The 121,896-nt window shown below is 40.6% G+C and overlaps 1 protein-coding gene across 13 annotated transcripts; it reads left to right on the forward strand.

Moving 5' to 3' along the window:
* The first annotated feature begins 29,771 nt into the window (after positions 1-29,771).
* On the forward strand, positions 29,772-120,174 carry KYNU (kynureninase). Of its 13 annotated transcripts, none has more exons than XR_012154227.1 (15): positions 29,772-29,854; positions 37,323-37,512; positions 43,065-43,185; positions 52,410-52,492; positions 62,871-62,932; positions 65,164-65,235; positions 66,459-66,533; positions 67,944-68,090; positions 79,786-79,884; positions 80,260-80,333; positions 110,059-110,111; positions 111,755-111,840; positions 115,575-115,805; positions 116,185-116,311; positions 119,300-119,375. XR_012154227.1 is itself a non-coding variant. In XM_073305389.1 (15 exons), the coding sequence occupies exons 3-15, from the start codon at positions 37,344-37,346 to the stop codon at positions 119,441-119,443; spliced, it is 1,416 nt and encodes a 471-aa protein (XP_073161490.1). In that variant the 5' UTR covers positions 30,807-31,063; positions 31,435-31,818; positions 37,323-37,343; the 3' UTR covers positions 119,444-120,173. The 13 variants fall into 13 exon arrangements, 8 of the variants coding, with proteins under 8 accessions (XP_073161489.1, XP_073161494.1, XP_073161495.1 ...); XM_073305389.1 differs by lacking the exons at positions 29,772-29,854; positions 116,185-116,311 and adding exons at positions 30,807-31,063; positions 31,435-31,818 and having other exon boundaries at positions 119,300-120,173; XM_073305391.1 differs by lacking the exons at positions 29,772-29,854; positions 116,185-116,311 and adding exons at positions 30,807-31,063; positions 31,435-31,544 and having other exon boundaries at positions 119,300-120,173.
* The last annotated feature ends 1,722 nt before the right edge of the window (positions 120,175-121,896 follow it).

Genomic DNA, 121,896 nt, shown 5'->3' on the forward strand with positions numbered 1-121,896 from the left:
TGTATAGTTAAGACACCCCTCAAAGGCAATAGGGCAACATGCCTTCTATGTCAAATTAGGGTAGCCACGCTGTTTTATTCTTTCAGGCTGCTGTTAAAACTTCTCCAAATGAAATATATCTAACGGTGAACTTACATAAAGGTGTGTTTCATTAAAATGTTACTGGAAGATGAATCAGACTTAACCCTTAGAGTGCTTCTGTACATAGAGTATGCCGCTAGAGAATTAGTACTGGCACTGACAGAGCTTCATACTTTTACTGCTTAATTGAAGATAATTGGCCTGGCTGTACAAATGTAGACCTAGACATTCCAAAATCTTGACACATAAAGGTTAAGTACCACTTCCAGTAAAATCCTCTCAGGGAATTTAAAAGTTGAAGAAAAAGTTATGCAGACAATTTTCTTGCTATCGTGTTGCTAATTTTCAGTTAAAGATTATTTTGACAACTAATTTTAGTTATATGCATAAAACTTATCTTATTTTGTTTGTCCCCACAAAAATACTATTACATTGCTTTTGTTTTTTTTAAATACTGCTTTTATAATGGTGTGAATGTGGGTATTTCTTTTTCTAGTTTCAGAGTAGCAGCCGTGTTAGTCTGTAGTCACAAAAAGAAAAGGAGTACTTTTGGCATCTTAGAGACTAACAAATTTGTGTAAGCATAAGCTTTCATGAGCTACAGCTCACTTCATCAGATGCATGCAGTGGAAAATACAGTGGGGAGATTTATATACACAGAGAACATGAAAAATGGGTGTTACCATACACACTGTAACAAGAGTGATCAGGTAGGGTGTGAGCTATTACCAGCAGGAGAGAAAAACCCTTTTGTAGTGATAATGAAGGTGGGCCATTTCCAGCAGTTGACAAGAAAGTGTGAGGAACAGTGTGTGTGTGTGTGTGTGGGGGGGAATAAACACGGGGAAATAATTTTACTTTGTGTAATGACACATCCACTCCCAGTCCTTATTCAAGCCTAATGCATGGTGTCCAGTTTGCAAATTAATTCTAATTCAGCAGTCTCTCACTGGAGTCTGTTTTAGAAGTTTTTTCTAGTGACTTCACAATTAAGTAGTTGTCATGGAAAAGGATAGCTATTGGTGTGAAAGTGAATGATACATTAGGGCTGCTATTTCACTAATAAAAGAAATGATGGAAGCAAAGGTTAGCATTCCCAATGACAGAATGGTCTGCTTATACAAAGAAAATTTTGTGAAACAACCATTAAATATGTAGTAGCATTACCTAAGAACAATATAACAATTTAATGGCAATATTTGTAGGTTATAACTATGTTTCTGAGTTGCAATAAATACTGTCTGACTGAATTAACTCTGTCAGAGGTGTATTGATCTCAGGTCCAACAGCTCAGCTGTAACCGAAAACTAGCATTTCATCTTCCCATCATGTTTGACATAGGGAGACATTGAATTTCCTAGTACTATGTATGCTACCCAGAGATGTCATATTTAAAGCTGTATCATATTTCCATTGAAAACCAAGATTTTTAGGAATTTAGAAGTACCAATAAGTTGTAAAAACTTATTTGGGAGAAATGCTGAATGTATGATCTTAGCTGAAAAGTTTGTTGTGCACTCTTCCAAAGAATCAGTTTATCTGATTACAAGTTATATAGAATCTTATGGTGGTGTATGTAGTAATGGAATCTAAAGAGAAGAGAAAAGAATGCAAGGACCTTTATGTAATATGGACCATATGTACTTCCACAAAACGGTGTGTGCAGGATAGTGATTCAATCTCACCACTTTGACCGCAAGGTCCAGAAGAGTTGCAAAAGAGATGCAGGGGGACAGGTGAAGGTATTTTAATACTTCACTGTACCAGTGGCCCCTCTTGTTCCCGTAGTGAGCAAGTTTCAAATAAGCCTTATCTTCAGTCCTCAGTGAGGTAGTGGTTGGCAGGAGAAGTCATTTTGGATCTCATGCAGGGTGTTTGGATGCTCTCACTGTGCAATCTAAAGAGATCACTGTTAAGCACATGCATCCTCTGGCAGTGGGAGGGAAGAGTGTGTAGCCTCTATTTAAAATTGAAAGGATAGTCCTGTGTTTAAAGTATCCTGGCCCTAGGAAGTGAGCTCAGCTCCTGTACGGCTACAGTTTTCAGGTAAACAGGGTGAAAATTACACTTCACAATTTTCTTAGCCTCCTAAAAGTCTCCCAAACTACGAAGAATGAATACACTGACCACAAAAACAGTAGGAACTAATAACTTACAAGATAAGTATTTATAAGTTACACTCACATACATGGATATACAACCTGAGAGAGCCCAAGCAATAGCCAGTGCCATATTCATACTCAAACACCCCAAGATGATCGAGAGTCTGATGAATCTCTCTCTCAACAGGTGGTCATTGATAGGAGTCTTCCCTCTTGGATTCTTTCCATGTTATCCATAACAGGGAACACTTTTTATCCTGTTATGCATATGCATGAGGGCCCCAACTCCTTTTCTTTATATGTACTTTCTGACCCCATACATTTTGAGTTGCCCTGCTTTTCATAGATTGTCCTCTTAGTTCTGCTTATTTTCATTAGCATCCTATTCATATGTACATAAACCCATTTCCATGCAACCTGCAGTAAGAGCAGAAATTTACATGATACAATGAGGTGTCTTGTGGTCTAGACCAGTGTATTGCAATGTATTTTTTCCTGGAATATCACCTATTGCCACATTCTTCACAGTAATCTTGTAACTGTACTGGTACAGGGTTATTCTTGGGTCACCTACTTATGTCAAGCATCCTTAATCCTGAGGCCTATTGTGACTAAGCTACAATCTGACCGGCCTATTAGCCTGTAGACCTTCTATTACAACCTAGCTCACGAAAGCTTATGCTCAAATAAATAGCTGTAGCTCACGAAAGCTTATGCTCAAATAAATTACACTTTCCACAGTATGCATCCGATGAAGTGAGCTGTAGCTCACGAAAGCTTATGCTCAAATAAATTGGTTAGTCTCTAAGGTGCCACAAGTACTCCCTTTCTTTTGGCGAATACAGACTAACACGGCTGTTACTCTGAAACCTAATATACACTCGTACTTCTAAATACTTGTCAATCTTATACTCCTATGATTCTATTCTACTTATAGCTATATCTATACCTGCAACTTAACTCTGTTCTTCACATACTGATTACACATGCAATTAACCATAACAATAGACAAAACAATTGAATGATAAAATGAGCTAATGGGCTGCAAGTTTATTTTTTTTAAATGCCTTTTTACTAATTTAACATGTGAATATGCATAATTTTATTACATTTTGTATTTTTTTAGTATTAAACTACTTGTCTTGAGAACCACAATTTCCATGCTTTGTGCATGTATGTGGGTTTTTATCCTCCTGTGCTGGACACTCTGGGGAAGGACCTAGAGCTATTTTTTAAATGATTATTTAAAATTTACCTAGGAGTCATTTGCTTAGGGGTTCAGTGTTGTAAGAGCTCCATGCATAGAACAACCAATGACTGTAATGGGCATGCAAAATGCATGGCCAGTCCTCTGTGTTCAATGCATGGCTGGAGGAGGAGAGATAAAAGTGGCTTTAAGTCACTTTGTGTTCCCCTGATCTTAGGAATGTCCAGAGAACAGTTTAGGCCCATGTGCAACTAAAAGTGGCCTCAGAGTTGCTCTAAGGTAGCATTTGATTGTTTATCCCCCTAAGGGATTCATGTGATGTTGAGTTCTAGTCCATTTTTTTTTCTCCCCCCTCCCTCCCCTTCTGCAAACATACCTTTATATTGGAGGCTGGGTACAGAGGGCCAGAAAGGGGTAGAGCCATTGTCATAGCCCTACAGCACCAAACCATTTCCTGAACAAAAGAGAAATCCTTAGCAGGTTGGTTAAGGTAGGCTTATGGATCCTTTGCACTCTGGGAACAACACAAAGGGACTAATGGAGTAGAGTCTCTAGCCCGCAGCCTGTTTGCAAGATTGATCCCAACTCGGTAGGTGTTACATCTTAACACTGCTCAAAGAGAATTTAAAATGCTTGTTTGTCATATGATATAGAAATAATTAGATATTAAAAAACAATTCTGTGATAGCTCCTGATACAGGTGATTTCTACCCTGTCCAGAGACAAATTATAATCTTCTCTTTTATTAAGACTAGGGTCAAGAAATTCCATAAACCTTATTTTTGGGAGTTTAGAACAGAGTCTAGATAGCCAGAAATATTATTCTTTGGCTTAAGCTTGGCAATACTTGGTAAGAGCCCCACTATGTCAAAGTTTGAAACCAATTTTTAAGTGGAGACAGTGGGGTACTCCTAAATGATAGCAATTGTTTTAAAAATAGGAATGAAGTTATGTAAAATGCTTCATGAACTAATATAACGAGGTTTGATTTCAAAAAGTGGAATAAAGTTGTCGAACATTTTGTGGCTGTGACACTGGCAGGCCAGATGCCAGATTTTGCCAAGGCTGCAGGCATTAGCTGAGATCAAACTCATAGCTGGAGACCAGACCAATTCACTTAGGGTTAGTATTGCTCAAAATAGGTATTAGTTTTATAAGAATGTATTTAGTGTTTAGACTCTATAGAATGTTTATAAGTTGCTGCCTGCATTAATCTTAGTTGTAAAGTCTGTATTCCATGCTATAACAAAGTGTGTGTGTGTTATATAATTTTCTTTTGCTTTAAAACTTGGAAAATGTTTGTGAGCCAGAAAGGATTAAGCAACTTGCAGGCTAAATGACCCAAGTCCAACCTTTAAAGAAGTGGTTCTCCACCTACTGATCTGTGTGTGTGTGTGTGTTACGTAGGCCGCAGGTTGAGAACCTCAGTGCCCCATGCAGAGACCCCCGCCACAGAATGGGGCCAGGAGGGGAGCCCTCATATGGGGCGAGGAAGCTTGCAACCAGGACCCCTGTCCCATCGTATGGGGCCAGGCAGCTCAAAACCTGGGGGTATTGTAGCACCCTCACAAACCCTTAGTTCCCAGCACCCCACACCCCCTCACTGCCCAGAGTGCACGCAAACAAAACTGCCCAGTGACCCATGCTCCCGCACCCTGCCCCCCGCCACACTCACCAGCCCCCTGCTAGCAGGAGTGCTTCAGCAGGCTTCAAAATGCTGTCTCCCCTTCAGCCAGCCCCGCACCTTTTTCAGAGCAGCAAATTTTGAATTTTTAGTACACAGCTGGACCACAGATTGAAAACCACTGCTTTAAAGAAATATTAGAAAAGCATGGTAATTAGGGTCATTCCTTATAAATAGCTACCAAACCATGTTAGATAGACTAGAGTTTTGAAATGTAGACTTGTATCTTCTTTTAATTCTCTAACAATACTGATTGTATTTGTTTACCTATCTCTTGTTAGATGCTAACAATGTAACCAGATAGTTCCTGTCTGTTACTATATTCTATTGATTCAGAGATCACAAGGGAGTATTAACATTTAGATGAAACTTTAAGCGTAATAAAACTATTATCTGTATTTCTCTTGGAAGTTCGTAGCAAACTGTCTATGAACTGCTAAATGGATAATTACCTTAAGCTGATGAATGCAACTAATTATGTGGGGGTGTGTGTGTGTATACATGGGAAATAGATGGTTTTACTTCAAAGCCACAATGCTTGTTGTGCTCTAATGCTGTCAGGAGGCAATAGTAGCCTGCCAGAGATCTATGAAAGTACTCTAGAACATGATCCTGTTATCTCCGATACGGTGTTCTGTTGCCACATCCGCCTCTGGTGGACAAAAGGTGGAACGGCAGCACTTCTGGGGCAGAATGTATTTTCTGGGGCGGGAGGGAGATTCTGTGTGTGCCGTGACAGAGAATTCCCCCAGGAGTAGAAGTTCATCACAGCACCTGACCCATGGAGCCAGGTTAGGACAGAGTGGGGCACACATGAGGGTTACAGACTGGGATTCAGAATGACTAGTGGGTGGGACAAACTGGGGCATGGGATCAGGAGCTAGTGGGGTGACAGCACTGAGCCAGGGGGGTGCATGGGGACAGGGAAGGAGGGCTGTAGGGACACATAGGGGGATGGGAGAGAAGGCTGCAGGGACCCATCAGCATGGGGCGTGCAGGGATGGGGCAGATGTGCCTGATGGAATGGGAGAAGCTTGGAATCAGCCAGGGCCTGCATGGGGAGGCTCCCTAACAAGCCTGCCCCCTCCCCCCAAAAAACTGTTCTGTACTTCCACCCACCCACCCACAACCAACAACCTTCCAGGCTCCTTCCCTCTCCCTCAGCTCCTGTGTTGCCCTAGACACTCCCAAGCCTTTACACTGCTTCTCACAGGTGCAGGAAAGACAGTTCTGTATTGTAATTTAAATGAATTACTCAAAGTTCTGTATTAATATGCATAGCAAGGAATCTGTATTTTTTTTAAAAAAATTACCAGAATAATTGAAACTGGCATGATGATGATATTGTTGTTTTGACAAATAAAATATGCAGAATTTTAAAATATTGTACATAGAATTTTTAATTTTTTGTCACAGAATTTCCCCAGGAGTAATACACAGATGATTATATAGGTTTAAAGCTGCCAAGTGCTGTCACCCACTCAAAGTCATGTTGAGCTTATTCTTTGTCAGAAATTAACTCTGCTACCACTAAGACAATATAATTTTTACTGGCTAAGTTACTTAGTTTACAGAAACTGAAGTTTTAAAAAGCTAATTCAACCAGTAGTTTATAGGAAATGTGTCCACATTAATCATATTGAGATTATGCAATACTCCTGCATTAGATAAAAATGAGTCATGGGGGGGGTGAGGCGAGACAAAAGAGGGTCCTCCATACACAGCTCTCCACCTCCCACCCCCTCCTTTGGATCTCTCAGAAAGCCTTTTGCCAGTTTGTGCATCAGAGCAGCAGGGAGTAACTGAAAAAGTTAACAAACATTATTTCTTCCAGAGAGTGTACTCCATGGATCCTCTTTTAAGGGGATCTCCAGTGCCAGGGGGAATCCCTGGTAATCCAGATCCTTTGGATCCATGCTGCCAGGGAGTGGAAGGGCTGTCAGGGACCTTACCTGGTATTGAGTCATGAGGCCTCCACACACAGGGTTCTGGCCTTCTGCAGCTCTCTGAGGTCTAGCAGCAGGTTTCTTTCTTTTCCATGCTTCACTTCCTAATGAATAACTGGAGAGAAATGACAGTACAGTATCTTGGGATATACCAAAGGTGGCGATGATGCAACTGTGCATGCTTGTTAATACAAGCCCAGATCCAGCAAAGCAGTTAAGCTCGTGCTTAACTTTAAGCATATGAGTAGTCCCATTGACATGCTTAAATGCTTTGTTGGGTCAGGACCATAATGCTCAATGTGTTGCAGAATTGAGTACTTGAGTGGTGCCAGACCAAGAAGATCCTATAAGACAAAGGTAGTTATGGTACATGAGTAACAGGTGTTTGCTGAACACATCTCTATTGTGTGGTTCTGTGGGAAGCAAAGGATGGGGGTGACAGAGTTAACACAGTTTGGTCCAAACTGCAGCAGCACATTGTTAATGATTCATTAATATTTCCAGGATTGTTTTTGCATTCTACATTCTAACAGCTTGACATGATAAGTTACATTGCTGAAAGTAATTCCTCGTCTGCATCAAGACAATGGAGTGTAATACAGATTACATTGATTTGCTACAAATTAAAAATGAACTAGAAAGACCATGAATTGATCTGTATATTTGATGTTTTTATCTTTATAATTAAATACAAAATGTAACATAAAAGAGTTTTCATATTTAATTCTTTCCAAAACTTTTAAAAATAAATTTTACTTTTTCTGGGTTGTAAAAATTCATTTCCTCCATTTAATGATGCCTCAGAAAAGCCCTCAGTGCTAGAGGAAAATCTGGTTTTAGCACAGCATTCTTATGTAAAATACTACGAGCATTTTTTGAGAGTCAGTAAGCAATTTCCATGCCAATCAATGATAGAATTGGTGATAGATTTTTCTTGAAATTCACAGCTAAATTGTATGCCTGTTTAACAGGCATACAACTCAAAACATGGCACTTAGATATTATGGTAAAAGTCTTCCAATTGAATCTCTAAGGGTCTGATCCAACTCAGACTGAAGTCAATGGAAACCACATCATTGTTCATAAGCCATTGTTCATAATACTAGTTACCACCTCTCCAAAACATAACCAGATTAAGGGGCCAGTTCTCATGGCAACGTTTCTGTATAATATCAGCTGAAGCATTTAAATAATTCTAAGCAGCACTTTACTTCCCCATGGGGAGAGAATTGAAAGGTTTAACCAAACTATGGAATATATGAAAAGGGCTTTTTCCCTCAAGCATAAGAAAAATGGACTGAGATGATTCAAGAGTTGACCTTAACTACAATAATCTCCTCACAGCGTGACAAGCTATCCATCATTTTGCTTCATGGTTGGCAGAGTGCCACATGTGAAAGCTGAAATGTTCAGAAATGCCATACTAAAAGAATGAAGAAACAGTTACAACACTGATGGGATTCATGGGCCCAACCTGCATCTTGGCATGCTGGAGGTTAAAAACCCTTCTGTGTGCTGCTGATCTAGCCAAGAAAGGCTGACCTACTACAAAATGCTCAAAAGGTTAAAAAAAACTAGATAAATTCATGGAGGATAGATCCATCAATGGCTATTAGCCAGGATGGGCAGGGATGGTGTCCCTAGCCTCTGTTTGCCAGAAGCTAGGAATGGACAACAGGGGATGGATCGCTTGATTACCTGTTCTGTTCATTCCCTCTGAAGCACCTGCCATTGGCCACTTTCAGAAGAGAGGATACTGGGCTAGATGGACCACTGGGGGCTGACGCAGTATGGCCCTTCTTATGTTTTAACTTCTTGACTATCAAACAGCTCCAAGCTTTCAAGACTATCAAACAGCTCCTTCCTACATTTTAGGCTTGATCTCCTTTTTGTATTCACCCCACCTTCCTTGCTCTGCCAATGACATCAATTCTGGTACCCTTTAAATATCCTTCTTTCACAAATGTCTCTGGGGAAATTCATCCCTGCATTGGCACCAGGGCTTACACAGGGACCAATGGGAAATGGCTTGTGCCTCCCATGAGGGTTGCCTTAATTCATGTGTCCTGCTGCCGTAACCCCTATGGAGATTATAGCCTCAAGGAATCATCGGGAACTAGGGATTCCATGGCTTCATTTCCTCATATACCCCCTGCCCACTGTAGAATTTCCTGATGCACCCCTCTGCTTGGAGGAAAGGATCTCTGCCAGTGCTTTCCACCAGCAAGAGCTCTTTATATCTGCCCTATAAGTATAACAAGTACAAAGGGAATGCTGGGCAACAACAAATTGTTCCCTATGCTTCCATGCTCCACCATATACTTGGGAAAACAACCCCCCAAACCTGTGTAGTGAATCTGCAGAAACTTTGTCTCACCCAAAAATGATTTCTCTCCCTGTGAACACAGTGGCTGGAGCAGCATGGGCTAGAAAGGTGACGACATGGTGAGCTGATAGCAGAGCATGAAAGCTGGATGCTGAGCTGGGAGCATCATGGGCATTGGCCATACGGTAAGCTGGGAGGGAGCAGAACGGGAAAGCAGGCTTCAGAAGCTGAGGAGCTATGTGCACAGCAGGAAGCCAATGAAGAGAACAGAAGCTGAAGAGCTGCAAGAAGAGCAGGCTGTAACTGGAGGACATTACAGCTGGGTACAAGTCTGCAGAACTTATGGCAAGAAGCAGAACAGGGCCTGAGTCTGAGAGGAAACTTTCAGGGATCAAGAGCCAGGGGCTAGCACAGGCTTTTAAAGGGATAGGAACCAGTAGAAGGCTATTGCAGACAAAGTGTCCTATCTACTGGGGACTAACCTGGGACTAACATGTGCTCTGACCAGAGATTATTGGACTTGAGAGAGAGGGCTACTGGTCTTGTAGAGGACCGCTATACAGAGTCACTGACTGGGTGGGGCATGGTATCTAGACAACACAGAGGACACATACACAAACACACACACCACAGACTAATCCTTGCCAGGAAACCTGCAAGTTACTTACTTGCCTTTAATCAAGGAATGGACTGGTGAAGGCACCCCCAAAAGTAGGCCTGAGGAAACCTACCCTGAGACCACTAGTAAAATATCCCTTCACTATAGCCATGTATCTGGGTGACTATTGGGCTCAGCTGGTCTTGTGCCTATGAAGCCTAGTAGCTAAAGCACCTTGAGTCCCTCAGGTGGGCTACTGAGGACCTGAAGAAGTTTGGTACACCACTGTACTCCGCCTGTTTGCTGCACCCTATTCCTCCCCTCAGTAAAAACTCTTCTGCCATGAAGTCTTGGACAACTGAAGGCGAGAGAAAGCTGCCCAAAGAGAACAAAACGAAAAGCAGAGTTTTAATAGAACTGTCAAACTACTGAGTGACTGTGGGAACTTACTATTATCCATGTCCTTCCTCTCTCTCTCCTCCTCCTCCTCCCCCTCTCATTGAATGACACTAATAAGAGTAGGAAAGTTAAGCACATGCACAAGTGTTTTTGAAGGGTTTGTTGTTTGTGATTTTGAGTAATCATATTTTCTGTATTTGAAACAAAACAATACTATACTTCTAACAGTTACAAATCGACTGGCCAGTACTAAATGGCTGATGGGGAATTAACCAGGCTAATAAAGAGCAATCGCCTGATTCTGAGACATAATATAATCAGTAACAGGAAAGCTACTTTAGACAGGTTTCAGAGTAGCAGCTGTGTTAGTCTGTATCTGCAAAAAGAAAAGGAGTACTTGTGGCACCTTAGAGACTAAGAAATTTATTTGAGCATAAGTTTTCCTGAGCTACAGCTCACTTTTTGTTAGTCTCTAAGGTGCCAAAAGTACTCCCTTTTCTTTCTACTTTAGACAATGTCTGTCACTGTATGGACTCTCGGCTTAAGGAAGCTTTAGGCATAAACCTTATCTGTGTTTAGCCGGGGGATCTAGCTGCAAGAAAGCCTCTTTCTTTTCATTGCCAATCTTTGCACTAGTGAACTTTTTTCAATTTTAGTTTGGATAAGGTGACTATTTTTCAAAAGCAAAGGCAATTACCCTTGTGGGAACATTTTTAAGGGTGTGAAATACTTAAACAAAAGAGAAAGTATGCTTTATAAAATATGCACTGGTGTCACTATTGCCAGCTTTTGACTTAACAGTGACATGCATTAGTTTCTGGTACTGGAGGATTCTCTCTTTGCTCCTCTTCCCTCCCTCCTGCCCCCCTGTAAATTAGGAGTGTAGCTTTGATACTGGCTAAAATCATCTGATTTTTCTTTTTACTCAACACATTGTTCATCTCTGTTTCTCTCAACTGTCCCTGGTAAACAGAAAGCAAATTCTGCTCACCATAGCAATGCCTAATGGACAAATACCGAGCCTCATTCAAAGACTGTTGAGGTCAATGAGATACTTTCCATGGATTTGAATGGGTTTTGGATGAGGCTTGTTGTGTAGTTACTTAAAAATATATTTTTGGACTGCAATGAACAGAAGGGATAGTAGGTGTTTAGGTCACTAGGACGGGGCAACGGAAGCTCTCAAAGTCAGGGGGCCACCAGCACCCAAACCATAGCCCTGCCACCCCAACTCTGCCCCTGCCCCCGCATGCAGCCCACCTCTCTGAACTTAGCATCCTCACACTGCCCCTTCTCCCTCCCTCACACTTCCCCTTTCCCAAAGCTCTCTGCCCTCATGCCACCTCTTCCCCTCCCCCCAAGACCCCACCCCCAGATTGCTTCTCTCTCCCCCCCCCCACATCACTTGCCCTTACGGCTGGTAAAAAGTGATGAGGCCATGGCCCCCTGTCCCACCTGTGCTAGGACATCAGATGAAACTGATTGAAAAAGCCTTTTTAGCTTTGGGACTGCTCAAATAGTTCACTAGTGTTTTTGCCGTGAAATCCAGCTGGCTTTACATGTTTCTGGACTGGGATTTGTCTTTTGGTTTTAGACTGCAACTAAACATTCTCTAACTACAGCTTTAAAATTATATTTCAACTGAAATGATCAATGGGAGTTAGACATTTTTTCATGAACCTATTCACTTTTTTTTTTGAGACAGAATATACAAAACCACTGTCTCTGCAAATAATTAAACATTTTAATTTGGGACCATTTTTGATTAATAAAGAAGCAGTTTCAGAATGCTGTTCTATGACTAATAATTGATCTCTAATTGTTCCATCTAAAGGTTATATTGCCTTTCCTCATGATTGTCTCTTCCTAATGCCTCCTTGGATCCAGCTATTAGCAACATTCATTAATTTCCCTTGAAAATGGTCTGAACTTTGCAGATAGAAGCAAAGATCATTTTTAGTTTTAATAAAATACAAGTGTTTGATTTCTTTTTGAGATATGATAAGATGTGACATAACTCTCTCTCTCTCTCTGTGTATATTACCTACTGGCTACAGTAGAATTGTTTTATCTGAGTTTCAGGCAGATTAAAAGTAGGGGACAAGTTAATTAAGTAGGCATATATGTTCAAAATATGTAATTTTTTTCTGTTAGAGGTTGCGAACAGGTGGACTGAACCTGCAATTATAGTGGCATAAATGTATTTAAGTAGAAACTGGATGACCTATATGGAATTTAGGACCTGATAAGTCTATTGAAGCTAATGTAAAGACTCCTAATTACCTCAGTAGGCCCCTAAATACATTAAAGGATGGCTATTGGTTATTTTTGTGGATGGGAGTAGCTAAACACACATTAGTCAATGGAATTATTCATTTATTATGCTTTCCCCAGTCACTCACTATATTAATTGTGGGCTTGGTTTGTTTTTGTCTGGAATATTTTGTCGTCATCAGGCATACGTTTTTTTTTCTTTTTTTTTTTCTCAAAATAAAGTTAAATAGTACTTTTTTTAAATTATATGCATTTTATAAATAAAAGACTTCATTGTTGACTGACAATAGCCTCATAAGTTGCCACTAGGTTCCATCATAAGCTCTATTTTAACCCCAATGTACAGTGGGGTTAAAATAGAGCTTAAAACAAAGACTCGGCAGGCCCTCATCCAACACCTCCTCTTCACTGATGGCACAGCAGTGACAACCTACACAGATCCCACCTCCAAAACCTCATGGACAGTTTTGCCAAAGCCTGCTAAGACTTTGAGCTTACCATAAGCCTAAAAAAAGACAAACCTAATGTGCCAAGGAGATGAGGAAGCACCCTCCAAGATCAACACATACATGGTGTAAGGAGACTGTTGCCCTCCACTGAATGTTAGTAATGGGTGTTTTCGTTGCTAGTTCCCAATACTAAGGCTGGGCCAGATCCAGAGGGACCGGAAGAGCAGCCCAGAGAGAGCAGACCCTGTCCTGGGAGCAGAGCTGCAGCCCCAAAGCCAGAGGCACAGCTCAGAGAGAGAGCAGACTTGCCCTGAGAGCAGAGCTGCAGCAACCAGAGCGAGAGGGTCCACAAAAGCATCCCAGGAAGCAGGTTAGTGCTGGGAGCAGAGTCACAGAAGCAGCCTGCAGAGCAGACCTCTCCTGGGAGGAGAGCTGTAGCAACCAGGGCCAGAGAAGCAGCCAAGGGAGCTGGAGGCAGAGCAACAGCCATGCTCAGGCAGAGTGGAGCTAGAGCTAAGACAGAGTGGAGCTGGAGCAGTCGGGAGCCGGGTGTCGTGAGCAGCTGGGGAGAGCGAGGAAGGACCCTGGGCAGCGGGCCCAGCACAGGGAGACGCCTCAGCCAGGAGGCTCTGCTGGCCAGACTCAAAGGGGGATTGATAACCCCGACAGGGCAGGAGCAATGGCAACGCTGGGAAGAAGGGTCCTGCTACCTAGAGACTGAGAGCGTGTGGCCACAACCAGAGTGAGTGTCCAACCCGCAGCATCCCTGCAGCAAAGCCAGAGCCTGAGAAGGAGGCCTGGGACTTACAAGGAACAGACTGTGAACTGCCCTGACATTCCAGAGACACTGTTTGTGATGTTCCCTGCCACAGAGCGGGTTGATTCCTTTAACCTTTCCCATTTTCCCTTATTCTTTTTAAAATTAATTGTTGATTAAATAACTTGCATTTGCTTCAAATTGTATGTAATAATCAGTGGGTCAGAGAGGTGCCCAGTGCAGAGAGAGTACCCCAGAGTGGGGACACCGTAGTCCCTGTCCTAGGTGACCCCAGCGGGGTTGGGGGTCGAGCCCCCCAGGAATCCTGGACCCAGCCTTTTTGGGGTCATGAGGACTCTGCCAGACAGGAGAGTGGAAGGGGAGTCCTCAAGGGCAGGAAGGCCAGTGGGAAAAGGAAGTGGGAGCGAGGACTCAGATCCTTTCGTTAGCCCACTACACTGGGGTAGTGCAGAAGCCAGGAAAGTTCCCCACAATAGCAGGACTATTCCCCCCCCTTACACTGGGGTCCACTATTGCAATCAACCTTTCACTTGAAACGGAGCTCAACATCAGCATCGAAAAAGCTGCCACAACAATATCTAGACTGAGCAGGAGCACTGTGAGGGGATCCCTGGAGTGCAGTCTGGGACTGTGGGACTGCTGTGCCCCCTCATCACTCCAGCCTGGGCTGTCCTTCACAATGCTTTGCTAGTGACAAGCAGCAAACCCCTCCAGGTGCTGTTATCACTCAGCACAACTGCATGTGGAGCCCCATACCCAGCGAGATTGCATGAATGCTCCCTTAGCCACTCATGAATCTCACAGAGAAAGGCACCAGCTAAATCCTCCCAGCTTTGTACCTCAGGAATATACCGTCTTGCACTGCTCAAGACAAGCACTGCAAATTTATTAATTTGGTTCACCACTTCATCAATGTGAAAGTGGACATATACTAGTCTTTGTAAACCTGAGCAGATTTTGTAAAGATAAACAATAATACAAGTTTATTGACTACAAAAGATAGGCAAAAAGTCAAAATGGTTACTAAAATAAAATATAAACATGCAATCTAAACTCTCAACCCTATTAGACTGTGCAACATCTACATTAAGCAGTTTTTCTCATCCCACTGGACATTGCCATTCATAGTACACAGATTTCACCCTTGAAATGTGGGCCGATCTCCTCTGTTGGAGTCTTCAGTCTTCTGAGTATCCTTGTAGCTTGCAGCATAGATGGGGGAGGGGGGAAGGAAAAAAGGTGAAGCATTGGGCCACTGTGTTCTATTTTATACACTTAGTCCATGTACTTGGAGAATAAAAGTCCAGATATATCGGTTGGGCATTGCTGAGTCACCAGGCAAGGCTGAGCAATTCACCTGGTATGGCATTGTGCAAGTGAGTCATTGCAATATAGCTCCCAGATGCAGTTGTGTGTGTTGCTGGACAATGGCTATTGATGGTTGTTGGACACCCATGTGGGCGTTGGTTACTTTCCTTGCTGTTGTTACTGGGGAGCTACTATCTGGCCGATTCCCCAACTTACAGCATGTTTTAGCGACAACCATACAACACAATCTCATAACTTCATATGCTCTAATGACATATATATTTAGACAGAACAACGTATTTCAGCAGATCATAACTTTTTGCCTGATACTTCACGTGGCATGCTTTTATATGCAATATCACAATTTATATATAATGAGGAATATGGAGGTTACAGGATGCTCCCCCCGAGATATAAAATGTCACAGATATGGCAAAACAACAAACTGACAGAACACACAAAGATCTTTGTGTATTGGTCATGTGTTATCAGCTCACTTTTCATGGACCTTGTACTCTCATCATCAAAAGAGGCTCAACAGCTTTCATATACGTTGCCTTTGTTGAATTTTTGGAATCTACTAGAGCAGTGGTTCTGAAACTTTAGCAACCCAAAGACCCCCCTTTTGATTTAATTTTTTTCGTGGACACGCAAGGCCCTCACTCAGCCCCAGGCCCTGCACCCACTCACCCCATGCCCCACCCGGCCCACCTCTTTCCACCTCCTCCCACAAGCATGCCCCATTCCTGCTCCTCCCCCTCCCTCCCAGCACCTCCTGTATGCCACTGAACATCTGCTTCTCGGTGTGCAGGAGGCACTGGGAGGGAGGAGGAGGAGTTGATCGGTGGGGCCCATGGACCCCCATTTGAGAAACACTGTCCTCAAGGCACGGAGTCACCAAGTGCTCAAGCAGGCCAGTATATCCAGCATGCAAATGCTCCTCAAACAGAGACACCGCCGCTGGCTTGGGCATGTATGCCAAACGAATGATGAGTGCATCCCAAAGGACATCCTCTCCGGTGAATTGGCACCTGGAAAAAGATCCAAAGGATGCCCAAAATTGTTTGAGGTCTCACTTTCACACATCCTTGAAAGAAATGGACATGGAAGTGGACAACTGGGAGGATCACACTGAGAACTGTAGCCTTTGGAAACAAGAGCTTAACAAAAGTCTCCAGTGTTACAAAAGGAAGAAGTCCAGTTTAGCGGAGGAGAAAAGAGCTTGTGGAAGGCAGAGACCAAAGGGTGAAAACACCGCCTTTAAATGTGACAGATACGGCAGAGATTGTCTCTCTTGAGTGGATCTCTTCAGCTGTGGCTGCCATAAAACCAACTGAGTAAATTCTTCACTTCTCAGGGGCCCATATCCATGGTCTCTTGAAACTGAAGGATGCCTACTACTTTGGCTAGAAAAGTCATTTTAATCCTGATATTTGTCAGGCTAAAGGGAAATTTTCTGCAAAATTTGAAGACAATTTAGCAAACTGTTTTAGTTACAAAGTATTAAATAAATTAGCTTGCTTTAGCATTTTGACTTCTGTCAGTATTTTATTGGACTCTGAAGCTCAAACATGTTTTTTAACTGTCCCATCAAACTTTCATGCATTCTTTAAGAGTTTAGCTATATAGAAACTGGACAAAATACAGATATATAATATATATTTAACTAACACATCTAAATATATATTTGGATTTGCATTTAGTTTCTTTCTTCCTGGATTTTTCTGTCCCATTTCACTAAAGTGGATGACTTTTTTTTTTCCCCTCCCCTGTGGCATTTTGCCCATCTTTGGTTTAATTGTTTGTTTCTACTTTTTTCAGAAGCCTGGCTGCCTGGATATATTTATTCTGAATAAATATATTCTGAAAGGAGGAAAACAGGCTAAATTACTGGAAGGAGGCAGAAGGTTAGTTTAGCTTTGTTTTGTTTGTTTTTCATTTGGCTGAGGAGAGATAATAAAATAACCCAGAGAAATTAACAGAAGTAGATAACGTTAATTGAACCGTGGGGGGAGAGGGGGAATTGTGTCAAATGGTGGTAATTTATTCTGTGGAATTGAGGAGAGCCTTAAATGATACACAGATAGTTTCTCTTTTCTCTAGAAAATATCATTTTATTCCAATATACTTAATATACCTTGTATTTAGGGAAATTTTAATATACTTAATATATATGGTAACATAAAATAAGATGAACACTTTGATATTGTGCTTTCAGTAATATATCTTGAGTGATCTTTAGCAACTCTTCTGAGTTTTTATGACTTGCTCAAGGAAAATGCACTTTTCAAAGATCATATGCAATCCCTATGGAGACCTGTAACCTTCCTTAGAGCAACTCACCAGAAACTGATAGGTTGCCCAAAGTACAAGTGAGGTAGCTGGTTTATAATGGTGTAATAATGCCTTAGGAAATATTAATAAGGCTCCTCAGAAAGATGAGTCACTGCCTGAAATCTTTGGTTCAAGTAAGGGGAATATCTGAGGATTATAAACATCTGTAGGAAGTCAGATACTGGCAAGAGTTCATTTAGTCTCGGGCCAGTTTGTTTTCTAGTTCACTGCATAATGAGTTTATTGGAAACTCAAAGGCTAAATCTAGATAAGGGACATATTTCCCAGAATTCAGAGGGGAAAGTATAGAGGTCAGTATATGTGTTTACAAATAAATACTATGACAAATTGAAGTGTGGCTTTGATTCTAAAGGGGCTCCCTATTCCTTTGGTCATTCCTGATCGTACTTGTGCAGGTGACAAATAATAAGCAAAATTGTCTTATCACCTGCATGACCAGGCAAGGAAGTAGGCAGTAAAGATGTACCCTAACTTACATTCATGGTCTACCAGTGTCTCAGGACATTGCATGGGGAGAGAACACACAAAGTGGCCTCTACTCACTGTCTCAGGGCTCCTTTTCACTGACCAAAGAAGGGTGCGCGGGTAGGGAGGAGGGGGAAGGATAACTAAAGCAGTTTAAACTGTCCTGTGGAAAAACACAGCAAGACAAGGCAGGGTCAGGGCTGTCCTTACCCATACACAAAGTATGCAGCTGCGTGCTGCTCCAGCCCCAGCCCCGCCTCTTCCCACTCGTGCTCCGCCCCAGCCCCATTCCCACTTCACCCCTTCCCCAAAGCCCCCGCCCCTGCTCCACCCCCACTCCACCCCTTCCCCTGACAACTGCAGCAGGGGTCAGGCCTGCACTCACTGTGTGGTGGTATGTGCAGTGACCTGGCCCCAGCCCGCTCCATGCTGCTGGCTTATGCTGGGGGGACGGTTTCCCTCATGCCCCCCCCAAGCCTTCTCCTGCCCACCCTACGGATTCCTGGGCCCCCCCTCCCCACTGGGGGGGGGCTGCATAGGGCACCAAAATGGCTAGGGAGGGCCCTGGGCAGGGTCAACCCTAGCAAATTGTATAGTGATGACCTTGCCTACCTACCTCCTGGTAAACACTGCAAGTGTCTTGGCTCCACTTAAGATCTTACAGTGAGATAATAATCATGTTTATTATCTCACTGTAAAAACAACTTTTGAAGCCATTAAAACACAGCCTCATACAGGTGAATGTGTAACCCACACACTGCTGGGTGTGGTGTTCTGTCCCATCTAGTGGCATTGAGACCACTTAAAGAGAGAGAGAGAAAATGAGTCTGCTCTACAGCCTTCACTAACAGCCAGCTGGCTTTTAGCTCGTGCAGTAGAGGCTCATACATAAGATCCAGAGGTCCCAGGTTCAATCCTGCCCGCTGATGACTAGCGTCTGTCGGCGTTACAAATGCAGGGGTGCTGGAACAATTTGTATAGTGGAGGTGCTGAGACCATCGGACCAAACTGTTAAACCCTGTATATGATGGAAGCCACTTCAAGTTAGGGGTGCTTCCACACCTCTAGTACCAGCACCTATGGGGAATGGGCAAATAAGGGGGAGTGAATGGGTGGATCCAAGACTCTGCTGTCCCAATCCCTTTTCCTTACTTTGTCCAGTCCAAAATGATATTTCCATGCTAGGATGTGGAAGTCAAACTGTGGCTACATTTACACTTGGCACTAGGGCTGTGATTCCTGGCTTGCTTAGACATACTTACGCCAGCTCTCAGCCCACCAGCATGCTAAAATTAGTACTGTAGCTGGGATAGCACAAGGAGCAGCGGCATGAGCTAGCTTGTGAGTACAAACCTGCACCAGGGATGTAGTTGGGGCAGGTAGCCCACGCCTCTGCTTGCAACTGCCCATGCTACCATGGCTATGCCACTATTTTCAGCGCACCAGCTTGATGAGCGCAAACGTGAGTATGTCGGCACGGGCTGGGAATCACAACCCAGCTGCAAGCATAGACGTAGCCTAAGTATGCTAAGCGGCAGTTAAAATCTCTGTGACTGTAAAAGGATATCATCAAGGGTTTCTTTGTTCACAGTGTCTCTAGTGGCCTAGAAATAAAGTTTACCCTTCATTAGCACCTCAACTGCTGCTATGTATTTGGTGGGTCAGGCTTACTAGCGAAAATGGGTGAGTAAAAGAAAGCTCACTGGATTTCCAAATGCCTGGGTTGTCCCCTTGCTATACAGTACTACAAATATCCACTAAACTGTAAAAATATGTGAAAAGTCCCCTATTCCTCTGCAATAAATCAAGATAATGAGCAGCAATAAGTTGTCCTTTGCAGCAGGGAACTTTCCAGTGGCCAACTCCTCATTGCTCCAGATGGAATATTTGTATAATTCTGTTGAATATTGTTGCTTTAAGCAGATCAAAAGGGTATCAGAAGGCAGCCCTTTGCTAGTTCACTGGGATACCCATAGGCTGCATCTATCCTAGCGTTGCTCTACCACTGTTGCAGCTCCATTGAGATTATCCAGACTGGGAGCACTAGTATAGACAGGGCTCAGGCATTGTAACCATTCTTGTTTAAATACCCTTGTCTGGAGTAGTTCTAGGTGAGACAGAGGTAAAACACCTGAACACTTTTTTTTTTTTATTATCATCCCACTGTCGGTACCACCAATGCTAATGCATGGTCAGAGATTCTCCCAGCTACTACTGTATACAAACCTATAGGTTCTGAGTTTCTTATTTCTACTTATTTTTCTAACATACTGTACTTGAAAAATGGACCTTGAACCACTAATACTAGCTTAAAGGCTGATAAGGGAATGAAAATGACAACTGTACAGAAGCATGAAGAGAGAAGAGGACAGCTGTAGGTTACATGATGGGTGGAGGAACCCACATTTGAAAACTCAAATGAAGAGAAAAGAAGGGAAAAGTGTGTCAAACAAGCAAGAAGATTCTGGAAGCTCAGTTTGGCCATCAAAAGGGTAGTGAGTTTCACAGGAGCTACTTCAATGCTGTTGTATAAATTTAGAAGGAAGGATCATAACTATGGAGAGAAGTCAGGAGAAAGCATGAGGGAGAGGGGAACATGGTGTGGTGTTTAGATGCTGCTTGTAATTATTAGAACTGGGAGCACTGGCTGTTGGGGGTCTGAAAGGACAGGAAAGAGGAAGGAGGGAGGAGGAGTTGAGGAGGCTGAGTGACAGCTCCCGTGAGTGCAGCAGCAGCTTGGTAAAGAGGTTTCCACTTTAAAAATAAAATCCTATTGAAGTTTGTTAGTACCTTGCCTAGTTGCTACAACATTTTTGCGACGAGGATGGATCTTCTGCCTCTGAACCCACCTGCACCCTTTTTACAAAGCCCAGGTGAGCCTCCAATTGCTTTTACTGCCTGGATCCATATGTTTGAGAATTATCTGCTTGCAATCAGTACTACAGAGATTTCTGAAGTAAGAAAGTGTGTTCTGCTAATCCACTGCCTTGGAGCAGACGGGCAGCATATGTTTTACACTTTTCCCCTTGCAGACAATAAATATGAGACTGCACTCACTGCATTAAAGAACTTTTTTGTGCCAAAAGTGAATGTAGTAGCTAATCGCTACAGATTTCGCCAGTGTGAGCAGAAACCAGGGGAGACTGTAATGCTGGCAACTGACAAGAATGACCCTCATTTGTGTGACTTCATTGAAACTGGGAATTGAAATTGCTTCCCTGAGGAGTCTGATTGTAACTTGTGACTTTGGGAATATGGCAGATGAGATGATTAGAGACCAGCTCATTGAGAAAACAGTCATGCTTCATGTAAGAGAATGCTTACGTCTAGAACCACAACTTACACTAGAAAAAGCAATAACCATTGCTACTCAGATTGAGTCAGCTACAGCTGAAGCCAAAATAATGAGCATGGATACAGAAGGCTCAGTCCAGGCTGTGACTCCTTTGCAGAAAAGTTCACTATCACTGCAGATAAACAATTACAAGAGGAAAACTAATGGAAAACCACTGAATCAGCAAATTCAAAATACAGAAAAAATCATGCTTTCGCTGTGGATCCCCACAACACCTTGCAAGCTACACAGGATGTCCAGCAAAAGTAGCTCAGTGCAATCATTGCAAAAAGATTGGGCATTTTGCTGAAGTATGTCACAGAAGCCAATTCAATCAACAGATGCATGGAGTTACAATACCAGATGTTACTGTGCTGTGCATGGACAAAATCACTACTGCACATATTCCAGAACAAATAAAGTGCACTGTAAATGTTTCCACCATACCCTCAGGCAAATCACACTCTATTCAGCTAATGTTGGCCACTGTCTCAGCAGTATCTATACTACCTGATTCCATCTCTTTGAATTACTTTAAAGATGTGCCTCTTACTGAACCCAAACTTCACTTGGTGTGCTATTTGAAAAAACATATTTCAGTACATGTCTGCCTGCCAGCAATACTTACTTTTGGTGATTGCTGTGTAACTGCAGAGTTCTACATTGTCCACAAAGGCACTCCTGACCTTGGCAGAGATTTATTGGCTGCTTTAAATCTCAGAGTAGTTAATGGATGAATTGATCCTCCTCAGCAAAGTACTCTTGCAGTACACACACCGGTTTCAGCTGGGACCCAACACCAGGTTGAGGAGAAACTCAGCTGTGCTTATGGGTTTCTGCATAAAGTTAAAATGCGGAATCATGTGATGCCTGTATGACAGAAGTTACGGTGCTTACCATTTTCAGTCAGGGAAGCTGTTTCAGAGGAACTTAGAAAACTTGTTCAAAAGGACATTATTGAAGGGATTGACTCCTCGGAATGGGTTTCACCTATAGTACTGACGCAGAAGAAGGGTGGAGGCATTAATCTTTGTGTGGACTTAAGGGAGCCAAATAGAGCTATTGTGATTGACAGCCATCCTCTTCCTCACATAGAAGAAGTATTTGCAGAACTCCGTGGAGCAAAGATGTTTTCTACTCTTGATTTGCAGAGTGCATACCACCAGGTTATGTTGTATGAAGATAGCAGAGACCTCACAGCTTTATTACACATGAGAGACCATTTCGTTTTAAATGTGTTCCATACATCTCACATCTGCCCCAAGTGCCTTCCAAAAAATGGTATAATTGATTCTGAAGAATCAACATGGAGTTCAGTGCTATCTGGATGATATTATTGTATTTGGAAATACTTCTGAGGAGCATGACAATAACCTGCAGTCTGTACTAAACTGCATCAGCAAAGCAGGCCTCAAGCTCAATCGGTCCAAATGCAAATTTAGACAAACTGAACTCTCCTTTCTGGGGCATACAATTTCACAGGCTGGACTAAAACCTGATCCAGATCGTATCCTGGCAATTACAAATGTTCCTCCTCCAACAGATTTGCAAACCTTACGTTCCTTCTTGGGTCTTACCTCCTGGTATGCAAAATTCATTCCCAATTATGCTTCTGTCATTGAACTGTTATGAGAATTACTACGGAGAAGTTCAGCCTTAGTGTGGACAATGGATGCACAAGCTAGTTTCAAAATGGTGAAAGACTTGATTGTACATAGTCCAGTACTTCCACTATTCAGTCCTGCATTGCCCACACTTGTGACTACTGATGCTTCTGATTATGGACTTGGGGCTGTCCTCACACAACTTCATGAGGAGAACGCAGAGAGGACTGTGTCATTTGCTTCAAGGACACTAAGTAATGCTGAGAGAAAATATTCTACAGTTGAAAAAGAAGCACTTGCTTTTGTCTGGGCTACTGAAAAATTGAGAACTTACCTATGGGGCCGCACATTCAAGTTGTGCACAGACCACAGCCCTTTGACAATGTTGCTCACCACAAAAGGACTGGGAAGAGCAGGATATCGTATTGCTAGATGGTCTGCAAGACTACTCTCTTTCAATTTTGAACTGGAATATAAGCCTGAAAACCAAAATGTGGTAGCTGATTGCCTTTCTCGCCTGCCTTTGCCTTCACCAGATGGTCCACCGGAGGATGAGGATGTAGTAGTTGCACTTATTACAAGCACTCTTACTGCAGTTACAAGAGAACAATTTCAAGCTGCTTGTTTAGCTTGTCCAATTAAAAAAAAACTATGGGAATTTCTGACAAAGAGATGGCTCAGTCACCCTAAACCTTGACCCAGTTTTGCTCTCTGATTTTAGAGTTCGGGATAAACTTTCTTTGCTTGATGGCTGTGTGCTACGAGGTACACACCGGCTACTTGTGCCAGAAGAATTACAGTCAAAACTCCTACACCTGGCACACGATACTCATCAAGGAATTGTCAAAACCAAACACCGACTACGGGATCCGTATTGGTGGCCAGGGATGGACTCTCAATCAGAAGCACTCATAAAATCCTGTGTCACTTGCCAAATGCATGATATGACAGCAGTGACATGTACCCCTCCATCACAGCCTGTTCCTCTTCCTGAATCTGCATGGGAAAAAGTAGCAATTGACATTGTAGGACCCTTTGATACTGCTCCAATTGACTGCCGTTATGCCATCACTTTAACAGAGTATTTCAGTAAATGGCCTGAGGTAGCGTTTACATTGCAAATCTCTTCTGCTACAGTAATTAAGTTCCTTTCTTCAATTTTTAGCAGGGAAGGTAACCCCAAAGAACTGGTTTCAGATAATGGTAGTCAATTTACTTCCCTGGAGTTTGAAACTTTTCTAGCAGAGAGGAGCATTTTACACAGAAGGGCATCCCTATATTATCTTCAAGCCAATGAGGAAATAGAACGGTTTAACAGAAGTTTGAAAGAAAGTTTGCAAACAGCTAAACTGGAAGGGTGATTATGGATAACATTCACTACTGATTTCTTAAAAAGAAAAGGAGTACTAGTGGCATAGTACTCCTTTTCTTTTTGCGAATACAGACTAACACGGCTGCTACTCTGAATACTGATTTCTTGCAAGTATACTGGGCTACATGACATGCCACAACGCAAAGATCACCCGCAGAGTTACTGCATGGGAAACAAATGAATACTAAACTAAACATTGCTGGATTGTTAAAGGCATGACCTGAGCCCCCAACCGAGGACGATGTGAGAAATCAGTTGAACAGAACCAAGCAAAATATAAGACTTTCACAGACAAGCGGTGGGGTGCTAAGGAACCAAAGTCTGACTGTGGTTCCTTCGTTAGAATATGAAAACCTGGAATTTTACGCAAAGGGGACCATAAATTCACAGCTCCTCTTAAAATCATAGAGAAGAAGGGATCTTACACCTATCGACTTTCTGATGGGTGGGTATAGAATGTTTCTTATCTTGCACCTGCCTATGCACCAAGAGGAGATTATGCCAACACCCACTCTGCATTGGAAGACTTCACCGTAGTATCAACACAACAAGACATTGCACTGGAACCGGGGTTTGAGAGACAGCCTGTCAGACCCAGACAACCACCTATCTGGATGAGGGACTATGTTATGTAACATCTACAGTGTTTTCAGTGTAATATTTCTGCCAACAGTATAGTGTCTTGTTTCATATTTGTTCCTGTGGTGAGAACAACAATGTTTATTTGAATTGGGAGAGTTTCTTAAGAGAGGAGGGAATGTGGTGTTTAGATGCTGCTTGTAATTATTAGAACTGGGAGCACTGGCTGTTGGGAGTCTGAAAGGACAGGAAACAGGAAGGAGGGGGGAGGAGTTGAGGAGGCTGAGTGAGAGCTATCGAGGGTGCAGCAGCAGCTTGATAAAGAGGTTTCCACTTTACAAACAAAGTCCTGTTGAAGTTTGTTAGTACCTTGCCTGATTTCTACAACACATGGTCAAGTAAAATGGAATGAAGATCTGACAATTTCACAGATTTACTCAGTGCCAAAATTAGAACCTGACAGAAGCAGGATGAGCTATTGCCTGTAAATTGACATGAATGTGTAGACTTGGTCCAGCCTATTCCTGCAAGAGGTTAAAACATAACCCTGTACTTGAGGATACTCAAGGGCCAGACTTCTGGATTAAGCGGGAGCAGGTGAAACCCCTCCAGTAGCCAGGAGTTACTAGGGATTTTAATGTGCCTGGAACTCTGGAGGAAGGGAGGGTCTCAAAGGACTTTTGGAAGGAACAAAACAGGAATAACAAACTCAGTGGAGAAAGAGCAAAGATTTTACACTAGAATTTACTAGGCAGTTGCTGCCATTTAGCTTGAGGTGTTGAAGTTCGCTGTGCCTTGGGATGACATCTGTGGATGATTTGGTCAATTAATCTTGATGTGAGACTCTGAGCTGAATGTTCTGAAAATGTTTAGTCTTCCCAAGCAGAGACAACAGAATCAAGTTGTATAAAGGTAGAGCACTGTCTGCACAGCTTCCCCATTCCCCTTTGAGCAGATGAACCAGACCAGTTCTGCTGCTGAAAGGCCTTCATCAGCCTTCTAGAGAGATACAAGACTTGGTCTTTATTACAGCTAAATGTGTTTGCTTAATTTAACCATCATTTGCACACACATGCTGTCAAGGTTCCTTCCCCACTCTGAACTCTAGGGTACAGATGTGGGGACCTGCATGAAAGACCCCCTAAGCTTATTCTTACCAGCTTAGGTTAAAAACTTCCCCAAGGTACAAACTTTGCCTTGTCCTTGAACAGTATGCTGCCATCACCAAGCGATTTAAACAAAGAACAGGGAAAGAGACCACTTGGAGTCTTCTTCCCCCCCCTCAATATCCCCCCTACAGCCTCTTCCCTGGGGAAGGCTTAATAATATTATCCTCACCAATTGGTACAGGTGAACACAGACCCAAACCCTTGGATCTTAAGAACACTGAAAAATCAATCAGGTTCTTAAAAGAAGAATTTTAATGAAAGAAAAGGTAAAAGAATCACCTCTGTAAAATCAGGATGGTAAATACTTTACAGGGTAATCAGATTCAAAACATAGAGAATCCCTCTCGGCAAAACCTTAAGTTACAAAAAGACACAAAAACAGGAATACACATTTCCTCCAGCACAGCAAATTTTACAAGCCAAAACACAAAGAAAACCTAATGCATTTTCTAGCTAGATTACTTTCTAACTTTACAGGAGTTGGAAGGCTTGCATCCTTGACCTGTTCCCAGCAAAGGTATCACACAGACAGACAAAAACTTTTTTCCCTGCTCCAGATTTGAAAGTATCTTGTTCCCTCATTGGTCATTTTGGGTCAGGTACGTTAGCTTCTTAACCCTTTATAGGTGAAAGGATTTTGCCTGTGACCAGGAGGGATTTTATAGCATTGTATACAGAAAGGTGGTTACCCTTCCCTTTATATTTATGACACATGCACTGTAGAGTCTTCCAGCAATAAGCGTGATTGGTGGTAGTTGTAACAGGGCAAAATATGCTACTTCCATGAACTACATGCCCTGGAACACAGTATCAAAATAGCCACGTTATTGGATAATCTCATTTCTTTTTCTTATGTATTTGAACAGGGGTTTTAAAAAATATTTATTCTCTAGGTAGGATTGGGAGAAAAATGTTGTATACATTTTTTATATCAGTATTATGGTGGGGGCACTGTGGTTGATTGGCTGTATTGCAGTATGACCTGGAGGCCCCAATAAGGAAACAAGGTTCCCATTGATCTAGGTGCAGTGCACACATAATGAAAAGACTTCATCTGCCCTAAACAGCTTAGAGTCTTAATATAAGAGGAGATGACAGATGGGTAAAACAAACAGAAGGGTAGAGGAAGGCAACAATGAGACAATTCTGAATGGTATTAACAAGCAGCAGTCATGGCACACCACTGGCCTTGGGTCACAGTGCCTGGTATAGCAGTGCTGAGCACCCTATGGTCCTAAAAATGAGCCTGGAAATCTGCTATTCAGAGATGTTCTCGTTCTGCAGCATCCTTAGTCCTAGCCTACCTATATGGTCATACATAGCCCTGCACCCAACCACTTAATCATCTAAATACGTACCTAAACATAACCATGTTTCTCCCCAAACACCTCCACTCCAACATCTCATTTCTTAACAGTGAGCTTTAGTTGACCTAGTTTCCTCCTCTGGTTGCTCTTACTGGGGTTGATCTTCATAACATATCCAGCCCAGTTGCCTCCAGTGTTGCTTGCATTTGCTTCCTAACACTGGGCTTTCAATGGCCTGAGCCCAACCTCATCCTGTTCATATTAATGGATGGATGGACTCTTCAACACCAGCAGAGGCGCTCTCCTCTCTTCCCATATAACAAGACCTCTCTCCCACCGTTTGGAGCATGAGCCTGCTTTCACGTTAACAAGAACTAGACAAGCTCTAAACAAGGGTTTTCCTGGATATGTGGAGTGTGGTACTGTAACTTTAAGAAGCTAAAGTTATGTTACTCAGAGGCTGTTGGAACTGAGACACTGAATGAAGCAGATTTGTCAAGCACTTTGTCTGTGATTACTGAATGCCCCAAGGTACCATGATGAAAAAGAAATTAAGAAAATAGCCTGAGTGGAAGAACAGAGAACTTAAAATCTCCACTGGAGCTGACGCTCTCTGGAAATGTGAAAGGCAACCAGTGGAAGTTCAAACAGTGATTCATTCTCTATCTGCCAGCAATGAATGCCAGTAAAAAGGAAGACAGACAGAAGGTAATGTTATTTTTTATTTTAGTGGGAGAATAAGAAGCACTGAGCCTTCACTTTTGCCTGAATAGTTCTGAGAAAGGGACCAACCAAAACAGGTTAAGACAGATAAGTCCTAGGACATGAAACCATCAGAACAAATTGACTTACTTCCTCCTGACAACAGTTGTATTGATATCTCAAGGGAGATATCAAGAGAGAGTACAAGGTACCTCAGAGACTAATAGAATATCGTTAGTAAATGTAATTAGTAGGGTGGTTATAAATATTTGAAGGTCTGTATTTATATAAATGTTGATTGTTCATGGTTGTTAAATTTGGCTGGGAAAGGAAGTTGTGGGGACTGTACTTTTTAAGATATTTAACACAGAGGCAATTGAAGCTGAGATACTGAATGAAGCATATCTCTGTACAGCAGCTTGTCTCTGAGTGACTGCTAAACACCACACAAAGACCCAAGTCTGCTGCAGTTTCCACGGTCTGCATCCGATGAAGTGAGCTGTAGCTCATGAAAGCTCATGCTCAAATAAATTGGTTAGTCTCTAAGGTGCCACAAATACTCCTTTTCTTTTTGCGAAGACACAGATGGTGAGTGAGATGGATGGAGGTACATATGTCTTAATTCACATAGGGCCAATCCAGGGCCCCTTTTAGCTGACACATCAGAGGCTTAATAGACAAACAATTGCTAATGCTTTTCATTTTCATCTACCACAAAGTGACTGAATTTTGACAAACATAAAAATTAAAATATATGCGCTACTAGATATCCATATTATGTAAATTGCACTTCATACTGCTCATCCGTCTGCCACCATCCGTACTAAGGCTGCTGACTCTTGGTTGTAGGCTACCTATATTTATTCATCTGTTTTACTCACCCATCTCCCAGGTTGTTTGTTTTTTAATTTGACTAGTCCTGCTGCACTTTCTAACTTCTATCCCCTTTCTAACAGCCAGTTAAAATATTTATTTCAGTTGTACCACTCAAGTGAATAAGTGCTGCTCAGTGTGAGCAAGGGTTGCATAATTGAGTGTTATGTCTAGTCAAATGTCTATCTCCTTCTCCTCAGGTCTGGCAAGAGAATTTGGTTTATGATGTTCACTAAAGGTATGTCTACATTCGGAGCTGGGGATGTAAATCCTAGCTGAAGGAGACATACCCACACTAGCTATGACCCAGCTAGTATGCTAAAAACAGAGTGTGGCTAGAGTGACAGCAGGGGCCCAGCTAATAGGCATGTACCTCAGGGTCGCTAGGCAATGTTCCCTCTAATTTTTGACAGGCCGTGTGCGCAAAAAATTTCTTCTGTGCAAATTGTTTGCTTCTGTGCAAATTTTTGTGCGCGTGGTGTTTTGCAGTGTGCGCAGGGTTTAGGATCTGTGTGCGTGCACACGCGCACAGCTTAGAGGGAACAGTGTGACTAGCTACTTGCACCACTGAAGCTACATTCTATTTTTAGCTATGGCTGTGGCTACATTCTATTCCCAGCACCAAATGTAAACACACCCTAATCTGATAGCAAAGATCCATTAATGTATCTCTACTTGAGAGAAAGTTAAATTGCTTATAGTTTTTTTGTTTGTTTTTTTGGTTTTCTTTTTAGTGTTGCATTCAATTTTGCTGTGGTCAGAGGAATAAGTTTCATGTATCTGACTTCTAGTTAACTGCAGATGGTCACGTGTTCAGAGACAGTGTTGTTTAGTCTTTACATAGAAAACGCAGGTCTGTGGAAAAAGCTGTTCTTACCACAGTGTTGTTTGCATGTTTAAGAACTTCCTCATTCTTTGTCTGAAATGGCTGCTAACTGCAGGGTAATGTAGTTTTACTATGGAGTAGAAAGATGAGCTTTGTGAAATTACTTTTAACACTGTGTCAGTGTTTGATGTTAAGGTCAATATGTGCCTAAGTTACTTTAAGTAACTGAGTTTGTTGTAATTCCAGTCTGTCACATTCTCTTGCTGCAGATGTGACACTGTACTGTGTAACTTATTTAATTATATAATTATATGTTTACTGACTGTTTGTCTTTATATTAGCAAAAAGAAAAGGAGGACTTGTGGCACCTTAGAGACTAACAAATTTATTTGAGCATAAGCTTTTGTGAGCTACAGCTCACTTCATCGGATGCCTGCAGTGGAAAATACAGTGGGGAGATTTATAGGCACAGAGAACATGAAAAAATGGGTGTTGCCATACACACTGTAACAAGAGTGATCAGGTAAAGTGAGTTATTACCAGCAGGAGAGAGGGGGAAGGAGGGAACCTTTTGTAGTGATAATCAAGGTGGGCCATTTCCAGCAGTTGACCAGAAGGTCTGAGGAACAGTGGGGGGGAATAAACATGGGGAAATAGTTCTACTTTGTGTAACGACCCATCCACTCCCAGTCTTTATTCAAGCCTAAGTTAATTATATCCAGTTTGCAAATTAATTCCAATTAATTAATTCCAGTCTTTATATTGTTGCAGTCATGCTGTGAATATTATATTTAGAATTTTTTCCATTGCTAATAGTTCTGTAACTTACTTGAATTTAATGCAGTATTTTGAAAACCCTGTTAGGATGATGTAAATTTAGAAAGCAAATTGCTTTGGCTTGCATTTTTAGGGACGGATCTTGAAAACTGTACTCATATGAATAAGAATTACTAACATGACCAAGAGTTGCTAGGTCAGACTCTTGTACTTAACTTTGTTTTTTTAAACGCTGCAGGTCTGTAGTTCTTTAGTCCTTTACCACGTGTAGTAATGCTATTGGTGCTTTCAGCTAGTGTCTTTAACCCTTGAGACTACGGATTTATATTGCGTGCATATGACCCTCTTAAACATTTATTTGGTCAGCAGCCTGGAAAAGATCAAAGTTCTATGGGTTAAACTACCTTCGGCAGCCTGGTGAACTGCTATTAGAGGGCAGAAAGCAGAACAAATTTTCTTCATGTGATAACCTCTTTTAAGACGTTACTGATTCAACTTTAAGTAAAGACTCATGCCTTGTGGCAGCAGCGTGTTAGGCGGAAAGTACCGTGAGTAATCAGCTCTGAACATTTTAGGAAAATATTGGGGGACAGTTGAATAATGAAGATATGATGATACAATTATATAGGCAGAGAATAGAACTATAAAATAGTATAAAATTGATCTAAAAATAATCTAATTATAATTCTTAACCTAAAGTTCCTTTCCCTGTAAGTTTGATAGGATAGTTTGTTAATATTTCCTCATTGAGATTTTTTTTTCAGTTAGTAAACTATGTATAAATGGCAAAAGAGAAATATCCACACTGCTATTAGTGGCATTTATGTTTGTTTTGTAGCTTTAAAATGGAAAATGCAAGGATAAAACTGATATTTGTGCTGAAAGACTATATAATGACTGTAGAATATTTTTTTCTCAGCGTTACTTAGTGTCCTTGAAGCAAATGCCACAGTCCTCTCTGTGTTCTCCTCATGAAGTTGTGTGAAGACAGCCCCAAGTCCATAATCAGAAGCATCAGTAGTCACAAGTGTGAGCAATGCAGGACTGAATAGTGCAAGTACTGGTCTATGTACAATCAAGTCTTTCACCGTTTTGAAACTAGCTTGCACTCCAACCCTAACCCCCAACCACAAAGCAGCTATGCAACAGCCCAGTTACAGTATCCAGAGAGAGAACATGTATAGATAAGACTGATAACATCAATGATAACAAACGGGCTTTTGTTTCATCAGCAAATTTTGCCAGCCGGTCTTTGCAGACTGTTTCGTTTTAGCCTGTTGTCATTGAATGGGCAGTTTCTGATGTGAGTTTTTTTTTTTTCCCAGGGGTGTAGTAGGATCACTCGCACTGTCGCTCTATTCTTCCATGATTTAATATGCCTTCGATGTCTCCTCACTCTGGCGTGACTCAAATCCTCTATCACACATGCGTGGTGCACTTGTGTGTTGGTGGGCAGACAGCTGCTGTATTTTCAACAGTTTTGATCTATTAGTGCTTAAACTGTGGAAGTCTGAACACTGCAGCATTTTAGCTGAACTCAGAAACTTTTAATATTAGATATCCTTGTGTATTGTGATAATATTGCAAATCTTTAGACAAACTTGAACCCCCCCCCAACCCCCCCCGGGGCAGATTAAATTATTTTTTTTGTCTACTGGCAAATCCATAAAAAAGCTGACCAGGCCAGTCAAATACCAGCTAGGCAGTAACCCCAGTTCCACGAGAAACATCACTTCTTTTCTGTTATAAAAAATAAATGCTGTCTCTAGAAAGCCAAATAGGCATCAGAAAGCTGAAGGAGCAAAAGTAGAGGAGGAAATCACATCACCGCAACTAAATTTAAAAAAATTAGCCTTGTTCTGATCATTTTTGTTTCAGTTAGTGAAAACTTGCCCCATTTTGACAGAATTCTGAAGTGAATTCATCAAGGAAGGATGAGGCTTTTGCATTAATGGGTCTCTCAATTTCAACTGGAGAGGAATACAGCACATATTTTTTTCAGTTAGCTGTCAATAATTGGGTAAAACAGTGTTTACAAAATTCTCAATAAATATCAGATAGGATATAACAAATCCAATGTTGAGAATTGTATGGAATAATTGCATGGCTCTGTTCAGCAGCAATTAGGATGCTCAATTATGCCATAAAGGCTGCACAGGCTTTCATGGTTTAGCATCCAGCAAGCCTAACTCCTATTCCAAAGACACAAACGTTTACTCATTCTGGTCTCAGGAACTCTGGGTTTCTGGGATTTCATTCCTCAATGGGATTTTGATTGATTTTATTTTGGTAGTTTTATCCTATTTTATAATGTTTATGACACATCACATACTTGCAAACAGTTATTATTCATTTATAGCATCTAGATATTTGTGGGTTTTTTTATTTGCTGTCAAAACTTGATATAAATAAGAATCTTAATAAATGGAAGTCATTGATCAGATATAGCAAAATGCAGCATTGACAGGGGACAAAGGACCTTATCCAAACTCTACTGGACTTAATAGAAAGACTCACTTTTATTTCTATGGGCTTTGGATCATGCCTCAAGTAGGGGGTGGGAGTAATATCATTTGCCTGACAAGCAAATATCAGTCATCTGAAGTACAGTGGTCATTAATTCAGGGTGATAACTATTGGGCATATATAGGCCTTATTTAAAAATAGCAAATAGTAAGGCTAAGGGTGAGATTTTATACTGTGCCTCTGAGAGGGGAAGAACAGACCTCGCAGCCTAGGAGAAAAGAGGTAGGTGGGGGTGTAAGGTGGTTTTAAATCACATTAGGCCTGGAGAGGAGGCCCCTGGTGTAATTTAGACCTGCCCCAGACACCTAAATTACAGCTGCCTCCTAGGGCTTCCCTATGGGACTCAGTGGTGTCTGAAGAAAAGAAATACTGGTGGCACCTTAGAGACTAACAAATTTATTTGAGCATAAGCTTTTGTGAGCTACAGCTCACTTCATTGGATGCATGCAGTGGAAAATACAGTGGGGAGATTTTGTATACACAGAGAACATGAAGCAATGGGTGTTACCATACACTCTGTAACAAGAGTGATCAGGTAAGGTGAGCTATTACCAGCAGGAGAGAAAAAAAAACCTTTTGTAGTGATAATCAAGGTGGGCCATTTCCAGCAGTTGACAAGAACGTGTGAGGAACAGTAGGGGGGGAATAAACATGGGGAAATAGTTTTACTTTGTGTAATGACACATCCACTCCCAACTGCCTTTTAGCTAAGACTGTAGACCAGACTCATTGTATCTCTCTCTCTAAGTGGTCTCAGTGCCACTGTGATCCACAAAGACTGAGACACCTTAGAATGTGATCCACACAAGGCAGAATTCTAGGTGGGGAGCAGCCTAAGCTAGTCAATGGCAGATGCTGACGAGAGGTGTGTTTGCTAAGCCCCACTGCTGTCTCAGATAGGTGCCTTCCTGCAGCCTGGATGAAAGCACCTATCTCCGCTTAGCGATCCATGAATGGGAACCCTGCTCCTGGAGTCAGAGGGCTTAGGAGCCTAAGCTGTTTCTTGCAGAATGAGTTACATGCCTGCCTCAGTTTACACAAGTCAACCACAGCAGGCAGTGCCTGCTTACAGCCCAGTGGCTAGAACACTTGCCAAAGAGGTAGGAGATCCTGGGTCAATTCCCTCCTCTGACAAAAGGGCTTAAACTGGGGTTTCCTATTTTTTCAGTCAAGTGCTCTAATCACTGAGCTATAAGATATTCTGACCTGTGGTTCCCTCAGCGTCTCCTGTTGAAGTTGTTCCAGTGTGGGTAAATAATGAAAGTGGGACTGGACTTGGGATCTCCTATCTCCCAGGTGGGTGCCCTAACCACTGTGCCACCAAATAATTCTTGTTCTTTCTAACCCATTTAAGTATGTATCCACAAAAGGACAATCATTGGACCAGAGAGTGTGAGAATGATTCTGTTGCCCAGTACTTAGGGCATCCACTTGGGAGGTGGGAGATCCTGGGTCCAGTCCCCCTGCTCCAAACATTTTCATTATTTATCCACAGTGGAACAGCATCAACAGGAGAAATTGAGGAACCACTTCTTCTGAGAGGAGGGTGTCAAGGTTCCTTCCCCACTCCGAACTCTAGGGTACAGATGTGGGGACCTGCATGCAAGAACCCTTAAGCTTATTCTTACCAGTTTAGGTTAAAACTTTCCCAAGGTCCTTTGCCTTGTCCTTGAACAGTATGCTGCCACCACCAAGCGTTTTAAACAAAGACCAGGGAAAGAGCCCACTTGGAGACATCTTCCCCCAAAATCCCCCCCAAGCCCTACACCCCCTTTCCTGGGGAAGGCTTGATAAGAATCTTCACCAGTTTGTACAGGTGAACACAGACTCAAACCCTTGGATCTTAAGAACACTGAAAAATCAATCAGGTTCTTAAAAGAAGAATTTTAATGAAAGAAAAGGTAAAAGAATCACCTCTGTAAAATCAGGATGGTAAATATCTTACAGGGTAATCAGATTCAAAACATAGAGAATCCCTCTCGGCAAAACCTTAAGTTACAAAGAGACACAAAAACAGGAATATACATTCCATCCAGCACAGCTTATTTTATCAGCCATTAAACAAAAGGAAATCTAATGCATTTCTAGCTAGATTACTTACTAACTTAACAGAAGTTCTGAGGCTGCCTTCCTTATCTGTTCCCCGCAAAAGCATCACACAGACAGACAAACCCTTTGTTCTCCCCCCCACCCCCTCCAGATTTGAAAGTATCTTGTCCTCTCGTTGATCATTTGGGTCAGGTGCCAGCTAGGTTACCTTAGCTTCTTTACCCTTTACAGGTGAAAGGGGTTTGCCTCTGGCCAGGAGGAATTTTATAGCACTGTATACAGAAAGGTAGTTACCCTTCCCTTTATATTTATGACAGAGGGGGACCCCTGTTCAAATCCTGTCCCCTCCCCTCCACCTCGGGCAGAGAATCGGGAATTGAGCTTCTGTCTCCCACATCCTAGGCAAGTGTTCTAACTACTAGACTAACAGTTATATTACCACCTCATCCTCTGGCCAGATTTTGAATGGGACCCGAGCTATAGGCAGCCTTAGCACAGCTACCTGATTGGGCCCTGCAGACAGCCTAGGTGGCCGAATGTCTGTCTTCCCCAGCTTGTGAAATGTTCTGGTTCTTAGGCACTGTGACACCTAAAGTAAGGCAACAGGGTGTATGCCCAGAGTAGAAACACAAGTGCCTGGGGAATTTTTACCCTAAAACCTTAGGACCAAGTGAGTTTAGGTGCCTACAGCATTTGGCAGCAGTTTTATGGATCACAGTGAAGCCAAAACTGGGCCTTAAGCTCCTAAACCCCAGACTTAGGCACTTGAGTGCCTTTGTGGATCCCCTCTAGCATCCACATGGTGCACTGTGACTATAAGATTTCATTTGTATTGATTTTGTGTCTGGCTGAGTTTCTATCTATCTATCTATCTATCTATCTATCTATCTATCTATCTATCTATCTAATATGACCCCTTTCACTATAGTAGCCGTAGGTTTATGGAACAATAAAGCCAGATCAATAAAGCAAGGAATTTGCAGGAGGTTATTTGGCTATATGGTAGAATAATTTTTACTGGAGGTATATGTAGGTAAGAAGAGTGGAAGAATATAGGCCCAGTTCTCAATTGCACCAGAGTTCTGCTTGGTACAGCTGGAGGGGTTGGGGAAAGGTGGCTTTAAACCAGTTTTCTTTCCCTAATTCTCAGAGCTGATCTGGTCTAGTGTGTAATTGATAGAAGCCTTTCCTTTGGGCTGTTAAAGGGGGTGACGTAGAGTGCATTCTAGCTGCCTGGAGATTTCTTTAAACTGGGCCAATGCCCAACTAGCTGATTAAGTCAGTTTTTCCAAGTGCTCCTTGTGCTGCAGAACATAGCAGGGGTTCAGTAAGAACTGGCCCATAAAGTACATAATAGTTAATTCACAAAAAAGTACTTCAAAGGCAAATATTCTTTGACAAAAAATCTGTTAGGCCAAATTTTCAAATAAGCCTGTGAAAATGTATCAAAAATGTATTAAGGGTAGTTTTTTATGCTCCAAACACTTCACCTCTAGGTCTCTCTGTTTTTCATGTGAAGACTAGTGGGTTTGCAGATGTTGCATTTGTGGTTTGCATACTCTGGAAAATATGGCCTATCACATTGACTGCTTGGCCTGTGTTTTCCCCCCTCTTTCTCAGTGCAGAGCAAGTATAATGTTAAACACAAACTGTTATGTGGTCTAGTAAAAGTGAAATATCATTTCAAATCCAGTTCTAGAAAACAACACTTCCAATCATGCCTTTGTCTGCCATCAGTGTTTCCTTTTTCTTTCTCTCACTTTCATTATATTTTATTTATTTATTTCAGTAAGTGAAAAAGCTGAAAGTGTTTGAAGATTGCATAGACTGGAAAACAACTTCAAATGTAGCTACACACCTGCTCTCTTTCAGAACACAGATTGAAGAAACAATAAAATAATAATGCTGTCCCTGGCTTTGAGTTCTGCAAATGTGAATGACACTCTAGAACTTGTTACCGCTGTCAGTTCAGTGGTAGAATTTAGAAGCTGCTGATATAATTTAAAGAGGAAACAGCACTGTATCTGTATTTGGGGCTACAGCAATATGTTGTCTTGTAAATGCTTGAATTGATCAATTGTAGTTTGCCATCCCATTGAAATATTTCACTTTATAAAAGCTTGGAATAAAATAAATCTTCAATGTCAACTAAAGCAGCATTAGTGGTGTCTTATCAGCCCTTAGTGAATATGTATCCTGTAGAATTTAAACTATGATGTTTTTCATTTTAAGGTGAAATTGAATGACTGGAAAATGGATTCATCTTCTCATGGGTTCCCAGTGACTGTTTTAGAACAAACTGCCTCGCAGCTAGGATGCAATCCAGCGGATCAGAAACTTGCTTTGCACTTAGATGAAGAAGATGAACTGAAACACCTCCGTGAATGTTTCCATATTCCAAAAGTCAAGGATCTACCTCCAAGTGAGAATCATACTTCTATTGGGGAGTTTTACATCTTCTGCATATGTTTTTTCATAACTTTTCCATAATCTTTGGAAATTGTCACCTATAAGAAAATGGAGCAATTGCAGACATATCTGAGCACAGTACATCCTCAGTGTTGCTAAATCAATCCATTAGCTTATTCTGACACAGAATACTTTATGCTCTCATTCCCATCCTGAATTAAATGTGAAAATATAGTACTTACATAATGCTTATGCTGTCAGTCAGCTTCTTTGAACAATATAGTGACTGATTGAAAATTATAGGCAAAAGAATTTTTATCTAGTGGTAATGGAAGAGACCGTATATATGTTATGTTAGAGTATATAATACTTTATTGTTAGGACTTAAGAGGAAATTAATACAGGATCTTAAGGGAAATATACAGGGCTATCTCTTAAGAAAAAAGATTGATGTGGGCAAGTAAATCAGTACGAACCATTTATTTGAACAATTGCTCCTCTTTTTCTGTTCATGAATTGTCTGCAAATAGAGCAAGACTTTCCCAAATATAGTAATTCGAAATTAATCACTAAATATCTGAATAATTTTTTGGTCTGAAGTTTGCTTGTAAACAACTCGTTGTGAGCACTAGAAATTTAAACTGTTTTGATTGGATAGTCACAATGTGTTTCTGTTCCACTGATTGTGTCAACGTAAGTATTAGAATCAGGTTTCTTATGTGAAAACTCATAATTATACACTGAAAAGTCTCTTTTTATCAACATTTTTACAATATTCAATTAATATTCCCTGTTTTGTCAAACAATCCTGCCAGCATACACATTGATAGATACACATAGGAAGCAAAGGTGTGATGCTAAAAAAGAAAGAATGCTAATACTTAAATTCAAGTGAGTAATTGAAGAATAAAATAACTATTTAATTTTTTTGTATTATTTTCTCACTTCTATGAAAGGACTCTGAATTATAGACAGAGATGTGTAGCATTTGAATGTCAAGCTTGGGACCAGCTAAAGCAGAAATGAGTGACAAACTTATAGCTAAAGATCGAGCAAAAAAATTGGTACAATTTTAATAATGCATGCATCATCTTGACCAATGTATGTAGGGCAATGTTAATACCTTTTCTCATGATAGTAATAACAACAAAAAATCCCATGTAAGTCATTGAACTGCTGTAATAGTAAATTACTATTCAGGATGAATAATGTTATTGAAATATGACTCTTATTTTAAAACATGGTTCAAAAACATGGAAAACAAACTAACTTCCCCAAAGTGGTTACAGTAGAACCATCGTTACAGAAATGAATCCCTCTTACAGGAGACTTCCTATTCAAATTACAAAGGTTAGGAATGATAATCTGGACATATCCAACTGCTTCATATTGACAGGTGAGTAATTGGAGGCTATTACCGGTACTTGTTTTTTGTTAAGTGCCAGTAATAGGCTGAGTGGTGCACAAGACAAAACATAGACAGTGCCTGCCTTGAAAGTTTGCAATCTAAACAAGAGTGGACAGAAAGTACTGCGAAGCTCAGAGAAAGGCATGGGAAGGATATATGAGTTTTGTGATTATTTATTGTTATTTACTCTGTTCATATGTGCACCATGGATCTGGTAGCTGAATACAGGCACAAGAGTAAGTGAATATTATTTGTGGATGCAGTAATGGTAGTTTTGTAACAAAGCCTTTCAAATGAGGAATATTGTAAATGCTGCTATCCATAGGGGACATGTTGGAATTTTTTTTTAATTTAAATTGTGAATGTTTTAAATGGTAAATTTTACAATATGGTTTCTTATGAGAGGATTAGTATAAAATATCATTTGCAAAGGCTGGTGAACAGGTTTCTTGTTTTGCTGAGGATGCCTGATGATAATAGCTTCATTAATAATTCAGTTAATTTACCTCTTTTCCCAACTGCAACCACTCTTGTCCACAAAGGATCCTTCAGTTAGTAGTGACTGTCCACACAGACCCTTCACCCCCATGCAGCCAATACCAATGCCATGCTTGGTAGCAGGGTACTGTCTGAAAGGATATGTTGGTACTGAAATTCTATAAAGAGAAATCAAAATAATCACCTTTGCAGCACACCTACTATCATCTAAGTTTTGGTTTAGAAAACCAAATCTGTTTCAGATCTCCCAAGAGCAAGTCTAAGCACAAAGTGCACACCAGTTCAAATCAATATAATTCTGGAAGCTTCAAGGACATCATGCTGTTTCCTTACATGGTAAATCTGTGTAGCAAACTTGTTCCTTCCTGCTGTTGCAAGCTACCAGGAGACATTTAATAATTCAAGAAAAATTCAAAGCTGATACCTAGTAGATCTATAACTAGCTTCTTTCTGCAAAATGTGTCCATTATGAAATAAATAAAGCACTCTGTTTACCTTCAGTGTAACAACACATAGAAATAAATATTTGCCCACAAAACTGCTACCAAATAATCCACTGCATGCATGTTCCTCTGCAAGTGTGGGTAGAGGCGGCACATCAGAAAACACAGGGGAATATGGAGTAAAGGTGAGTCCCTGAACTGTGTGTTAGGTAGAGATCATGGTAGAAGACAGAGGGGATTCCATGAATCTCTGGACAAATTTATGAAAGTATTGCTGCTTTCCTACTCCTTCCTGCTCATCCTAAATACTGGCAACATGATTTGCTTCTGTTTCCATACTGTCATTAGATTCCCTAGCAAAGCTGCACTCTGTGACCCCTCTGATGAGTTACAGAGCATGGAGGGATATCCAATCTAGTTCTCTATATGTGCAGGTGGGGACTGATCTTTCCTCTCTTTGAAGTCAATAGGAGCTTTGTCACTGACTTCAATGGAAGTAGGATTGAGCCCAAATCATGGATATTTTAGTCTAACAGCAGGCTACATATTTGTTTGTGGTCCATCTGCTCTGAAATGGAGTTTGCACAGAGGATTTCTGGCAGATGCACATTTGGGGGATACTTCTGAACACCTGCTTTCTTCTCTGCTCCCATTTTGGGCTGATTACCCTACTTTTGTTCTTTATTTCCCCCACGATGCATAGCAGACAGGCGAATGGTTATGGAGCCCTCTCTCTCTTTGTCTCTGTCCCAAATATCTCTAGGGCACCTATCAGCTTAATATCTCAGCAACTTGGAGTCCAAGAAAGTATCTCTTTCTATACACACAACTATAAGGAGATTTCTATATTCTGTTTTCTCTGTTTTAACACACTTGTAATGTAATTGTTTCTCCCTCCCCACCCCAACCCCCAACTCCATTCACCATGGTATCTAGGCCCCAAGACTGCACTGTTACATATTTCGTTGATGGCACAACAACATACAAGGCAGTAAAAGTTTTAACAGTGTTCAGAACCCATTGTTCTCACACATCCTGAGTCCTCTATCTTTTTTTTTTTTTAAACTGTCATGAAATACAGCTCCTGTCCTGAAGAACAGCAGGGTAAAAAATATTTACATTGTATAGATATACTATAATGACTGATCTTTCTTGACATTTAGCTTCACGCATGAGCGGATCCTAGATAACTCGCTCCTGAAGATAAATGTCATTACAGATATTAGCCATCAAGTATTCTTTATATATTTACATAAAACATTACAATGAGGCTTTAACATAGTCTTGAAAGAGGGAGATGAGAACATCCATGGGAGACAGGTGTAATATTATGTACTCTAAAAAGTGTCAAATATCATAATGATAGTTTAACTTTATCATAATGTAAATTGTAATAACTGTTTACACTATATAAATCAAGTGAAAACCTGCCAACAGACTAATTCCTTGGCACGTTGCTCTGGGAGTCTGGCAAGCATATGGATGAGTGGAACAAGTGGAGTGAGATGACAGCAGAAAAGTTAGATAAATATTCAGACTTCTAAGCACTTCTTTCCATAGTCTCCATTATACTTGCTTTGTTGGGATGCCCTCAGCTTGAAACTGCTGGACTATACTTTCTTAAAGAAAATATCGAAAGGTTACAGTAAACCTCCTAATCTCTTCTTTGACCATCTACCCATCATTCTACAACAAGGCATATAACTATATCATATACCAGCATAGCCAGTAGCTCCTCCTTGGCTAATGAAAAAATTATATACTTCCCCTTCATTTAGACTGAACATCACTGAAAGACCACTTGCTCTTGGTCTTGGATTAAAGGTGACCTTAAATCATTAGAAACACATCTTTAAATTATATGTAGAGCAATGTTATACTTCCGTGTGCAAAAGGATATATGTTATTAAATCTGACCTGTTGGAATCATTCAAGTAGATGTGGAAACCACTTACTATATCTTATCTAATGAATTTGAATATAAATTTTATCTATTTCTTTTTTATATTGTATATATTGTTTTATATTCAGCCTTATGTAAGGGCACATGTTTTAATTGCAGTTGTCTCTTTGTTACTACTATGCTCCAGTGCTTAGCTACAGTCCTTCAGTATTTTGGAACACTGCATTACAGACCCACGCCTATCCCTCTGAGCCCCACCAGAAATAATTTGAGGGCCAATGGTGTGAAGAAAAGGAGGTGCAGAACAGCTACATAGAGAGCTAAGTAGTAGCGTAAGCTAATCAAATGAAGAGCTCTGTGAATGAAAGGGGAATAGTAGTGACTGGTGCAATGTCATGGCTTTACAATATGCTAGTCAGAGAAGTTGTGGAATAATTAATATGGGGCTGAAAAGCAAGCATAGTTGGACAGCCCCTACAGTGCAATGTGGCATTAAAGATGGCAGGGAAAGGGAAATTATCAGCATTTTTTGAGAGGAAAAAAGCCCAGGCCCAAGCCCTATATGCAGTTGATAACCAAAAAAAGAGAATCCACAGGATAACAGATGTAAAGGTAGAACAATGTGGGAAGGAAATAGGCCCAGCTTTCTGCATCAGTAGCCAATGGGCATTTGTCTGAAGAGAGGACTGTAGTACAGAGGAGCAGTTTAGCTTTTAATTCACTACCTTCTTTAATGTTTGATTGGAATTTAAGGCGTACTAGTGAGATTTACAGCTCTAAATTCTGAATAAGATTCTTTTCTCTAGTCTCAGTTAGACTATTATTGTCTTCCTGGATAACAAAGGAACAGTTAATAGAACCAATTTAGAAGTCTGAATAATATTTACACCACTCTATCGTTCATGTTAAAAAGAATGTGCATGAAAAACAGGCACAGAGCATCTGTAAAACAGATTAGATTAAAATTGCTGTCTGATTTATGCTTTTTAAAAGACTTTTAAGGTTTAATTAAGAAGTTACCCAAGTTGTCTTTACCTCTGACAAATGTGCTAATGGTTCAGTTCAATGAAGTATTGCAAAACCAAGCAAGAGATATTTTCTAGTCATTTAATCTATTTTTCTATAGCCCTAAAATCAAATCACTGCACAAAGGAATGTAACCTTAACGTGTGTTTCTAGCATGTATTTTAATACATTTATTTGATCTTTTCATTGATTAGGAAATTGGTTCTCTTTGGAGTGGATGGGGATGATACTACTGTCTGAATAATGGTACAGTTATAATTGAGCTGTTTTATTTTTTCCCCTCTCAGCCGACTCAACTTTAGTGAATGAAAATGAAAGCTGCATATACTTTGCTGGGAATTCTCTTGGACTTCAGCCAAAAAAAGTTAAAGCTTACCTGGATGAAGAGTTGGATACGTGGGCTAGAAGGTAAGTAATTAAAGGGTATGTAAAACATTAACCATCATTGCTTCAGGGGGCAACCTTTTATCTTATCTGGAGAACTAGCCTGAAAACATTTTATCAGGAGAATATTATGTTCAAACCATTCCCAAGACAAAGATAAAGCACATTCAGTCTCTTCCTAGCAAAATTTAAATCTTCTTTAGAAGGTGTGAGCTGGAAAATAGGCAAAGAGAAACTTCCAGGAGACCATTTTAGCCTGGTTTTCATTGGTTAAGCCAGAGGGAGGCTCCCATTTGGCTCACCTGGAAGATCTTCAGATTACAGACTTCAACTTGCTCCATTCAAGCTCTAGCTGTGCTTACACAGAGAGCACACATGCTCATATAATTATGGGCACTTGCCAATATACATGGTACAATGTCAGTTCCCATGATGTTCTTATTAGTGTTCCTCATTGCTCATAATTCATCCCAACAATCCTTAAAATAGGCAAACTCCCATTGAGATGGCCCTCAACGCAGGTAGTATGGCTGCCAGTGTTGGCTGTTCCCCCAGCTGTTCCTATACCATGCCTGAAAATTCATTCTGTACGGGAAGAACAAACTTTCTGTCCATGGCAGAGTCTGAGCAAGCAGCCGAACATGGATTAGAACTAGCCCCACAGTGTGGACCTGGCATAAGAAAAGATGGATAAATTACAGCACTGGGGACTTCACAAACATCTCCATGTGCTGCTTAAAAGGGGAATTTATTAGAAACTAATTAAACTTGCAATTGAATAATAAATAATAGTAAGGCAGCGGCAGCTGGGCTCATGATTTGTGCAGCTGTATTGAGAACAATGATGTTCAGAGACAACAGCTATATCAGGTGACTAAAAGGGGACCTCCTTCTGATGCAGCTAGTAGTCCCACTGCTATGAGTAGAGAGTCTCTCTGCACATTACAGCTCTGCTAACCACACTGCATATGCTACAGTAAAAGTGTAAAGAGCCGTACAAAGTAGTGCAAGTGCTTCCAATGTGCTTTTGATGTTGGAACACCTGGAGAGTTCCCACCATCAGTGGCCTCACTAAGGGGACCAGGTTCACTTTAAAATTGAAGAGGAAGAGAAGAGACAGAATGGGGAAGAAGTTAGAGGAGTTAGAGGGAGGGAATAGGAGAGAGACAAAAGACAGAGGAGAAGATTCCCAAAGACATCTCTGAAGTCTGTCCCTTCCTTTCTGTCTTAGCAGCCAAATCCCTTCTCCACACCTTTATTATCTGCTGCTTCAACTACTGCAATCTTCTAGTGTTTCTTCATACAAACTTTTGTATTAAGGCTAGTCAAAATTTTTCTATCCTTTTTTCTTTTACCAGGACTTGCAGCTAAACAAGTATTTTCAAGGAAAGTCTATCATTTCTGTGAAAATTTTAATTTTATTTCCACTAGAAAATTCAGCATTTTTTCCCTGTGAAAAATCAAAATTTTCCATGGGGAAGTGGGGGCCCTATTTTTCAACCTGCTCTAATTTCTGTATCTTCTTTTATGGCACATTCAATCCTGCCTAAAAACTTACTTGTGAGACATGTGGGGAGAAAATATATGAAACTAGAGAGAGAGAGAAGGAATTGAACTATTGAATTCTCATGTTACCTTATTGCCACTCTTTTCCTCCCTCTCCTCTTCCCTAAGGGATTGTCAGGTAAATTTAGATAGTATGCTCTATGGAGCATAGAATCTTAGCCTGCTTTCTGAAGTGTCCAACAGATACCTGGGCAACTGCCACAGGGGAGAGAGGGAAGGGATACATAATAATGAGGGAGTGGAGATTAGAAGGGAAGAGAATAATCAGATGACTGAGTTATTTGGGAAAAGAAGAAAAAAGGACAGTTTTACTGGGTAGAGTATATTGACCTTAAGAACCCCTCAGTGCCAATGGCTAAAAGGTTCATTGTTCCATAACAGAAACTCCTAACAGGCCTGGCAGACTCACTATGCTGGACACATTGCTTTCATGATATTTATCCAAAGAGGGTCAAGGGGGAGGTATCTAATACATATTTGTCATACTGATTCTCATAACCATTGTGAGGTGTATGTACAGATGATATTTAAGCAGTTGTGTATACGTACTGAAATTATGTTTTAAAATCTGCATCCAAGGCAGAGATGACAAACATGTTTTGGAGCAAACAAAGGACTTTGATTCACCTGTCTCTCTGTCAGCCATGTAGATTAAGCATTATAGGCAAAGTTCTCTCTATTTTTTCCATCCATGTGCAGAATGAATTTTGTTATGTGCAAACAAAAAACCCTAGATGATATACAAACAAAAAACCCTAGATGATATAACTTTAAAAAATCTATATATATAACCATGACAAAGCTGAGGCAGCCCAAGAGAGAAAAGCTGAGGCAGCCCACAGACCGCTGTGGTGGAATAATGACACTAGTGGGAGCTGTGGTCACACAGAGGGATGATTCTGTCACCTGCACCAATCTCTATGGGGACCTCACAAACCCTGCAGTAAGGAGTTAGGGAGAGATAGGTTTGGGGATTTGAAGAGGCACGCTCAGCCCTGGGGCTGTGGCAGGGAGAGAGGACTCCCCCAGCCCTGTCTCCAGCAGCAGCCCTGGCTGGCGTAAACAGGTGTCTCTCCCCGCAACCACCCCGGAGCTGGGAGAGACAGGCATCTCTCTCTGCAGCCACCCCAACAGGAGACTACAAGATACTACAAAATAAACCCCAGGGGAGGAGGGGCACATCCTGACTCTGGGGACAAAATAAAAAACTTTGGGGGTATAAGACAAAGGGAAAAAGACACCATTTTTTTCCATTCACTGAGGCATGAATGCTTGGATCCTAGTTTGACTGAAACCCAGCTAGCTCTGCAAAAGACTGAATCCTAGGGGAAAATCTCCTTTATTAAATAGGAAAGGTAACCATAGAGAAGCGTAGACCCAAGTTTGCTTTTTATGTTGTTCCTTTTTACGTAATCCTTTGTTTCTATTGTCCTCATTGGCTATCTCTTGTATCTTATCCTGTGATAATTAACTTCTGGGTGTTTTCACTATAAATGTATCAGTGCAGTAATGTTCTATTGGAGCTGAACTTCCATTGACTCTAACAAGCTGGTGTGTTAGTTTCTTCGGGGACCTCTTACCTGGTAATTTCTGTGAGTGTTCAGTGCTTAAAGGCTGGACACTGCAAGGAGCACTCCGAGCACGCAGGGATTGGTGTGTACCTATCACTAGCCTGCACAGAAAAAGTGAAGTCTGCAGAGACCTGGATGGCAGTGCTCGTGTGACCAGAGGCTTTTGATTTCAGGGAGCTGAGCTACTGCAGGCATAGAAAAGAATGCTTCATACTGAAGGCAGGTAGTGGTAAGGTGCCTCAGAACTCTGGGTACCCCTGGGGCACCTCACAAGGATATGACTGGAACAGATATGAGTTCCTGGTGAGTGGTCATAGGAAAGGTGGGGAGGTTGACTGGGGAAAGTAGGTTCTACTAATTGGATAAATTTTCTACAATAGGCAATTGGCTGCTACAGAAGCATAATAATATACATTACACTGTAAATGTGGAAACGTTGCACTTCCTTGTTTTACTCCTTAGAAGATGAAGTATAATAAACCTGGCTTAGAACTTATAATAGCTAGTTGCATTCTTATGGGGAGGAGGGAGTTGTTCTGAATGAATTTGAACTTTGTGAAGCACTCTTTCCTCTTGGCTATTCATTCAGCACAGCTCTGCAGTTTCTGTATTCATTTAAAAAAATTGCAACCCTGTCCATTTCTGTATGATTATTGTACTTTATCACGGAAACGGCTGACTTCTTTCAAAAGGTTAAAGTCAGATAGCACTCTTCTCTGTAAAATGATGCAGACAGAGCATATTTCAGCTCCCTCACTGTCCCTTTTTGTTGGTTTGCTTTCCATTGTTCTGTTTGTCTTTGTGACAATGAAGGATTTTTCCCCGTTTAATGAATAGAAAAATCCAAAAGGAAAGGTGATGCAGTATGAGGTTCCATAATATCAAAAATGCCTTCACAACAAAACCTAGAATCTTAGAAAAAAAATCTGGGTAAATATGATTTCAAACCTCTGAATAGAGGGAACAAATCTACAGGCTTCTTGTGAAAAAATACAATTTGGCCCAAAACACCTTACTCAGTAAATAGCAGAAAGTTAAAAAAACTATATCACCGTGTTAGCTATAGAGACACCTAAGGCAACTGAGAATGTCAAAATAAGGTCAATACAAAATAGAACAGAGTAGAGAAGCTTATACTTGGAGAAGCCAGCATGCAAAAGAAAAAAAAAAGCAATAAAAATAGAGCGTAGATAGTTGAAGCCATTCAAAATGGTTTATGGTACCTTTTACCTTTAGGTTACCAAGCACAACTAGGTAAACTCCAGGCCAAGTAAGTAGTGTCAGAGGGTTGTTACAACTGTTGGCTGTTTAATGGCCTATATGTTGGCAATGTAAGATTTTGCAGTGGGGGATGAGTGTGGTAATACAACTAAATAAAAGGAATCAAATAAGTAGCATCATGCAAATTAGATGTATCCTTATGAAAGCAAGTAAATCTATATTTTACACAAGCAGTACTCTCAGGGATCTTGGCTGTCTTGTAAAGCAGTACTTCACCTTTTCTATCAGGTTGTTAGTGTCTTTGGTCTTCTTTCAATAAACTTCAAAGCTAGTCCATTCAAACTGTGCTCACTCATTGTAGTGCCTTGGTTGTTTCTCAGGTAAGCAAGAGCGGCAAAGGAACACTGCCCAGTAGCAGCAAGAATAGCGGCAGAATAGCAAATATCTTAAGCTGTACGTGATTAAAGCATCTAAACAGATTAGGGTCTGGGGAGAGACTAGAAACTTCTCCTCTCTTGCCTTGGTTCTCTTTACCCTTTTATGTTGGCCCTTTCCAACTTGCTCCATGTCTTCTTCTGTTTCTTTCTCCTTTTCACTGGCCCCGTCTCCTTTTCTTCTCCTAGGTCCTTTGCCCCCATTCACTTGCACCCCCTTAACTTTACTGTCCCTTTCCTGAATCCCTTATTATTTATTTTCATTTATACAAACAACTAAAAGGTGCCCATCTCACCCTCTAGGCATCCTAATCGGACACTGAAAAATAATTAAGCAAATATGAAAACAGGGAACTAACAGCAATCCTCCCAAATATCGTGGTAACTTAATTACACCACACAGCACAGCACAGTGATGAAAAATACTCCATCCTCCCTAAATATTACTCTTCTTGCAGCATCCACTTTCTAAAAATGGGAAAATGAACCTTGTAGTGCTCTCTGAAGATCAACAAATTCAGACTATTTCTGATGAAGTGAGTGGAAGCAAGTTTCTAAACTCTTGATCATTGTTGGAGAACACCCTGCCACCAGCAATTATCAGTAGCAACTTAAAGATCTGCTGCCCATCAGCATAGACACTTGGTGGCAAGAACTGAACTCAACAAAATGATGAAGATTTACACTTACTGAGGAGGTCTGGCCATTGATGTTTATCCATTGCTAGGAGGAGATTCTGAACCAACCATGTGTCACACACCACCTCCATATTGGGGCACATAACAAAATTTATTCTGCAGATGGGTGGGAAAAATTAGAGGTAACACTGGTCACAATCCCAGTTTAATGGGGTCACCAGGGCCGGCATTAGACTTGCTGGGGCCCTGGGTTGAAGCCTAAGCCCCATACCCCCAGGGACAAAGCTGAAGCCTGAGGGTTTCAGCCTCAGGTTACAGCCCCCCCCCCCCCCCCACACACACACACCTGGGGCTGAAACTATAATCAAAATTTAAATATATGTGTTGGCTCATAAAATAACTGGCATAAAACACTGGCAAAGGAAGATCCTTCCTTTTGTTTGTAGATGATTGGGACAGGACAAGATTCTCTCTCTCTCTCTCTCTCTCTCTCTCTCCCTCTTGTAAAAGGTTGGATGAGACCAGAAGACCCTTGAAGTTGGAAGTTTAAAGTTCCATAGGGAAATAATCAATCAGCTGGGGGACAGCCCCCCAAAAGTCTTAAAGGGAAAATGGCATTAAGATGTCATGCCAAATTGCAAACAGACAAGCAACTGCATAAATACTAATTTGCTCAGTGAGAAACTCACTGTAGTCTACACAATGGTTCTCTATCAGCTTTTCTCCTGAGCTTTGATAAACCAGGCATGCATTCATTTATTCGGGTACCTCCACTTAAACCTCTGTCACTACCTAAGGGTAGAGTAGAAACAAATTGAGACAGTAGGCTATCTATGTCCAATGAGCGGAATGCCATGAGAACTTCAGTTGTTACTATATCCTTAAAGATTATTATCCCCAGTGTCTACCAGACTTGGGAATGGGGTGGCATAATATGCAGAAAGATAAATTCTCTGAGGCAAAGCATAGAATTTTACAACCTAAGTGTAATAGAACGTATTGTGCCATCAGCAAAGGCTACGGAGTTCCATGTGATTAAAATAAAAAAGGAGCCAAGAATATGCCTTTAAGTACCATTTTAGCTGTAATAATTTTTGTCTCTTAGCATTTATGTTGGCCATCAGGAAAGAGACAGGCTGAAAGCTGTTCCATAATAATATGAATAATAATAATGAATACTGCTTCTCCCATTCTCCATTATGCTTTTATTTCCAGGGTTTTTTTTTTCTCCCAAAATAAAATAAAAAAGTGTTCAAGGTTCATATCAGTTTTCTGGGTAAACTGGAAGTTAGTTCTGGAATTCTGATACAGAGTTGAATGTTGGGGAAGAGATCTTTCACCAGTAAATTCACCTTAGGAGGACATTAATGTCTATCGAAGGGAGAAAGCTAAAGAAAGAAGAACATCCCATAGGTTGTTGTCACTTTCCACTCAACCATGTAAAGTGTGCCCTTTTCAGAACTGCAAATCCAGTGAGGACAGGGAGGTTATTCAGCCCATGGAAAATCCTTCTGTTTTCCCATCAACAATCTGTATTGTTAAAGCTTGCTTGGTTGCTATCCTACCATAAAGATGAGTTTTGAAGGGAAGTTAGTGATGGCTGTCTACCTGTTATCCTCTGCACAGAGACAGAGAGAAATTGTTTAATGGACTGAGCCCAGCCTAGGAACTCCTTCAGATTAATCCTCCTGGCTCTGAGACTGACTTCTTCTGCCCCAAAACCACTGGTCACTTAGCATCTCTGCCTCAGTTTCCTCATCTATCAAATTGGAAATATTACTTACCTACAAGAACTGTGCCTATTACAATTATTTCTTTAGGGATTAATTTTAAGGCTGGGAAAAGATGTTTTAGCCCAGCCCATAATGATTGTATCTGCACTGTGGGTAGTGATATCCTCTGGTCTCAGTGTTAGATTTCTTCTCATTTAATATCTTAAGGCCAGATTGTGCTTCTTGTAAACAAGATGAGGGAGATGGCAGTGTCTTTGCTCATCTTTGCTCCATTGTGCATCTACATAGGGGCCAGTGCAGGGGTTTGCTCTTCCTAAGCAAAGTGAGGATGAGATGGGTAACACAAGTCTTTGCTTTGTTCAGAAATTGTTCTTTACTCTGAACCAGTGAATTGCTGAAGTGTAAAAGTGGCTCATGTCAGTCAGAAACCATAGGATTATAAAAAATCCATATATGTGTGGAAGAGGGGTGCTGCAGGACAAAAATTGATCAAGGGAAGGTTTGGAGCTGCTTGGGGAAAACATTTTAAAGAAGGTGGGAAAGGGTATGAGCCCTTCTGATGTTGGTGGCTAGTTCATACAACGTGTTTGCTGATGCATTAATATGCCAGAAGGCTCCCGCTGAGTTTGGGGGAAACATCATAAGCCTGCTGTAATTCTGAAAGTTTATTTAGACCACGGTTCTTTTTTACTTTTGTTACAGCTTCTGGTTCTTTTTGTTCTCTACCCATTTCTCCACTGGCCCAGTTCCTCTTCTGAAGCAGCTTTAATCTTTTTCAGTTCAGACACCTGCAGTCTGGTATTTCAGATTCCACACGTGCCTTTTGGTGCTCAGCAAGCAGGAAAATTATACAGTGTATGAGAGATGAGTCCAGGAATAAAATACCCTTAAATGAACACCAATGTTATTTTTTCATATACTGATTTATTTTGTGATTAAACATTTGCAATTTTGCATGTGTAGATTTATAAGTACATTGGTTACCTCACAAACTTATCTTTTTGAAGAGTTTGTAGCAGAGATGACTTCCAGCCATGTAGTTCAGATTCAGGTGTAGATTCCAAATGCTCCAGGGGTTTGGTTTGGTCCCTATAAAGAGAGGAATAATTTTCAAAATACGATTTAGAAATACCAGCTAGGGTTTCATACACACACACCCTCAAATTCAAAGGACATTTGCATCTGGGGTTCTATGGCTCTGAATAATTTTTTAGGGGAAAGAAAGGAAATGTCTGGTGGAGCAGGTTCACCCCTGAATATACAGCATACACATACATGTAATTTTGTACAATATGGTGAATTCAAGTGGGCAAAGCTTTTTCTATTCAAAGAGGCTCTAAATGATCTTAGGCAAGGATTGCTGTTACCTAACAGCAAGGAAATCCTCCTGTCCTTCCCCCTCCACCCTACGTAGCCCCCCTTCAGTGTCAATGCTGCTTTTGGACTAGATTGTGGCTTATGCTATGCAGTCATGCACAAGAGTAAGGGGGTGTAAAAAGCATCCCTTACTCCCCTGTGCTGGCTACCAGAATTGTTGTTAGCAATGCAGGTGGGAAAGCAGCGTTGCAGGGTCACTAGTCTCCCTCCTGCACGTGTGTGTGGAGTCGGTGGGCAGGGTTAGGAAGTGCCTACTCTAATGCACCAGCCAGCACAGCTATGCCAGGTATATGGCTGGTACAGATTACTTCCCTTCTCCACACACACAGCAAGCACCACCAAGTTCCAATCTTGTACCCAGTCTGCTCCAGAGACAGTGCAGCTATGTACTGCCCCTTTATACAGGACTTGTGATAAAGGTGTTATCTAGCCCTTTGTGGTTTTCTAAACAAAACATCCATTTTGGGGTTTATTTGTTTGCTTGTTTTGTTGGTCAAAATTTTGAATTAGATGTTTTCCAGTCTTTAAAATCCCTCTTAGATGCCAATAAATTCATTGTTTGTTGGTGACTCTATTTGTTATGAGCTCATGTGGTATAATAAATGTACTGTGTTCAGATGAAACAAGCCCCATATTGAGTTAGTGTTGTTAGCAATGTACCAAAGAGAACAGAATACATTTTCATCATTTGTTTCTCTTTCTTTTCAGAGGTGTTCATGGTCATTTCAGTGGTAAGCGCCCATGGGCTTTAGGAGATGAGTGCATCGTGGAGCTTATGGCTGATATTGTGGGTATGTGTGAGCCAGAGAGAAAACTGTTTTTGAAAAAGTGTAATTTTTTGTCCGGTGGTGGAGAACCCAGAAACTTTACATCCAAAACTTAATTCTCAGCACTTTGTTTCACAGTAGTCTTTCTGACTGCTCAATACAGAGTACAACTTATTTTAAGATCTATATGTGATTGAGGAGATGAATGTGGACGATAATATATGACCATGAGTATATCCTGAAAGTAATTGCAGTGAGGGCTTCTGGGATCATCATAAACCACTTGCTATTATATATGAAGCCAAAGCCCTTCTTAAAGGGCAGTGAACATCATTTCATTTCTCTTTTAAAGGGAGAGTTGGAGTGAAACAATGATAATTCCTTTGGTTCCAAAGCAAATGATTGTCTAGATGTTTCCTGCTTTTCCTCCTTGTCTTGCCTACATGCTCAGGGTCTGACTGATTGCCATATTTGAGGTTGGTGAGGAATTTCCACCCCCAGGGTAGATTGGCAGAGACTATGGTGATTTTTTTCACCTTCTTCTGCAGCATGGGTCATGGGTCACATGTTGGTTTAAATTAGAGTAAATGGTGGATTCTCTGTAACTTTAATTCTTTAAATCATGGTTTGAAGACTTCAGTACTCATCTTATGGGTCTATTTCAGGAGTGGGTGGGTGAGGTTCAGTTGGCAGCGATGTGTAGGAGTTCAGACTAGATGATCATGATGGTCCCTTCTGGCCTTACAGTCTATGACTCTGTGATCTAGCATGAAACCCTGCCCCATGTTAAGAGTTGTTTACCTCATCAGCATGGGGGCAGAACCAGCTGCCAAAAAAGAATATTTGACTTGCACCTCTTGTGAGCACCAATCCCCTCATTGCACCCCTCTAAAGAATCTGCCAGGCTGAACAATGAATACACCTGATTATTCTAGAGTTAGAGTGGTGGTAGCCATGTTGGTGCCTGGATACTAAAAATACAAGATGGGTGAGGTAATATATTTTATTGTACCAACTTGCTGCTGGTGAAAGACAAGCTTTCAAGCTACACAGAGCTCTTCTTCAGATCTGGTGAAGTTACTCAGTGTCAGAGCTAAATATGAAGTGGAACAGATTTTTTTAGCATTAGTACTTAACAGACATTCTAAGAGACCACTCATGGTGAGTTGCCCTGTTAACACCTTTGCAGTCATAGGACCAAAAAAAATGGGGTTAGCGAGTTACCGGTTGTTGCAATAAACCATAAATCCGGTGCCTGTGTTAACCCCATGATTTTTCATGTCTAACAAAGTTAGGAATCTAAGCTCCCAGGCTTATTTTTTGAAGGTGTTGTGCAGGGTTTTTTTTTGTTTGTTTGTTTTTTTTTGAGATCAAGGACTGAGAAGTCAGATATGGATGGATCATTTTGTGAAAAGTATTCAGCCACGGCTGATATGGTGTTTTTGCCTTATAATTTTTGTATGTGAATTCATTCAAGAGTGTAGTGATAGTTGTTGTTTGGAGGCATTTATTTCACCTGATGAGGTACACCACATGTTGTGATAGGCATATGTAGGGCTCATGGATCTTGAAAGGTGCGTTGTGAGGGATATTGATCATCATCATATTGATCATCATCATAGCGGCAGGTTTTGCATCTGTCATGAGTTGGTCGGTGTGGTTTGTGAGGAGCTTACTTCTGATGATGAGCTTGAAGAGGTTGGAGCATTGTTTGAAGGCCAGTCGAGGGGCTTTAGGAAAGATTTATTTCAGCATGTGGTCCCCATCGAGTATGGGTTGTAACTGTTTAATTGTACTTTGTATGGGTTCCAGTGTGGGGTGATAGATGACAAGGGGTGTGTGTATGTTTGGAGGGGTGGTTTGTTTGTTTGTTTTTTGCTTCTGTATGAAGCAAGTTTTCTCAGGGTATTTGGGAGGCACTTTCCGTAGAGTGATCTGCTTCTCTGGTGAAATGACCTTGTTTGGTGAAGTTAAGTGTGTTTAAGGTTTGTTGGACTTTCTCCTCAGAACACATTCTGTGAATCTGTGTGCCTGGCTTTAGATAACTGGTTTCTAGGTGTGTTTGGGATGGTTAATGGATCTTTGAAAGTAAATGTGGTAATCCATGGGTTTCTTGTATATACTTGTCTGTGGGGTTCCATTGTCGTAGCTGATTGTAGTGTTCAGGAAGGTGACAGTGAGGGAATGTTCTGGAGAGAATTTGATGGATGGTTGATGGTAGTTAGATTTCCACCATAAATTCATGTGGGAATTTAGGTCATCTGTCCAGAGGATGAAAATACCATCAATGTATCTCAGGTATATGACTGGTTTCATGATCCATTTGTCCAGAAACTCTTCCTCAATGTGTCCCATGAAGAGGTTGGCATATTGGGGAACCATCCTAGCACCCCGGCTGTTCCCATGGTTTGGACAAAGTGTGTGTTTTTGAGTGTAAAATTATTATGGGTGATGATGAAAAGTGTTTGGGGTGAATATCTGAGTGTTGTCTTGTAGATATTTGAAGCAGGCAGAAATGCTATCATTGTGAGGAATGTTGGTGTATAGGGAGGTGCCATCCATGATGTCAAGGATTGTGTTCTGAGGGAGGTTGTTAATATCGTAGAGTTTCTGGAGAATGTCAGTTGAGTCCTGGAAGAGGCTGGCCCTCTGTGTGGTGAGTGTGTTGAGGATGGTTTCTATGAGTCCTGATATTTCTTAAGTGAGAGTGACCTGGCCAGATATGATGGCTCTGCCTGGGTTCCCTTGTCTGTATATCTTGGGAAACATGTTGAAGGTCCCTGGGGTGGGTTTGTCGGGGATAAGGTTGTAAAGTTTCTCTTGGAGTTGTTTGGGGAAGGATTTGGTGATATTGTGAAAATTCCTGGGTAAATTCTGATGTGTGTGGGGGGTCTTCTTTGAGTTCTCTATAGTGGATGGTGTCAGAGAGTTTTTGGTTGGAGTCCTCAGTGTACTCATCACAGTTGAGAACTATGATGGCACCCCCTTTGTTTGCTGATATAATGGTTGGATTTCAAGGACTGCACAACCGCCCTCTTGGCAGTGGAGAGATTGTGGTGGATGTGATATTTGTTAAGAATTTCATAGTCAATTTTTTCCCCTGAAGCAATCAATATAATCAAGTGTGTGGTTTTATCCACTGTGGGGTGTCCAATTAGATGATTCTTTTTTCTGATGACTGTCAGTGGGGACACAGTAGTTGTGGTAATGTGGTCATTGTTGTGAAAGAATTCTTTGAGGTGGAGTCAGCAAAAGAATTCTAATTCTCCATGTTAGTTTGGTATCAGGTTCCAGAGCAGAAGTTCAGTCCCTTGGAGATCAAAGATAATTCAACTACAGTTAAGGGTAGTCTTGATAAATTGATTATATGGGGCATTGTTTAGTGTCAATCAAGCACTAGGCTCTGGAAAGAACTGGCTCAGAAAAATAAGACAAAAACACCATATCAAACATGGATGAATACTTTTCACAAAATGAAAAGGAGTACTTGTGGCACCTTTTCTTTTTGCGAATACAGACTAACACGGCTGTTACTCTGAAACCTTTCACAAAATGATCACTCAATATCTGCCCTTTTGGTCTTCATTCTCAAAGGAAACCTATGTAACACCTTCAAAAGATTAGCCTTAGAGCTTATTTTTTAAATTTTGCTAGACACTAAAAATAATGGTCTTAATAAAGACACTGGATTTATGGCTTATTACAACACTCTGTAACCCACTAACCCTCCCTTTTTTGTCCTAGGACTGCAAAGGTGTTAAGAGGCCACTTCACCTTGAATTCTCTTAGAATGGTTACTTATGGTAAACAATCTGTTTCGCCTTGTATTTATCTGACACTGAGTAACTTTCCCAGACCTGAAGAAGCTGTGTAGATCAAAAGCTTATCTCTTTCTCCAACAGAAGTTGGTTCAATAAAAGATATTACATCACCTACCTTGTGTCTCTAATATCCTAGAGGTATAAAAGGCAGCCATAGAGAGTGCTCCTGGAAGCTCAGCAGGCCTACATGCAATGGATTGGGTTTGAGTACGAATTTTCCTTAGTAGCTCCTCTCCAGAGCCACAAATAAATGCTGACATAGATTTTCCACCCTGGCTGCCTTCCAAACTGCTCTGAGGGGAAAAGAAATGGTGTAGGCAGTGTCTCCTCTTGTCCCTTTCTCTCTACAAAGATCACAGAGTTTGCATAGAGTAAGAAAATAAATTGAGATTAGGCTGGAGTTAGCTAGTACCTTTTACCTCAGTTTAGCAAACTGAGGTTAAGGATTGGCCTCAATTTGCTAAACCCACTAAATTGGGGTGAAAGGTGTAAACCTGTGTCTACGCTAGGGAAAAGTCAAGGTTAGATCAGATTAATGCAAGTTAGCTAAACCCAGGGTAGCCAAGACCTTTTCTTACTGTAGAGAATCACATGGTGTGGGAAATCCGGGATCCATACCTGTGGCCAAGGGAAGAATAGTAGGACTCTGGGGTGACTGGAGAGAATGCCTGGAAAGCATTAGAGAATGCTGACCATCCTATTTGACTATTCCTCATATCAGTTCATTTTACGATATTTAAACCTTGTGAAAGAAAGTTTTCATTATTTTATTTTATGAACATATTTACTTCTAGCCATAATGAGGGAAAAAATATTTGTAAATATCAGGTTGTTAAACAAAGCTCCCAGCCAGCTAGGGTTCTGGCAATGGTTACTAGACTTGAGATAATGGGAGGAAATTTAATCATGGGCTCAGTCTTAAAAGGAAAATCACAGGCTGCCATATTTGTTTGGGTTTTTTGTTTAATTTCCCTCACACACTTGTGCAACTGGCTTTCATTCATGTGAATGTTTGGAGAAGAGTTTTTATTTGTGAGACTACAGGTATCTGTTTCTTTACAAACAAATATATTCACTTTCCCAGCAAAAGATTACAAAAAAGATTACATTTATAAAAATCATAATATATTCATGGGAAAGTCACAAAAATATAAATAAAAACCAAGTCTGATCAGTTGTTCAGCATGAATAGTGCAAACAGCTTTAATTGTTTTTCTGTCTAGGATCTAACATTGGCACCCATCAAGAATGCCACATAGTACTGGCTAAGAGAAACAACAATATTTCTGTTTGTGGAGGTGGGTTTTGAAATTAGCACTGAATACAGAGAAGTTAGTGGTCATTCTTATTTCATCTGGCAGTGAGTTCCATAGTTCTGATCTAGGTCCTATGAACGATCTGTCTCCCACAGTCACAAGTTTCTTTCCACTGGTCAACATTTACTGTTCTGGTGCTGGGTAGCTGTTATGGGAGGTTGTGCTCAAGGAGAGACATTTAATCTTTCAGGTAGCTAGCACCAATTCCATTCAGGGCTTTGAAAGTCAGGACAGAGACCTTGAACTGCACATCTGGGTGCTGTGGCCACTTTGTGCCACCTACAAGGGGACAATACATCCCCCTGCATAGAACAACCCTCAGCTACCCAGTGCAGAGATGCTTTGCAATTTCTGCACTGCCTCCGCATAGGCCCTGGCATAGGAGGCACTCCAGGAGGTAGACTGAAGTGGGAGCAGACATAATCAAGGCAGACCTGCACCCTGATTTTTCCACTGCCACAAGCCCTGTATGAGTTATGGCTACAGGAGGTGCAAGTTACAGTAGCTCTGGTGCTGCCCTAGCCTTTATTGTTTGCTGTTTGTTTTACAGTAGCATCTAAGAGCCCCAGTCATAGTTCCCCACTATATTAGATACTGTACAAACACAGAACAAAAGTCCCTGCCCCAAGGAGCTTACAATCTAAGTATAAGACAAGAGACAACAAGTGGATTGTGACGGTCCAACAGTAGTATAAAGAAACAACGAGCCAGTATTAGCCAGCATGTTGGGTTGCGGTCTCGGCCCACCAGCCTGTACCTTGAACCACAACAGCAGACAAAAGGAGAGGTACATGCAGCCTCTGCTCAGACTGTGTGCTAGCCCTGATGCAGGGATGAATCTAGCTGCAACTGTTAATTGCCTGACAGAAAGTAGGGAATTGGAGTGATGTGTTCTGTGTTGCAGATCTGTCAGACTTCTGCATTCTGTATTTCACCATCAAAACAGTGTATTTTAAAGTACTACTTTAACTAAAGAAAATATGCACAGCTCGGAGAGAAGTGTTACGTAGAAATTTAAATCTTTGTGTAGCAGCCATCTCATTTCTACTGTTGCCAATCTCCTTGCTCACCCCTTCTCTTTTAGAGCACTCATAAAACTGTTATAGTGTATCTTACAAATATTTCTTCCAGTCTTTCACCAGAGTCAAAATGTTTTTAAGTTGTTACACCTTTATCCATTTTAAGCAGCATGAACAATGAATAAAGGTCAACACACTATTAACCTGCATTTGTTTTGTTTTCAGTTCTTCAGTGGGCAGGATTCTGTAGCCCTGTTGCACTCTACAGCAGTTAAGGTTCATTATGTACTGAGCTGTAAAATGTGGTCTGAGTTGGAATTTGGCATTAAAATAATCAGCCCAGCAGGATTTTATTTGTGGGAAATTTCCTTAGAACTAGTTTGCAGAATCTAAATGATTATTTCTTTGAAAAGGAGCAAATTAAGGTAATAAGATCTCCCACAAATAATGGATGAATTGTCAGCTATCTAGACTGGTAATGTCTCCATAATATGGACTGATTATTTCAGGCTCTTTTTTTTTCTTTTATGTAACAGTGAAAAAGTGAAGTGAATAAATATGAACAACAACACTGTTAAACTGTCTCCTCCAATGTGGTATTTACAATTAAGCGTTCTCCCCAGCAACATGCAATGCTAAGTATATCAGTGTGTGTCAAGGAGAGAGGAAGGCTGAATTCTGAATTTTTCCTTTAGTAGGTTTAATGTGAAGACATAAACAGAATTTTAACACTGTTTGGTAGTGAATATTTACCATATTATAGAGGAGGAAGAATTGTCATAGCTTATTCTGAGAAGCAGTAAGTATATGTTGTCTAGTGGGATTTATTCAGGAATGGACTAAAGGCTATAAAGATTTTCTTTTGTCCATTTAAAGGTTTATAGCTCTATAACACCTTGCTTATTAAATGTTCACACTTCCTTTTAAAATGAAAGTTACAATGGTGAATATATTGTGAAATGCAGAGTCAAGGTCACTAGATGCCAAAGCTCTTTTCTTTTCTTAAGCCAAATAGCGTAACAGGGAAAATGTAATTTTGGCTTTTCCTACTATACTTTATTAAAACATTACAACCTTGGCAGGATCACCTTCTAATGAAATCAGACTAACTGCATTGCTGCTGTTGTACAATGTGCTCAGGCAGGTCTCTGTTGAGAAAAGACTGAGTACTGAGCAGATTGGTAGTGACTTTGAGCAATAACCTGGTTTCAGGATTGGGGCTTTTAGCCTTTTCCAGTCATTGCACAAAATGCATTTTACTTATTCTGGTGAGACCCAGACTCCTGTTGCCAGGGGTGCTGGAATGATTTTTATAATTGGGGTGCTGAAAGCCATTGAACCAAACTGTAAACACTGTATATAATGGAAACCACTTCAAGCCAGGGGGTGCAGCAGCACCCCCCACACCCTTGGTTCCATCACCTATGCCTGTTGCAGTCACAAGACTGCAGGGGTGGGAAAAAGCTGGCAGTGGTTGCCTAGCACAATCAGAATTATTTCCGATGTTGTAGCAAGGATGGTGTTTTACAAACACTGCTACCTTTCATTAGAGAGAGGATTTATCAAGCAGAATATATAGAGGGTTATTCTGTCTCGGTGATATAGTATAAAGATAGGAGATAGTGATGGCAAATATAGTTTTGTCTCTTGAATGGTCTTTGAGTATAGTAATAGGTTAATTGGATCATACCAGGGTTGTTTTCTTAAATACAATGCAGATTATAAAGGATTCCAATGAATCATAGAATATCAGGGTTGGAAGGGACCTCAGGAGGTCATCTAGTCCAACCCCCTGCTCAAAGCAGAACCAATCCCCATCTAAATCAGCCTAGCCAGGGCTTTGTCAAGCCTGACCTTGAAAACTTCCAAGGAAGAAGATTCCACCACCTCCCTAGGTAACCCATTCCAGTGCTTCACCATCCTCCTAGTGAATTTTTTTTTCTTAACATCCAACCTAAACCTCCCCCACTGCAACTTGAGACCATTACTCCTTGTTCTGTCATCAGCTCCCACTGAAAACAATCTAGATCCATCCTCTTTGCAACCCCCTTTCAGGTAGTTAAAGCAGCTACCAAATCCCCTCATTCTTCTCTTCTGCAGATTAAATAATCCCAGTTCCCTCAGCCTCTCCTCATAAATCATGTGCTCCAGCCCCCTAATAATTTTTGTTGCCCTTCACTGGACTCTGTCCAGTTTTTCCACATCCTTCTTGTAGGGCCCAAAACTGGACACAATGGCTTGGATGAGGCTTGGTGTTTGTGGCCATGAAATTCAATACAAGAAAGCTTTAAATTTTAAATATATAAATTACAAGACAGCAAGACTTATGTGATAAATACAGTGCCATATTTAATTTGGGATATTGGCATGCAGTCAACCATTTTTATTCATGTGTTGAACAGTTCAACAAGACACAGGCAGAGAAAAGGTAGTTTTAGCTCCACTGTGGCCCTAGTTAGAAGGGGCTCTGTGTGCTTATGGAGATGGGGAGACAGGGGCAGGGGACCCATCACTTCATGGTGCCACCCCTTTTTCAGCCCCATGTTTCTATATGGAAACAAAGGATGCAGTTTATATAGCTCTGAGCTGCACTAACTCCCTCTGGCTCCCTCCTGCAGCTGCTATTGAGCAGCCATGTAACAGCATGGCATCTGCAGGAGCATGCTGCCAAGAGAAAGAAAGGGTAGTAGAGAAGTGTAGGTTGGCTGAGGGTGAAGTAGTTTCATACCTATAGATGACCAGGCTTGATGTGCTTGCCCCCAACAAACTTCACGGTGCTTCAAACCTCTGCCCACTGAGTCTGGAAAGTCCATGTGAGAAATTCTTCAGGAGATCTCCTGACTCTTTAGAATCTTGCCACAGTTCCCTCCCTCTCATACAGTGGCAGGTTGAATGACACACAGAAGGAGCAACTGAAGACCTATTTATATTATAAACTCTTCAGGGCAAGGATCATCTAATACTGTGTTTGTACCCTAGCTAGCACAATGGGCTCCCACTCTTCATTGGTCCTTAGGCACTACTGTAATAAATATGGTCAATTAATAACAACAACAACAATAAATCATCCTAGACAGCATAGTGCTTGGCCATTCATCCAGTAGTAGCAAATAAGGCCTACTGCAGGTATGTGATCCCTTATACAGAGGTTTTGGGGCAGTAAATTCATGTCGTTTCCAAACCCACTGGCCATGCAGTCTGGTCTTTCTACTTCAGGCCCATTCACAAGTAGTATTTTTTCCTATACCGGTGCACTTACAATCCTGACAGAACAGTTCTCTGGAGCCCAGCCGATGGCAGAATCATGGTGCAGGGTCCCTCTCCTCTGCTTCTCCTTTTCTGTGTATGTGTTCACTCTCCCCTTCAAGCTTTGGTCCTCTCTTGGTCTTCTGTTCTCCTCAAGCCTACCCCACATCTGTAGAGATTATCAGGCAACTCAGACAAGCCCATCTTCCAGCAAAAGAGACTCGGCAAAGTGCTAATTCATCTCTAGGGTGTACAGATGGTTGTAATTCTTCGCAACAAAAAGACATGAAACCAAAGCCAGGAACTGGTAATTTTTCATGTTAAGCTCTGCCCTGTATAACAGATAGCCCCTTATCCTGCCTAAAACCTCCCCAGCAGCTGATAGGTGTTTGAGAATTGGTTCATAAATAAGCAGTTAGAACAATATTGGAAAAATCCATTAGTTGTGCCTGAGGTTCCTATTAGCTTCCATATATCTATATAGTTATCTCAGAGCTATGTACTCAAAGCTGAATCCAAAAGCTTGGCTGTGGATAATAATTAATTATATTTTGCAAAAATCTTTTTTATTTTTATTAAGGATGCATTTTACCTTGGCATTGTATACTAACCATTTAAAAATAGATGATTTTCCTTAATATATATTTTTGTCTAGAGATATTTGTTTAGAGATGTACTTATGGCAAACAAACACTGTTGTTGAATTTGGCTAAGGTATTAATGATAACAGTAAATCAACTGGTGGTTTGCTGGGAAATGAAGCTACTTCGTTATCTCTTAATGGCTATATCAAACCTGGAAAATACATATTTTTTGTCAACTGACCCAGTGAGTCAGGCAGGAGAACTTTTTATTTCAGTGGGATGACACATCAAACATGTTTGCCGTCTAGTCTTTTGAGAGACATTGACTGAAAACCATGCCTTTGCTTTTTACATCATTTTACCAGACTTTACACAGGGTGAAAAGAGAGAGAAACTTCTGTGTTATTACTTTTCAGGTGCTCAAAAGGAAGAAGTAGCCCTAATGAACGGGCTAACTGTTAATCTGCATCTCCAGATGGTAAATTCATTCTTTTTTTTTCTCCAATATTTAGTACATTTGATATTGTCAAATTAACTTTAGTCCTTATACCTTGAATTTGAAAAGATTTTACTCTTCATTTATGTTAATTAAAATATTTTGTGGAGGTTCCTACAAGGAAGCATGGGACAGTGATCTCGATGCCTTTTTCAAAAGACTTGAGGATCTTGCTGAGTGCTCTGACCTATGTAGTGGTATATACAGCACCTTGCTCAGCCCATAGGAAACACAAAGCACAAAAGCTGGGCAGCAAAGCTTTTTTCCACAAACATTTTAAGGACAAATATGATCTTTTCTCATGTACACTATAAAACAATGACTAAAGGGCAGCATTCGAGACTCTTGTTCAGGAGATATGTGTGCAAATACCTATTTGGTTTTTTTGGAGTTTCCACACACATCTCCAGAGAGACATTTTGATAGCTGCTCTGAGAGTCCTCTCAAAACATCAAAGCTCAAAAAGATTCTCATCTGAGGTATTAATAATTTCCCTACAATTTAAGTAAAAAATGCATGGTATATGGGCTCATCATGTGAAGGACTATAGTATATAAGCCCTACCAAATTCACAGTGCATTTTGGTCAAATTAATGGTCATAGGGTTTTAAAAATAGTAAATTTCATGATTTCAGCTATTTAAATCTGAAATTTCACGGTGTTGTAATTGTCAGAGTCCTCACTCGAAAAGGAGTTGTGGGGGAGGGGGTTGCAGTGATATTGTAGGGGGGTTGCGGTACTGGTATCCTTACTTCTGCACTGCTGCTGGAGGCAGTGCTGCCATCAGAGCTGGGCAGGTGGAGAGCAGCGGCTGCTGGCCGGAAGCCCAGCTCTGAAGGCAGAGCCGCCGCCAGCAGCGGTGCAGAAGTAAGGATGGCCTGGTAAGGTATTGCCACCTTTACTTCAACAGTACTGGGCCCTCATTAAGCAGCCGCCACTCTCCGACCACCCAGCTTTGAATGCAGCATTGCAGGAGTAATGTGGCATGGTATGGTATTGTTACCTTTACTTCTGCACAGCTGCTGGTCATGCTGCCTTCGTAGCTGGGCGCTTGGCCAGCAACCACCACTCTCCGGCTGCCGAGCTCTGAAGGCAGCATAGAAGTAAAGGCAACCCTCCAGCAACTCCCTTTTGGGTTAGGACCCCCAATTTGAGAAACGCTGGTCTCCCCCCTGAAATTTGTATAGTATGGGGTAAAAGCAGACAAAAGACCAGATTTCACTGGCGGGAGACCAGATTTCATGATCCGTGACTCATTTTTCATGGCTGTGAATTTGGTAGGGCCCTAAATATAACACCTGGTAAATAATCTTTTCACTGTTCAGTATGGAATTATAAAGCTGCCTTCATTAGGCTCAGATCACTTCACAGCCCCCCAAGTTCTGTGCTCAGTCCCAGAGCTCCCGCTTTTTCTGGAGCTTGTGAAAGGCATTCTGTCAGTGTGGATCCCACACTACATGAAGGGGTAGAAAGTGGATGGGCCATGGTTAGTGGGTGTGGCTTCAGACAGAGTATAGGTAGGAAATGACATTCAGCTTGGGGCTGTATTATATATTTTGTGGAGCATCACCTTGCAAGTCTCTCTGTCAGGGAGATGCAGGTGATGCAGTGATCCAGAGCTGGTATACAGACACAGTCTCTGCATGAATGGCCCAGGTTTCTCCTGATCGTTTACGTTTGGAGGTAGGCCCTCCAACCTTCATCACAGGAGGATGGCAGCAGCAACACCACCCCCATCATCAGAGGATGATGTGGGAACTTTGCAGAAAGCTCTGCGCTCCCTCTGCAGGCTTTGCTACAGAAGGAAATAATCTGGATCTTGGTGATTGGAGCAGGGGGATGGAAAATCAGGATGACTGTGTTTTATTTCTGTCTGCCAGTAATTTGCTTGTATGACCTCGACCAAATCATGTAGGATGTAATACTGGCCTCACTGAAGTCGGTGGTAATGTTGCCATTATCTTAAAGATGTGGATTTCATCCTTAAATTCTCCATGGCCATACTTACAAATCTGTAAAATGGGTACAATGTTATAAAAGTTTTCTACATCAGAGAGTATTGTAAAGACTAAATATTTTTCAAGTGCTCTGGGATTATTTTGACATGCTCTACATAAATGCAAATTGTTTGTATTTTTCTTAAATTATACATGGGGATCAATTCTTTAGTATTGGTTTAGATAAATGTTTCAACATCTTTTTTTTTTTAACAGTTATCTTTTTTTAGCCCTACTCCAAGTCGCTATAAGATTCTTCTAGAAGCCAAAGCCTTTCCCTCCGACCATGTAAGAAATTCATATTTCACGGTATTTGTATTATTAATCATATACTGGAAAGAGTATCAGTAGCCTGATTTGAATATTTATTAGATAAACTTGTCCAAGTACCATTACAATAAAAATAAAAACTGTCAGATGCTTTTGAGCTTAGCAAGTTTTACAGATTGTAGTTTTATTCCTTTCGTTCAAATAAAAAATGTTACAAGATGAAAAGATTGAATGGGTACATTGATTTATTAGTCTTTTTAAAGACATTGAACAAATTGCTGGCCTAAATCAACTGAAGTTGTAGCTGTTTTATTAATTCATGTTGCTGTTTTACTTTATGGAAACCAAATCAATAGAAAACTCACAACATTAACACTTGTATATCCCCAGACAGAGGTGGAAATGCTTGTTTTTTCGCACTTTAAATTACTAGTTTAAACATAATTTGTGTGCTATGAATGTGTACTATGAAATAGGAGACAATAGTCCATGCATCACAGCTTACAGCAAATAAATCTTTGAGTTTGTGGCCCAGTGCTACTTAATCATCTACTCAGTAAACTCATGGAAATTGATAATTTTTATTAATCTTTAAGGCACAATAAAATGACTCCAAATATCACTCATAGGATTATTTGTAACTCGGATGCATGAACTTCAGATTGCCTTTATTCTAGGCTACAGAGCTCAACAGTTACTTTTGCCTTTGCTCACTATAGCTTCATTTGTGCACACTCTGTGCTTTCTGTGTTCCTTTGACACCCCAATAATAAGCTGTACAACTGCCTTCATCTCAGACCACTGTACTATAATTATTAACTGTCTATAGCACAATATTTCTGATTGACTATATGTGACATTGTCCCCCAAACATTATCAATACAGTATCTTTAGTGATAAAATCATTGGCTGAGGTACGCAAAGCTTGGAGATATAGACACTGGGTGGACTTAGTAGTAGTAGTACTATCTGTAGGGCCTATGAGCCCTAGTCATGGACTAGAACCCCATTGTGTGTGTTAGGCGCTGTTCAGTCATAGAACAAAGAACAGTCCCTACTCCAAAGAGCCTTGGCTCACTGAAGTCAATAGGAGTTTTGGCCCATTGAATTTAATGGGGCCGGGATTTCACCCACTAATTTTAATGAAAGATGTGTGTGTAGGTTTGATCTAAAAATCTAAGCCATTTCTTTTAAAATCCGTTTGCTTTGCTAAACTGTAGTGCGTGAAATTCTTTTTTCAGTATGCTGTTGAGTCTCAGCTTCGGCTTCATGGACTTGATGTGGAGAAATGCATGCTCATGGTACAGCCACGCAAGGTTTGTGAGGGATATAAATGTTAGAACTCTGCTCTCCTTGTTAACATTGGCTATATACATGTAGTTAGTTAGCATTGGCTATAAATGTGTAGTTAGTACAAGAATGGAGGTGTTGTCCCCCAAATTCTTTAGCATCTGTTGTCGTTGGTTATGTATATGCATCTCTTCTTATATTTCTACTCATGTGCCTAGAATTTTCAGAAGAACTTATCGATTGCCACTAATTGTCTATTCTGTTGCTTTCCATACATTTCTGACTTTAAGGACCAATATTATCTTTGTTGTCTGGCTTAAATTGCTGGACTTATCTCTTAGGAAGAAAATAATCTTTCAAAACAGTTACTTATAATGTATTTTCTGATTGCCATAACACAATAGGCTCCTAAAAGAATGCAAAATTCAGAAGCATCAGCATGTATCTTCCTTATAGTTTTCTATCTTAAAAGATTGCCATAAAGACAACATACTGTATCTTTATTATCACAACCTAAGGAAAGGGCCTGCTTCAAAAAATATTTAATTTAGATCATGTTGAGAGATTGCATTACGATCCCTTCTCAACATAAGAACTTTGCCACTTAACTATAATATGGATAATGACCATTGGATTCTAAAATCTGAGTAATTTTATGAGGAGAGTGAGGCTACTCCTGAATCCTTGATAGATGTTCAAAGATTGTTAAGATAATAGCAGTTACTTCCAATTTAGCAAATTTTACCCAAACTCATTGCAGTAGCAAATTTAATTTCATTCTGAGTTTTAACTGCCTAGGTGTCCCGAGATAGTGGTGGGTGGTGGCTACTTTGTGGGAAGAAATGTGGGGAGAAGGAGGCAGAAAATCTTGCTACAAAGAATAAAAATTAGATTTTTCTGCTGAAATTTCTTTATATTTAATGACTTAAGGTTTGGGATTTTTTTTGTATTTCTGATTATGACAGACTTGCCGTTTTTTGAAGTATAAATATGGCAGATTTAGAATAGCTTCCTGTGGGAAATGAAGTGTACTAAAACATGAGGGTGAGACCTGATAGACAGCTTTTAATACTTGTGGGTATCACGATTTTCAAATGCCGCATAAAAATCATTATGTATTCTGTTTGCACCAAGATCTTTTTATATTGTACATTAAAACTGTCTGAAATATTAAGAGGGGTGAAAGGAAAACAAATGTTTTTAGGAATCTACCACCTTGAAAATAAGTTGCTAATGATTTTTCATTTTTTGAAGTAACTGACTCAAAGGCTATTTCCTGTCAATTACCTTTGTAGATCATTGTTGTGCTAGGATACGCTTTTGATCTCCCTATGCAGGCAGCACAGCACATAGTAAAATATAGATTATGAAATAAGAAATGACAGTTTCATTACTGCCAGGGTAGATGTAAAACATGTGCTTTAACTTTATTTTAGGGGGAGGAGACCTTGAGAATTGAAGATATCCTTGACATAATTGAGAAGGAAGGGGACTCTGTTGCTGTAATTTTGCTGAGTGGAGTGCAGTACTACACGGGACAGCTGTTTGACATCCCCAGAATAACAAAGGCTGGCCAAGAAAAGGTAGAATTGTTCCAAGACTACTTCTGTAAAATCGGTTTAAAATAATCCTTTCCCCCCTCTATAAACTGGACAGATATGTAACATATAGGGGGTCTATCTAAATCACTCTAAAGATTTATAGGAAATCATAATCGTATTCTTGCATTTCCCGTAGAGTTCTTATAGGGTGGCTTAAAAAAATCTACAGAAAGGCTATTATTCTTTATTAAATTCTGCAGGCCTCTTGCTTAAGAGTTCTGAATGGGGAAGGAAATGATCATCCCAAACTCTTTAAAATAGAGCACTATGTGTTAGACTTCTATATTTAAACAGAATTTAGCTATGTTCTGTCTTCTCATCCACTCACTGGCAGCTGCTATCACAGCATGTTGCCTCCAGTCAGCAGGGCAAGGTGAGTTCCTTGCGGAGTTGACAGCTTCTGACTCAGCTGATCAGTTAACAGGAGACAGGCAGGATACTGAGTATATCACCTTCATGAGATGACTGGTTTTCAATACAATAACTCAGACTTGGAAACTTGCAGCCAGTGTACTAGAGACTTACTGTGAATTTTTTTAACCATCTTGATTGCCTCCGGAATGCAGGGGAAGGTAGAGTCTTAATTAAGTTTTCTTATCAACAAGAGATCAGCACACTCATCAGGAGGCACATTTTTTATTGGATATATCTTATCTGACCTGAGATACTCAAGGAATTAACATACTGGATGTTACTAGATTCCTACAAACCTGCAGTATAGCTGTATCTAAACAGTTAACCCTTTTGAGGCTTCAGCCCTGATCATACCAGGGCTTCCACTACCTTTTGTTGTTATACCTTCTGTCTCTCCTCTGCTGAACCCCTGGGGCACAAATGCAGGTCCATGAGTTAGCTACAGTGACTACGGGATGCAAACATTGAGTGCACCCACTGAACAATCTAATTTTTCTAAATGCAACATAAAGCTGCTTTCCCTTGTGCCAGAAACTTCAAGGGAGGATAGGCAATGGTAACTGCATCTGCCCCCTGCCAGGCTTGAAGCTGGCATTGCACCTCCTTGCACCGGCTTGGGTGAATTTAGGTCCACACATTTTAGAGCCGCATAGTATAAAAACATAATTACTAGATCTATCTTCCTTGAGGATCACCTAGCCTCTTGCTAACTCTAATGAATCAAGCTTCACAACACTGCCTTTTGATTAAAGGAAAGGATAGTCTGATAGAAAGATGATGTAGCCAAATGCTAGGTTACTGTGTCAGTTCATAAAAGAAGGTGATACTGGGGGTGATGAAAGCATTCACTCTCTGGAAAGCTGGAGCTAAGTGCATACACGTGTATATGTGTGCACAGACACAGAGCATGCTCCCTCTCATAAATCTGCCATATTGCTGATGTCTGACATGTCAGACAGCCCAGAAAAATTTATACCAAACTGTAAATTCAGGTAAACTTGCAAGCTTCTAACTTTAGTGCCAGTCTAAAGATGTTCTCCATAGTTTGGACCACATCCACACCTACTGCAAATCAGTATAGCTCCATTAAGAATAGAGAGATATTCTTTTTATACCAGTGGAGAATCAGGCCCTATGTGTTTAGGTTGGCATCTGTTTAACTGTTATATGTTTTCAATATTAGGAAAATGAGTAATACATACTGTACTATGTTTAAGCTTTTCAGGGATTGGTATCTCAGTGTTATCTGAGGCAACTGCTGGTTGGTGACTAGAGAAAAAGTAAACTCTGTAGAGTAGGCAAAGCAAGGTGAAGGTGACTGCCTGTAATGGGTCTTAGACACAGGACAAACTGTAGTCTTCAAATCAGAATGAGAAAAGTTCTTGAGCGGATTGTGGGTGCTCTATGACCTTGGCAAGTCATGTAACCTCTGTCCCAGTTGCCTATCTCTTAATGGAACAGCAATTTACCTAGCTCGTAGGGGTATTTACAAGCGTTAGGATGAAATCCTGTCCTTTCATAAGGTCAGAATTTCACCCTTGGTTTTCGGAAAATCCTCTGATATCCTGTGAAAGGCAATCCAAGTAGTATATTATATGTTAGTATATTATTATTATTAGGAGCTAGAGGTGTGTATAGGAAGGCGTACAAACCACAATGTCCCCATTAGAGCTTATTGGTGCATTTGTGCATAGATATCTAAGTCACATATTTTATTACTTCTATGTGATAGAAATACTTTAGAGGACAATGAATTTCCAGCAATCATCCATCCCATTAGCATCCAGAATTGGAAGCCAAATGCCGTCTCTTCTGTCTGAAAATCTACAAAGCTTTTATGATTCTAAATAAAGGTGGCGTGAGACATGTATCAGTTGGCTCCTCCAGGGATTTTCAAAAGTACCGATGCTCAACTTCCATTGACAGTCAAGTGCTTTAACCCCTTTGATGCAATAATGATCAGGACTTGGGAAGGGTGGATTCAGGATCCTAAATTTACTGAAAATTCATGCAACACAAAGATGCAGTTCTAAACACTATTTATGTGTTGCTGGTCTGGGAGACCTTAAAAGCATGACAAGAAATTTTAGGTTTCAGAGTAGCAGCCATGTTAGTCTGTATCCACAAAAAGAAAACGAGGACTTGTGGTACCTTAGAGACTAACAAATTTATTTGAGCATAAGCTTTCGTGAGCTCCAGCTCACTTCATCGGATGCATTCAGTGGAAAATACAGTGGGGAGATTTATATACACAGAGAACATGAAACAATGGGTGTTACCATACACACTGTAATGAGAGTGATCAGGTAAGGTGAGCTATTACCAGCAGGAGAGAGGGGTGAATGGGGGGGGGACCTTTTGCAATGATAATGAAGGTGGGCCATTTCCAGCAGTTGACAAGAACGTCTGAGGAACATGTACATACACATGGGGAAATAGTTTTACTTTGTGTAATGGCCCATCCACTCCCAGTCTTTATTCAAGCCTAAGTTAATTGTATCCAGTTTGCAAATTAATTCCAATTCAGCAGTCTCTTTTTGGAGTCTGTTTTTGAAGTTTTTTTATTCAAGAATTGCCACTTCTAGGTCTGTAATCGAATGACCAAAGAGATTGAAGTGTTCTCTGACTGGCTTTTGAATGTTATAATTCTTGATGTCTGACTTGTGTCCATTTATTTTTTTACATAGAGACTGTCCAGTTTGACCAATGTACATGGCAGATGGGCATTGCTGGCACATGATGGCATATATCACATTGGTAGAGATGCAGGTGAACGAGCCTCTGATAGTGATGAAGTGAGCTGTAGCTCACGAAAGCTTAAGCTCAAATAAATTTGTTAGTCTCTAAAGTGCCACAAGTACTCCTTTTCTTTTTGAGCCTCTGATAGTGTGGCTGATGTGATTAGGCCCTATGATGGTGTCCCCTGAATAGATATGTGGACACAGTTGGCAACGGGCTTTGTTGCAAGGATAGGTTCCTGGGTTGGTGGTTCTGTTGTGTGGTGTGTGGTTGCTGGTGAGTATTTGCTTCAGGTTGGGGGGGCTGTCTGTAAGCACGGACTGGCCTGTCTCCCAAGGTCTGTCAGAGTGATAGGTTGTCCTTCAGGATAGGTTGTAGATCCTTGATGATGTGTTGGAGAGGTTTTAGTTGTGGGCTGAAGGTAATGGCTAGTGGCGTTCTGTTATTTTTTTGTTGGGCCTGTCCTGTAGTAGGTAACTTCTGGGTACTCTTCTGGCTCTGTCAATCTGTTTCTTCACTTCAGCAAGTGGGTATTGTAGTTGTAAGAATGCTTGATAGAGATCTTGTAGGTGTTTGTCTCTGTCTGAGGGGTTGGAGCAAATGCGGTTGTATCGTAGAGCTTGGCTGTAGACAATGGATCGTCTGGTGTGGTCTGGATGAAAGCTGGAGTCATGTAGTGGTTAGTAGGTTTCCAGTACAGGGTGGTGTTTATGTGACCATCGCTTATTAGCACCGTAATGTCCAGGAAGTGGATCTCTTGTGTGGACTGGTCCAGGCTGATGGTGGGATGGAAATTGTTGAAATCCTGGTGGAATTCCTCAAGGGCTTCTATTCCATGGGTCCAGATGATGAAGATGTCATCTATGTAGTGCAAGTAGAGTAGGGGCATTAGGGGACAAGAGCCGAGGAAGCGTTGTTCTAAGTCAGCCATAAAAGTGTTGGCATACTGTGGGGCCATGCGAGTACCCATAGCAGTGCCGCTGATTTGAAGGTATACATTGTCCCCAAATGTGAAATAGTTATGGGTGAGGACAAAGTCACAAAGTTCAGCCACCAGGTTTGCCGTGACATTATCGGGGATAGTGTTCTTGACGGCTTGTAGTCCATCTTTGTGTGGAATGTTGGTGTAGCGGTCTTCTACATCCATTGTGACTACGATGGTGTTTTCAGGAAGATCACTGATGGATTGTAGTTTCCTCAGGAAGTCAGTGGTATCTCGAAGGTAGCTGGGAGTGCTGGTAGCGTAGGGAGGAGTCTACATAGTTGGACAATCCTGCTGTCAGGGTGCCAGTGACTGAGACGATGGGGCATCCAGGATTTCCGGATTTATAGATCTTGGATAGCAGATAGAATACCCCTGGTCACGGTTCCAGGGGTGTGTCTGTGCGGATTTGTTCTTTTGCTTTTTCAGGGAGTTTCTTGAGCAGATGGTGTAGTTTCTTTTGTTAACCCTCAGTGGGATCAGAGGGTATTGGCTTGTAAAAAGTGGTGTTGGAGAGCTGCCTAGCAGCCTCTTGTTCATATTCCAACCTATTCATGATGACGACAGCACCTCCTTTGTCAGCCTTTTTGATTATGATGTCAGAGTTGTGTTCTGCACAGCTGAGGTTATGGGGCAAGTGATGCTGCTTTTCCACAATTTCAGCCCGTGCACATCAGTGAAAACACATGTAGAAGTCCAGTCTGTTGTTTCAACCTTCAGGAGGAGTCCACCTAGAATCCTTCTTTTTGTAGTGTTGGTAGGAAGGTCTCTGTGGGTTAGTATGTTGTTCAGAGGTGTGTTGGAAATATTCCTTGAGTCAGAGACGTCGAAAATAGATTAACAGATCCAGAAGAGTACCCAGAAGTTACCTACTACAGGACAGGCCCAACAACAAGACTTTGTGACTAGCTCACCTTACCTGATCACTCTCGTTTCAGTGTGTATGGTAACATCCATTGTTTCATGTTCTCTGTGTATATAAATCTCCCCACTGTATTTTCCACTGAATGCATTCGATGAAGTGAGCTGTAGCCTGTGAAAGCTTATGCTCAAATAAATTTGTTAGTTTCTAAGATGCCACAAGTCCTTCTTTTCTTTTTGCGAATACAGACTAATACGGCTGCTACTCTGAAATTTTTCTTTTTAAGAAATTTTAGACATTCAAAGACCCTTATAGGTACTACCCTCTGCAATATCTAAATACTATACATTTATACAAAGTTAACAGGTTTCAGAGTAGCTGCCGTGTTAGACTGTACCCGCAAAAAGAAAAGTTAACAGACTCTTCTACCATACTCAGACACCCTAAATATTGAGGACATTTACTTCAGCAATTTCCAGACTGTGGACAGTTTGTTATACTTATAAGAAGCACACAGGATCTTTATAGGGAAGAAGGCAGCTCTCTCTCTCTCTCTCTCTCTCTCTCTCTCTCTCTCACACACACACACACACACACACACACACACACACACACACACACACACACACACACACACACACACACACACACACACACACACACACACACAGTCCTGCCAGTTGATGTTTATAGTTCCCAGTCCAGAGTCTGGATCAATCTAGTGGCCAGCCAGATTGGATGCAGAGGGAAGCAGGGCTCTGTCAGATGCGATCCGATGCTCCTGGAGTGTGGCAAGATGAACCCAAAGTCCCATGGCAAAGCACCCTGTTCTTACAGTCCTTTTTCTCTGTTGAAGTCTATAGATTTTGCTGTGTCAGTTTCTGACTGGTTACTCCTTGATTGGTGTTAACATTCCAAAATACCTGTGAGAGGGTCATCCTGTCCTGGTTTCGATTTAATCAGTTATCTTTAGGGGTTCCAGCCTTCACATCAGGGTTGTCAATTTGCCCTTCCTCACTCATGGATACGCATTGATGGTTCTTTGGCATCAACAAATCTCGATAAGTGTCTTCGCTCCTCCTTTCTTGACCATCTGGTTAACAATGGCCTTCACACTGTTTCTTTTCCCGATGTATGCATTCCTCATTCACACAAACAGTCTCTTACAGAGACCAAACAGTCTTTTACAGAGACTCTGAGAATACAAACAGTAGTATTTTATATCAGCAAAAAGGCATTGCAAATTAAACCTTGCTAAGTTTCACAATCAATAACTAAGACAATTTACATTGAGACCCAGGCCTTTAATGTTCCTCTACTCAACTTAACATAGACACAATACAGAATCCTGTCTCTTACTAACTAAACCTTAAAACAAAGAACTAAAGAGGGCACAATTTGTAATGCATATGGAAAAACAGAATCTCATAAGTCCCAGAGGGTCATTCCTTTCTACTATTCAAATGGGGTGGCTAGCAGGATGAAATCAAATTATACATTAATTCTTATAGTGCCATTCTAAAATCCTTCCCCTACAAGTTCATAGGTGACATGGGTGTTGACAGATCTGGTTTGCAGCTGCTTCCACAAGTTTCCAGACTTCTCCTTACAGGGGAGATCTGAGAAGCCTTTAAACAGAGGGGAAACAGAGGGGATCGAGACTAGCTGCATATATTAGGGGCCACTGTTATATGAGAGAAGGGGTAGTGGAACATGAGCCATTCCCCTAGACCAGAGCCACAAAGGAGAGAGAAATGTTCAGAAGAAAAGGGAACCAAGGCTTTGTCTACTCAGGAAAGTTGCACCATTTTACCTAAGGGTGTGATTTAAACCAATTTAGTTTAACTAGTGCAAATCCCTGTGTGAACACTCTTATTTGGATTTAAATCAGCCCTATTTTGGTTTAGCTGAATTCAGTTAGAAAGTAGTATAAGTTAAACTGAAATAAGCTGCTTTTAAACTTAGACAAGGCCTAAGTGGCAGGGAGAAGAGAAGATGGCAGAGAAGCATGCCGAGTTGATCAGCAGGGGCAGGAAGAACTGTACCCATAGGAGAGAGAGATTAATTGAAGACTAAATTAGGTATCTTAATTCTTTTTTAAAAAAGAAAGACCACCCAGTTTTCATATACAAGATGGTTAAAATACATGAATAGTTTGTCAGTATTGCTTTATCATATAAGCTCTTGATGTAACTGACAGGACTGTTACGAAATCTCTATTGATAAAAGGTTGAGTTGCTCAGTTGTCAGTGGAAACCGATGAGGCTGATGAGCTCTCTGCTGAAATGTTGTTCACACTGTAAAAAAAAAGAAAAGTTCAGGCACCTATGGCTTACTTCAGACCGAATGACGGTGTCCCTTTCTATTGTATTTCATCTCAGGCGTGCTAGGTGGAGAACTCATGTTTTCTGTGCAGCAATAGGAATAACTCAGGCTATATCCAAACCCAGACACTTCTTAATCTTTGGGTTATGAATAGATTTAGGGATAAATTCTTTATGCTCCTAATCACCCAAATAAAAGTCCTAGTGCCCCTTGTGGCTGATGGAAAACTAGCAGGGAACATTTGAACCCTTTAATTACCAAGTTCATCAATTCCTTCTTCAGATTAGGCAATCTACCAGCAACCATTAATGAAATATCTATATTTACACTACTGCCTGCAACACCATTGAGCACAAAATGCTGCTATCTCAGTTACACAGCCTCGTAAGAGTAGTCCAGGAAAGCACTGAGCTGACTTAACTCATTCATCTTGGACAGATCCCAGATAGTTATGATGAGCAAGTGTTCCTCTTTCACAGGAGCTTTCACATGTACTCTTCTGCATGGAACTATCTCCCCTCCTCTCAGCTGTTCAGTTTAGATATGAACTAACTTGGAAAGATTGTTCAACCAATATTTGAGTGACACTTACCTTTCTCTCCTCAGTGGACAGGACTCAAGCCATCACACAGATGTCATAATGCTTCATGGAAATAAGCAGATGGATGAAAATTGGTTTAAGATGTACCCAGATAAGACAGAAATGATAACTAGAAAAACTATGTTGAGCTGATCTCATTCACATCCCCTGAAGGCATCAGTCCTCCATGTCAGCACTTAGTGGTCTGATATTTAGGCAGGGAAGACTTGCAGTATCACATCACACTACTGCTCTGTACTCTCCATGACTATCCATTCAACTCCTTACCCTAACCTTTCTGGTTTCTGGTGGACTAAGGCTCAGTTACCTTAAAGACCACATCTTTCTGCCTCTTTGGGTGGGGGGTGAAACTGTTAGTGGCTAGAATGAAACTCTTAAGTGCCAGTGGAAAAAACTTTATCAAAAGGAAGCTGTAATCTTTGGGATGCCAAAAAAGGTTGGAATGAGCCATAATCATCTCATGTTCAAATCAAAATGCAAGACCCACTACACTGATGATTAATAAACCTGCACATCTCATTAACAGAAAGTAAAGTTGGGAGAACAGAAGAGAAAAGAAAGAAGGAAATGTAAAATGAAAATTGAAAGTGTGATGAGAGGAAGGAAACAAATATAATTTGTAGAACAACCCACTAAATATTATAGTCAAACAATATAGCAGAGGGAAATATTCTTCACATGAAGTTTTTAAAATCTTTTAAAAATGGAGTTTAAATGGTACAACACAATGATTGCCCTAAAACTGCTTAAACAGAGATTTAAGAGGCAAGTTCAGAAAGGTCTGAAAAAGTGTTTTAAGAAGACTGAGGTCAATTATTTATGAATTAAATTACTGATTTCCTTTTGAATTTTTTGAAATCAATTTCCTAAGTTCTCTGCTTAAACTAAGATTCCTCCCAGAGTGAAAACTCTGAACACAGACAGCTTCATTAAGCCATTAAATATTAAATGAACTAAATTAAGCTTGAAAAATCACCTCAAGCTATTTTTCCATCTTCAGTCTCTCAGATAAATGAAAATTACTACATATTGTGCCAAGCTCTCCTCAGCAGGGTGTAGGCAGTGGAGGGTATAGCATTACTTTCTTTTTTTTTTTTCATCTTTGCTTTTAGGGGCTAACCCTCTAGTCTCCTGAACCACTTAAGAAACAGCCAACTTCTAGGAAACTTTAACTTCTAAGTTCACTTTTGTATAATACATTATGTAATACAAATACTGTGCCTTCAGCCCTTTGTGTACAACATGTAGACTATTTTTAATCTCTCAAGTCCCAGTAGGAAATGCTTTAAAATCCTTCATCTTCATTTCTCTTCCTGACTTCCTTTCTAAAATGTCCCAGCTGTGCTTGCGTGAAGCTGTCAATTCCTTCTCTCCAAATGTCATTGACCATGCTGAGCTGCTACCTGCCAGTTACCAGCAATTACCCAGGCACTTTCCAACAATGCCTTTCAGAAGTTGAAATAAAGATGAGGATTCAGTGGGGACCACATGTACCTCTCCTCTACCAAAAGGAGATGGAGAGCTCCCCATGGTCTCTGTAAGCAACATTCCCACACAGCTCCCCTCCCTGCTCGTTTGGTGCAATGAGAGCTCTTTCAGTTTGCTTTAATTGCCATTTAAAATCTCTCTATATATGGAGTCTTACTGTTTACATAGCTGTGCCACACATCAGGTAGGGAAGCATGATTATCCCCAATTCAGAGATGGCAACTTGAGGTAAAGAGAAATGAGACTTGCCCAAGGTCATAAAGGAAGTCCATTGGCACTGAATTCAGATCTTCAGGGTCCCACTCTGGTGCCTTAAACACAAGGCCATCCATTCTTGTAAGGAGTCTTGTGCTAGCTCACTGAACTTCTTATTCTTTACAGTATGAAGTACCTGAAGAAGAGCACTGTGTAATTCAAAAGCTTGTCTCTTTCATCAAAAGAAATTAGTCCAATAAAAGATATTACCTCAATCACCTTGTCTCTTTAATATCCTGGGACCAACACAAGTACAACAACAACAATATGACAGACATTTTAAACAACAGGCTTTCTTTGTTCTCTTCTTTTTGCTTTCAAAGTTGCTTTTGTAGAAAGCTGGCATATTCTTTGGGAATGGGTGAACCAGTTTAATAGAAGTAAGAACTGGTCCTCACACAACTTAAATAAGTAACTTATTTACATTTTTACTGATATGTTTTTGGCCACTTATTAGTTTCTGTTGAGACTAGAAATATCAAAATACCTTAAAGGCTATTCCCAGAATAATCTGGATTTTGACTGGAACCAATGAGAATCTAGTGACAGATCTTCAGATGAGCTGCAATTCAGGGCATGTCTACACTCCGAAAATTTAAAATGACTCAACAAAAAGTGCAAAGTTCATGTGCAATAAACCCCTCTGTGGACACCTTCATCTAGAAGTTAAGTGACTTAACTTGCTGTAGTTTATTTAGGATTAAGCTACTGCAAACTCAGGCCAGAATGAGAGCATCCATAGAGGTGTTTAATGCACATTAACCTCACTTCTTTAGTTGATTCATCTTAAATATCCTGAATGTTCCTGTGTAGACAAGTTCTTGCTGTGTGAGGGCTAGAATACTTATCAAACCAAACCTGAACTCTGTTTCTATTTCAGTTCACCCATTATTAATATTTATATTGTGCAAGTGATTAGGTGCTGGCAGTTCATCCCATCATTTTGAGAGAATTTTACAGCCCCACAACTCCATTAGCAGCTTCATTAGAATTAGGTTGTCACACTTTTATACATGCTGTTTCATTCGGTTAGCTAGATAGTTTTTAGAGGGGATTAAGTATACTAAAGTATTCTTTTAATAATTTAGCTGAGATGCCTTTTGTACAACAAACAGCAAAAGAGATTTAAAAAAAAAAAACTTTGTTTTATTACAGGGCTTAGATGTATTAAAATCCATGCTCTCACTTTCATTCCTACCATGCCACTTGTAAAAAGGCCATTTGTGTCTTTAGAGAGAAATGTAAAATAGTATTAACTTGTAGTCCATGCACAAAATATGCTATTATTTTTCTTCACTTTAATGGTGTAGCATTATAGTACAAGTTTTAGATCACTCTTTTAATTTAAAAATGCTGCCATCTAGTGGTTATTGTGTGTATAAAATGTTTTGTTTCATGCTCCTTAGTTATTCCAAATTTTCAGTTCCCTAGATATGGCCATCCTGTAACATTTACAGGGAGTAGAGGGTGGAGTGGGGGTGTTAGTATAGTGTAGGGATAAGTACAATAAATTTAAAAATGCATGGTACAGTATGTGATGCTACCTCACCTGTTGCAAAATTCTAAGGGACAGATTTCCATAAGTGCTAAGGTCCCAAAATTGCAAAGGCAATGAGAGCTTCAAATATTTAGCAGCTCTGAAAATCAGACCCTTACTGTGTAACTGATATAAATAAATTATTTATCCTTGTCCTTGCAGCATGTCAAAACATGTATTTTAATTAACTATCATCTTTTATTTGTTATTAATATTTTTTCACATACCATCACAGCGTTACAATAGATCAAAATTGGGGGCCTAATAGAAGCCCATAAAATTATTCATTTGAGGATGGATATAGATTTGTGTGTGCATGTGTACACACACACACACTATACACAACTTGTTTCTATCACCAAATCAAACAGACTTTGGTGCTGGGATACGGGGAAAAATTTACTTTTTTTGCAGAGTCACTTTTATGGTATTTATCCTTTTAGGGAGTCTATTAAAGTCTTCTCTTTCCTCTAGGGTTGCTATGTTGGCTTTGACCTGGCTCATGCTGTTGGTAATGTAGAACTGCATTTACATGACTGGGGGGTAGATTTTGCCTGCTGGTGTTCCTACAAGGTGAGAGCTGCTATAGTATTTGAGAATGTTTTTAATAATTATGTTTCAGAGAAGGGTGGGCAAAGAGGATCAGATTAAATAGGAATCGTACCGGCTCCTTGGACCAAAACTCAAACAGAAGCTTTGTCTAAGGTATAAATGCAGCTACCTTGGGTATGGTGGTTTTTAAGACAAATCTGAAGAAATAAAATATTTTACAATATCTATTTTCAACAAGCTCATCACATTAAGACAATAGATGAGGCCAAAGAGCTTCAACTAAAAGCCTTATTGAAATTGTATAACCATCCTGTCTTTATTGAGGGAGGATGAGGGAATGCTGCATGTGAGAAATGATGAGAGCAAAATGTATTCATGTTAATATATTCTTTACAGTATTTAAATTCTGGAGCTGGGGGCCTGGCTGGTGCCTACATTCATGAGAAACATTCCCAGACTATAAAACCAGTGTAAGTATTTCTATATATCGAAGAAAGCCCACAGGGCTGTTGTAAAGTTTAAATGTGAAAACAGTTCTCTCTTTCTCTGTCAAAATACACTGTTGCCTTTGTGACATTGCTGATTGATTCTGTTTTTCTGACTGAGGATAAGGTTTTAGAGGTTCAGGTTCCAGGTCCAGCCAGGGCTGGAGTTCTGGTTCAACAATATTAGAATTTCATAAGATTCTTCTTTTGAGATATTGGCCCCAAATACTGGAAGTCTTCTGAGCTCAATATCTTGAGGGTAGGAAATCACAAGTATAATTTATTCTTGTGAGAATTCCCACAGTTTTGGACTGATGTCTTAAGATTCATTTGAAACAGAGAGCACTTAGGGAGGGTTCAGAATTAGGGATACATATCAACAATCCTCATTCCCAAATTTGAGGAAATTCAATTGTATAGTTCCTGTTGGACCAGGTCTTAGATAAGTAAGTAATGGTGCTTATGGTTGAAGAAGCTAGATCAGTATGCAACATCTAATATTTTTGCCTTCCCTCCTCCCCGCCCAAAGAAAATGGATGAATGTGACCACATTTGAAAAATTTAACTAAAAGTTGATTTTTTTCCCCTCAGAGGAGATAGGAATAGAGCTCTGTACATCCTTTCAGTTTTGTTTCACAAAGGTTCATGATATCTTTTTTCCATTTCAGTCCATTTGATTTTCATCTTGTGACTTTTGCTTTCAGTTTGTGGTTAGAATGAATCAGTTTTATGCAGTCAAACCAACCAAGTGGCATTCAAATTTCAAACCTCAGGGAGTTTTTAAACGAACATAGGCTGAGTTTAAATGCCTAGTCAAGCCAATATGTACTTTCAGAAGTAATTCACTGACATGAGTGGGATGAGAGAGACAAGGTGGCTGAGGTAGTATCTGTTATTGGACCAACTTCTGTTGGTGAAAGAGACAAGCTTTCAAGCTTACACAGAGTTCTTCTTCAGCTCTGTGTAAGCTCAGAAGCTTGTCTCTTTCCCCAACAGAAGTTAGTCCAATAACCAATATTACCTAACCCACCATCTCTCTCTAATATCCTGGGACCAGCATGGGTATAATAACACTGCAAACTTGAATGGGATTACTCATGTGAAGAAGGATTATCTGTATCCTCAAGTAGTTTACCAGGGTTATGGGCTAAGACCACAGTGCTACAATGAGCACTGTGAAATTAGTGAGGTGTGGGGTTCCATCTGCTCAGAGTTCATTGCAGGATCAGAGGCCTAATTTGTTTAAAAACAAAAACATCCAACCCATAACATGAAACCAATAAAAAATTGTGTGGATTGTTGTTTTCTTGCATCTCTAATATGGAATTGCTTAAATCTTCTGTTTGGCCCTACATTATAAATAGTAGTATATGACGGTATTGAAATTAAAAGTGTATATGCAGGGAGAGATATTTCAGATTACATTACAGAAAGTAAGTGCTCATGCATGCCCTAAAATGGATTGTGATTTCCAGTTTTTGTTAACGGAAGGGGTTTTTTAATTGGCAATTTCACTTTTCAGCTATACTCTAAATACTGGCTAATACAAGTTCAGGCAACAGTTAATTAACCTCATTTTATTCTAAACTGGTGACTGAGAATTTTAGTAAATTATAATAGTTTTAAACTCCATTAACACATACATGTGCACCCCCTAAATAGGTCATCTTCTTGGACTCTGCTTTCAGGTTTACATGCAATCTAATAAGAGGAAACAGTTATAACATTAAAAGTAAGTAACCCTAATCATGTCTAAAAGACTGTTTAGTGTAAACAAAATACAACAAATTTTCTTTTAAAATGTAAACACTGAGTACCTTTCTTGGACCTGAAGAAGAGCTTTGTCTAAGCTCAAAAGCTTGTCCTTTCCACCAACAGAACTTGGTCCAATAAAAGATATCTCACCCTTTTAAGTTCCCTTTTAAAGTTAGACTTTAAAAATAAAAATCTGAGTCTGTGGTTGGTGAACAAAATCAAAGACTGTTTTAGCTCTGATTAATAGTTCTCTAACTGTGGCATGCTTTCATTATAATATCTACTTTTAAAGCTAGGAAGCATTAGATCTGTTTTCTCAAAGACTTTTTAATTCATGTAAAGCTATATTCTCTGAACAGAGGTTGGCTGCATACAAAGAAATACTTGTTAAAAATGTTATATAGATGCTGTCATATTTAAAAATAGTTGGATTGTGATTTTTTTTTAATACATCAATAAATGTAAACAGTACTTTTCTGATGTAACACCTGGAGAAATTGCTGGTACTTATTTTTATTTTAGCTGGGACAAGGAAAACTAAATCTAGTTTCAAAGAGAAATAATATTATTATAACCAGTTGCATTACATTATGTGCAGCTCCTAGGCTGTCTAGACTCTTAATAGATAACACAATATTGCTGATTGGTTCTTGGAATCATCTCAATTGCTCACAACAGAGAACCCATTGTAGGGCGTGCAGCCATTTATAAACTGATCATCACAAGTTTTTATTTGCTTGAGGCAAACACCAGCAAAACTGGATGCTCTTCTGAACTATTCCACCCAGTACTTCTCTCCCACACTTTCGGTGTCCCATCTTTCTTTCTCCCTCATTACTATTTTCCTTGAACTACATGCTCTTTGTCCTCTCTGTATATGTCCCCTCTCCTTCACTCAAAAGATTAACTCATCTGCTCCAAAAGATGCACCTTCCGTTCCCTACTCCTTAACCTCCCACTAGGCTTTCAGGTCTGAAAAACAAACAAACTACCTAGCCCATCTCTGCACTTTTCCATCACTCTAGGCCTGGTCACCTTTTTATGGTCCTTGGTGTTTTCCCAACAGAACACACAGAATAGCCATCTCTTATTGCTGCTGTGTTCAAGAGTACTCTTAGGCTTTCCCCAGTCAAATACACACAATGCAGTCTGGCACTAATGTGGCCATGCCTGCTGGATCCTACAAGGATCTTCAAGCCTATTTGGGGTGGGTGGGAGAAGAAAGGGGTCAGGGTCTCACAGGGGGAAGATGTTGGGGACAGGAGAGAGGAAAGGGACTTTGTAGTGAGCCGTCTGGAGACACAGAGTGGGAAGAGTGATTTACATTTGGGGGTATGTGTGAAAAAGAGACACATAGGGGATTGGATCCCTTTCCTGAGCTTTTGAAACCTTAGTAAATGCACCAGCTTGAATTTGTGGAATGGGCTAAGATTAGAGTTTGTTACTGAACCAATTTCCCCATACATAGTCATTAAGTCCTGTACTATGCTGAGATAAATGAACATTTTAAAGTATAAATATAGCTACATGTTACATACTTTTCCAACCTGTGACCCACTGTATACATTGCAGATGGCGCTGAAGCCAAACTGTGGGTCTAAGCACCACAGAACTTTGAAGTTCAGATCAAGATCTGCATCTGAAATTTGAGGGGAGGCCCTATCTTTATCTCTATAACAGGCTCGAATCAGAATTCAGGATCAGATCCCTGAGTCCAGACAGCTGCAAATGTTAGAGATGTAGAACTTTGGGTGCAAACTTTGCAACATGAGCCCATCTCTCAGTCAAGTTACTTTAAAGCAGGACGACACAAAGTCAGAAAAGCAGGACAGTGAAAAATTGTAAGAGTAATTTTTTGTTGGGACCTTAATAGCCATAGTTCTTTTGTATATAATGAAACATGGAGATCAAATTGTTTGTTGTTAATATGCCCCAGTTGCATTCCTTTTTCCCCCTCCCACATCACCCAGCCATTTCAGATTTCCAAATAAAGCAGTGATACAAAAGAGAATTTGTCTATGTCAAAGTGCTCAATTTGATAGCTGATTCAAATGCAGAACAATTTGCTGTGTGGTGTACAATCAAATAGAGTGGAATTTAACTGTTAGTGAAGTTGCAGATTTTATGCTGTATCTAAAAAGTCTTTAATCGTCATTTGAATCAAGGATGACACCCAGTGGCCAGAAAAGTTCATTCAAACACAGAAGCCCCAAATATCTTTTCATTTTTGTCTTTCAGCCACCCTGAAGTAGGTAATTAAATTCCAATCCAGTTGATCTCTGTGTAATTTAAATGATTTGACAGATTGTTTTTAACCCATGGCCAATATTATGTAAACCACTTTAACCAACCATATTGATTTCTTTAACTTATCTCATCCTTCATAATCAAGCTATTGACTAGGCAATTATATTTATCAAAATGTTTTATTGCCTTGTAATGTAAAATGTACATTCTGGCCATCTTTCAAAGATGAAGCTCCGAGGTGTATGCCAAAGGACCTCTTGCCTGTAATTAGCAAGTATAAATTAGAGCCCAAGGTAAAACCAGGGCACAGGGTGAGAAATGGTTTTGTCGTCCCGCAAAACTTCTTGAAATTTCAACATTTTTTCCTCTTCCACATCAGGTGGAAAACAAGAGAGAGCAAGAGAGACCAACCCTAACAGCTAATAGCCTGATGGTCAGGCCACTAATCTGGGAGATGGGACACCCACATCCAAGTCCTTCTCGGCCTACTGTAGACCAGGAACTTGACTGAAGATCTTCCACATCCCAGATGAGTGCCCTGACCATCAGGTTGCTGGCTATTCCGGGATGGGTTTCTTTCAATCTCTCCTTTTGGAGCTGTTCCACTTTCCATATATAAGTAAACAGTCATTAAGTTTCCCACATGAGTACCCTAACCCCTGGGCTCTAGAGTCAGTATCTCTCCCTCTCTGTATAAATAATTAAATATTTGCTGGGCCAAAGCAGAACAGCTCCAACAGGAGAGCATAAGACACAGACTGACTCTAGATCCCAGTAGTCAGGGTAGTCCTGCTCAGCATTATTAAGCATCTTTACCTAAAATGTCAGATAGCATTTTTCTAGCTTATCTTTCCTTTCTTCCTTTAGTGGAAACTTTGTGCCAATTGACTTTTGATGTCAATGGTCGCTAGTCTGTTGACTTTGACAATAGTTGAGACCACTTCTGACACCAGGGCTGAATTTAGCCTTTCAATATCTGTTCCACCTTTTAGAATGCAAACTGATTCAGTCAGCTTGGACTCAGATGGTTTCCCCGCATAGGTATACATTGACATTTTATAATGTAAAGAGGTGTGGTCTGTAGAGCAAGGATTGAGTGTCAGGACTGAAGCTGTATGATTTAACATTTAATTCCCTAAGTTTGGGGCTGCAACAAACCCAAATACTCTGTTTCTTTTTTTCTGGAGAAGAAAGAGGGTCTAATTCTGTAAATTTAAGGCTACAAAGGAGGAAATTTTGTTTTATTCCTGACTATACTACACAGTTGCTGTGTAGCCTCAGGTGGATCACTCAGGGAGAGATGTTCAAAGATACAAATGACAGGTGCCTAGCTCCTTTGTGAACTTCTCCCTCTTAACTTCTGTGCCTCAGTTTCCCAATTTATAAAAACTTACCAAAAGGATTGTTATAAGGAAAAACTAATATTTGTCAAGTGTCTGGAATGGAAGGCACTATGGGAAAAAAAGTATTTATATTGTAGTATTTGTAGTTATAATTGAGCAGTTTCTTTAACCGTTTTTTTTAACCCTTCTTTTTTGCTGTGCAAAACAACCTGACTGAATCCTGGGTTAGAGGAAAAGAAAAAAAAATCCTAGCTGAATCCTTATAATAAAAAGTACAGCACCTTTTAATAAGATGAAAAGAAAATAAATGTATATAAAGCAGCCATGAGAATAATAGATAAGCCTTGGCAGAAGAGTAAATAAATATTCTACACCGTCTAATGTTTAAAATGAAAGGATTTATCAAGCTTTTACCTGCTGCTTGTCTGCGCTAAAGTTGAGTTTAAAAATAAACAGTTTGTTTGATGTGGTGGAGGAGTGCCGTACACACAGGAAACAGCTGATACCCCAAAAGCATCTCATTTTTATTATAGAAACAAAATATCAAAGGAAAAACAAGAAGGCCATAGCTATTTCATACACACCAGGCTCCCACTTCGAAAAGCTTGGGATCTTCAAACAAGATCTTGGTTGTTGGTTTCTTGATTGTTAGAAAGGTGAGAATTCAACCTTTTCTGGAGGGTTGCCTTTCTTTTTGACTGTATGGTCCCTAACAAAAACTCAAGGGCCTGGGTTCGTCCTCTTACAAAAACCTTATCCCAGTATGCCTTCCTGGTTTTAAGATGATTAAAGACCAGCAAATACCATCTAAGCTGCCTGATGATTTAGAGGTCCTGAGCACTCACAACTCTATTGACAGCATGCATATGCTCAGCATCTCTGAAAATCAAGCCTATAAGCTGTCTGCTTTGCATCTGATTGTTCCATCTCCGTCCCTTCCAGCTGGTAAGTGTTCCTGGCTCCTATGATATTTTTTACTTCAGTTTATTGGGTTTCTTATTACTGTTATTTTATTCCTTTGAGGAAATAAATGAGGAAATGCTACATAACCATATTTTGGGATTTGAGCCCTCAGTGCTGTGACAAAAATGGCTGAAGCTGCTGTAAAGATAATGCATCTGCCCATCTTTGGGAGTAGAATTATTCTAAGGAAGAAAAAATGGTTCTCAAATAGGGCAGTAATGTTGCTTAGTCTATGCTGGAAAAAACTATGGCTGCTTTTGTGAAGGTGTTTATATGGACAATAGACACATGGCTTGATTTTCATTGACCTTCATTCCTCTTGAGGCCAGCTGGAGCTGCAGATCTCAGCCCTTCTGAAAATCAAGCCAAAATAAACAGTAACCTGGCCAAAGGAAGGATGTGAAGGAGCACTGTAGGAGACTTCTGAGAAGCTGTGCTCAATGGAGCAAGGTCAAAAGTTAGTGGTAACTGATAAAAAAATGTACTGGGTGCAGTTTGTAGAAAGATTTGTTGTTAGTACCAGTGAAATCAAATAGTTGGGTAATGTAGCTGTAAGCTGTTCGGGAAATGCAACATGTGTGTCCTGAGTGCATAAACTATCCTAGACTATGACAGAAGTAAACTGTTTCCCTGCCAAGTCAATGAGAGCAATTTAGCTCCTTAAGCTAATTTAAAAACCAAAACCTAAAATCCCCCATGGAAGAGACAGTTTAGGAATAAAGGCACTGGCTAATTAGGTTTAATTGCATTGTCTTGGGACAAGTGATTTATTAGGCCAATCTAGACCCTTGATGGGGCTGCAGGGGTATGTTCTTGGATTCACCATCTGAATGGCAAATATCCAAGAGCATTATTTAGCTTTGGAAGGAGTTTTAGGTTATGAAGGAGAGGCTGGTTAATATGCTTTCCATCTATTCCCATTCTCATTTTTTCAGCTTTGGGCCTCCCATTATGTCTGTCTTCATCAGAATTACTGGTCTAGTTGATGCAGGGAAGGTGTAGACATGACATATCTTGATTTTATTGAGGCTTTTGACACAATTACACATGACATTCTCATAAGCAAACTAGAGAAATGTTGTCTAGATGAAAGTACTATAAGGTGGGTTCAAAACTGGTTGAAAGACCATACTCAAGAGTAGTTATCAGTGGTTTGATGTCTCATTGGTGAGACATATGTAGTGGCATCCCACACAGATCTGTCCTGAGTCTGGTAGTATTCAATATTTTCATTAATGACTTAGATAATGTTGTAGAAAGTGTGCTTACAAAATTTGCAGATGACACCAAGGTTTGAGGGGTTGCAAGCACTTCAGAGGACAGGATTAAAATTCAAAAGGACCTTGACAAACTGCAGAACTGGTCTGAAATCAACAAGATGAAATTCAAAATAGACAAGTGCAAAGTACTACATTTATGAATGAAAAATCAAATGCATAACTACAAAATGGGGAGTAACTGGCTTGGCAGTAGTGCTTCTGAAAAGGGTCTAGGAGTTTTTGGTGGATCACAAATTGAATATGACTCACCAACTGGATGTAATCGCAAAAAAGCCTAAGTGTCTGGGGTGTATCAACAGGGGTATCAATGTATAAGACCCAAGAGGTAATTGTCCTGCTCTACTTGGCAGTGGTGAGGCCTCAGCTGGAGTACGGTGTCTGGTTTGGGACGTCCCCTTTCATAGGAAAGATGTGGACTAATTAGAAAGAGTACAGAGAAGAGCAAGTAAATTGAAAAAAGGTTTAGAAAAGCTGACCTATGAGGAAAGGTTAAAAAAACCTTGGCATGTATAGTCTTGAGAAAAGCAATCTGAGGGAGGTCCTGATCAGTCTTCAAATACATTAAGGAATGTTATAAAGGGGACAGTGATCAGTTGTTTTCCAGGTCCAGGGAATGTAGGACAAGCAATGGCTTTATCTGTAGCAAGGGAGATTTAAGTTAGATATTAGGAAAAACTTTCTAACTATGAGGATAGTTAAGCACTGGAATAGATTTCCAAGTGATATTGTGAAATTACCATCATTGGAGGTTTTTAAGAACAGCATACACAAACACCTATCAGGGACAGTCTAGGTATACTTGGTCCTGCTTCATCACAGATGGCTAGATGAAATGACATCTCAAGATCCCATCCAGCTCTATATTTCTATGACTTATTTAGATTTTAATATCCTTGGGACAAGGAATGTATCTTTCTGTTTATAAAGTGCTGTGTATATTTGTAGTCCTATATAGCCATAAATATGTTGCAATAATGTTATCAGAGTTAGGTAAAATTGATTTTTTGTGTGTGCGTGGAATATGCCACTCACATTCTCTTTATTCTTTCCATGTCACCCATCAGTTCATTCCTAGACAATTGTTCACCATTTCAATGAATCCAATCACATTTCCGAAAATTATGGTTTTCCACAAACTTTTGGGGAACTGAAAGTTTTTAGTAGAACCTGTGGTAATGGGGTTCACTCACCATTCTGGCATCTCCTGCTGGCTGTCCTGGGGATTAGCTCAGTTCGCCAGGGTGCCCTCCTCTGGTGGTGGCTCACTGCCATCACTCCTGCTCTAGGATCCACATCAAGGACCGCGGCGTCCTCTTCAGCAACACAGACCTCCGGCCATGCCACACACTGTGCTCCCCTCCTTCCAGGGAACCTGCAGTCCACTGTTCAGCCACTTCCCTTAGTGGCTACTGCAGAGAATTGTCTGGCCACTTCCTCATGGCCCCAACATCCTCTTTGCCCTTGCTTCAGGGCCTCATCCTGCAAACCCCAGCAGCCATCCAGGAGCTGTCTCTCGCTCCCCCGGTCCCTTCTAGCAGCACTGCTCTGTCCAGGGTGCTGGCAGTTCTCTCAGCCCTCTAGGGACACAGTCCTTCCACTCTGGGCAGAGAACTTTCCTTTTCTGCCCTCCCTTTTTGTATGGGCCTGCTTGGCTGCTCCCTTCAGTCCTTCTCTGATTGGCTGACTCCTGTGCAGCCTCCATAGGGCTCTATTAACTTCTTAGAGCCCAGTGTGGGGCAGGCGCACCATCACACCTGTGAAAACTTGAGAATCCTATTTCATGTAAATCTGTCAGTGTATGTGTCAATTTTGAAAAGCATGGTCATGAGTTCTATTCCCACCTCTTCCACTAGCTAGCCTTGACATTTCTTTGCACCTTCATACAGAACTTTACAATTATTATCTAGTCCATAGATATTATTACCTACATTTTACAAAGGAAAAAATAGGAAAGATGACTTGCTGAGGATCACAAAGTAAATCAGTATCAGAATTAGAGCCCAGGACTTTTGCCTTATGTCCCATGCTGAAATCAACTTATCCAGTGAGCCTCTTAAAGAAATCACCAAACTTCTCTGAGCCTTAGATTTCCTATCTGTACATGTATTGCTTACCCATGTGTGGCTGGAGACATCTCATGTACCATATAATTTTTTGGATTTTATGAATGATGTTTTTAAAATGTTGCCCTCTCCCAACTTTATTCCTTTCAAAAGGTGAAACCTTATCCTGTAAGTGAAAGAGCATCCTATTTAGAGCCATATCCTCTACAAGTTCTCTCATATCCAATGCTGATTCATCAAAATCAAGATGTTTCCAGGAGCCTGTTGGATTTTGAGTAAGTTGTGGTAGGCCGCATGGTTACCTGCTTAGCTGCTCAGTAGACCACCTGCAGACTGACAGGAAGCCAAGAGTTTGGAGGCCCTGACTTCTGAGCTCCCAGACTCCAGCTTCTCCTCAGCTTGTCAAACAATTTGATGTGGATCCAGGAGCCTGCAAGCCCTGGCTCCCAAGCCCATAGGATACTGGCTCCATTGGGCTTGCAGCCTCCCAATTCCCCATCAGGCACAATAACAGGTAGCTGGGACTCTGGGAGCTCTGGGTGTGCTGGATCACAGGCTTCTGGCTCCTTGACAGCCTCATCTCCTAGGACTTCCAGAGTCTGTTGCTTCCAGAGCAGACCACCAGATGACCTGCCTCTGAGCTGGGGAACACAGGGCTCCCAGGATCGAGAGTTGCGTTCTTTTTTGAATTTCCATTTCACAGCACATTCTGAAATTTTGTGGGGGTTGTTCCAAATGGGAACTACACCAAATTTAGAAATATCAAAATCTGACAGAAAAATGAATTACTTTTCTCTGTTCAGCTTGAATCCTGATGGAAACCAGCAAACAGAGCTGTAAACAGGGGAGTTTGAATGGGAGTTCTGTTGGAGGAGAAGGTATCTGTAGGTATGTATATTGGTATTTATAGAGGCTGGTAGGGGCAGTGTGCTGGGAGAGATGCTGAACCCTGATTAGGGGGCGGGGCTTCTCTGACTAGGGGTCCTATAAAGGTAGCCAGCCAGTCAGGCAGGCAGCGGCACAGACAGCTACAGTGGCACAACAGCTACAGCGGCACAGGAGCCAGCAAATAGAGCTGTAAACAGGGGAGTTTGGGTGGGAGTTTGTAAGGGGAGTTTGGGGGGAAGACTAAGAGAGCCAGGCAGAGGAACAGACAGGCTAGTGAAGGGAGTGTGTGGTGGTCTGGCAGTGTTTTGGTGCTCATTGGGGGTTTGTTTTGCTGTGGGTGGTGGTGTTTTGGTTTGGTTTGTGTTTTCCGGACTAACAGGACTTAGGTGAGAAGGCGATGACAGATACAGAGGCAGCAGTGGGAGTGACCCAAGCAGTGGAAGACACAATGAAGATGACTGGATGTAGAAGCTGCAGCATGTACATGATCCAGGAGGGGGTACCTGAAGAGAGTTTCGTCTGCATGAAGTGCTGCCTGATAGAGCTGATGGAAGAAAAGATCTGAGGATTGGAGATGCAGGTGGAAACTCTGGTCGAGTTTAGAAGGGGGTTGGAATGGACGATGGAGCAAAGACATGAGGAGGCTCAAGGGAAAAGCTCAGACTTGCAGGTGGAAGCAGGACCAAAGAACTCTGAGGGGATACTGCTGGGTGAGGAAAGTGGACAGTGGAAGCATGTGACAAAGAGACCCAGGCAGAGGAAAAGACGAGCTAGTGAAGGAGAAACGGAGCTCAGGAATAGGTTTGCGGAGTTGGAAAATGAAGAAGGGGCACAGCAGGTGGTCACTGAAGGTGAGAGGGCAAGGAAGAAGAGAAGAGCAGCTAGCCCTATAGGAAGAGGGCAAGAGTCAATGGATATAACAACACCAAGGAGGATATGGGATGGGTTTCAGAGGATTGCAAAGGACAATAGGAATCGAGAGGACTTGCAGCCAGAGGGAACAGGGGATATACTGGAGAATCGCACGATCGCCAGGAAAAGCCAGGTCTATGTGACTGGGGACTCATTACTGAGAAGAATAGACAGGCCTGTAACAAGAGCTGATCCAGAGAACAGAAGGGTGTGCTGTCTGCTGGGTGCTAAGATACGGGATGTGGACCTGAGGCTGAAGAGGATCCTAATGGGAGTGGGAAAGTATCCACTGATTTTCCTTCATGTGGGAACAAATGATACGGCTAGATTCTTGCTGGAATGTATCAGGGGAGACTATGCCAGGCTGGGGAAGACGCTCAAGGAAATCAAGGCTCAAGTGATCTTCAGTGGGATTCTGCCTATTCCTAGAGAAGGGCAACAAAAGTGTGACAAGATTATGATGCTCAACAGATGGCTCAGGTAGTGGTGCTATAAGGAGGGCTTTGGGATGTATGGCCACTGGGAAGCATTCATGGACAGAAGACTGTTCTCTCGGGATGGACTTCACCTGAGGAGGGAGGGAAATAGATTTCTAGGATGGAGGATAGCAAAACTGATCAAGAAAGCTTTAAACTAGGAATCTGGGGGAGATGGTTGGGAGATGTCCAGGTAATGTCTACGCCGGATTTTAACATTGAGAGGGAAGAAAACGAAGTAAGAAAGGATATCGCTGTGGGTAGGAGAATGGACATAAGGAGGAAGGGTAGTGTACATACCAGTCTAATAGGTGATACTGGAAATAAAATGTCTGTGCCCAATTGGGTAAAGAATGTGAGCGAGGCCAAACAGCAAAAATTAAGATGTTTGTGCAAGGAGCCTAAGTAACAAAATGGAGGAACTAGAGCTACTGGTGAAGGAAGTGAAACCAGATATTATAGGGTTAACAGAAACATGGTGGAATAGTCGTCATGACTGGACTACAGGTATTGAAGGGTCTGTGCTGTTTAGGAAAGACCGAAATAAAGGCAAAGGCGGTGGAGTAGCATTGTATATCAATGATGAGGTAGACTGTAAGGAAATAAGAAGTGATGGAATGGATAAGACAGAGTCTGTCTGGGCAAAAATCACATTGGGAAAGAAAGCTATTAGAGCCTCCCCTGGGATAGTGCTTGGGGTGTGCTATAAACCGCCAGGATCCGATATGGGTAGAGACCTCTTTAATGTTTTTAATGAGGTAAATACTAATTGGAATTGTGTGATCATGGGAGACTTTAACTTCCCAGATATAGACTGGAGGACAAATGCTAGTCATAATAATAGGGCTCAGATTTTCCTGGATGCAATAGCTGATGGATACCTTCGCCAAGTTGGATATAGCTGATGGATAACTTCGCTGAACCAACAAGAGGGGATGACATTTTAGATTTGGTTTTGGTGAGTAGTGAGGACCTCATAGAAGAAATGGTTGTAGGGGACAACCTTGGTTCGAGCGATCATGAGCTAATTCAATTCAAACTAAATGGAGGGATAAACAAAAATAGATCTGTGACTAGGGTTTTTTATTTCAAAAGAGCTAACTTTAAAAAATTAAGGAAATTTAGTTAGGGAAGTGGATTGGACTGAAGAACTTGTGGACCTAAAGGCAGAGGAGGCCTGGAATTACTTCAAGTCAAAGTTGCAGAAACTATCAGAAGCCTGCATCCCAAGAAAGGGGAAAAATTCATAGGCAGGTGTTGTAGACCAAGCTCGATGAGCAACCATCTCAGAAAGGTGATTAAGAAAAAGCAGAAAGCCTACAAGGAGTGTAAAATGGGAAGGATTAGCAAGGAAAGCTACCTTATTGACCTTATTTGAGGTCAGACCATGTAGGGATAAAGTGAGAAAGGCCAGAAGCCCTGTAGAGCTGGACCTTGCAAAGGGAATTAAAACCAATAATAAAAGGTTCTATAGCCATATAAATAAGAAGAAAACAAAGAAAGAAGTGGGACCGCTAAACACTGAGGATGGAGTGGAGGTTAAGGATAATCTAGGCATGGCCCAATAGCTAAACAAATACTTTGCCTCAGTCTTTAATGAGGTTAATGAGGAGCTTAGGGATAATTGTAGGACGGCAAATGGGAAGGAGGATATGGAGGTAGATATTACCACATCCGAGGTAGAAGCCAAACTCAAACAGCTTAATGGGACTAAATCGGGGGGCCCAGATAATCTTCATCTAAGAATATTAAAGGAACTGACACATGAAATTGCAAGCTTTTAATGAATCTGTAAACTCAGGGGTTGTACCGTATGACTGGAGAATTGCTAACATAGTTCCTATTTCTAAGAAAGGGAAAAAAAGTGATCTGGGCAACTACAGGCCTGTGAGTTTGACCTCTTCAGTATGCAAGGTCTTGGAAAAAAATGTGAAGGAGAAAGTAGTTAAGGACATTGAGGTCAATGGTAACTGGGACAAAATACAACATTGTTTTACAAAAGGTAGATCATACCAAACCAACCTGATCTCCTTCTTTGAGAAGGTAACAGATTTTTTTAGACAAAGGAAACACAGTGGATCTAATTTACCTCGATTTCAGTCAGGTATTTGATATGGTTCCACATGGGGAATTATTAGCTAAATTGGAAAAGTTGGGTTTCAATATGAAAATTGAAAGCTGGATAAGGAACTCGTTAAAGCGGAGACTACAATGGGTCATACTGAAAGGTGAACTGTCAGGCTGGAAGAAGGTTACTAGTGGAGTTCCTCAGGGATCAGTTTGGGGACTAATCTTATTTAATCTTTTTATTACTGACCTTGGCACAAAAAGTGGGAATGTGCTAATAAAGTATGCAGATGACACAAAGCTGGGAGGTATTGCCAAAACAGAGAAGGACCGGGATATCATACAGGAAGATCTGGATGACCTTGTAAACTGGAGTAACAGTAATAGGATGAAATTTAATAGTGAAAAGTGTAAGGTCATGCATTTCGGGATTAATAACAAGAATTTTTGTTATAAACTGGGGACGCATCACTTAGAAGTAACAGAGGAGGAGAAGGACCTTGGAGTATTAGTTGATCACAGAATGACTAGGAGCCGCCAATGTGATATGGCTGTGAAAAAAGCTAATGTGGTCTTGAGATGCATCAGGCGAGATATTTCCAGTAGAGATAAGGAGGTGTTCATACTGTTATACAAGGCACTGGTGAGACCTCATCTGGAATATCGTGTGCAGTTCTGGTCTCCCATTTTTAAGAGAGATGAATTCAAACTGGAACAAGTACAGTGAAGGAATACTAGGATGATCCGAGGAATGGAAAACCTGTCTTATGAAAGGAGACTCAAAGAGCTTGGCTTGTTTAGCCTAACCAAAAGAAGGCTGAGGGGAGATATGATTGCTCTCTATAAATATATCAGAGGGATAAATATCACAGAGGGAGAAGAATTATTTAGGCTTAGCACCAATGTGGACACAAGAACAAATGGATATAAAGTGGTCATCAGGAAGTTTAGACTTGAAATTAGATGAAGGTTTCTAATCATCAGAGGAGTGAAGTTCTGGAACAGCCTTCCGAGGGAAGCAGTGGGGGCAAAAGACATATCTGGCTTCAAGACTAAGCTTGATAAGTTTATGGAAGGGATGATATGATGGGATAGCCTAATTTTGGCAATTAATTGATCTTCAACGATTAGCGGTTGATATGTCCAATGGCCTGTGATGGGATGTTAGATGGGGTGGGATCTGAGTTACTACAGAGAATTCTTTCCTGCGTTTCTGGCCGGTGAGTCTTGCCCACATGCTCAGGGTTTAGCTGATCACCATATTTGGGGTTGGGAAGGAATTTTCCTCCAGGGCAGATTGGAAGAGGCCCTGAGGGTTTTTCGCCTTCCTCTGCAGCGTGGGGCATGGGTCATTGCTGGAGGATTTTCTGCACCTTGAAGTATTTAAACCATGATTTGAGGACTTCAATAGCTCAGACATAGGTTAGAGGTTTGTTACAGGAGTAGGTGGGTGAGATTCTGTGCCCTGCGTTGTGCAGGAGGTCAGACTAGACGATCATAATCGTCCCTTCTGACCTTAAAGTCTATGATTCTATGAATTGCCAGATGATAAACACACACTTTATTTCAGTTTACCTGACCTATGGAAGAGGGGAGGGATGCAGGTGCTGTTACGTTATCTTTCTGTTTCTCCCCCCAACCCTAGGGGTGATTTGGCTCCTTGTCTATGTTACAGTAGCCTTGGGACTGTTTGATTTACACCAGCAGGAAGAGTTCCAGATGAGTTCTTCCAGTGGCTGAGGATTTTCTGGACCCCAGGACCTCTTTTTCTTTGTGTGAAGGGCTGATGTAAAGAGATGCAGGAAGAAAGCCAGCTGCCATGTACAAGCAGAAGCTTTAATCAGTCCTGCAAACTCCAGGAACTATGTTGTATATTCTTGAGTGCCATTTACTGTCTGGTGCCTTATCTATTTATTTATAATCACACAACTCTCATTAGCACCCCTAACATTTTAGAATGTGCTATGGAATGGAAATTCAAAAAGGACAGGAAGGCAGTAGCACAAAGTCTGTTCCAGGAAGCTGTATATCCTCTGTGCTGCTGGAATAGAACAAAGGGAATTTATCATAGGGTACAACTCATCCTTCAGTATTAATTCATAGTCATCACTTTTTATATAGCACACACAATTTATATTGGGTGGTCAAGGCCATACCCATCACAAACACCCAAAGCAACATTTACCAGCATAAACCATCCACTTAGGTTCAGTTTCTCCTTAACTCTCAGTCCAGTCTTCAAAGTTGCTTTCGTTAGGACCTTTAAGATTGTTTGCTGCTTCATATAATTAAAAATAGAGGTGATGACTTCTTAAGTGTTTTTGCTGTGCACAGTGCAATGGAGTCTTAATGCTGACTGAGGCTTTTGGTGCCAGTACCACATTACAAATAATATTCAGTATATATTGCATTAATCTACCTTGAAAATAAAAAAGCAATTCCTCCACATCACACACAAATGAGACATTATTCAAATCCTGTAGGACAAAGAGGATGTAACAGAACTTCTAAAACTAGAGTATGATGGGATATACAAACTGCACTCTGGACAACAAGGGGTTAAAGAATTGCTCTAAGATCAGCCAGCCCTGCCCCACCACACCTGTAGGAAATGCTCCAACTGGAAGAGGAGTTAAGAGGCAGGGGAGCAGGGAAAAGAGCCAACCTGCAGCTCCAGCAGAGGAGAGCTGAAGGAAAGGCAGAATCTCTCCCCGTGACAACTGCCCAAAGGTCCCTCCCTAAGGGAAGGGAGAGCCTGCTACAGAGACAGCCTGAGAAGGAAGCATTGTCCTCTCCCTCTTATGTGGACTCTGAGTTTTGTTAATTCCCCTTTATTTTGTTTGGACTGCCCCAGCAGGAGAAAGCCCTAGGACTAAGCTTGCCCAGGAGGGTGGGCCATACCACAGAAGGAGGCAGTTGCCACCCGATTGAGGAAAAGAGCTACCACACTATATGCAGCCACCAGAAGGTGCTTTGTGGTGAGCGGAGATACTTCATGCCTTCTAAACCCAAATGGTGACCTGGGGACAATCACAGCCTTAAGCATCCCTCCACGTCCTTGGGTCAGATCCCGGTGGAGTGGGAGGGCCTGGCGCCCCTACCAACAATCCCCTACATGTCATAGGCCTGAGCCCTGACCACTAAGTGACACTCCCCTACCGACCAACTCCTGAGCAAAGACCATCACACAGAGGAATACAGTACTGTGTGTACGTACACACATGCACACATTCTCATACACCTCATACACCTACTGCAAATGCTAGGCCCTAACCGGAGGAACCCACATTTAGATCAAGTTTATCTTGTTCTAAGTACTTGTGTTAGGTCACTTGAATCAAAATTGGGCACTGGGTACTGGGACTTGTAGTCTCCATGGACTACTCATCCCTAATAAAAATGAGAGCAATTATGGGCCACATTTAAAAACAACACCACCCCCCCTTAATGTGGACTGATTTCTGTTGCAGACAAATCCAATCTGGTCATAATTCATAAATTCTGTCTAATAAGGGTTGCAATCTCATTGAGGGCTTGCATTAATATTACGATGTCTGTATTCAAAAACAATCAAGAGCTACAGGAAGCATAACTCCCTGGATCTTTAAATTTTTATTTTATAGTTCAGTCAGATGTATGCATTTATTTAGAATTTCATCTAGATACTGTTCCCTCAAAGATCTATTCAAGAGATTAAGGAGTGTGTGAATAGTTCACTAAATATATCATAATAATCAAAACCATTTGAGTCTTCTTTAAGTCAGAAGTCACAGTTCAGAAATATCTTTAGGTGGGATTGTCGCTTCATGTTTAATTTAATCTTGTTGAAACACCCTAAAAAGATTTACCATATTTCTTTACAAAATATAGCATTATCCAGGACTTTATAGAAAATGCTGAGAACTTTATTAATATCTCTATTATGAGTAATTTGGCTCCCTGTTTGATTTTTAATTTCTGATGTTAGGCAGGAGATTTGATTTCCTTTTAGTAAATGTGCTAACATACTGTTGGCTGTATTCCACCTTTTCATATATCTTATATTTGGCTAGTAGAAGTGATGATATATGAGCACTCTGTGATAATAGTTGCTCATGAGCTGATTTAACAGTTTTTAATTCAACTTGATTAGCCTTGGAGGGGTTGTTTTTTGTAAGATCTTTTCTTAGGATTTAATTTAAGCTCCAGCTCTTTTTGCAGTTTGATCATACCTTTTTTTCAGTCTGGCAACTGAATGAAATTATCATCCCTCATTGTGAATGCCTTAGAGGTTTCCTAAACTGTTCTGGGTGAATTCACCAAGCTCTGATTGGATTCCCAACATAATGGTCATTTCTCTTTCACATGCTCTGATCACAAAAACTTGTTTCCTGTTATAAAAGTGAACTCAATCTCCGTTTGTTTTGACCTGAAGGGATAATATGAATGGACATGTTCTGAGATTGGAATATTCTCAGTTGTACTGAGTCTAAAAGTCTAACAAGGAAAAAAATCAATCCGAGAGGAGGACATATGCACTCTTTATCTGCAAATACTTATAAGCTGTAAATCAACTCACACTTGGTTGACCAAACAGTCTAGGTTTTCACCTGTGGAGTGAAGTTGCCAGCAGATCGAGGGACGTGATCATTCCCCTCTATTCAACATTGGTGAGGCTTCATCTGGAGTACTGTGTCCAGTTTTGGGCCCCACACTACAAGAAAGATGTGGAGAAATTGGAGAGGGTCCAGCGAAGGGCAACAAAAATGATTAGGGGACTGGAACACATGAGTTATGAGGAGAGGCTGAGGGAACTGGGATTGTTTAGTCTGTGGAAGAGAAGAATGAGGGGGGATTTGATAGCTGCTTTTAACTACCTGAAAGGTGGATCCAAAGAGGATGGATCTAGACTATTCTCAGTGATAGCAGATGACAGGACAAGGAGTAATGGTCTCAAGTTGTAGTGGGGGAGGTTTAGGTTGGATATTAGGAAAAACTTTTTCACTAGGAGGGTGGTGAAACACTGGAATGTGTTACCTAGGGAGGTGGTGGAATCTCCTTCCTTAGAAGTTTTTAAGGTCAGGGTTGACAAAGCCCTGGCTGGGATGATTTAGTTGGGATTGGTCCTGCTCTGGGTAGGGGGTTGGACTAGATGGCCTCCAGAGATCCCTTCCAACTCTGTTATTCTATGATTCTATGATGCTATTCCCTAACCTTGTAACCTGATACATTAAAATTTCCACCTGTGACACAAGTGAGACCTGAATTGGTCAACTTTTGGGGAAAGGAGGATGATTACTCAAATCTAGGTCATTTTATAATATCACCAACCAAGACAGCAGAGTTAAGCTTGTGTCAGTACTTGGATTATAAAACTGTTTTTAGAGATTTAGATTTGTGCCATTAAAATTTGCATCTGGGGAGAAAGTCAGTTTGGCCATTTTTAAACGAGACATACGAAAATTAAGAAAATAAAATAAAATTACTTATTTTAGCTGTTGCTGAAAATGCAAACAATTCAACAGAAGAGACATCACACTATTAGCCTATGGTATAATCTTATTGTTTTGGTCTTTTGACAAAGTAAAGCTTCAGAGATATTAAATATGAAAAGTCACTATTTTTATAGTAACACCTTTCATAAAGGGTTTTGATTTTTTTATTGAGTTCTAAGAGAGCAATCCATTAATAATGTACAGCAATATTAATGAGTCATATACACTTAATAATTACAAAATATTTGTAGCAAGTTGAAAAGGGCAAAGAAAGTATACCAGGATATGTGAAAGACCAAAACTACAGTAATATGAGACTAATAATTACCTGTGGTTCCAAAGCTTTTCAAACTCCACAGACATCCTACTTATAATTAAGTATTGATCCAGTGTACAAGAGGACTATGAAATGGTTGAAACTTGACACATGTGATGGGGGGACACTGTGAGATTGCTCAATCAGGGCAAACTACAAAGAATGGGGCAGACAAAACCCGCAAATGGTGGTTATTCTAATACTTAGATTCACCAAGCCAGCAACAAAACAGCTTCTACAACACCTTACTGGTTACACAGAAGCCAAAACACAGTTCCTTTAAAGCAACCCAGCCTTGAGCTCTCACCCAGACAGCCAAGTCAAATATGATGAGGATTACTGAAAATCTCATTTATCATATAAAAGTTCTACCAATCCCAAAGGATTGGACACATTACCCACCAGGTTAATGAATATTTAAAATCTTACCCAAATATACACTTACAACCAATTCTTATTAACTAAACTAAAATTTGTTTAAAAAGAAAAGAGAGTGAGTATCGGTTAAAAGATTATCATACGTACAGCTATGAATAGAGTTCTTAGGTCAGTTTCATAGTAGAAATGATGAGCTTTATATAGGTAAACACACAAAAAACACAACCATTGTCTACTAATATGTCTCTAAAGGTTGATTCTGTGTCAATTAGCCTGCTAGTTGTATAACCCTTTCTGGCCGTGTGTCACAATGTGGGGTAAAGGATATGTACTGTTCCAATAAGTGAATCGCTGGACAGAGAGAAACAAATAGGGGTTTAAACATAGCTGCTGGGAGTCTTGGCTGGGATTTTCCAAGGAGCCAAAGTGAGTTAGGTGCCTGAATGTTATTGGAATTCAATGAGAGCCAAACCCTATGCAAATCCTGGCTAACCATATATATTACAGAGCCATAGGTAGTTACTCCATACTTAAGGTTACAATCAGATTTGCACCTGCAGAAGGAATAAAACCTCTGAATTTTGCACTTAATTTGTAAATTATTTAGCAATAGTGAAACAGCTTCAACAGGAGAGACTGAGAAGCCCACCTCAGAGTATCCCATAGCCCAGTAATTAGAGCACTCACCTGAGAAATGATGATAAAGCCTACTTCAAATCCCTTCTCCCCATCAGGTGGAAGAAGGACTTGAACTGGGGATCTCCCAAAGCCCAGATGAGTTCTTTAACCACTGAGCTAAAAGTTATGAGGGAAATTAACTGCTCCTCGCCCCCCGCCCAACTGTTTTTTGTGATCTCACATGCAGGGCCTGATCCGGTAGGCATGCTTAGAAGGTCCCTTCCTGATTGAGCCCTGCATGCACCTTAGATGGCTAAAGACCTATCTTCCCCTGTTTTGTGAATTGTGCTGGGGCTTCAGCAGTAGATAATGCCTGGATGCCCAGAGACAGGCAGCAGTGTGCATGCCCAGAGCAGAAACTTAGATGTCTAGAGATCTTTTACTTCAAAAACATAGTCACTGAGTGAGTTTAGGTGCCTAGAGGGTTTTGCAAGAGTTTTGTGCATCACAATAGTGCTAAAACAGGGACCTAGGTGCCTGAAACATGGACTTGGTGTCTAAATCTTGTGCATCCAAGCCTAAATGACTTGCCCAAGGCTACACAGGAAGTCTGTGACAGAGAAGGGAATGGAACCTAGTTTTCCCAAGTCCCATGCATGGGCCCCCAACTTCTGGACCATAAAACACAAAAAAAATGGTAAATAAAATGAACAGTTTCACTAACATTCTTGGCATTTTTATGAAATGCTGGAATGAACCCATAAAAGTGAAGCTGTTTCTATGGGTTCACAGTGACAATTACTTTGAGGAGAAAACTGGGTTTTCAGAACCTTTTGTATCCTCAGTTCTGATGCCATTCTGAAAAACAATACTAATTCAGTTGTAAATAGTTCAAAATTGTAATAGTTCTTAATAACTTTTTTAGATCTAGTAGTTTTTAGTGTCCTTTAGAGTTAAATTAGGCTACAGGCCACCCCCTTCGCCCTGTACCCTGTTTGGCCATTGGACTGTGCCCAGGAATCTGGGCTTTAAACTCTGTGCTTCCTGCCTGTGATCCTTTTCGTTCAGTGGCAACCATCAACACTGCCTCTACTGCCTGGGAGAAGCTCACATGGAAACTCAGTGCAGTATTTGCCAGTCATTCCCCAGCCATACCTAAGAAGGGTAGACACTTTGTCTCTGCAAGTATCTCATGAAGATGACCATGAGACCCCAATCAGATCCAGGCCAGGGAACCCTCCTGTACATCAGCCTGAATCAGCACGGAGTGTGCCTCCCACTGCAAAGTTCAACTCTGTGCTAGAGAATCCATCCCCACAGACCCCACTGCACGACATAGGAAGTACTCACATAAGCATGGGACTAAGCCTTCCTCTAAATCCACGTCAAAGAAATCCGACCTGCTTGCAAGCAAATCCACCAGTTCGGCCCATGAGCACTTAGTATGTCCTAAGTCCCACAGGCACAAGAAAGCTCAGAAACATTGGGTTCCACCCCGTGCTCCATCGGTACCACCATCCCCAGCTCTTCACAAGACCTGGAACCCTCCACCACTGGCAAAGACCAACAGCTGCCAGATAACATTATCATTGCTGGCACCAACTGCCCTGACAGAAAGAGTCCCCTTTACACCAGGGAGATCCAGATCCATAGCCACACCACAGGACACTTTTGCTTTCTGATTCAGAATATCCGCTCCATCGGGACCTTCCATTTCCAGGGAGCTTATATCTCGTCCAAGAGACCTGCCTGAAGAACAGAGCCTATTGGCGCCCCCCATAGACAACTTACACCTCTCCAACAGCACAAGCAGTACCACCACTTTAACCCAAGTCAGGCTTTTTCTTCTTGGGAGATTCAGATCCCTCAGATGAACCGCTTCTCCCATACCGCCCTTACCCATTCCCCAGGAGATCCACATGGCCCTGGGACCAACCATTGCCTCCCCTGACTCAGTCATGGGGACCTCTGTGACCATCTGTCAACCCATCCTACTGGCCATATTGGTGACCCTGGGATGAGTATCCCTCTTCAGAATCTATCTGCCAGGGAGTCATCACCTTTCTTCCCCCTGAGGGAACCATCAAATTTTCCCCTGGCTCCGATAGGGGAGGAGGAGTACTATGCTCTGGTTCCATAAGAACTGGCCAGACTACCATCACCATCGCTGGATGAAGAGGTAAGTTTGATATCCCTTTCCCCCTGGTTGACTTCAGGCAGTTCCAAGGCCTTCTCTGCAGAGTCATCAGGGAACTTCAGATTCCACTAGAGAAGATCCAGGACTCCCAACACAGGCTTTTCAATATCCTCCATACTTCTGGGCCTACAAGAATTGCCTTCCCTGTCAATGATGCCATACTGGAGCTGTCTAGGAGAGTGTGGCATACCCCCACCACCTGTGCTCCTACCCTCAAAAGGATGGAAAGATGTTATGTGCTGGCTAAGGGCTCAGAATTCTTATTCTCTCACCCAGCTCCCAACTTGTTGGTGGTTCAGGCCACTTTGGAAAGGTCCAGGCAATAACATCCCAGATCTACTCCCACAGACAAGTAGGGTAAACATTTAGATCTACTGGGGAGGAAGGTTTTCTCGTGTTCCAGTCTTCAATTCACAATAACCAATTATCAAGCGCAATTGGCTAAATATTATTTCCTTAACTATACTTAGTTTGAGGAATTCGCCAATGGCCTCCCACAGCAGAATCATATTAGTTTCCAAGCTCTGATAGAAGAAAGTTAATTAATAGCCAGAACTATCCTCCAATCTGTAGTCAATGTGGCTGATACTACCTCTATAGCCATGGCTATTGCCATTGTTATGCAAAGGGAGTCCTGGCTTCATGCCTCAGGGTTCCCCTGGGAGGTCCAGAATACCATCGAGGACCTCCCCTGGATAAAACAAAGAGTCATTCCACCAGAAGAGATGTATATTCCACTCTCTTAGACTATATCCTATCTTTGAAGACATTTGGTCTCTCCCTCAGCTCCTTGCAAATCCACTTAGCAGAAATCAGTGCATTCCATCCATTTACTGAAGGCTACACTATTTTTGCATACCCACTAACCAATCAATTCTGGAAAGACCTGATAAGAGCTTTCCCACCTCCTGAAAAGATTGTGGTCCAATGGCACTTGAATCCTGAAAGAACATTGAATCCTGACAATGCCCCCATTTTTGAGTGTTTAGCTACTTGCTAAAGACTCCTCTCCATGAAGGTCACCTTTCTTGTAGCCATCATATTGGTGAAGAGGGTCAGTGAACTTGGAACAATGATGGCAGACCCTCCATACACTGTGTTCCACAAAGATAAAGTTTCTTTACACCTACATCCCAAATTTATCCCTAAAGTGATTGGAATTTATCCCTAAAGTGATTTGAATTTCACCTTAACCAATCCATTCACTTACCTGTATTCTTCCTGAAACCGCATGTTTGTGCAATGGCCAACAAGCCTTAGCCTTTTACCTGCAGAGAACAAAACCAACCAGGAAGTCCTTGAGACTGTTGCTGTAGTGAAGAGAGTCAGAGGGCGTACCATCTCCACCCAGAGAATTTCCAAATGGATATCTGGTTGCATTCTACTTTATCAGCTCTCGAATGTCCCTCCCCCTACAAGGTTATGAGCTCATTCCACTAGAGCTCAACCAGTTACCATAGCGTTTCTCCAGGAAATACCCTCCTAGGATAGCTGTAAAGCTGCCACGTGGAGCTCCACCCACACATTTGTAAGGCATTATGCCCTGGTACAGTATTTAGTTGCTGATGCCACCTGTGGGATGGCTGTTCTCTGACCAATGCTACTGTCTTCATCCACGCACTCTGTTCCTACTTGGGTGGTACTTCTCAATCACCCACAGTTAAATACAATAGGGAGTATCACTAGAAGAAGAAGAAGAAGAGAAGTTACTTACTGTAACTGGAGGTTCTTCAAGGCATGTGGTCCCTATCTGTATTCCACTACCCACCCTCCTTCCCCTCTATTTTGGATCTTATCTGATTCATGGTAGAAAAGGAACTGATGAAGTGATTGGTCCACACCACCCTTTATCATCTCGGTTGGACACACAAGGTGAGCCAGGACACATTTATCAACCAACAGACACTACTTTCAAATTCTCTGACTCCAGGTGCATGATGTGCATGCATAACCCCCCACAGTGGAATACAGATAGGGACCACACATCTTGAAGAACCTCCAGTTAAAATAATCTTCCTCTTAGCATTTGTTAATCCTGTGAGAAAATAAGAATTGTTTCTAATGATGGGAGCATCACAAGAGGTTCAGAGTTCTTGTTCTGTTCAGATAAGAATCTAAAAATTCAGATGTATTTCCAAACTACGCACACCTCTTGGGTCAGCACAAGTGGGCTGAAAATCTCATGAAAACAATTGAACTTGTCAAAATTGACTAATATTTTTGTGAAAAATTCATATTTTTTTCATCAGAATTTTGAATTCTGAATTGTCTTGATCAGCTCTATAGACCAGACTTTCTCATGAGATTTCCAGCATTACTGGTTGCCTTCCCATCTGGTTAGCAGAAGAAGGTATGTTGAAAGAAAGGATCCAATGTTTTCAATTCTTCAAGGCTTAAGTTTACTTCTAAGAATGGGCAAACGTTTGGCAGGAGAAAAGGGGAGGGACAAGTCTTTTGTATTTTTGTCCTTATCTGCTTTGCCTACCTCTTGTTTTTTCATCTTCTTAATCCATTCAGATATTGGGATTAAAAAGCCAAGCATAGGTAAACTATATAAATCCAATAATATAGTATTTCTATATCATCCGAGTAAGGCATAAGACATTTCCAGGCAAGGATGTGATCTGACTAGTAAAGGGAGATCATTATACTCCATACATAGTGAAGTATGAGAATTTAATATTTAGTGTCATTCATTCTACACTGTTATTTTCCTGTTATATCTTTTAGCATACTTTCCCATAGACCCTTAAAGTGATTTCTCACAAAATATGATGATAGAATGGTTCATAGAAGGCTTTGTCCTGGGTTGTGGAAGTCAGGCTGTGTTAACAGTGTTTGCTTGTTTTCTGTATCACTGCTCAATAGTTTCAGAGGGGTTCTCTCACCCCGCCCCCAAGAAGGCAAATGAACCACGTTTCTTCACATTGTAAATTATAAATGAGTTGCATAATCATCTGTTACTTAGAAGCAAAGGTCAAAGGAATTTTTTTTGTATTTCTTCTATGTTCTTTAACTGGATCTTCTTTGATGTCTTCACCGCACATACATAGTGATCATTATATCCCACACTCTTGCATCATTAATGCAACTACAAACGAAACGACTCAAGTTATGAATGCCCAGCGCTTCTGTCTAACACACACAGATGTGAGAAAAAAATGAGCTAAATAAAAATACTTACTGAAGGGATTGTTCCCTGGTGTAAATGTGCTTAAAAGAAATAGGAACAAAATGAAAGGATGATGCGCCTATCTGGCATAATTTTTCCCCTCCATAAATCTGCTGTCTACGCCTCTTGATTTGTAAAATGGGAGAATGTTTTCGGGTAAAACAAGACCAATGAAATATGTTTAATGATCTTTAATTACATGCCTTATTTGTGTCATGAACTTGGGCAAGTAACAGTGTGCATTAACCCAGCGTATTAAACATTTAAAAAGTAATGATGTGTATAGCTCAGAAATATGCAAAAATATTCTTTCTTGTCAGAACATTAGGATTCCTGCTTTATTTTAGAGACAAAATGGACCAAAATGCTTTCCCTTTTTAATGGAATTTTTACTTAAAAACCAAAAAGCTAAAATTATTTAGCTCTAAGTAGGGTTATGTGATCACTTGTACCTCTCACAAAAAACACCATCCTAATTAGCACTGCTTTTTGACAAGCTCAGCTGTGAGTCTCTATGCCCATTTGGTCCATGGACTGAAATACCTTCTCACACTGAGAGGTTCTCACTCCTGACGCATATTGGCTTGGCAATCTTGAGAAGCTGTATGTTCTCTAGCTGTTTGTGGGATGTCAGAAGGCTAATAATCCAACACTTATCAGAAACACAAATACACATACAAAGCTGGAATGGCCATTTCAAATTGTGTTATAATAAAATGTGAAAAATCTCCAGTCTTGTTGTACCTATGTGTGTAAATAGCCATATGTGCAAATGTCCAGTAAGAGTCAGTTCCCAACAGAGATTATTAAAGCATGTTTTCATAACAAGTCCCTTCTCTAATCTAAAAAGCATTTTTTTATCATGGTTTGTAAAACAGTCATGCTTGGTTTACAACAGCTAGTTCTCCTAACACCGTTTAATGCCCCAACTTGGTTGGGGACAAATTACTTTAAATACAGGAACATAAAAGAACAAGTTTTTTGTTATTTCATGCATTTTGGTATTACAAGATTTTGCCAAAATCATGACTCAGATTTAAAATAAAAATTATAAGCTGCTGCCTCGGTATTTTGAAAACAAGAATGTTTGAAATAACTAATTCCTTTCAGAATATCCACTTTGCATGCAGAATAGCTACTCTTTAATAAGAAATTTTACTACCTCATCTTACTGTGCAATTTTACTGCCTATTATTTTTACTATGCATTTATATACCCTTATATAACACCTCAGCTATTTCACATCATAACAGGCTGAAATTTGGCATACCAGTAGCAGCCCTGATTTCAATTTTTTCACAGAAAATTATTAACTGTTAATTACTAATTTATAAAGATTGTGTATGTGTGTGTATATAGATATAAAACCTCTTTGAATCCTGTTGACATATCGTACATCAAACAAATGACATCCAAAGAAAAAATTGGATTGATGATGGTGTAGAACCAGAATTGTATCTAAACACCCATCATGTATGATGCCCATGGAGTTCTAGAATGGCAAAAAGAAATGTCAGCTTGTCAGTGTTTTAGTAATGGTAGGGACAGGCAAAATTATTTAAAAAAAAATATGCCACCTTTAAATTTAATGCATTTCTATCACCAAACTTTAATCAATTTCTGAAATTTCAGTTTCCAAGTTCTAGACATGACAAACCACAGGATAGGTCCTGTTCTAGGCCAGTTGCACAGAGTCAATAAGTTTAGCTACAACACCAAGCTTTTGGAGTCTCACCTGAACTAAAACCTGTAGTCCAGGACTGTTAGTCCTTCATCATTCTTTACTTGGACAGTACTCCTGTTGATGTCTGTGGGTCTCCTGTTGACATCTATTGCCTGAGGAATGAGTACATGACATGACCCTACAAGTAAATTGCTCTTTAGTATTTTTTTAACCTTACTACACACTGTTATTCTAGGTAGTATACTTCATGTTTGGTTTTTTGCTATGCTAAGCCAATTGGAAAGAATGGAATACTTGCACCATTAACTTCAGTGGAATTTTGTTATAATATTATTGTGTAACGTGTTTTATGGTAAACTATTATAGAGGAAGGATACTGTAAAATACTATAAAACAGTTGATGCATTTTTTATTATTCAAAGCAACTGCATCTGAGTTATTTGGGCAATAACAAATAAATAGTTTTATTTGTAATATATTATTTTTGACAAAAAGTTCATTGAAATGAATGGATAATTTCATTGTTGATTTCCATGTGACTTTAAATAGTAAGACTATTCTTTAGCAATATAATATTTCACATGTCTGCTTTATATAATACAATGAGATGAGAGTGATGGATCTATTCATAGGGGTGAAATATAAATCCATATTATCCAGAAATAACAAGTAAGCATTTTACTTGGCACTGTGCATAGTTTGTATAACAATTCTTTACATACAGTGTGACTGACCAAACTAGTCCCATCTATCTTGGACTTCTACAGTTTGGCCTTTTTAATTTGCAGCATGTGGCTAGGCCTTTCCAGGAGTAGAGTGGAGAAGCACAGTTCCTTTCCTCCTTGTTTGCTCCAGGGGAAAGTAATTTGCTACTAGCTCTTGCTAGCAGCAAATTACATACACACTCTAGCCTTAAACACAATGATAGCTCAACTGTGCTGGCTGGCATGCTGAAGATGGAGCTACAGAAAACAAAGCCACCTAGTTGCTTAGAGATGTGTATTGGGCACCCAGCACCAGTTTAACTCTTTGTGCTGAGACCCCAGGTCTACAAAGACCACACACAAGTTGAGGTGGGGTTGTCTTACTCCCCTCATATCCTTGTATGGCTACATGAGCGGGGCTATGATCTGGCTCATAGTAAATACTAGGCCAGTGCAAAATATTTGATGAAAAACTTTAAATTTTATGTTTTCATGTTTTATTTAAATTTCTGCAATATTTCTATTTTGGGGGTGGGGGAGAACCACCCTGAAATGTCTTCAGAATATTGTCTCAAAAATCTAGTTGTGAATTAAATGGGACTAAATTTCATTCAAAAAAGGGTCATATTATTGAGTAATAAACCCAGTTTCATAATCTGAAATGTTATTGCTAGGTTGGGATTCACATCAGCACAACATGGCAATGGAATGATGAAGCAACTGCAACCTTTACTCAGAGGCCTCTTCGTCTATCTTTTGTTTGCTGTTCATATCTTTGATTTTGTGGATTTAAGTCAGATTTATAATGTCCTTTGGTTTTCAGCATTTACCAAAGCGGATTTGTGTTTGTCCTTTTAGCCATTAGGAACACAACACTGGAAATATCTCTGCTTTATTTTTCAGTTTGTAAGATGAATTTAGACAAAATGAACATTAATAGAGCCCCAATAGATTGATTGTTTGAAAACTATAATAAATATCATATTTCAGTTTTGAAGAGAAATTGCAAAGTCACATAAATAAGTTATTAATGCCAGTTAACCACATAACTTACTGATACAATTTGATTAGTGTATCAGAAGCTATTTAGTAATACTCATGTCAGATTTAAATATATATCAATGTGTGATTTTGTTGTTTTTTTCCCATTTTTTTCCTCATGTTATATTTTAGGCTAATAGGCTGGTGGGGTCATGAATTCAAAACTAGATTTCTCATGGAAAACAGTATGTATACTTCTTTAAATATGTCACATGATATAGAACTTGCATACATTGCTGTTCACCATTATTTTGAATAGAAATGATAAGACTTTATATTTGCTCACTGGTGTTAAACCTATTAAAGCCAAATTCATCCCTGATGTTGTGCAGCTTCACTGAAGGCAATGAAGTAACAACCAGAATGAATTTGATCATGTCAATCTAGTTGGTTGTTTCAGGATGGTTTGCTCACACAAACACGCCAAAAAGGCCTTTCAAAAATTCAGACTTGGACTATGGGTAATTTTTTCACCCTACTAGATCCCATAAGAGCTAGAGACTACTTTCCTTCTTCATATTGAGTAGTACTTTATGGTGGGAGTAGTTCCATTGGAATGAATGGGAAATGTGAATAAAGGCAGAATCTGGCACTAACTGAAAACAGCCATCTATTTTGGCTTTACTAGCCCAAGCTAGAACTTAATGAGGTATAAAATAAAACAATGACCTGTTTCAAAAGAAGTGAAATGTTTGTGTTCCAGCCTTGTGCATGGACACACAGGAGTACTTTCTAAATCTGGAGATCAGTCTCTCCTCCAACCCCATCTTAAAGGAGACCTCAGCCTGCAGGAGGGTTAGAAGCTTGCTATGAGGCTTTACCATGCGAGTCCTTGCCAATCTGACTTTAGGTCAAAACTGCTGGCCTCAGTCCTCTCTTTGAGATAGTGCAAGGATTCTGGCCAAAAGTATAGAGAGGGACTGGGCTAGTCTTGCTGGAGAGCCATCATCAGACATGTCATCTTCTAAAACATAAAAAATTAAATTTGTCACCTCAGACGCTCTCTACTCCCTCTCCTTTGGGTTCCTACTCACAAAAGGCTAGTCTTGAAGTCATTTTGTAGGGGCAGTTCACAGGAGGAAGATAGGCAAAAATTATATGAGTTTAATAAGTCCTCACAGTGAGTGAGAGGTGCTCCTTTCCATCGAAAGAGCTCTGGTGCTTGCACTGAAAAGATAAACAATGATGCAATATTTCAAAGAATGCAGTATAAGACAGATCACATGAAAATTTCAAAGCCTAAAGCAGTGGTAGCCAAAATCTGGCCTGGAAGTCAGTTGCCCCCACAAGTTCTGTAGTGGCCTAAATGGGTTTATGGACACTACGTGTCCCTTGGATATGATATTCCATTTGATCCAAGTGGACTTTGTTTAGCTCAAGATGGAGCACTGCAATGTGCAGTCTCCACAAGCCAGTCTCCACAATTATTCATATTAAAGATAAAAAGCCTGAGTATCCTCTCAATTACTGTGGTTTTGTACTCCTTTTATACTACATTGACTTCAATAGATATGCTTGTAGTTTACACCAGTGTGAGAGGGGAATCGGGCCTAAAGGCAATTTTAATATGTTCCATTGTATGCAAATTAATTGCAGTCCTCTGGCTCCTGGGAAGCTGCTGATGTAACCTTCAGTTGGGTAAAATTTGTGTACCTCCAATGTGAAAAATAGTAGCTGCAAGTGGAGTAAACATGTTTCCTGATAATGAACCAAATCCTAATGTCCCACTGACTTTAGTGAAAGTTTTAATTGAGTGAAAAGTCAAGAGTTGTCCTAATGAATAAAACAAATTGAAAAATATAACTAACAGAAGTTATTCATTTTCCAGAATTGCAACTAAGTCCTGGAATCAACGGATATCGGTTAACAAATCCTCCAATTTTATTGGTCTGTGCACTGCATGCTAGTTTAGAGGTAGGTAGTTATATTTCTTATGACTATGAATTTTAAGAATCTACAAACTGTAGAATGGAATCTTAGATTTTTCATCAAGATTGTCTTTTTTAAAAATGTAAAATTTAGACCAGGACTACATGTGGTTATGAGAGAGATGGTTGACTTTTCACAAACCTTTCTATTGGCAACCCCACACGTGTTTTACATTTTGGGTTGATCTGAATACAAGAACTCAAGATGAAAATAAAACAAAATTGATGGATACTCACCAGATGGGTAAAAATCATTGTGGTAAAACTGACCTTTTCCATGTGAGCTTTATAACAGAATCATTTTATCTGCCTCTGCCAAAAGAATAAAATTAATCTTGGCAGCATTTGTTGGTGAGACTCAAAACCCAGAATCAGGCAAGATTTTATTTGATTTCAGGCTTCATTAAACTTGCCTGGTTTGACATTTCCCTTTAAATGTTTCAATGTCCTTAATGTACAGAGCCAAATTCTGCTCTCAGTTACTCACCTCTAGCTCCAGACTGTCTCCTCCTGACTTCAGCTTACTTTGCTGTTTTCAGTGGAGTTCCTCCAGATTCACACCTATGGAACTGATGGGCAGATTGTGCCTCACTGCAGTTTACCTGCAGTGAAAGCTCCAGGAAACTCAACACAGAGTTTCTTCTTAATTATTTTATCAGGAGAGTGAGGTTTGATCAATATGGAAGAAACAGGATCTGGCCACCCAGTGTCATGGATCTTGGGTGGTTGCACTGGCTCTGGGAATCCATCTCCTCTACTTCCTGGCAGCAGAACTCCAGCAGCTGGTATTTGGTCTTTGGAGCCTTCCTCAAAGAGGGATTACCACTATAGGGCTTGGGGGTGGAAAGGAATTACAGCCTGGGGCTGTTAGTATACTTGGGAAGTACCTCAGAGCAGTGGAAGGATGATATGCATCTCCTTGGCCCACACACTCCATGCCATATCCTCCTGCATTAATTCCTGAACCAGGAGAGTGCCCTCTCTGATGGCCATGGGAAGGGAAATTTTGCCATGATGGTAGGACAGGAGTAATCTATGCACAGAAGGTCCCATGATTAGACTTTGAGAACAGAATTCAGCCCATTTGGGATGTCCTGTGTGGTAGTGCAGTCACATATTGCCACATTTCATCTCCAGACATGGCTGCATTTCTGTGATGGGTGAATTTATCCCTGTACAAATGATTCTCAATCACTCAGGGATTCTTTGTGGATGACAGGTGCAGTAATGCATAGCTTTCTCTATGCTGCAATATTCACAATCTTAAGAAACTGTTTTAAAAACTCAGACTTAAAACAATCTTGGTTAACAGTGGTCTGTGGCCAGTCTGAACGGGGTACAAGTTTTTAAAAAAGTTTCCCAAACCATTTTATTAGCATTAGTTGTACTGGTGAAGCCAATTCTGGAACAAAAAGCCAACCCCCTCACACTAAAACAAAAGTATCTTAGACATGTACAAAACAAACTATTAAAGTCAGAAAATTGCCAGCTGAGGCTATCTTTTCTCTCCAGCATTACATACTAAATTGAAGGACTGCAAAAGGTCACAGAAATACTTCTTGTTCTGTTTGACAATTTATTTTGTTAGTCCTTAAACATTCAATATATTTTTAAACTTTCAGTGTCCTTAGAGATAAGCTAAAAGCAGCTCTGCTATGACCCAGATTGTCACTGCTCCAGTTTGTGTGGGTGAATGTAATTTAACCCACCTCAGGGAGTCTCAAAGAGCAATAACTGATCATATTCCACTGACTCCCCTTTTCATGCCTACATTACCCTTTTGGCACAGACAGGATTTCCAAGTGCTAATTGCTCTAGGACAATGGGAAACAGAATAGTTTCCATGTCTGGCAAGAGATGGCTTGTGAAATTGTATGCCATCCTGCACTGGGACACATTAAGCAGAAGGCAGTGTTTCCAATGGAAACAATGAAAACTGCAAGTGTTGAAGCCTCAATAATGCTTAAAGTGACTGTTATGGCACTAGTTGTTCCCTTTTATGGATTAAAGTGCGTGTGGTGGGAAGATCTCCATCGCCACATTAAAAAGAACTTTTTTAAAAATTCCACTCAGAGGGCACATATTCCTCGAACAAAACCTGAGTAACCAGGCTTTCTAGCAGCAACCTAAGAGAGGGACCAAGAATCCTGCTCATCCTGTAAACCCAGAAACTCTGTGGTACCAGCAAAGCCTTCTGTATAACTCCTGCAAAGGAGCAGTTCTAGTTTTCCATCCATGCCAGTGTAGCTCACTTAACGCTCCTGCCCCTTTCACATTCTGTAGCCCCCTCCACTGCAGCAATATCTCCCTGCAAGGCCTCTGCCTGACAAGCCACATCTTGCACACCGCTGCATACAGGAGATGTGACATTTCAGTTGTGTTTAGGCCAGGTTACTCCATGCCCATGATAGTATTGGGGTCAATGGCCTGTGGATATTCAGCAGGGAGGAGAGTACTCTCCAGACAGCATGCTGTAAATTAAATGGGATCTCTTGGCTATCTCTTCCTGTAATTACTTTATACGCTTTATTTTCATATTATAGTGTAGTATGATTTTAAATATTATTCTGAAATTTCTCCCTCAGGGTCTGATTTTTTGAGTCTGCAATCATTAGAGGGCACAATCAGCTGCAACTACATAAAGTAAAATGTAGGGTCTGGAATATGGCCTTAGATTTAACTACCTGGTTTTCAGGGACAATCACTACTTGGAAGTTTATTCTGTCATTTGCCCCTGCAACATGCACAAACAAAATGTTGTGTTGTGTTGTATTTGTTTTGTTTTTAAATTTGGTCTTAAAATCATTTTTTCAATTGTCCTCTTAAACCGAGCCGTCCCATATGCCAATGGGGGAAGTGAGAGCTACATGCCTCCTTTTTATCCCTCACAGATTCTGGCGATACGGTTTGTCCCCCTCAGTGTGGCAGCAGGGTTAAGCAGTGTCACCACCTATTACAATTTTAGCGTGAGTCTTCAGAAATGTGGAGTTTGTCTTAAAACACCTTTTCCTTGAATCATGCCTTTTTTTAAAAAGAAAGAAAAGAAGAAAGAAACAGTTCTTTTCAAACATTGTGGTTGTGGAGAAAAGCTTAAAAACATGAATCCTAAAGGCTTCAAAGACCAGAATGCAAGTTAAAATGGACTCAAAATGTATTATTTAAAAAAAAAAAAAAAAAAAACCCTCATGGTTTTTAAGCCAATATCAAGATGTTCCAAGGCCTGATCTATGATTTTTGAAACTGCTATTTTCATTCTTAGTCCTGGTCCAGCACCCATATTTTTTTATTGTAGTGGCAGTATTTATGGACAATATTTATACGGGATACTGCTCTCCGAGCCACTTGATGTGTGTGTTCAGATTCCCGTGTGCATAGGTAAATGTGCTCAGAACAATTGCAGCAGCAGATAAGGAGACCCTTTACATCTGACCCTTAAAGTACATAGTCTTGTATTTTCTAAGGCTCAATTCTGCTACCCTCATTTACACTGGGTAGCATGTTATTACTTGGTTCCAGTGGTACTACTTACAGAGAAAGCTACTACTTAACATGATTAAGGATGGAAGAATCCAGGCCTCAGAATATTGTGGCTCTTGAAATGATTAAAATTATTGAAGAGAACAAAAATGGCCTCATCCTACTTTGGAAGGTTTCTGTTTTATTGTTTCTGTTTTCAGCTGCAGCAGTGGATTATCTTTCTAATTATTTACATCCTTGTAGGTCTTTGGGCAGACTACAATGAAAGCACTGAGAAGGAAATCCATTCTGCTAACGGGTTACTTGGAGTACCTGATAAAGCATTACTACAGTGAGGATAAAGCAAATCCAGAGAAACCCTTTGTAAAAATAATCACACCATCTCAGATTGAGGAAAGAGGATGCCAGCTCACACTACTTTTTTCTGTTCCAATCAAATCTGTATTTAAAGAACTGGAAAAAAGAGGAATAGCTGTGAGTAAATCAGTCTTCTCTGCTGCTGATTTTCCCATGCTTTGTTTTATGACTCTACTGCACTGAGTTAATCATTTTTGTTATTATTCCTGTATAATTTCATATAAGACCTGAGAAAGACTCCAGTTAATTTCAGTAGGCTTTGGCGCAAGCCTACAGAGGATAAATTTCTTATTTATAATAAAAGAGAAGCTTTATCAATATTCAGATTACAAGAATATGATTGTTTCGCCCTAAACTTGAACAAACTCTTTTTTCAGGTTTAGAAATGTTTGGATAACTTCCCCCTCACTTCATATTTCCCCTCCTCCTTGCCCCCCACAGACACCATAAACAAATAGTCTGCAGTTTTATACAGCACTGCTCTGCTTTCTCCCAGTCAAGATGAAATGTTCCAGCTTAACATACTACAAGGGAAGGCTATTTCCAACCCATTTGGAGAGTGCCAGGAATCCCAACAAGAAGGACATCTTGAGATTTCCAGGCTAATTCTGTTGATTGAAGAGGTGTGGCTAATTCAGAAAAGCCTTCAGATTTTTATATACTGAATAAATGGAATAATAAAATATTTTCATAACTCATCTTTAGCTCTGAAAGAAATTTATATAAGTGGATGTTATTACCCACATTATATAGATCATTCACTAGACTGTAGGCTGTCCAGACCATCATTCTTTTTCTCTGTGTTCTGTACAGCATTGCTTTAGTATCATTAACTTTTTGGCTGAAAAATGCAGATTCAGCTCAACTGAAACACTTCATGAATTTGTGCTAATTTTGGCAAATTGTTTCAGTCAAAGGAAAAAACAGAAATGTCCAAATGGTTAATTTTGATATTTCCAAAATGTTTTGATTTTTTGGGGAGCTAGATTCACAAGGTGTAGTAGGCACCATTCTCAAAACTGAGGGGGAGTTCGTGCCAGGAAGGGAAAATGACTCTCTAGCTTTGGTGCTCATTGAGGAGAGGGGGGCACATGGGTTCTAGTCATGTGCCCATGAACAGCTATAATTATTTATACAAAATGGAATAGCTTCAGCAGGAAAGATTGAGGTAGGCCCTCCCTAAAGTAGCCAATAGTGTGGTGGTTAGGGCCCTCCTCTGGCCTATAAGACACCTGAGTTCAAGTCCCTGCCCTAGAGCTAGGATTTAAACCTGGCTCTTTCTCAGGTGAATGCCCTAAGTAGTGAGTATAAGCACGTCTCCCTGTGAATCTAGCCCTTCATTTCCTTTGTTATATATATATATATAATCAAACAGTTCAAGTTTCCTAAAATGGAAACCATTTTTTTCTGATTTTTCAATTCATTGAATTTTTTTAAAAAATGTGTTTGGGTTGGCCCTGAAACAGGTTTTGTTTTGTTTTCGATTTTTTTTTCCCAGAACTGTATCTGAAAAATCAATAATTCACACAGCTCTGATCAAGGCTGCACTGTGGAAGATGCTGCCTATACACATAGTAGAAGACCATCCCTGCCCCAATGAGCTTATAATCTAAATAGAAAGAAACAGAAACATTTTACAGATGACAGGTTTCAGAGTAGCAGCTGTGTCAGTCTGTATCCATAAAAAGAAAAGGAGGACTTCTGGCACCTTAGAGATAAATGTGTCAGTCTCTAAGGTGCCACAAGTCCTCCTTTTCATTTTACAGATGGGAAGCCTGAGACAGAGAGATGAAGTCACTTCCCAAAGCTCACTCAGGAAGTCTGTGGCTGAGTCAGAAATTTGAAACAAACCCCATATCTTAAACCACAAGATCATCTTCCTCTAACTGACACTTATTAACTAACAGGTTATTTTCTCTAGATCTGAAGAAGAGCTCTGTGAAGCTCAAAAACTTTCCTCTTCTACCAACGGAAGTTGATTCAATAAAAGATATTACCTCACCTGCCTTGTCTCTCTCCCTGGGACCAGCATGACTACAAAAACACTACAGAATATATAATGCTTAGTAAGGAGCTCTCAGATAAAACTCATTCCTTTAATGATCTGCAAAAAGACAGAACCTTGTTGTTAGCAATACATACAACAGGAGAGAGAAAAAACACTCATCTCCTTAGAGGAAGATTCTAGAGTTCAGATAGCAAAGCAACTGAAAGCCAGTCATGCTGGTAACCAATGAACACAGGTAAAAAAAAGTGAAGGAATCAGAGCCTGAATTTAAGGTATTGAATTAGGAGGTTAGAAGTGTTGGCGGGATGATAGTCTAATGCCATATAAATGATATAGTAGATCTATTTCTGTTGGTGACTTGCGTTTCCAAAGGGCAATACTTGTAGGCAGACTACACTTATGTGTTTTGGTGCTGCCAAGGAATTCCAGGAAGTACTGCTTTTAAGAGGGCATAGGGCATAATACTGTTGCTTTGTCAATGGGACATAGTAATGTTTCATTTTTAGGAGATTATCCTATTCAGCAAAATATTTAAGTTCAGAATCACAGTAAGTCTTGTGGCATTATTTGTACCTTTATTATAAAACATACTATTGTATTTTGTGCATACTTTTTATCAAGAATCTGGGCCATATTCAGTGCTGTGCCTCTCAGGATTCACAGTGCAGAAGGTTTCAGAGTAGCAGCCATGTTAGTCTGTATCCGCAAAAAGAAAAGGAGTACTTGTGGCACCTTAGAGACGAACAAATTTATCTGAGCATAAGCTTTCGTGAGCTATAGCTCACTTGATCAGATGCATTCAATGACAGGCATGCATCCGATGAAGTGAGCTATAGCTCACGAAAGCTTATGCTCAAATAAATTTGTTCGTCTCTAAGGTGCCACAAGTACTCCTTTTCTTAGTGCAGAAGGTGTAGTCCATGGGTGAGAGGCAAAAATGGCTTTTTTGCCAGCTGAGTGCTTCCCTAATTCTGGGCTGCTCCAGGGGCCAATGTAGATCATGGCATAAGTCAGTTCTGCAGTACAGAATAGCCAGAGTTCAGAGTGCTCTGGCCACTCCCCATAACATTCCCCATGCTAGGGGCTGCACAGAAGGGAGGAGGGTGTAGGGCTGCCTATGTTGTTTCTGTATTGGGGATATTCCCTGGAGGCGCTTTACTTCACCAAAGTGATGTAAGAGGTAACAGCATGGACCAGAATCTTGCCCCCACAGGTAGGTTCTTGTAATATGCCATTATTCATCGTATCTTTATTGTGTCAACTTTAAAGGTTTACATAAGAATATAAGAATGGCCCTACTGGGTCAGACCAAAGGTCCATCTAGGCCAGTATCCTGTCTTCTGACAAGTGCCAGATGCCCCAGAGGGAATGAACAGAACAGGTAATCATCAAGTGATCCATTCCCTGTTGCTCATTCCCAACTTCTGGCAAACAGAAGGATCTCTCTTCCTCAAACTTGCAGTAGCCAGACTTTAGGGAGAGAGGGTGGGCTGGTTTTTAGTTACTGTTATTGCATGAAGGCAAGGAAGAGGTGAGCTTTTTGTTGTGACAAATACATTTGAAGTGGCATTAATTTATTAAATGTTCCTTTTCTGTTTTGCAGTGTGACATGCGAGAACCAAATGCTCTTCGTGTTGCCCCAGTTCCTCTCTACAATTCTTTCCATGATGTACACGGATTTATTGAAATCCTGGGATCTGCAATTACATCTGCAAAACAAGCAGCAAACAATGCTGCACTGTCCTGATTTTATTGATGGCTCAGCTGTATCTTTTAATATATTTCTGACTAAGATGCATTTATTCTTCTGAGCAATTCTGTCCTTCTAGTAGACTAGGCTATATTCACTGCAATTTGCAAGAAAAAAAAAAGAGGGGGGGTTGAATAGTTATTTACAACAGATTGTACTTTTTATTAAAGCTAATATTTCCTCTTTGCTTTGACTTTGACTCCACAAGTTCTTATGATCTGTACATTTTAATGGGGCTTTCTAAAACATTTTATAATTTCATTCCATTAGGCTTGAGAAGAGGAACAGGTGAAGACTTCAATAAATAAAAAAATAAAATCTCATTGTACTATAACAATATGATGCATAACAAAGAATGGAAATATTTGGCTTATTACTTCAGTAATGTACCAAAAGTTTTCTACCTATTTTGCAGTTTTAATTGGAATCAATGCTGTTTATATAAATGCATAGGCACATTTTAAAAAGAAAATCTGCTTTTTTTTTGGGTAAAGTCATTAGTTGATGCTTGAGGAATCTTAAATGGAGCAAATATTTTGAGCTTTTGTTTCACTCAAAAGACCAAAGTGGTGAATTCTCATTATATTACAGCCACTTTACACCACGTTAGCAGCATGAAGGAAGGGACTTTCAAGGAGAGTAATATATTTGCACCCATGTAGACAGGGCTTGTCTACATGAGAAAGTTACTGGTTTATATAACTGATTTTAAACACTTACTTTGGTTTAAACAAGGCTTATTATATGGTTTAGCTTAAGTCAGTTAGGAAATGGCTTAAGTTAAAAGAGTCAGGAATCAGGACCTGCAGCAGAACCAGTCTCTGGGCAACCTAACAAGCACAGCTGGCCTGCATAGTAGGCTGCCTGATTAGCTACACTGCCTGATTGGTGGGAAAAGTCAGCAGACCATTCTTAAAACCAACAGCAATTTGGTGGTGGTTCAAAGTATTTACCTGTGACAGCTGTCCTGCTTGCTTGTTCTGATCCTTGCTCCTGTCTTGGACCCAGCCCCATTCCCACCTTGTCTAATTCTAGGTAACCCGGCTCCTACTCTCTGCTCTGATTTCTGACTTTGGCCCTGGCATCTATCTGCTAACTGGTGCTCCAACCACTAGGTATGGCTGTCTATAATCCACTCTCTACAGTTAAACTCAAATATCAGCTTCCACACAGGGATTTGCCCCAGTTCAATTAAATCAGTTTAAAACCTGATTTAAGTTTAATGGGGAAATTTTCTCATGTGACAAGAACTTTGTGTATGTGATTATCTGTAATTCAAGGGTATGCCAAACAGGCGATATCACATCTCACGTGATGTTCAATACTTCTTGAAAATAGCATCTAGTGCTACTTCAGAGCTTCTCTTTATTGGAATTTTAAGTCAAAAGGGGAGTGGGGGAAGCCTTAGGACTAAACTGCATTGGGTGGTAAAAGCCATTCCATAAAATGAGATTCCCAAAGCACTAGTCATGCCCTCCACACACTCTCCTATTCTGACGCATCTCTACACATCAGTGAGCAAGACCAATGAGTCACAAGTTCCTATGTTAAGGGGGCATGGCAGGGGGATCCCCAAAAGCCTTATCTATTAGGTCTGGAGCAAACACTGAAGCTCTGGTCCTGTGCCTCTTGAATTTCCCCAAGGATTTGGGGGGAATAGAATAGCAATTGCCTTAATGGTATCATGATCTGAAACCATCCAAGAGTAGGGCAACATGATGGTTAAATCACCAGTTGTGTTGGTATCTGTGACTAATGTTACCCCAGTTTCAGGGAATGTAATGTAGCTCTGGCCAGTTCATAGAAAAATAATTACAAAATAAATCATTTATTGATATCATCACTGCCTGCCAAAAATAAGAGCACCAGTATATATAATACCAATATAAGGAATAGAAGATTTTTAATGGTCTAGGAAGCATGATGATAAAGAAGTTATAATAACATTAAAACAGTTTCTTTTTAATTAAAGAAGCTTTACTGAATTGCAGCTCAGGTATCTGTGCATAAGTGGTTGCAGCTTTGTTTTCACTTTTGATTAAAGGAGAGGTATTTTCACTATAAAGTCCAAGCCATTCTGTAGGTAGGAGAAGACTGAGTTCATATAATGTCATGAAATTAGAAAAGTACCATTTCACATATAGTGTAGCAAATGAAAAGAATTCCTGAACAGTATGTAGGACATAGAACAGAAGAGAAATTCTGCTAGCATCCGTGAAGCAACCACAGGGCTGTATAATACTATGGAGCAATCACAGTTTGTCCTCCACACAATGTTTAGTAAGCTTACTAATAAAAGGCCAGATTCTGACACCATCACTCATGCTGAACAAAACCTTACTCAGCAAGTAGTCCAACTGATTTTTAGCAGGACTACTCAACAAGTAAACAACTCAGGGTAAGTAGGAGTGTTGGAATCTGGTCCTAAATAACTATTAGAAGACCAGTCA

This window comes from Lepidochelys kempii, chromosome 11 (assembly GCF_965140265.1).
Source record: "Lepidochelys kempii isolate rLepKem1 chromosome 11, rLepKem1.hap2, whole genome shotgun sequence".
Lineage (NCBI taxonomy): Eukaryota > Metazoa > Chordata > Testudines > Cheloniidae > Lepidochelys > Lepidochelys kempii.

Bases quoted from the DNA above. Each gene is read 5' to 3' on its own strand.
- KYNU (XM_073305388.1), top strand. The intron at 43,186-52,409 runs GTAAGTAATTAA...CTTTCTTTTCAG, and splicing joins TTGGATACGTGGGCTAGAAG to AGGTGTTCATGGTCATTTCA. The intron at 52,493-62,870 runs GTATGTGTGAGC...ATTACTTTTCAG, and splicing joins GCTTATGGCTGATATTGTGG to GTGCTCAAAAGGAAGAAGTA.